Source organism: Cottoperca gobio, chromosome 3 (assembly GCF_900634415.1).
Source record: "Cottoperca gobio chromosome 3, fCotGob3.1, whole genome shotgun sequence".
Taxonomy (NCBI): domain Eukaryota; kingdom Metazoa; phylum Chordata; class Actinopteri; order Perciformes; family Bovichtidae; genus Cottoperca; species Cottoperca gobio.
The window spans coordinates 4,729,033-4,873,211 of record NC_041357.1 but is presented as its reverse complement, the minus strand read 5'-3'; the positions used below and the strand labels follow the sequence as shown (position 1 = coordinate 4,873,211).

The 144,179-nt window shown below is 40.1% G+C and overlaps 6 protein-coding genes and 2 pseudogenes across 6 annotated transcripts; 4 read left to right on the top strand and 4 right to left on the bottom strand.

The window, feature by feature from the left end:
• The first annotated feature begins 3,327 nt into the window (after positions 1–3,327).
• znf414 (zinc finger protein 414) lies at positions 3,328–6,142 on the top strand. The gene is made up of 5 exons (XM_029462521.1): positions 3,328–3,461; positions 3,663–3,773; positions 4,511–4,616; positions 4,965–5,437; positions 5,724–6,142. Exons 1-5 carry the CDS (start codon positions 3,341–3,343, stop codon positions 5,891–5,893), a joined length of 981 nt encoding a protein of 326 aa, XP_029318381.1. The 5' UTR covers positions 3,328–3,340; the 3' UTR covers positions 5,894–6,142.
• A 1,104-nt stretch (positions 6,143–7,246) lies between these two features.
• On the bottom strand, positions 7,247–15,417 carry mtch2 (mitochondrial carrier homolog 2). Its single transcript, XM_029428640.1, has 13 exons — positions 15,331–15,417; positions 14,057–14,141; positions 12,784–12,890; positions 12,343–12,369; positions 12,202–12,258; positions 10,964–11,021; positions 10,735–10,786; positions 10,576–10,635; positions 9,627–9,720; positions 8,890–8,937; positions 8,745–8,812; positions 8,588–8,663; positions 7,247–8,033 (listed from the first exon to the last, which is right to left on the bottom strand). The coding sequence occupies exons 1-13, from the start codon at positions 15,415–15,417 to the stop codon at positions 7,947–7,949; spliced, it is 906 nt and encodes a 301-aa protein (XP_029284500.1). The 3' UTR covers positions 7,247–7,946.
• A 4,779-nt stretch (positions 15,418–20,196) lies between these two features.
• Positions 20,197–27,014, top strand: LOC115025677 (low choriolytic enzyme-like). Its single transcript, XM_029458110.1, has 10 exons — positions 20,197–20,274; positions 21,052–21,082; positions 21,178–21,243; positions 21,424–21,576; positions 23,139–23,256; positions 23,441–23,619; positions 24,109–24,190; positions 25,338–25,462; positions 25,686–25,745; positions 26,811–27,014. Coding segments are annotated over exons 1-10 (879 nt in total). The 5' UTR covers positions 20,197–20,211; the 3' UTR covers positions 26,813–27,014.
• A 2,939-nt stretch (positions 27,015–29,953) lies between these two features.
• Positions 29,954–32,894, top strand: LOC115028961 (low choriolytic enzyme-like). Its single transcript, XM_029462922.1, has 10 exons — positions 29,954–30,001; positions 30,121–30,208; positions 30,810–30,813; positions 30,908–30,967; positions 31,078–31,233; positions 31,373–31,493; positions 31,580–31,758; positions 31,846–31,927; positions 32,124–32,248; positions 32,872–32,894. Exons 2-10 carry the CDS (start codon positions 30,131–30,133, stop codon positions 32,892–32,894), a joined length of 828 nt encoding a protein of 275 aa, XP_029318782.1. The 5' UTR covers positions 29,954–30,001; positions 30,121–30,130.
• Positions 32,895–37,729: 4,835 nt separating this feature from the next.
• LOC115025693 (low choriolytic enzyme-like) lies at positions 37,730–49,708 on the top strand (annotated as a pseudogene).
• On the bottom strand, positions 45,759–48,930 carry fadd (Fas (tnfrsf6)-associated via death domain). The gene is made up of 2 exons (XM_029458121.1): positions 48,428–48,930; positions 45,759–46,114 (listed from the first exon to the last, which is right to left on the bottom strand). Exons 1-2 carry the CDS (start codon positions 48,870–48,872, stop codon positions 45,849–45,851), a joined length of 711 nt encoding a protein of 236 aa, XP_029313981.1. The 5' UTR covers positions 48,873–48,930; the 3' UTR covers positions 45,759–45,848.
• A 1,518-nt stretch (positions 49,709–51,226) lies between the features above and the next one.
• On the bottom strand, positions 51,227–116,955 carry LOC115005403 (anoctamin-1-like). The gene is made up of 25 exons (XM_029427208.1): positions 116,617–116,955; positions 109,989–110,143; positions 99,960–100,307; positions 95,345–95,443; positions 94,500–94,651; positions 90,260–90,314; positions 88,963–89,014; positions 88,006–88,061; positions 87,713–87,754; positions 83,340–83,404; positions 82,767–82,901; positions 77,177–77,337; positions 74,904–74,989; positions 72,000–72,071; positions 70,613–70,687; positions 69,372–69,573; positions 66,549–66,660; positions 66,289–66,346; positions 64,920–65,020; positions 63,723–63,865; positions 58,746–58,898; positions 57,521–57,573; positions 57,160–57,344; positions 56,713–56,818; positions 51,227–55,669 (listed from the first exon to the last, which is right to left on the bottom strand). The coding sequence occupies exons 1-25, from the start codon at positions 116,657–116,659 to the stop codon at positions 55,376–55,378; spliced, it is 3,003 nt and encodes a 1,000-aa protein (XP_029283068.1). The 5' UTR covers positions 116,660–116,955; the 3' UTR covers positions 51,227–55,375.
• Positions 116,956–127,422: 10,467 nt separating this feature from the next.
• Positions 127,423–134,813, bottom strand: LOC115028953 (methylmalonate-semialdehyde dehydrogenase [acylating], mitochondrial pseudogene; annotated as a pseudogene).
• Positions 134,814–144,179: the final 9,366 nt, after the last annotated feature.

The window sequence follows — 144,179 nt, the reverse complement described above, 5'->3', positions numbered from 1 at the left end:
CACCGTGTGTATTGTTCGGGGCACAATGACATTTTTATATTTCTCAAACGTTTTGTGTAAAATACTTATACATGAAAACCGTACTATACAATATATAGAGAACATTTGTGAATTATGAGCATATTCAAATAATAAGGATGAAATATTATTGTCACTGCTTGTATCACTTAGTCAGTGTATGGTTTATATTATATTTTATTTGCCTAGGATGCTAACTTGCATGCTAACTTGTCAACAGATGAAACGGACGGTCAGTATTTAGTCACAACAGTCAAACTTCAGTCATATTTGATTCATTTACGCGGAAAATTGAAATATTGCAATTATATCGGTGATTTTTGAGGAGGTTTGGAAAGTCTCAATGCAATGTAAAATACATAGAAAACAACAAGGGTTTAAAAAGTGTACAAATCTCACGTCTTCCACGAAGAAAGTCAGGTTGACAGTGTCCGTAGAGGTCCAGATGCTAAAAGTCGCAGGTTGATGTTTTCTTTTCAGATAAATCGTCGAGTGAAAGTAGAAATATTCCGTTTTTCTGGCTGTCAGAAAGTTTGTTTTTGTTTAATTTAAACTTGTGCACCTGGAGACCAAACATAGCAACCGTGGAATCCTCCGTTAGAACATGTTCCCTCAGAGTGCTCGTGAGTCCAACCGTCCTCCATGTATTAGTCTCGCGATCTAACTCAATACAACTTTATTAGGAATATCCAGCATGTGAGCGCGACATAACAATACTTATAATAAAGCTCTTAAAACTAGATTTTGAATGACGGTCTCGTGGCATGTTTATAAATGAGATAATAATTGTATAGATGTGCGACCATTGCACAAATAAATTCTCCACTTATTGCAAAACATCAGGGGCGTAGCTAGGTTTTCACGTTTGGGTGGGCTTAGCCCCGAGGTGAGGTGGAGCTGTGTGCACCTGCATGGTAGTACAACTCAGATGTCATGATGATGGAGAAGTAATTCTGGGAGTTTTGCACTGAGCAAAGCCAGTACACACCCATAGTGTTCTGTGCTGGTTGCTTCGTCAATATATTAGTCATGTTAACCAGGTCCACATTACCTGGCCTTAGTCATGTAGACATGTTTTAGGAGTAGGGTGGACTTCACATCCTCTAGGGGGGGTCCGGAGGCATACTCCCCCGGGCAGATTATTTTTAACATTTTAAAGTGAATTGTATGCATCTGGTCCACTTTGAGAGCACAATTAAGATGCTAGATCTAATAGAACTTTGTGGTCTTGGTAAGGGGAGGGGGCACAACTCTCAACACTAATATGAAAAATATATCAATCAATCAAAGTATAAAAAATACCATAACCAATGACAATTAAGTGAAATATTTTAATTTTGAAAAAAACTTTATTCTTCAACAAGGAGCATGAGCCAGGAATCCCAGTTTTTTTCATTTGGATGTGAATTTCTAATTGTTTCTTACTAATCTTATACTTGCTAATCTCTATGAGCCCATGGGGTTGAGGTGAAAATATAAGAATGTTTGCCCTTACTGTTGATGGTACTTGCAACTGTGAAAATAATAATAAAAATCCCTCAGCCTCAAATTGTATTGTACCTGGATTTTCTTTCTCTCCCTGACTTGAGCAGTTTGCCTGATCACTATGTTCTGCCTCTCCTTCTGCATGACCCTTTAAAATAAGTTTAAACAATGATTTATTAACTGATCGAGATTCTAAAGTAAATTTCATGACTTCCAAACGTCATGTTCAAAATGCAAACTGGTGACATGTATGGTGTAAGTGTGTCAGTGTCAATGCATTATTCTCTGGAACCTCGGGCCATGTGTTTTCATTAATGATTTATTTAGCTAGTACTGTGGCCTATTACAGGAAATTAATCCAAAAATGTCTCATTTACTCCAAGACCTGAACTAACCTCCATCACACTGTTGGCTCCAAAATCACGTGAACAAACGTTAGCTGATCTGTAGCTAGCCAGTTACTATTGACTACTGACAGTACACCAACAAACATAGAAGACCTAATGTTAGTACACTTTTCTCTTTCCTAGAGTTATTAAAAGGAGCTAACACATATTAATAACTTCTTACAATTTCACACAGTGCATCTTCCAAAATGTCAACCTCTCGTCTCCAGCATGACTCGTCAGAAGTTACAGATATCTATCATGATATCTGTACAGTACAGCTCTACAGATGTACAGTCTATGGCGGCACCCTTTTCCCCAGGGTCCTAGCGCCCTTGAATTACTCTGAGCCATCTTTCCCCTCCCCCAGGGTCTTAGTGCCCAGTAGATTACATTGTAAAGTATGAAAGGGAGTTTTGGGGCGATTTGGAAACAATATTTTAAAATATCTGTATAGCGTTAACCCCTTTCCACACAAGAAGGAGCATGAGACGTGAATGCCCTTTTTTTTTTTTTTACATTTTCTACATCCGGAAGTCAGAGACATGCTTCCCCAGCTTCACGTGCTGTCTCCTGTCAGATGATCTGCCTTAGCCCTCGACCCGTCGCCCTGACCTCTGTGGTAATGAAATCCTTTGAGCGTCTTGTCCTGTCCCACCTCAAAACCATCACAGACCCACTGCTGGACCCCCTGCAGTTCGCCTACAGAGGCAACAGGTCTGTAGACGATACTGTCAACATGGCCCTCCACTTCATTCTCCATCACCTGGATTCCGCAGGAACCTACACCAGGATCCTGTTTGTGGACTTCAGCTCTGCCTTCAACACCAAAAATCCCAGCTCTCCATCATCAAAAAAGCACAGCAGAGGATGTACTTCCTGCGGCAGGTAATCAGCTGCAATCTGCCATCCCTCCAGGACCTGTATGCCTCCAGGACCCGGAAGCGTACCAGGTAAGGTTGCAGCAGACCCCTCTCACCCTGGACAAATACTTTTTCAGTCACTCCCATCTGGCAGGAGACTGCAGTCCATCAGGACCAAAACCTCACGCAATAAGAACAGTTTCTTCCCCTCTGCAGTTGGCCTCATCAACAAGGGCAGAGTGCCAGATTAATGTGTTTTTAACAAAAACACTTCCAACAAACTTTTTCAGTTGTAAAATGATCACCCGGAAGGCTGATTGAGGTGAATATTAAATTGATTCTGTGTTCTTGAATATTATTTTGCTCAATATTTTAAAGAGAGAGAATGCTTGCAAATCTGTATTGACCAAATATAGATTTACATTTTACATAAGATTATAAATTAAAGGTAACATCAAAGCTTATTTGTCGAAATAAAAAAGTAAAAAGGCCAAGAACAGATCGTTTCAAATGTTGAAAAAACTGTTTTATTGTCTAAAAAGAATAAACGGAAATAAATGATTATGTGTGATTTATTTGTCGCGTTGCATGTTGGTTCTTGTAGTCCGTTTCCGATCTTCCTCTGTCGTCGCTGCAGAGCTCCACTGCTCCGCCACTATGATGTCTTCAGGCAGCACAGTCTTACATAATGCGGAATCTGGAAACGGAGGTTTGTAATTTAGGTGAACAATACTGACAGATGCAAACTCTCTACGTTTAGTCCTATTAGGCACTAGCTAACTAAGTTAGCTTAGCTAGCTAACTGGCTAAGATAGCTTACATGCTAATGTGCGTGAGTTCTGAGCTAAGTTCCTGACCTTATTTAATGTCACAAGACTAAACAATTAATTGACGGAATTGTCCATTTCAGGAAACAAGAGGATGCCGTGTTCGTTACACGGCTGTAAGCGGGTGTACTCAGACTCTGCCGCTCTGGAAAGCCACATCAAGGACCATGACATCTCAGCCCAGTCTCTTCCAGGTGAGCTCCCAGTGCTGGAGGTTCATGTTTCGGAAGTAAAGGAAGGGTTCATGTGTGGGCATCAAAGGAGATATGTCACCAGTCATTGGGTTGTTTTGTAACGTTAATAACACCAAAGGTTTAGTGAGCAATTTAGGGCAATTCTGTCCTCAGGTTTTAATGCATGTGAACTGCTCCAAATGTTTGTCCAAGGAGTAGAAGGAGAAGGAGTAGGAAGGGTTCGTCTTTAAAGGTAGTTCATGTAATTTGTGCTAATCTGTGTTTTTTTCCATAATACTGATTCTCTATGTTGATTCATCAGCTCACCTAAAGTACTTTGTTCCACTGGTAGATCATCCTGAGAGGGAGACACTTGTCATCATGTTCCCCAAACAGCTAAAAGGGATTGGTCTGATTTTAGATTAGTTTGGTACCACCTCCTGTGTACAGCTACTATAGACCAAATCAATCAGTCTTATTCAAGATTTAGAAAAATTGCTGCATGTTTTTGTCGGAAATACAATTTATAAGTACAATTGATGATGTCAACGTGGATCTAGAAAAAAAACAACACTGCCTCAAACATTTAAAGGAGTAGTTTGATTAGTAAAATGTAAATGTCCAATCTGGCTGTCATTTTTAGTTTTGGTGTGATTAGGGTTGGAGATGAGGGGAAAGGTGTACGAGAGATGCTGTGCCATCCCTGCATGGTAAGAGAGCCTCCATCACATCAGGTAAACACCGTGTCCTCTCCTCAGGAAAGGTCCTGCTGTGCTCCACTGTCGGATGCAGTGGTTCCTTCCCCAACATGCAGAAACTGATGGAACATATGAGGCATCACCACAAACCCAACATATTCTTCCTGTGAGTTGGTCTTTGTTTTACTGTCATGGCACTCTCAGCTGAGATACAGTGATTAGTAAATATATTTTATACTGTGTATTCAGTGGTCAAAATTAGGGATGGGACGATGTAGGATTTTATCGCAGATCGTTCTTAACAAAAGTGAGGTAAAGTGATGTTTTAGTGCCATTTTAAGAGTCGTATCATACATGTGATGCTTAAAGGTATAATGCTTGAATAATAATGTTGTGAATCGCAATTATTTTGGTGAGTATAATCGTGACATGAAACTTTTATATCGTCCTGTGCCTCGTCAAAATGTTTTATACTGAGTATTCAGTTGATGTAATGTTGCTTCTTTCTGTGAAGGTGTGAGAGTTGTCGCACAAAGTTGCGATCTTACCGTGGCCTCCTGACTCACCTGCACACCTGTTCCAAAGTGACACGGGGCAAAACGAAGTCGACTGAAGCGATGGCCTCTCCGCCTGCACCCAATCCAATGGACGTGGACCAGAAACCCCCGTGGCTGGTCTCAGCGTCTGCACTCTCAGAAATCCCAAACCCAGACGGTCCCTTCCCTGCTGCTGTTCTTAAGCCAGACCCTGCTGGCACCCCACTCCCCCCCTTTGTGTCTAACCCGGAGATCTTCCCTCCCCATCTCGCTCCTCCGCTGCTCACAGAGGCAGCTCCCCAGCCTCAGATCAAGAGCGAAGCCTCCGATGTGCTGCTATCTTTAAACCCTGATGCCCAGAGTCAGCACCTGACACAGACCAGGCCTCCTGAGCCAGGCTCAGCTCCTCGCTCTCCTCCAGGGTCCTCAGCTGTCTGGAGGAAGAATACAGGCGAGTGTCCTCACACTATAGCACACAGCTGTAACCTGCCAGAGGTGGCTACACTTTTACCGTCACTGTGCTCCTTTAGCATTCAAGATAAAATCATTAAAGGCGCTAAAATGGTCACTTGAGTGACATGAAGCTGCAGGCACTCACTGAAGCTCACATTGACTTCCTCTGTGTAGCCAGCTGTGTGACCCTTTGCAAATAATGTCAATGAAGTAAAAACTACATTTTTAATTAGAATATACAGTTCCTCTTAGTTCAGACATTAATTTGTCCTTTTATCCGTCAGGTATGGCCTGCAGCAGACGCATCCTTTGGGAGCACACTAAAGGGCACTACTTATGTGTGCAGTGTGGCCACACGGTAACCAGCCGTAAGGAGATGACTCAACACATCAACACCAAACACAGCGGAAACAAACCTGTGGAAGACTCCGGGAGCTCTGCCACCAACACGTAGTGTGGAAGCAAATGTTGTCTTCTTGTTGTCCTCAAGAACTGCTCTTCTGTTGGAGTTTCTGTCAAGGGTTTAAGTATAATACAGCTGTTATTTAATAAGTCTGCAGCAGTGAGTTATGAACTCATTATTTGGTACTGATCTTAATTCAATAATTAATTTCCACAAAGAATACATTTTTTAAATGATTTTTTTGTCTCATTGATTATTAAATACCAGCGATGGTTCATTATTAAAGTTATTTTGATGCCATGCTGAGTAATTGTCCTTCATTCGTTTGTTACTTCACTGAGCCTTTTGAAGTAGTTTGAACTGCTGAACCCACTGAAGCTGTGATTCCAGGTGAGAACTCAATTTGAGTTTTGGCGTCCCACAGGAAACACACACAAAGCACTTAAAGCTGTTTGTTCTCAGATTACAGATGTGACACATGGTGAATGCTCTGATCTAAAATAGTAGATGAATATCTTCCCTGGATAAACAGTGTAAACTAATATTTGGGGATTGACGGGCCAAACCCGATTTCATTTTGTCACTGCATTAATCAAAATTGATTCAGAAACATGAAGCAGGTTGTTTGCTGCAGGTGAGGTTGAACTGTGGCTTCTCTCTGCAGATGCTTCACTTGTGTAACTGTTTTGGCCTCACAGATCAAATAGGATCAGTGTGGTGTTATTCTAGATCGAGAACAAATTCAATAAAAGGCAAAACATTGTGGTAGTCTGAATACACAGAGCCCTTCTGGTTATAACAGCTTCAGTAATATACTATAACAGCTGCTCACTATAGTTTTTAATCAAATGTTGCTTCAACAGGAGGAAACTGCATCTTTCAGCAGCAGATTAATCCACAGGATGCTTTAGTGAGTTTGGCAGCAGGATGGTGTGTGGGATTGAATCAAATCAACTACAGTGTGTTCATGGTAAATACTATATTTGTTTGGATATATTAATGTTGGATTGGTCCAGTGCCAGCCCTGTAACTCAAACTGTCCAGGCAGCTCAGATCAGCGTTCCCAGTTTGAGACATGATCAAGATCATTTACTGACAACACGGATCATCTTTGAGAACTACCAGGCTTCTTGCCGTAGTCAGACACAGCGGCATGAAGCCATTTGCAAACGATAAGTAAAATAAAATATGAACTTACATTTCTATTCTTGCTCAAAATGTATAAATTCAAGAACTTCCAATGACCCCTGTCTAATTGTAAATAAATAAATGTAAGCCTTGATCCCACCTTCTCCCTCCACTCAAATTTACAAACCATGATAGATGCGTGTGTACGCGCTGAACCCTTTGACTTATCTAAACAAATTCTACAAGCACCTTTTACAAAAAAAAAAAAGACACAGGTCAAAAAAGCATTTTTATTTGGGTCAGTCAGAATGAATTGATACAAGCACTCGGCTGCTTAGAGTGCCGAGAGATATTAGTCAGCTTAGCTGCCCTCCATGCCTCTGTACATCCAAAACATGCTCCTGAACAACCATCACCTCTGGGTCCTTTCCCTCCTTTTCACTAGCATCACACGCCCGCCAAGCAGCTTTATGATAATTAACACATCAAGACAACAGCACATGAGACAAGCGGTCCCACTCGATCACTAACATGTGAATTATTAGACATACCACATGCAGACTGAAGTGCTGTTTTCAACAAACCAATCCCATCACGTGGATGAGGGAGAGTCATTGTCGATAATCTATATAAAAAAAAACATGGGGGGGGCGCTTACACACTTGGTCTGTCATAACACTATTCAGACACATGAGCCTCATGTGGGTTTTAAAAACAAGATTAATGCTCCATTATTTTACAGCCCTGCAGTTTCAATCTGTAAATGTATGTTAATAAAACAAAGCCTGCTGGAAATTAACTGGAAATTAAAGTGTTTTTATTTCACAGGTCAAGTAAAAGAACCCTCATAGTAAACAAGTGCATACAAAAAGAAACAAAAAGATTTAGTGCCGACTGTCCAGCCCCCAGATCAGGCAATGATGATTTTTTTATTTGTTTTATTATCACAACTATGTTCAGCTCAGTTCTCGAGGCTTTAAAAAAATCTCTTCTGGTCAATTGCATACACCTTTCCTGCCGGAAGCTTCCGGAAAAATAAACTGTTGCCTCTGCTCATGTTGCCCTGGAATGAAGAGAAGACAAGTGTTTAGTAGTGGCTGGTTTAAGGTACATACTTTCTACTTTGTGCGTCCGTGGACCGCTGCGGCTCTATTCATTCTACAGTTCAGGGGCCGCGCCGCTTGCGTTTCACGCACCCACATTTCCTCATCCAAGCTCTGTACCAGTTGGTGACGGTGTCGTTGTTGTGAGCCACCCACAACCCCTCCTCAAAACAATCCTTCATTTATATCTTTAAGTAAAAATAATTACGTCATCCTGCAGCATCAGCTACATGGACTCATGATTGGCCCATTATCTTTTCACAAAAAGCTCAAGAAGAAATTACTAATCATGAAAATTATTCGTCAAGATTTCAGCTGGACATCATTGTATCAATAATGACAACCAGGTAGAAGCTGGACTAAAGTGGCGTCTTGTACTGTAATGTTTCAGGGGAAGATAATTACTGTGACGCAATAAAACTCTGTAAACTTGTTTTCACTTTCTGACTGATCACAGCACTCGTGATGTGCATACACATTACCATAGTTACATAGAGTGGATGTGTGTTTTTACCTCTCTGCTTAGATGCATCCAGCAGTCCACCCAGGTGGGATATACTGATGCATAGGGGGGCAGGCCTCCAGCAAGCCTGTGAGGACAGTGGACATATAAAGTCTGCTTGATCCAACACTTAAGAGGCTTTACAACAGCGAGCAACCTGCATACTCACCCGCAGTTATTGACGGCCATGAGGTTTGACACCAAAACAAAAGGGTATGTAAGCATACTGGCGAAGAACTGGAAGAAAAGAGCAGAGGAACGTGATCCAACTACAAGCTACAGCTGATGTAGACGGCCATGTTTGTTATACTTACCCCCGTCACAGCCTGAGAGCAGTTCTTGATTTCTCCTGTGTGACTCATCTGTACAGAAGAACAGATTAGCAGTGTTAATTCTGTAAGTGAGCCGTTATCTTAACTAAAATGACAGATTCGTAAGAACACAACTCTCTCTCTCACACACACACACACAAAATCATGTCATAGGTCTCGTCATTTTTAGACGTTATAATGCGGAAATCTTGCATATTGTTCCTTTAAGTGCTGATCTACCCAACACGTTGAATCTCATCCAATTTATGTCCCGTGCATGTTTATGTTGTGCAGCATCAGTTGCTAAATTTAACATTTTGAACTCGTCTCGTCGTTTTTTAAAGCAACAAAACAGAGTTGAAGCATGGCCCTTTTAAGTACAGGCATTACTTTGCTATCATATTGCAAATTGTACCTTTTATTTATTGCTCAAATACCTCATTTACTTGGAGTTTGCAGTGATTATGAGCCATGCCAGTAGTTTAAAAATGCTGGAATTATGGAAAAATGTGCCTCGATTTGACCAACTGTTATTAACACGCACAATAATGGGTTAAGGAAATTCCTTGAAATGTGCCTCCCTCCTCTGAACTGCTTCATCTCTTGCACAGCAGAGCGGGTACACTGAGCCTGCACTGCAGCCCTGTGAGTCAATGCTGCCTGACAGCTACCAAACCCCTGTACAGAATACAGGAGCCTTAACTGGACTAACGAGTGCGAGTGTGCAACAAGCTGCGTACCGAGTCATCAATGGCGTACGTATTGATGAGATGAGCCAGCAGGTTACAGATCCACAGAGACAGGACGTCACCGAGCAGGCGAGGAATCAAACCACTGCAAAAACAACATTTCTGATTAAAACATAATGAATATGAAGAACCATGATATAAGATCACATACATGAACAATACAAGTCAAGCCCCAACACTTTGAAACATAGTGAAAACATTAAAAGCACAGTTTGAGTATAATGTTCTCCAATATGTCTACTGAGTACTTTCAGTCACGCAATTTGGCCAATTTTGGGCCGATAAGCCATCTCATAGACCAGGGGGACACTTAGTGTGTACTGTGCATCAAGGACAACAACCTCCTGGGGCATTTTGCCTTTAAGGGATGAAACTTCCTCGTGCAACTCTTTGCACGAGGAATATTCGAAGTGACGAAATTCGAAGAAGAGTCTTAGGATTATGACATTTTATGTTAGGAGTAGGGAGGAAAACTTTTCAGGAGACTTAAAGTTTCTTAAGCAGGAGAAAATGGCTGGTTAGCCAGCGTCGCTACGTAAGGCAGTCACAGAAATCGATAACAGCTAAGCCCTTTTTCATCCGTTAATATCAAATTACAGTCAGCTGATGCGTACAATAAGTGCAAACAACCATGAGGATACAACTCCGAACAGCAAGAACCTCACAAGTACATTAGCTTCAAACAGGCCAAACCATTTTAAGTGCTACATACAGAATATGTTAATGTATTGGCCAAGGTGCCGTGGAAACAGATGGGTTTCAGTCTGCGACGGAAGAAATAGATTAAGTAATAAAATTCAGAGTTTCTGTCCCTTCCTTGCTCAGAGAACGTTCTTGGCTAGAAATGTTTGGGCTTAGTTAGGAGCTTATGGTTTCTCAGGATGTTTGTGACCTCTGCTGTATTAAAGAGAAAAAGAAAGACAAGGAGAATGAAACCTACGCAAAGAAGCCCAGGATGCCTTCTTCTCTGTAGACTGTGACGATGGAGTCAAACACCCCACTGAGAACAGAAGATATATATTAAAAAAAGAGAAAAGGTTTTAAACACTTTTCATGGCTGGTCTCATTGAGGTTTGTGTCTAAAACATGAAAGCTTTACCTGTATTTTGTTTCCCTCCCAATAAACTGGACCATACATCGCAAAGTAATCACTGAAAAACAAGTCGAGGGAAACATACTTCACATGCAAACTACGTCTTCCCACACACATATGCCACATCCAACCAAAAACATTTAAATGTGAAAGCACTTTAAAGCTGGAATAAAACCTCTGGAAGTATGACATGCATAATGCTGTAGCTAAAGCCATTAGAAAGACAGTCACGTACCATGAAAGGGATGTGTGACGATGGTGGCGCAGGAACGAGCCACCATCTCTTTGGTTGTCTGAGGAAAAGACGGAACAAATTAAAAAGTGAGACAGCAGATCATCATATCATACATTTAGGTGAACGTGATCATCACATGCAGCTTTTCAAACTGCATTCTACACAAGCGCATAGTTTGGTCCTCAAAAAAGAAGGAAATAAATTACATATTTAGTCAACAGAAGGATAAAGTGATGACTGACCGTCAGAATACTGTATAAATGCAATAGAACACACTTTTTATTTACAAGTAACAAAATGAACAGTGTTGGGCGGATGATACTGAAGCTCAGGAGCTTGTTTCAGTCCTGAGAAGCGCACAGTCCGACTGTTTAAAAGGTTTGGCAGCTAAACTTTGTGATCGGCACATTAGAGGGAGGAGGAGAATAAATCAAGAAATATAGCGACGTACACAAGGAAGACATCGTCATAAGTATGGGAACATTTCCACCTGATAACAAGTAATAATTTCATAAGCTCATTTAATGAATATCACATCATATTTCGACTCTGAAACATATTGAAATGCTTTTTATTATTTAACTGCAACATATTGCAAAACAACATCTACGTTCAACCCTCTGAACACAAGCAGTTTCAGGGCACGTTTTTTGTAGAATAAAGTTATTTTGATGAAAAATATTTTAACCTTAGATTTGGTTGTTTCTCTTGGCAGAAGCATTAGTCACACATGATGCATTCATGGACCGTCGGAAATTAAAAAAATCCGATAACTTTTGTTTCTACAGTTTAATGTTAAATTGTGTAATTTGGGCAATTTCTTTAAGAAAACATGCAAATCAAACCTGCCGGCGGGTTGTGGGGTTCAGGGGGTTAATGCAGCACTTCTGAACAAAAGTATTACAGATTTGATAATAACACGCAGGCTTGTTAGACTTTTATTGTAGCATTAAAAAAATAAAAATAAATCAGATTCAGCTCCAGCCTTAAAGTTTTACAAACCACCAGATGTCACTGTGTTTGCAGAGTTTAAAACCCTGAAGCTTCGGATCTTTGCCCGACCACAAGGAGAGAAGTGAAAGTTGTGGGAGGACTTATGATTACAGTCACGCTTCAGTATACTCTGATAGGCAGCTCAGCAGGTAGAATACAACATATTCAAAGTGATGTAATTAATGTAACAGACACTTCTGTGGCCTGCATTGCAGTCCCACATTACAATTGTACAAGAGTCTTACCTCATTAACAACGTGCTGTAGGGAGCCCTCCACAGCTTTCTGCTGACCTCCTAGTACCTGCACAACAGAAACACACCTCAGCATCATCTTTAAAGAAAATGTTCTAATAGTGCAAACAACAAATCAGAAAAACACTCTTACCTGAAGTGTGCCTTGTTCCTGACATTTCTGTAAGAAACGAGAGGTTAAAATGATACCCTTGTGAATAAAGACTTAAGTTACATTTACCTCCTGGCAAAGAAATGAATTTTTCCTACTTTAGTTCCATTAAATTAACTCCATTTACACTAATATGCATCCTGGATGTTCGGGCATCTGTTTGCGTTAACTGCATTTAAATCTGGATATAAAAAGGAACTCAAGACAATCCTGATGAAGTGTGTCATCAAGCTACACACATCAAGTCTGATCGCTTCACAAATAATGCAGCTCAAATATCAAATGTTAATTTTTCCAATGCTTTTAGGGTGATACTGACCGCACTATATCTCCGTACAAGTTTATCTTTACTTCCCTACTTTCATCTGAAGAACAAGCTACAGGTGTGATAACGTCCTTTCACGGTGCACCATCCGGACCTACCTGCACAACCTTGCTGTGCACTATGGTGCCGATGGAGCCAGCACAGAGCCTTGGACCGAGACCTTTGAAGAGACCTGCTTTTCCATCAATCTTGATTATGTGTTTTGCTGAAAAAGTCAGAACATACACAGCTATAAAGAGTCCTTAAAAACACAAAAACAATGTGTCGTTTTACATTCAAATTTCTGTTATTAAAAAAAGTATTTCAGATGTCACATTGTTACAGTTTAAAATAATTAACATATTACTTAGACAAACATAACTGTGAACCATTATCTCAACATGAGAATGTGTCACAGTAAGGTTGTAACTAGAGATGTACACCACAAATACAAATATATAATATGATTTTTCAGAGTTTGTAGACTGTGGTTTATTTGTGCTTTACTTTAGTTTCAACACAATTTAAAGTGACCAAAAATCAAATACAAAAATCAAAATGCATTTATCAAAAAGCACCTGCAGATGTTTATTAAATCAACATTTATTCAACAGGATAGACATATTGGATAATATTCATATTGTGGCGGACCGGATATAATTGTACCGCGGGCCTTGAGTTTGACATGTCTGTTCTATGAGGACAAAAACGCACTCAATAGGTTTGTTAGACCTCAGCGGTACACACAGTGCAACTGATTTTGTGATTTTGATTAGATTCAGGTGTCAATATGACGCGATATCATATACACATTTAACACAATCAGTTACATTATATCAACTCACAAAAAGCCCAACTAACCCCAACCAAAGCTGCTTTCATACATGCAATTTATTTCATAAATGTACTGGCAATTTCACAAGTTTTTCCTCATGTTGGAATAACATGAGATAATCACATTTTGTAAAAGTCAAAATGGAATCTGACAAAGTCGTATACGACCTAAAATTGATATCACAGTATTTTTTGTTTTTTTCTGGTGACGGTATTACATTACATTACAGTAAATGAAAATTAAAAAGGGATATTAATCTCTAAACATGATTCTACCTTGTTTCACTCTGTTGGCAATGTAAGGGAACATATCTTAAGAAAGAAAAACAATAAAACAAAATAGATGTGTATATTGGCTCCAAATAGGAAGGTATGCGTTTTGGGTGGAGTAGCATGCACCATAATGTAGGTTATTTAGTGAATGTAATGGGATTCATCCTGAGATTTAACAGCAATGATGTTGTTCTGCATTGCACACATCTCTTCCTGCCTGCTTAATAGCAGTGTAATAAATGTTACAGGTTTGTGAACGAGCTTAATCTGGAAAGTCTCACTCACCATAAGCAAACAGTCCAGGCAGCTGGTACACTTGTCTGCCAAACAGGTTCCTGCCCAGGGATGGAGCAAGTGGCTCATGTCCTACCTAACAAAAACACACACACACACACACACACACATAATAAAAAGTGATAAGCAATATGCACTGTAACTGTAGGCACTTTAATTATGTCTTAGCAACTGTAGCTAACTGGGGTTCTTGCACACTTCCTGGTTTCTTTGACACATTATAGTGAACTTTGATGCCATTTTTGCCGCAATATTTAGTTAACTTTGTAGTTGAATTAATTTAGTGTACATGCGATACAAACGTGTCTCTGTGAGTTACATATTTAGTGTTTTAAACAACATTTGACATTAAAGCTACAATAAGTTGGCTTACTGATTAACGTTGACTTTAGCTAGTTAGCCACCGCTAGTGTTAGCTTACAAGCTCTTGTAGTGGGCTAAAGGACACCGGTCAGTTAATGACACGGTGTGCTCGCGAGGCAGCCAGTTACTAACGTGTTATTCTGATCACACTACGACAGAGAGCCAACAGTACCGTGTGATGTACAGACTGTATGAACCAAACACTGAGGAGTGTTAGCTCGTCCCTGACCTTTCACTGTTAACCAGGTCGACACAGCTACTGTGTGTGAATCTTTCAGGAATGCAAAGTAGAAGTCACTTCGGGAAATTGTTCTGCAGCAACAGAGAGGAGCAAAGCAAGACAGCAGGGCTGCTCGGCTGACAGCTAACTAGCTGTTATCTCTAGCAATGTATCGCAACCTTGTTAGAAAACACAACTTGTGTATGCAGGAATATGTCACAGGACGACGAAGTGTTCTTGTACATTATTCATACAACACATTAACAAAGCAGCACTGCATGTCAATACAGTAAGTACAATACTTTAAGAACTGGTTCCCACAACTCACTTCCGCCTACAACAGAGTATTTGAAACAGAAGGTCATAGGGACAACAGACGGACCAATAATGCTTCTGATGTTGTCATCGGAACATTTGCTGCTGTATGCATTAGATAAACACTGAATTAAAGAGTCCGTGATAGTGATTCATGAACGGGATGGTCATACACATTCATTTACTGACAGGAGAGGCGACATTAAATTTGCGCTATTTCCCGTACAGTTTGACAGTTCCCTCTCCAGGCTACGAGCTAACGTCAGCTGAGTTCTGCAGTATTTACAAATGATAGTCAACAGTGAACACAACTGCTCCTGAATCAGTAACATCGTCCCAGCGTCTGTACGAACACCTCTCCTCTTACCTGGATCAGGACTTTAATGTACATCAAAGGGTGGGAGAGGACGGTGAGCCCTGATCCCAGCAATACTTGGCCACACGTGTCCGCCATTTTTGGAGAGACAGTGGAGATAGGAAGTCCTTCTCTTTCGTCTTCTTGCGTCAGAGGAGGCGACGGCGCCTTATTTATAAGGGTACCGCCATCTAGTGCTCTTCTTCTTCTACTGCTCAGAGATTAAATCCAACACATTAATCCTGTTTCTAATTAAATTAGAAACTAATGCTTGCTCCACTGGACAGGTTCATTAAAGTTTTCATATTATGAGACTTCGTCTTCCTTCATATGTATTACACGCCATGGTTGTATGCACAGCAGACTCCTCAACCTGACAGAGCCACATGCACCAAAATAAACTGGACTGCATTTATATGGCACTTTTCCAATCTTTGTGACCACTCAAAGCGCTTCACAACATATGTGAGCATTCACCCATTCACACACACTCATACAGATGCAGAGGCTGCCATACAGAGGCCACCTTCTCATCGGGAGACACACTCACACAGAGCAATTTGGGGTTCAGTATCTTGCCCAAGGACACTTCCACATGTTGGCCGCAGGGGCCTGTGACATAACATAACATAACAGTACAGGGAAACATCTGAATAACAATGCTAACTGTCATTTAAAATTCAAAATAAGATGAAAACAAGATGTAATTTCATAGTCCATATAATGTTGTTGTTTTTTTGGATGCTTTTCAAAAGAAGTCAGTATAATAAGTCTGAAAGTTTACAAGTCAGTTATCTAATTCACAACCAAATTTCCTAAAGGTTGAAATGCAACTATTCTGCATTAGCAGTTCTGTTTCAGAAAAATGGAATGTAATCAAATAAATGTTTATAATTATAATTGCAAATTGTATTTAATGGCACAGTTCAACAGAGCTGTATGCTATTGTTACATTCCCTGAATGCTACTGCAACTAAAATCTGGACTCTATATGGAATATATATTGATAATAGAAGCCAATGTACCAAAGGCCTGTAATCATGGGCGGATTATAATTATAATTGTGTCCCGAGGGTTGTTCACCTTCTCAACTCCCAACCATCACTGTCCCTGTACTCACCCTGCTGGCTTCACCTAACCACCATATTATAGAACTACTGATACATATACTGTGGATACTGAATTATTATGCTTATATTGCATTAGGGTTATCATTTCACATCAGTATTATAACATATACAGTTATCCTGCATTGTTACGTTTTTGTTTAGTTTGTTATGTCATATTGTGTTACTGTACTACTCTATGTGCCTCTACTAAATGCCCCAGAGGGACAAACTGAGGGTTTTAACATTTTGAATTTGAATTTGGGACAATGGGCCCCTGGGCACAGATATGGAAAGGGCCCCACCACCTCTCCTACGTTAGAGCAAGACACAGACTTTATAGTTATTTAGCCTCTTTTTGTTGTTTTGTGTCTCTTTGTGGTTGTTTTGTCACTTTTCATGTTCTCTTTGTGCCTCCTTGTAGTCTTTGTGTGTCTCTTTGTGGTTGTTTTGAATCTCTTCCTGGTTGGTACTCGTCTCTTTGATTGATATTTGGAGGTGAACCCAGGGGACTCTGTAGGCTCTTCAGTCATTCACCCATGCCTGTAATTTGTTCTCAGAAACTTTTATCAACTGGAGGAAAGACACGAATTAGGCAGCAGTGTTCTCTAGACGAGCCTGTCTGTAACTGTCAGATCTGATGAAACATGAGGTTGCATGAGTTAGTGTCTGCAGGGTATAAGTACAAAATACAAATATGTGCTGCACAAAAGTCTTCTTTCAACACAAGGTGTCGCTGCAGACATTGCTGTCAAAATGTTTGATTCAATATGCACAAGAACATTAAACAACAACAAAGATTCAATGTGTCACACAATCTCACACTCCTGTGCCTGTGATGAAGTTACAACTTAATAACAGCTTCAAGATGTGACGAGAGGCGACACATGCTCGCAGCCGTGTCGGGCACACTTTCAACTAGATGCTGACACCAGCATGCTGACAATGATGGTGGCAACATGCTAGACACACGTTAGCATCTTAGTTTAGCGTGTTAGAATGCTAACATTTGCTAACTAGCAGTAAGCACAAGATCTTTCTGAGGCTGATGGTCATGCACACTGAAAACCACACATGTCAACCCTGCTGGTGGCTCTACAGGGAACATTCAGGAGATCACCAGTCAGTAGGATTCATCGTCTGGAGACTATGAATGTCTGAACCAAATTCCCCAACAATCCATCCGATGATAATTGAGATATTTCAGACTGGACCGACAGACGGACTCACGTCCCTGGAGCCACGCTGCTCGCATGGCTGAAAACAATTCTCCACTAAATCAATCATTAAGTTCAGGGATGGAGAAAATTGGGTTTTATAATGAATGAGTTTCACAAGTAAATTGTAATTAGTGTTTCTAGCCTCTTACACACTTAAATACAAATCTATCAATCCATCTATTACGTGTCCTGTTTATAAATGCGATGCCGTCGAGCCTCCGACTATTTATATGGATTTCTGCATAACTATTCATTTAAAACACTTCGCTCACTGATCAATCTGAGACAAATCACAATGTGAGCGAGATCTGCAATACTGAGACATTTTCTTCACCAGTTCTTACATCAATAGACATGTCACAAGACAAAGCCACAGGAGCGGTGTTTGCAAATGTCTTGGTGTCATTGTGATAAGAAGTTGTTGCAGCAAACTGGATTACATAAATCATAAATACATAAAACAATCTACAATCCAGAGCTGAAACAACTAACTGTTTAAATATTAAAGTGGTTATTTTAAGTGTTTATTATTACTTTTTAATACATAATGCAACCTGTTATAATCATATATATGATATGTCTTTTGCAGATGTTTTTGCAAAATGTTGTTCAATTAATGAACATGTTTGTGTGTATGGTAATGTTAATAAATAATGCATATATTGCTGTACATTACATTGTGTGATTTATTAGATAACAGCAAAGAGGGATCAGTCAGATTAATACAGACTGATGTCATGATATCTCTCGATACTTTTAGACAGTGGGAGAATAAGTATTAAGATCTTTTACTTAAGTAGTAATACCACAGTGTAGAAATACTCTTACAAGCATCAAAATCTGAAGTTCCTAAAGCACCAAATGGAAAAGTACTCCTTACGCAGAATGGCCAATTTCCGAAAAATATATAACATATCATTTATCTAGATCATAATTATTAATGCAATAAAGTGTTCATCACTTTAACGTCGCAGCTGGTTAAGGTGGGGCTCATTTGAATTACTTCATATACTCATGGGTAGCTTACATTAGAATTAAATAGTTATCACAATAGTTGATTCATATTTGGAATCTGGTCAAATAAATGTAGTGGAGTAAAAATTACAATGTTGGCTTCCAAAATGTTGCGGAGTAGAAGTATAACATTTCACGAAATGGAAATACTCAAGTACCCGTAAATGTACTTAGTTACATTCCACCGCTGGTTTTTAATGAGCGTTTAATGACGTTGCCATTAAGGCAGTTTCAGGTTTCAATGTTTGTACTTTGTTAAATTTTTTCTCCGATGGTCATTGTTCCTGTTTTTGTAAGACTTTGTAAGACACATAATGCAACTGTGCCCACAATTTGGAGAACTCTTTTAAACACAAAAGGCTTTTGCAACTGAGTTCTGCAATCAGAACTGCAGAACTGCAATCAGCAGCTGTGTAAACACCAGTTAAAGGCATTTTCCTCAACCTGGCAACCCAAAGATAGTTTTCATCACCGCTCATAACTGATCAATCACTAAAGTATCAGTGGATGATTTGTTAACTATAAATAAAGCCGTTAGTTATAACTCATAACCTTTTATAAAGATGGCCTTATGCTAGAATGGCAGGTCACTGAAGATAAAGAGAAGGGTGTTTTGGGTAAATGGCCCTGCGCGTCAAGCAAGTTGAGCCGGGAGAAACATGATTTCAGCTTTATTACAAAGTGGTTCTTCTTACCTATTTAAAACTCTTTATAGGCTTTGAAAACGTATCTTATTCCATGTTATCACATGTATGTTATCTTTATCTACTTGTTTCCATCCTTCATTAAAGTACTTCGTATAGTAAATGTTTTTCAAACATGCTTGTTTATGTTTAAATACATGAATTGCAGGTAAGTTCTTACAGTTTTCTTTTCATTGTCAGACAAAAAAAAAAGGTTTCCCACTTACCCTATTGTTGTACATCAAGACATCCATGTTTTAATCACTTTTAGAGCTCCACAGTTATGGACTCACTGATAGCATTGGAATTATCATCACCTAATAGAAAGCCTCTAGATATGGTAAGAGGAATAAAAGGAATATGTTTATAATATTTTAGAAGTTTTCGTTATTTTGCATGTTGAGAATAAAGTTGAAGGGACAACAGTTGAAAATGAGCTATCTGGCACATTTACAGTGATGTTGATCAAGGAGCTTTGCCCCTGAATAACACAATCCAGGATATAACCCTAAAAACAGAACAAAACATGCCTTTCTGCCCTTTACACCTTGAGATAACCAGGTTAACATGTGCTTTCCAGAGTCTTAAACAAGGAAATGTTCTGGTCAGTTAATTAATCAATTTGACCTTTTTTTCTTACATCTCATTAACTGCTAAAAATGCAGAAATAGCTGTTGTCTGGGAACATCTTAGGCAAACCACAAACCGTTTGATGTAATAACTGCCACTTCCAGTTGAGCTGAATTTGTCAACACATGTTTATTGAGCAGTTTTCCATATTAGGATGAAAGTTAGTTGTTTCCCCAGCTATATAAGGTGGAACCCTTCACATCCACAGGTATCTTCTCGGTTTTCTGCTGCTGTCCAACCATGATCCTCCAGGTGGCTGCGCTCAGCGTCCTCTTCTGCTCCATCCACAGCTCCCCTATACAGGTAAGCATGAGCAGACACTTCACATTAATATGGACACACACACACACACACACACACACACTTTCTCAATAATAACTTAACTACATACAATTTTCTATGATGTTTTACATTCTGAAATGTTACAGTCCCAGATTCTATTTGTCTTCAATAATTCACAATGATTAGCATTATATAAAACTTTCTTTTAATTTAATTGTGGGGAAGTTTTAAACAGATACGTTTTGGTAAATTGCAAAAATCTAAATTTTTGTATTGGATTTTGTATTGCTTTTCATTTCATTGCAGAAATGCATGAATGTTGCTTTTTCTGCCTTGAAAGAAGTACATGAACATTTTGAAAAAGAAATACTAGTTTCCACCATGCCATGCCCCCTGTTTCCCCTCCATACCATCTCTAAAGGACTTCTCATAGGAGTCTCAAATTGAAGCGAAATATCTGCTGGATCTCAACTATCTGAGCTATGTGAATTATCACGTCTTTATTTTAGTGGCTCCATATCAATTCAACTGCGGCGAGACACCACAGACAATCCTTTACTCATAAACTGATCAATTTTGGCCATTTTGCTTCCATAACATGTCTTCTTTTAGAGTAGTGGAAAGAAAACATCCCAAAACACGTTTAGGTCTTTATTTTACTAACTTTGTCTTTGTCTGTAGATTTCTCCTAAATTGACCTTTAGATACCACTAGATAATGCCTCATTTACATATTTAACCACTCTATTCACCAGTAGTGTCTCCCATTAACCAACTTGTACTCTGTGTCTTGTTACAGGCTTCTTTTGAAAAGATTGAGGAGTCCTCTGGTAAGACATGGCTACTTTTCAGACAGTAACATTCTGTAAATATATAGACGTACATCATGTAACTGACACATGAACAAATTGTTTCTATTCCATAGGCAACACCATTGACGATGATTCTTTAACTGTCTCCGCGCTGATCGAGAAGGCCAATGCTAATCTGGGTACGTTCATCTCCACTGAAACGACTTTATTCTTTCCCTTTGGTGAAAGTTTCATTCTAGCAGCAAGTGTACAGTAATAATAATCTTAAACATAGAGCAACATGATATCAAGCAGATGAAATGCAGCACAATAAAGGAAGATGAAAGCATTTTCTTGATCATCCTTGTGTCATGTTGCAGGAAAGAACTTTGACGAGCCTCTGGTGATGTTTGGAGACATCATCGTGCCAACAGGTTTAGGGAACGCTGATCCCTGCACAGCACGCGGCTGCCTGTGGCCTAAAGCCACCGATGGGAACGTTTACGTACCCTTCTGCATCTCCAACCAGTTCTGTAAGTACTGAAGACAGGGTTTTATTTCAGTTCTGTATTAATGTTCAGAATTCACCAATAGCACATGGACACTATATGCATTTTTAGTAGTAGCAGTCCTAGTTCGCTCAAAACCACTTTCACGTGTCCGATATCGATACAGCACCCTTGTGTGTCAATACCGATACCAATCGGATACGCGTTTCCCCACTCTTAAACAACTAAGCTGTTAATAATCAGCCCATCCACCAGGAGATGTAGTAGAAGTAAAGGTACTATAGTAGCAAAAGCAATAGCACTTTTAGATATCATGGTAGTAGTAGTAGTAGTAGTAGTAGTAGTAGTAGTAGTAGTAGTAGTAGTAGTAGTAGTAGTGGTAGTAGTAGTAGTGGTAGTAGTAGTGGTAGTATTAGTTGTAGTAGTAGAAGTAGTAGTAGTAGTAGTAGTAGTAGTTGTAGTAGTAGAAGTAGTAGTAGTAGTAGTAGTAGTAGTAGTAGTAGAAGTAGTAGTAGTAGTAGTAGTAGTAGTAGTAGTAGTAGTAGTAGTAGTTGTAGTTGTAGTTGTAGTAGTAGTAGTAGTAGTAGTAGTAGTTGTAGTAGTAGTTGTAGTAGTCGTAGTAGTAGTAGTAGTAGTAGTAGTAGTAGTAGTAGTAGTAGTGGAAGTAGTAGTAGTAGTTGTAGTAGTAGTAGTTGTAGTAGTAGTAGTTGTAGTAGTAGTAGTAGTAGTAGTAGTAGTAGTAGTAGTAGTAGTAGTAGCACAGTTGTAATAGCAGTAATAATATAAATAATAGTTAGTATTAATAGCGCTTGTAGTAGCAGTCTAGTTGTAGACCTAGAAGTAGTTTAATATTAGCTATAGCCTAGGAGTCCTAGTGGTTGTTTTAGTACCACACGTAGTAGTAGTTAAAGTATAGTATAGTACTCAGGGTTGGGCGGATTACTTTAGAAATGTATTCCGAATGTAGACAGCACCCCAATTCAAGTATAAAAATTGATGACCACAATACCAAATATGCAAATAAAGACAAGAGAAAAGGAATATCAACACTTTCATTTTTACACACTTGTGTATTGTGTAAGACAACAGAACAATATAACCTTAGAAAAGAAGCATAAAAAATGAATCTTCCGCTCAATGTACTTCTAAAGAAAAACATACTTACCTGTAAATGTTTCTTTAAATTCGATAGCGGAGTCCTGGAAGGCATAACTTGCACTGCACTGTGGTGTTGTTCCCCTTTTCCTAGCGTTAGAGGCCATTGTGTCAGACTTGTGTTGTGATTATTACATTACAGGTCATTTCGCAGACACTTTTATCCAGAGTGACTTACACAAACTAAGTACAGGGACAACTCAGGGTTAAGTGCCTTGCTCAGGCAGGGGCACAATGGTGTTGAACTCACAACCATCTGGTGTTGTATTTGGAAGCCATACCACTGCTAATGTATGTGTATGTTAGTATATTTTAAATTGTAATCCTGCTAATAATCCCCATTTCCCCCTTTAACATGATGGCATGATGATGATGATGACAGAAATAAAACCCAATAATGATAATTATTATTTTTTTTTTTTCCTGTCAAGCACAAAACCAGAGAAATACCATTATCCGGGGCCTGGACTCATTTGCTCAGTCCACCTGCATCCGCTTCTTCCCCCGTGACAACCAGAGGGATTTTGTCGACGTCCAGTCTCTCTCAGGGTATTAGCAATGCACATGCCACATATGCATGCATGAATACACTAATAGACCCTATTCACACCTCAGGTCTTACACCACAGCTTGCAGTCTTGCCATCAAACACGATGTGTCTCAGGTCAAGGGAAGCAATATGGGATATGGGCTGTTTTAATGTTTGTTGGTTATATTTACTTCTCGCTTTCAGGTGTTTCTCATATGTTGGGCGTATTGGAAAAGGCCAGGTAGTGTCTTTGAATAACCGGGGTTGTGTTGTCCAGAGGGTCATCCAACACGAGATGCTCCACGCCCTGGGCTTCGACCATGAGCAGACCCGGTCTGACAGGGACCAGAATGTTCGCATCGTGATGGAAAACATCATACCTGGTGGGTTAGGTTACGCAGTTCATTATGATTAGGAATCATCATTATGTAGAACATAGATGGACCTTACAATTAATACAACTGACCTTTATTAGTTTTAAAGGGACAGTTCAGCCTCAAATCAAAATATGTATTTTTTCTCTTACTAAGTGCTTTTTTTCACCTAGATTGTGTGAGTTGCAGAGTGTTGGAGATATTGGGCGTATAGATGTCGGCTTTCTCTCCAGTATAATGGCAGTCGGCTTAAAAATTACACTTGAAAACAGCAATGTCTCTTTCTAGAAATCATGAACCGGTTAATGGAGATAATACATAGACCTTATTGTGAGCAGATTTAAGCAGGAACTATTTTCTCTCTAGCGTAGTACCACGCAGAATGAAGCATACTGTACATCTGCTCATGGATGAGTGACCTGTGGTTTCCTGCAGATGTAACTGTTAGATTGTAAAAAACAGAGACAACATTTGATGGATCTGTGTGATCCTCTGCAGGAAGGGAGTCCAATTTCAGGAAGATCAACACAAGGAACCTTGGCACTCCCTATGACTACAACTCTGTCATGCACTATGATAGGTAACGTATTACCAATATGCTATTATGAAATCATGTACTAATATATAGTATAACACAACACAAATATTTAAGGAGGGAATTATATGTTTTCAAGTCTGTCTTAAAACAATACTCACATGCCCATATGTACATTAAACCTCTCCTAATGCAATTCCAATGAAAGAGTCAAAATCCAAATCCTCATTTTGTGCAAAAGTATTTCTTACGCTCAGCTGAAGCTAATAAGGGGTTTGAACAGTTGGAGTTAGACTTTTTTTACTAAAAAAATCCCTCACTTTGCTACTATATTAAAACATTGACAACATAAAGAGAGAACTTTTTGATAAAAGGACTATAACTTTTCTGAGACACTCCCTTAAATGTGTCTAGTTTAGACTGCTGAAGGCTCATATTAGTTTTGGATTAACTTTACAATGCATTCTTACAAAGAAAAAGCACTGTGGATTTATTCCCCCCATTCTTTACAATATCTTTATGGCAAGTTTGAACAGGAGGAATGATTGCAGAGTTCAATAACTTCCCAATTTCATTGTTTTGAAACAGATGTGACCTTGTCCTTTAGAATACTCTTGTTTTTGGCCACATGGAGGCAGCGCAACAAGTTGTAAACACATTATGCAATATTCACCAGGTGTTTGTTTGTTTTGGCCCGGAATTGGCCTCAAGTACGTTGAAAGATGTGAACTCTTGCGGCAGACTTCGGACACAGCGTATGCACAGTATGCCACAGGAAGTTAGTATTTAAGCATTAGCACGTTTGCTAACATGCTATTTCATTCAATTCAGTTGCTTGAATATGTTGATAGCCAAATTGTGGAGTTGTATAATTAAAAATAAACTAGTTCAGCTAGTTTATATATGGTTAGCGTAGGCAACACCACCTAAAACGGAGTTAAATAAAATTGGAAGATCTATATACATTTCGTCACGCATTATTGGTCCTGTTTTTGTCTCGGTAATGCTCCATGCGCATATTCCATAACAATGGAAAGCGAAAAACAACACTAGGGGGCGTACTCCGACTTACAGACACAAAACAAAGCTGTGTGAAAACGATGCGTTAAGCTTGCAGACTATCGATACTTCAACTTTCTGTGCTCATTCAACAGTTTAAACCTCTCATCACTACTGTGTATTTGCACCATAGGCTTGCCTTCTCCAGGAACGGGTTGCCAACCATCATTCCCATCCCCGACGAAAATGCATCCATCGGCGAAGCCTCCCAGATGAGTACTATTGACATCCTCCGGGTGAACCGCCTTTATGACTGCAGTACGTACCTTCACTATGTAACCTACTATGTCCCCAACGAAATAACTCCCGACATGTTTCTATATCTGTCTGCAGTGTATTTCTGAGCTACATTCTACTGTCAGTACTCCCTCATACTGTCTTCCTACTGACAGAATGGGTCAGCCTAAACACAATGTGTGTTCCTGTGTAAAGATATCTGGCAGTTTTTACAGATGTTGCTGTCTTTTCTAATTCCCATCAGATTCGACTGCTTCCAGAGCTAACCTGAAACCAGTGCAAAGAAAATATTTCCCCCAGAAATGTAAGTAAATTGTGGGTTTGGATGTTTTTTACATACTTGCTATGTACCAGTGGACAACATACTCAGATCTTTACGTAAGTAAATGTACTAATACCACAGTGTAGTGATAAATAAAAGCCCTGCATTCAAAATGTTACTGAAGTAAAAGCACAAAAGTATTAGAATCAAGATATAATTAAAGCACACAAAGTAAAAGTAGTCATTATGCACAACGGCCCATTTCAGGATACTATGTTATATTATTAATTATAGATTGGATGCATTAATGTGTGCACTTTAGTGTTGCAGCTGGTAAAGGTGAAGCTTTAAGCTGGAACTATATGTACTGACGGGTAGCTTGTAAATGTCACCAAGAGATTAATAAAGTCAATCTTAAACTATAATAATAGATGATACATTATTTGTCAATTATATTTTGTTGTTATTAATCTAAATCGTCAAAGTAGCTAATGTTGTCAAATACATATAGTTGAGTAAGAAAGTAAAATATTTGCCTCTGAGATGAAGAGCAGTAAATGTATGAAGTAGCAGGAAATGGAAATACTCAAGTAGAGTACATGTACCTCAAAATTGTACTTGAATAAATGTACTTAGCTACATTCCACCACTTCTATGTACATGCTTCCATCAAAGTGATCTCACATAAGTATAATGTTAGTTAAACCTACCTTTATGTCTTCAGTTTTTTATTTTTTATTGATTTGTTATTATACATATTCTTGTTATTTTGGTATTTTGCCGTTATAAGATAGTGACAGATACAGATAGAAAACATGAATTTACAATTATGTGCATCCATTCTTCCTGATAGTCAGATGTAAACCTATGATATACAGTATTTTCATTTGTAAATTATGGCATTGTGAAATCGCCTCCTTTACATATCCCTGTGGTGGAAGGCATGGAAATTAATTTTAAAAATCATACGAAACAAATGTGTTATAATCTTTTACTGCATCACACTGTCAGCTAACTTGTGACCTCCGGACTTTAAGAGTGTTGTGGTATGTGCATGCCGATGTGCGCATATTCATTCAATGTTTTAACATTATATTTTTCCAACAGGAACTCAAGAGGAAATGAAGCAAATCTATGCAACGTTTTATCTGCAAGCAAAACCAGAAAAGCGTCTTATGTTTAATGAATGTGTTTTAATTCAGAGTTTGATTAAATTAGCTTGTGTACTTTCCTAATGACCAATGAAAAGTGAAAACAATTGCTTGTGATCTTGATTGAATACAAATAATTAATAAAAATCTTTCTTCAAAAGTCTGTTTACATATTTTGACCAGAGCAGATATGTGTTGTACAAGCATTCACCATAACAAGGGATTCTATTAGCAAAGAAACAAGGAGAACGTTCATCTTGATGCAGAACTCAGTGCAACGCTATGCAGCTGATCAGCAATGTTTACGTTTTCTGTCACACTCGTGTGTACGACCTTCTTGAACACGAGCCGTTGAAGCTGCTCCACAAACACACACAGGTGATAAAAACATGTTTTCTGGCTATGCTCGCTCAGATTGCCCAACACAGCATATACAGTTTGTCCACTCTCTCACACACACACACACACACACACACACATACACACACACACACACACACACACACACACACACACACACACACACACACACACACACACACACAATTTTAGTTTACCAGAAATATTCCCAATTGAGATAAAGAATCTCTTTTAAAAGGGAGTCCTGGCCAAGACAGCAGCATACAACGTTTCACATATACAGGACTGTCTCAGAAAATTAGAATATTGTGATAAAGTTCTTTATTTTCTGTAATGCAATTAAAAAAACAAAAATGTCATGCATTCTGGATTCATTACAAATCAACTGAAATATTGCAAGCCTTTTATTATTTTAATATTGCTGATTATGGCTTACAGCTTAAGAAAACTCAAAAATCCTATATCAAAAAATTAGAATAGTTCCTCAGACCAAGTAAAAAAAAAGATTTATAACAGCAAAACAAAATCAAACATTTGAAAATGTCCATTAATGCACTCAGTACTTGGTTGGGAATCCTTTTGCACGGATTACTGCATCAATGCGGCGTGGCATGGAGGCAATCAGCCTGTGGCATTGCTGAGGTGTTATGGATGCCCAGGATGCTTCAATAGCGGCCTTTAGCTCATTAGCATTGTTGGGTCTGGTGTCTTTCAGCTTCTTCTTCACAATACCCCACATATTCTCTATGGGGTTCAGGTCAGGGGAATTGGCAGGCCAATCGAGGACAGTAATGCCATGGTCAGTACACCAGTTACTGGTGGTTTTGGCACTGTGGGCAGGTGCCAGATCATGCTGGAAAATGAATTCCTCATCTCCATAGAGCTTTTCAGCAGACGGAAGCATGTAGTGCTCTAAAATCTCTTGGTACACAGCTGCATTTACTCTGGGCTTGATGAAACACAGTGGACCAACACCAGCAGCTGACATGGCTCCCCAAACCATCGCTGACTGTGGGAACTTCACACTGGATTTCAAGCAACTTGGATTTTGCTCCTCTCCAGCCTTTCTCCAGACTCTGGCGCCTTGACTTCCAAATGAAATACAAAACTTGCTTTCGTCTGAAAAGAGGACTTTGGACCACTCTGCAACTGTCCAGTGCTTCTTTTCCATAGCCCAAGTCAGACGCTTCTTCCGTTGTCTTGAGTTCAGAAGTGGCTTGACCATGGGAATACGGCTATTGTAGCCCATTTCCCGGACACGTCTGTGAACAGTGGCTTTTGATACCTGGACTCCAGCTTCAGTCCACTGTCTTTGAAGCTCCCCCAAATTCTGGAAGCGACTCTTCTTCACAATGCTGTTAAGGCTGCGGTCATCTCTCTTGGTTGTGCAGCGTTTCCTGCCACATTTCCCCCTTCCAACAGACGTTTTGTGGATGTGCTTTGAAACTGCACTCTGTGAACAGCTTGCTCTTTGAGAAATTCCTTTTTGTGTCTTACCCTCCTGATGGAGGGTGTCAATGATGGTCCTCTGGACAGCAGTCAGATCAGCAGTCTTCCCCATACTTGTGATTTAGTTTACTGAACCAAGCTGAGTGTTTTTCAAGGCTCAGGAAACCCTTGCAGGTGTTTCGAGTTAATTAGACGATTCAAGTGATTCGTTGAACACCCTACTAGTATACTTTTTCATGATATTTTAATATTTAGCTGTATGCCATAATCAGCAATATTAAAATAATAAAAGGCTTGCAATATTTCAGTTGATTTGTAATGAATCCAGAATGTATGACATTTTTGTTTTTTTAATTGCATTACAGAAAATAAAGAACTTTATCACAATATTCAAATTTTCTGAGACAGTCCTGTATGAACAAATAACAGCATTATAACAAAACAGCAAAAACAGTTAAAAATAAAAAAAGCTTAAAACAATAAATCACATAAAACAAACGGCAAATAAATGCAATTGAAAATTGGTAAACATACTTACAGTACTTCACAAGAATAACTGCAATATGAAAATATATATGAAACTAGTGATAGTTATGAGCCAGATCTCACTTTAGAACGGGGAACATATTCTGAGTTACAAAGACTTTGTTACATAAGAATAGAGAATATTTATTAAGTGTTATTAAGGGAGAAAGACTATTCTTATGGTACTAATATCTTATAAGGCCCAAACTGAGCAAAACATATTAAGATCATAACTCATGTAGAACAACTTCCTTACTTACTATCACTATGCAGTAAATATGTTGTTAAAACTCTTAGTTAACGGCCTAGTAGTTGTAGAATATGGTCATGCAGAATAAGGCATTAATAAGTAATAACTATTATGCATGCTAATGAGCAACTAGTTAATATATGTAACTTAATATCAAGTGGTACCATAATACATAAATATGGCTTCATTTATACCTTTTTACAAAAACAGCTGATGGAACGTGATGAAATATTGTAACTGAACACTCATCACACTTTTTAATGTTTAATAAATACAATAGAGCAAATGATAAGAACAAATCAGACATAACAGAGACTTTTTCTGTGTGTTTTGTACAGTATGATGGTGAATGCAACATGTGTCTTTTTCCCATCCATATCTTTGAGATGTTTCTGTCTGCGTACGTGTCCGAACCACATGTGACTGATAAGCCTGAGTTGAGCTGATTCTTTAGCTTTCTGAGTACCCAGATAATCCATATTTGGGCTCAGCGACACGGTGGAACGTATATAAAAAGCTGGAGTGAAAGCTCAGCTGGCACAAATCCACACAGAGGATCCAAGGTGAGTTCAGTCTGTAGCGGAATGACCTGGAGGAGTGTGCACTTTCTTTCAGTGTGTGAAGGTTCATGTGTCTGAATCTTTGCTCTGAGTGGAAACTGACTCCTGTCTGTGTCCTGCAGGTCTACTGAGATGGCTCGCAAGTCTGCTTTCAGGTTCTCCGCTCTGGCTGTGCTGCTGCTGTCTGCCTGCTGTTGGGCCGACAGTGAGGTAGGATCGTAGTGTGAGAGGAACGATGCACAACATGTGCTCATTCTTCATGTTGTTTCGTAACAACTCTACATGTTATTAAATGCATATCAACCTCCACTGGTTGACATGAGACTCCTGTCTGTCCCATGAAGCCGCTCGTCTTCACATTCACATCTGTTGGAGATTCATTTGAGCATTTATTTACACCTCAGCTGATATCACCTTGAAACTTCCCCAGCCGATTACTCACATTCAGACAATATCTTTTTGTGTTACAAGTTTTCTGAACTTGTATGTTTTAATATGCAAATGAGGCATTCAGGAGAGATCTACAGACGCACATAGACAAAGTAAAATGTAAAAAGAAACAAAAAGTGTATTTTGCATTTTTTTTGTTCACTAGTCAGAAAGAAGCAAAATAGCCCAAAACTCTCACAATGGACCAGAACATGAAGAAAACTAAATGTTCTGTTTGTAGTGTTTCACCTTCAGACTCAGTATTTGGCTAATGTGCTGAAAGATTATTCTGTTAACTTGTAGCTGTAATTTCATGTCATGTGGTTCGATCTATGTCTAATGTGTTTGTCTTGTCTCCTCTAATCCCACGCTGCACCTGCAGGCAGGTATGTAATCTATGATCATGATCAGACCTGCTGACATGCAAAGTATTGTGGCTGCTGTGTTTTTATACAAAGTGTTGTTGATGTCTCTGTGCAGAGGACGACTCAGGGGAGCTTTCTGTCTCTGAACTTCTGGAGAGAGCCAACAGTAATCTGAGTGAGTGTGAGCTGCTGCAGCCACCATGTTGCTCATCACAGCTCTTCATATTCCTTCTTCTGTTAGCAGCACTTCAGCAGGTGTGTGAGCTGCTGTGTGATGTGTTTCAGTCCGCTCCGCCAATGATCCCATCCTGACTGGAGGAGACATCGCCATCGACAGCGAGGCGGAGAAGAACGCCGACCCCTGCACCAGCCGAGGCTGCATGTGGATGAAGTTCTCTGATGGGAAGGTCTACATTCCTTATTACATCACCAACCACTTCTGTAAGTGTCACTCACAGACCCAAACACGACTGTCCATGGACACGACATCTGTGAAATATTGGAGCCAAAACATTGGACTCTGCAGTCCTTGCTCTGTGGGATGGTAAAAAGCTAAAGTTGTGTGCTGTGATCCTGCCAGCCTCCCGTGAGAAGGCCATCATCACCCGTGGACTGGACTCCTTCTCTTCCTTCTCCTGCATCCGCTTCAGGCCCAGCAGAAGCAGCGACCGCGACTGGCTGAGCATCGAGTCCCAGAACGGGTAAGAAAGTGATGCTGTGGAGGAGTTTGAGTCTAAAGCTTTTCTCACACTTCAGTGTCGTTCAACTAACCTCTGATCCCGTCCAGCTGCTACTCCTTCGTTGGCCGTCGTGGTGGTAAGCAGGTGGTGTCTCTGGCCCGCAGCGGATGCCTTTACCACGGCACCGTCCAGCACGAGCTGCTCCACGCTCTGGGCTTCAACCACGAACAGACCCGCTCTGACAGGGACAACCACATCAGAGTCATGCTGCAGAACGTTCAGTCTGGTAATGGAGCGGCTTATTATTCAGAATGAATGAAGATATCAGAGAGGGGAGCCAGTAAACTGCAGACAGGTTGCTTTTTATTTTTAGGAATGGAGCACAACTTCAGGAAGATCGCCACCCTCAACCAGGGCACTGCCTACGATTACAACTCTGTCATGCAGTACCACAAGTGAGAACAACATGGCTTCACTTCCACCCTGCTGCTGTGTGTCTTCACGTGTGTGTGTGTGTGTGTGTGTGTGTGTGTGTGTGTGTGTGTGTGTGTGTGTGTGTGTGTGTGTGTGTGTGTGTGTGTGTGTGTGTGTGTGTGTGTGTGTGTGTGTTGTATGTGTAGCTCAGTCTAACTGCTCCGTCTCCTCTTGTAGGTACGCCTTCTCCAAGAACAACCAGCCCACCATGGTCCCCATCCCTAACTCCAACGTGTCCTTTGGCAGCGCTAAGCAGATGAGTCGCAATGACATCGCCAGGCTCAACACGCTCTACAAGTGCTGTGAGTGTCCACATGAGCTCCTTATGAACACAGTCTGTACTCAACTCTCACTTTTGACCTAACCCACCTCTGTGCTGTTCACTGTTACAGAGGAAGCTGTTCACACGTGCTGACAGACGCATCAGAGGGAAGATGGCCTCCTTGGGGGGCAACAACAACAGAAGCTGCAGCATCAGCACAACAGTCAATGATCATTCAATAAAGTTACTCTGAAACACTGATTCTGAGTCATTAACTTTAAGAGTTAACTTTAGAACTTTAACTTTAAGAACTCTGCACATGACTGAGCTTCACTTCTTGGTTAGAAAACCTTCATCTTGAAACACAATCTAAAACCTCATATAACTATTTATGTTCTACAGTAAATCACGAGTAGGGGAGAGCGGGGTTGACACTTTTGCATTAACACAAAATAACCTTCCATTACTCACAGACTACTTGAACAGTAATTACAATTTGATCCCTGAACAACAGGTGTCTGCTAACAAATTACAAAGTTTTTTAGAGCCCAACCCAAACGTGAAAAACACAATTTGTATTTAGGAGTAGTCGGGACATGGGGAAGGGTTGGTTGCGACACCTTGTCCTTTGTTGTAACAGCTTTGATTATGTCTATGGTCCAGATTTGGGTCTTGATGAGCCTTAGATGTAAGAAAATTATCTCAACCCACAATAACAATGTAATATTTCAACTTATCTGGAAATATGAACAAACATCAGTTTATGGCAAACACACAGAAGTGCTGACATGTAAAATCATCTGTTCTCTATTAATCAGTGAGCTTCAGATGTGTTCGGTGTGCTTCTAAACTTTGTACAGAGCCAGCTGTTTACACAAGTTTCCAGTCCAGGTTTTGTGGTCAGCGAGGTGACGTCGGGGTTTTCAGTTCTACAACGGTGGTTTACTTCTTACCGGGGTAGATCGCCATGGTAACTTATGCAGCACACCTAACCTGGTCCGGAGCAGGTTTTGTTAATAAGAGATCAAGTCTTCAAAGCACAGCTCAGTGCGCAGATCTTAAAATAATATTACATAAATATGAAGAAGTTGTAGACTATAAAGTCATAATCCAGGCTCAAAGCAACACAGTTTAAACGCTAGATGCAGGAAGCAACATCACTGCCCCGTCCAGGGAGTAGATCTGACTGTAAGCACAGTTGTGTATTTCATTAAATGAATGTGTTGCTTAAAGGGGACATGATGCTGTGTATGACCATTTTAGTCAGAACAGATGCAATTTGGGACTAAATATAAAATAAACATTAAAACTTAACTGAAAGTGGTAAGCAGGCTTACTTTACTATCTTATAATCACTCACAGCCTAAGTACCTGTAGCAAAGTAAAGCAGGGCAATGCTTTCAGTGCGGCTCTGTAAGGGCACGACTCGGACGTGTCGCATTTATCTTATGATGTTATGTATTCACCCATCTGTATCGGCTTCTTGCCGTATGCTGCTGGCGACATGTTGGATGAAAGATTGTCTTAGAACTGGATGAAAAGCCAATTCAAGACTTCTGGCAGAGAATCACAGGACGGGACATTACAGGTGACCAAATGAAACTGACTGTGAACTTGATTAAAATCACAGATTTCTCTTGCTTTGAAAATTGTTGGAAATATTTTGGATAATGTAAGTACACAACTCATTGAAATATATAACATAGGTCCAGTCGTGTTTAGACATTTTAATGCGAAAAAACAAAAACAAAGGTTACATATTATACTTTTAAAACACAGACATTAGATTGATATCCATCTTCTTATCTTACTCTTGGAAAGAAAACAAATGCATGTATTTCCAAAAGTGTTGAATAATTCGTTTAACAGGCATGATACATTAAATAACACAAGCGAACAGCTGACATGATATTGTGTCTTTTGGTGAAGCATTCAAACAAGGTCCAAAAATGTCTTGAACCTCAAAGCTTCGGGGTTTCCTTGCTCATCCACTACATGTATGTTGTTGATTCAAATTGCTTCACAAGTTATAATGACTTAGTCTACATTTTGAAAGTGGTAAATTCCAATAGTCATAAAGTATAGCAAGCACAATATACTTAATACAGATAAATACAGCTTTTGATGATTTGCTCCAGCACAACAAGTCACATGTCCAGATGCTGAATCATTTAGGGCCGTTAGGAAAGAGCTGCAAGTGTTTCTGTCAGAGCAAAAGAGTGCAAAAGCAAAACGGTTCATGGTATTCATGCAAAATGGAGAAAAGACGGAGGCTGATATAAGATGCTACAGGACACGAAAAACACAGTGTGTGTGAGCGGATGTCAACAGTGTGTGCTTTCCAGAGGAAACTGGAGGTTTTCAAAAGTGACCTACAGGTAATCCTTATTAATATTTCATACCAAACACATTCCCTGGATTCCAATGAAAACCTTGTTGATACTTCATCTTACCTGTATAGGCAGTGCTCCTTATTCCTTTTTATTGTGTACCTACAGGAGGGACTGCTCCACCACCACCATCACAATCATGTTGAATGCCTGGAGAAGATTTCAAGATTCACTTTGTTGACATCACATAAGTGATGAATCACTTAAGGAAAACAATTCCTACTGTACATTGGAAAAACATTTCTGGTCAGAAAAGTCAAAGAATTCTCTGCAGAAGCACAATAAATCTTCCAGCGGGCCAGTGCATGATTGACTGACTGCGACGCTTGGACAAAGATGGCTCCTGCAGCTAATTTACCTCTCCTGTATAAGATGGCACTTCACAATCTCACAATGTTTGTCTCAACCTACAGCTTTTTTATATATATATATATAAACGACAGATATATTTATATATATATATATATATATATATATATATATATATATATAAATATATGTCTGTCTGTCTGTCTATCTCTCTCTCTCTCTCTCTCTCTCTCTCTCTCTCTCTCTCTCTCTCTCTCTCTCTCTCTCTCTCTCAGTTTGATTGACCTGTGGTTGGTGCGTGTGTGTGAAACGGTTTGGGAAAATGTGTAAACGGACCTTTGTCTTATTGAACATTTTCTTGGTGAACCTTCAAAATGATATATGAGATATGGTGGATTAGATATGTTGATATGTAACAGGCATATTAGCTGTGCATGGAATGAATACATTTGCTACACACAGTTTTTGAAAGCCCGTCCTTGTCACAGTTTCCTGCTGTGGGCGGGTTTTTAACAATGTGCTGAATGTCCCACACTGATAAGAGCAGAGGAGTGTGCTATTTTTTCTTTCTCTCAGACAGAGTGACAGATGTTTCTCTCAGACTCTCCACAACAGCGAAGTCGGGGAGGATACAGTGAAACATACTGACGAGAACTTTGGATAGTTGACTAAAAAGTCTATAAAATATATTGATTATTCTATCATTTTTACTTTTTGTCACCTATAAATATAACTCGAATTATATATGCTTTCAATTTTATCGCACAAGCTTCAAAGCCTTCTCCACACTGCCATACTATATCTAGAGTGGAGCAAAGAAGTTCTCTTGTACAGAATGTTTGTAATTGTATTACTAACAGCTCCTCAGCTGGGGCACAGCCTCCACTGAGAACACTGTGGTCAAGTACTTGGTATTCTTCCTGGATTCTAGGTATTTGCCAACATACAGAGGTTACATTGCAAGAAAAAGATGGAAGCGCTGAAAATACCTTTATGCTACAACTGCCACCATTAATACAACTATTAATTATACCAATACCGGTAGTAATAATAAAAAGGAATATTCTCACAATCTCACCAAAAAAGCTTTTCTGTGTCTTTCTATCATATCACATGATATTGAACATCTAACTTTCTCAGTTAATAAAATAAGAATGTACACATACACTGACACATACACTGATCATTGTGCTCCACACAATGATCAGTGTATGTGGACGTCCCTGTTCTCATGTGTTTGTGCACTTTCTGTCTGTTGGGCTGTTTTTCATAGGGTTTGGCCATTTAGTGTCAGTTATCAGTAATCTTAATGTTACAGCAAAACAATGGTTTTATAGATAATAGTTTGGGGAAGATCCTTTCGTGCTTCCCCATGACAATGTCTCCGTGCACAAAGCCGGCTCCATCTTATTCTAAACTAATAAAAGGCTGAATCGTTGTTCCGAGATTAAATTCCGGCCAATGTGTTCCGCCTCTTCTCCACACACACTGTTTACCTGCATGAAGCCAAAGCTCAATCAAACCCGATACTACTCGGACTACAAACAGAACGCTTCTGATACCAAAATCTTGTCCTATTGTCTACAGATGCTGCATTCATAAGCAGATATCTGTTTTTAGATATTAAGAAGTCACTAATGCTCTTGTGTCTGAATGGGAATAGGAATGCTGCCTCCATCATCCTGTGGAGGCTGTTATAACAGTTATAACAGTTATAGCAGTTATAGCAGTTATAACAGTTATAACAGTTATACCAGTTATAATAGTTAACTGTCATCCTGTGGAGGCTGTTATAACAGTTATAACAGTTATAGCAGTTATAGCAGTTATAACAGTTATAACAGTTATACCAGTTATAATAGTTAACTGTCATCCTGTGGAGGCTGTTATAACAGTTATAACAGTTATAGCAGTTATAGCAGTTATAACAGTTATAACAGTTATACCAGTTATAATAGTTAACTGTCATCCTGTGGAGGCTGTTATAACAGTTATAACAGTTATAGCAGTTATAGCAGTTATAACAGTTATAACAGTTATACCAGTTATAACAGTTAACTGTCATCCTGTGAAGGCTGTTATAACAGTTATAACAGTTATAACTGTTATAACTGTTAACTGTCATCCTGTGAAGGCTGTTATAACAGTTATAACAGTTATAACTGTTATAACTGTTAACTGTCATCCTGTGAAGGCTGTTATAACAGTTATAACAGTTATAACTGTTATAACTGTTAACTGTCATCCTGTGGAGGCTGTTAGAACTGTTAGAACAGTTATAACAGAATGAGCTTGTCAACAATAACATATGTGTAATGTGTGAGTGTCCATGTTTGTTTGTTGGCTTGTACATGGCCTGTATTAAATTATAAGAGACTTAGAAGTTTTTCAATAGCTGCACAGAAGAAGGCAGTGCTGCACTGGATGCAGACACACCTGGGGCCAACGCAATGTTTCCCACAGCTTTGACTCAGGCGTTTCCATTTAAAGTGATAAAGGATTGCTGCTGTGTTCATGTTGTTTATTTGTTCTTGGAGTACCTGGACAGTATAAAAACGGTCACTGAGTAACAGCGGGACATTCTCTCTTTGGGCTTTCAGGTAAGAACCCAATCCTTCTTTACCACAAGACACTTCATCATTCACACACACAGTGTCAGGGGCTCTGACGCCTGAGGGTGGCGTGTTATATTGATATCTTGCATGCAGTAATATAACCTAGATGGATAATTTATTTGTGATGACAAGCTTTTTAAAACATTTTTGCTTATGTTTTCACTTCCTCTCCCGCTTCTCTCTGGTTATTACAGGTCTGTTGCAGTCATGTTGGTTTTCTCTTGGTCTCTCTTGTCCCTGCTGCTGCTGTGTTCCTGGGCTGAGGTACGTGCAGGCCTGTGTGTAGTGTCCAGACCAAACAGGCCATTCAGTCAATTCATATCATAAATGTTAATATGGGGAAAAAAAGCGTCCCAAGATATTCCAAAAACAAGTTACAAAGCTTTTTCCTTTTTTTTAACAATGTTTTTATTGAGATTTTAACCATAAAACCAACAGAAACACATCCGTATACAACCATACAAAACATGTGCCCTTCCATTCACAATCACACACAAACATTTCAAATAAAACAAATAGGGAAATAAAACAAACCTTTTTGCTTGATTTGAACAATATAATTAAACCTCTGCAGCCCAAGGCATGTCAACAACTCCCCTTAATTAGATTAAAATAATATTTAAATTAATAGAGAACATGTTAAATGATTAATGTTCAATCAACTACTCGAGACAACCAAGCCCTAATTAAATGTTAAAAAGCTAATATTTTAATGTCAAATGGATAATAAGAATAGAAGCTATACTTTGTCTTTCATAGATTTAAGTCTGAGATTGAATTTGTTTAAAGTTTAAGTATAAAGCTACGGAGAAAAATTAGCAAATATATGGGGACATTTGGAAATCCAAACACCTACTTTTGGGCTGAAGGATATGGAGCCTCAACATGTTCATTATTAGATAAATAAGAAGTAATTATTACATATTTCCTTACATAAAGTGTTGTTTCATAATTCTTATAACACATTTTTATTTCAGCACGTATACCTACCTAGCTGGCTAACTAAGCGGGTTATGAGACTAATTGTATACTCATCGTTAATGTGTTAATGGCAGCAGTTCATGTTAGCTGGTTCATTCAGAGTCACCTCAGCAGTGCTTTGACTTTACAGATGTTCCCCAGAGAAAGACACACAACACACGTCTGCTCCTTTGGTTGCTCTCGGTAACAGCAGCTAGCTACATAGCTGGTAGTTAGTAAGCATGCTGCGCGGCTGGAGACAGTGACTGGGGACAAGTTCACTGTCATGAAAAGTGCCATTATAACTTTAAAAAGTGCCGTTATAACTTTAAAAAGTGCCATTATAACTTTAAAAAGTGCCGTTATAACTTTAAAAACTAAGTACAATTTTGACAAGAAAGGTTTCGTTATGATGTAAAGTTTCATTGTGACATAATAAATGACAATAAGTGTCATTGGGGAAAATGTCATTACAAAATAATTGATTTTATTTTATATTTTATAACAATGAGCCGAGCTTAAATGAAATGATTATTTTTACAATAATTCTTTATTTCTCATTTATATTCTGTCTTTGTGAAAGAGCTTCCATAACATTTTTCTCTTTTTTCCCATGTCACTGTGGGCGAGCACAGGAAGGTAAGAATGCACTAATAACCCTTCTTAATCCAGTTTAAATAAAAACTGACCAGCAACTATAAATAATGTTGTATATGTTCTATACTTGTGTCAACGACTGTATATATAATGATGGTATCAGCAATCAAAATGATGGTGATGACTTTACAGTTCATACTTCTCCATATACAATGTGCTGTGCAGATGTTGCTACCATTGAGGAAGACACATCCAAAGAGCTTTCTGTTGGTGAACTGCTGGAGAGAGCCAACAGAGACCGCAGTAAGTTCAGCCGCTACATCTAAACCACAATTTAACAAAACAGTAACAGCAGTGCGGTGGTTCTGAGTCTGCATTTTTGAATATCCATTTCAAAGAAGTCACCATATAGAATAAGTAATTGTTCATATTTGGTGACCAGTAGCACCGATGCAGTGGTAGGGATGGTACTATCCTCCACTATGATGAAAATAAAAAGCTTTAAGCAGCTTCACATCAAGTGGCAACCTGCGGGTCTGAAAAATGAAGACAATTCTATCTCATATCCAGCAGGGGGCGACTCCACTGATTGCACAAAGAAGTTGATGAGAAAATGACCCTACTTCTCACTTGATTAATTACCTCAGTACCTATTTTCCTGACAAGTTAATGGTCTCTTTTCCAACACAGCATTCTGTGCATTTAGTAAATTATAGTCCTCTTTAAAGTACAACAGACAATAAAGCAGGGAATGCTCAAGAGCGGTGCTACCTTGTGAGTGACGGGTCACTATCTAGGTGTTGTCCGGATTGGGTGTTGTCTGTGTTTTCGTCTTAGAACTTTCATCTTTTTCACAACGTGTTTTCAGTTCATAAAAGTTAATTGTAACCTTTTGGTCGATAAAAAATATCTTGTTCAGCGTTCGTTTGAACTTAGCTCCACCTTCTACGTGTCGTTCCAACAAACCAAGATGGCAACTGCCAACATTTGCACCAACCATAATACGAGAACATTAAACAAATGATTAATTTCTAACATGCTGTGTATTTTCAATTCTCACCTACACCTGTGTTCGTCTTGCAGCCCCTGACTTTGACGAGCCCGCCCTGATCGGAGGAGACATCGCTGTCAAGTCTGAGGCCGACAGAAACGCTGACCCCTGCACCTCCAGAGGCTGCCTGTGGCAAAAGTGGAGCAATGGGAAGGTCTACGTCCCCTACTACATCGCCAACCACTACTGTAAGCATTGATGCTTTTATTTAGATGTATTCTTACAGGGAGCGACTTTAAAGTCACAGCTGATTTAGATGGACTTCTGTTAGACAGTAGGGCAATGGTGCAGAGTGCAAAGGGTGCTGGGATAAATATGGATAAAAAAGTGCTTCACAGAGCAAAACAAAAGAAGAAATACATATAAATAAATAAAAACTATAAATAGAATTGTGCAAGATAATCATTTTTAGAACAATAATTGTTGAAAAAATAAATACATAAAAATCACTAGAATAAAAGTAGCGAGTGTAAGAGTGTTGCTACTTTTATTTTAATTTAAGGATCTGAATACTTATTCCACCTCAAGGCCAACATGGAAGACAGTAACATACACGCAACTTCTCTCTCAAGTACCCTGAGGCCAGAAGACCTAAATACAGTGATTCAATGTTACATACAATATAAATATTAGGACTGTAAATGATAACGGAAAACAAATATTGGGGTAATAATACTAAATACTTTCTGTAACAGTAACTACATGATATAGTGGAATTGTTCCTACTACACATACTATATTACACATAATAAATAAGGTATTAGAAAAAGCCCCACTGCTACAGATATTTTTCAACCTGCCATATTTGTGTCCTGCCAGCCTCCCGAGAGCAGGCCATCATCGTTCGTGGACTGCAGTCTTTCTCTGCAGTTTCCTGCATCAATTTCAGACCCTACCAGAACGGTGACAATGAGTGGCTGAGCATCGAGTCCAGGAACGGGTAAGGGTCCGATTGCAGGTTCACAACTCAAAAGCAGTGTTTAAGACACACATCAACAAAGTTTTATGTTCTTACTCCAACAATTTACACCTTCAACCAGACTTGTGCCTCAGTGGTAATAAAACCTCTGTCTTAAAGCCTGTCAAGAAAATGTAAGTTGCATATTGCAGATTTAAAGCATCTCATTCTGCCCTTTCATTCCCTTATAAACACAGATTACTTTACATTTTATTAACTACAGTTAATACTTTGATGACTATTCTATCCAGGATCTGATCCAACCTGTCAACGGTGCAACGCTTATTCATCAGCCGCTTGTATTAAATGGCTGTTATCATCTATTCACATGGTTGATCGCCGATACAAATAAAAGAAGGCGGGGTCCTCTAGTAATTATGAAAGGAGCAAAGAAGGAAGTCCGTGACGTAGTATACAAACGACTAAAGTCTGCTCAGGATTTATTATTTACACTTATTATTTACTACATTCTGCACCATAGACTCTACATATTGTGTAGAGCAGCACTTACCTGTACAATCCTACATGTGATATATCTTGTTTGATTTCTAAAAACGATGTTTATGTGACTACAGCTGCTACTCCTATGTGGGTCGTACGGGTGGAGCTCAGACTGTGTCTCTGAGCCGTCAGGGCTGCCTGTACCACAGCACCGTCCAGCACGAGCTGCTCCACGCCCTCGGCTTCAACCATGAACAGACTCGCTCTGACAGGGACAACCACATTAGGGTGCACCTGGAAAATGTCATTGATGGTTTGTTAGTTTCACCGTCTATTGTTTTTAGTCTTCAAAGTAGCTTTAGAGGCAGAGCTGCGAGGCACCTGTCAATCTGACAAACATAACTCTTTTTCAGTCTTAACATTATTAATATATTTGTTACCTGAACAATTATTTAGTTGGAGGATTTTCCAAGATCACTCCTACTTTTATATAGTCAGATGCACCATTGACAGTAAAAATAAAAAACAAAAAGAGAGTTCAAAACCAAAGCAGCAGAAGCAGACATAACATCTTTTTAATCCATGCATTCTTTTTCCAAGCAAGCCCAATTTTACCTTGTCCTGCTGATTTCATGGAATAAAAAATGCGTCTTCTGTTAGCCATTTGCCGGGAGAACCCCTCCACGCTAAATCTGATTATTTTTACCAGCAGTTTGTTTTAGAAGAATATCCCGCGGCTGGTTGGTACTATTTATAAGGCAGACTTTCAAATGTGTACTTCTGCCAACTATGAGCAAATTTCGACAACAGTACTTGGCAAATAGCCAATCAAATTGCGGAGCTGAGAAATGAAGCCAAAAAGTGCATTAAATGGAATGGTTACTTGAGGCTGGCTCCCAAAGTGAGTCAATAACCTCTTCTACAATGAACACTGCAGACTGGACCCAGGACTAATAGACATAAAGTGTCTCTACATACAATTTACTGACTTGGATTTGGTGTAGTCTCTGATTTTAACATCCACCATCTAGTGGCCATTAGATTTCAGATGCAGATTTCAGTATTGCTTCATTATCCAGCTGTGGCAGTTGTCTGTAAAGAGTTAGACCTGATAATCACAATTTAAATTCTGAAAAAATTGTTTTTTTATTCCAAACGATGTTTGTGGAACTGAAATGCCTTTCTTCTCACTCAACTTTAAATCTGTAAATGTCTGTGATGTTACATAATATATGTTCTCTCATCTCTGTAGGCATGCAGTACAACTTTGACAAGATTGCCACTCTGAACCAGGGAACTCCTTATGACTACAACTCTGTCATGCAATATGAGAAGTATGGATGACGTCATGTTTGTGTCATTTACTTTATTTTATACATTTCTATCTATCTTTCACCTGCATATAAGTACTTCCTAATGTTTATTGCAATTATTTCTGGGACAACATATCATCTAACAAAAGTAGTTATTATGACATGTCTACTTCCAGGTTATCAAACCTAAGCTCAACGCACTTTGCATTGTGGTATCTGTGATTCTCCAGGTACGCCTTCTCCAAGAACAACCGTCCCACTATGGTGCCCGTTCCTAACAGCAATGTGTCCTTCGGCCAGGCCACCCAGATGAGCAGGAATGACATTGATAGGCTGAACAGGCTGTACAAGTGCTGTAAGTATACTGTGGCTTAGCTGAATGGAAGACTAACGTACAAAACACAGTCGCAGTCAAGCCCGACTGGCAAAGTCAGTGCTCTGCAGTCCCTCACAGCTGAATGTGGTCCTTCACACAATAACACATTCTTTAAGTCTGTCTCATAACAATAGTCAGGTGCCCATATGAACACTGAAACAGTTGAGGCCTCATATTAACTTCAGATAAACATGTATATATGGGCATAAAAATATTGTTTTGAGACAGACTTAAACTACCTTTTAATTTAATACATTTGGAACATTCACACAGCGCGTAACTATCTATCCGACTTTAGCAAAGTCCTTCCAAAAATGAAGGATATGCATTTCTTCTGCAGAAACTGCACGTGACCTTTGACATGCCGTCGTGATGACATCACAACATGCCGATGAAGCAGATGAGGATTTCGGGCGGATGGCAGTTTGGGTTGTCCTGTAACAATAAACCTGCAAACTTTATAATCATTACACGCTGATTGCTGCCTGACTGTTTATTGAAATGGCAAAGAACATTATATTATATATATATATATATATATATATATATATATATATATATATGTATATGATTTTAGCGATGAGATCATTCATTTCATGTAGCATCTCATTTTATTCTAATATCACATACAAAAAACAATCAACGTAAACAGTTTGAAGGCTTCTGATCTGTAAATAAAGCAATTTCTCGTTCACATTCATTTCATTTTTTTAGTCAGAAAACATAATCTGAAAGAAATATCCATTTTCTGTCTGAGAAGCAGCGGAGAAGTTCAATACCACTGTCTCTGTAAAATATGAAGCGACGTCCAGCAGCTAGTTAGCTTAGCACACAGACTGGAAGCAGCTAGCCTGGCTCTGTCGAAGGTGCTCTGCAGCACCAACGCTCACTAATAAACATTAACAGGTTAATAAGTAATGTAACCATTCTAATTACTTTATCAAAGTAATGTAATTTATTACAATAGATTACCTTTGAACAAATGTCTTAAACTGGGCAATGAAGCTCGCGGTTTCCTCTGGTTGACATCGAGCATCTCGATGTTGACAGTATTTCCCCCGCGGCTAAACAAGCTTAACACTGCAGTAATGTCAGAGTGCTTTTCTGATTTCAGGATTCAGTGTTTTTGTCTGACGAGATGATCACCCACTTTAGAGCTCAGCGCATTCATTTGATTGGCAGATGAGAGGCTGTGCAAATTCAAACAAGAGAACCAATCAAAAACAACACAGAACATGTGAGCGCGTGGACGTAGAGACAGCTTCTTCCTACACGTGATGGTGTTGCACTCAAATGTGTCCCGGCGGCTTTGTTGACCCACGTTGTCCGAAAAATGCCAAAAAAGAAGCCAATTAATGCACGGCGAAAAGATGCAAAGCAAAATAATTAATGTTATATTCTACATACAAGCTTTTGTAAAAATGTAGTGGTCCAAATGTTGGTTGTTACATTTTCTCAGTAACTATCAGATTACAAGTTACAACATTTATTTTGTAATTTAATTACGTAGTTATTCCCCAACACTGGTAAAAACAACAATTTAACAAAAGTAACTCTCCACCAGAAAGCAAACAAGTGGACTGTTCCTTTGAATAATGGATCATCTATATTTATATGTCCAGTGACTGGATGCTAAAACAAATCAGGACTTTTAAATGGTGGCATCTCACACAGAAGCCTTTTTGTACCGGAGTCAGTATCAAACACGTCCCTGTAGCACTGTTAACCTTGTGTTTAGTAGATAGGTAGATATGACATGTCCGGTGTCTACAGTGTGTATTTTTTGAAAAGCCTGAGATCAAATAGACTGTTTTACCACAGGAAAAAGAGGAAGTTTCTCTGATAAATGTGTATTGGAGAAAAACTGGCTTTAACCGAAGGGATTAAACCAGTTGAAGGGCCACAGGGGCGCATTGTTGATCTCATGCTTTCAAAATATGGCTCTGACAGTTCATTTACAAGAATGTTTTATGAGTGTGATGAATGTGATTTCCCGGCAGTAGGGTCGTTAAGTACGGCACAGCTAGGGAAACTAAGCATGATTTCCAATGTTATTTTATACTATTTTAATTCTGCTATTTTATAATGGTACTTCAGACTCATTTACAGCTACACTGTGATTATTGTACTGTAAATGCTCTTATTCTGTCTAATCTTGTACTAATTGTTATGTTTTTGCTGTGAAGCACTTTGGGCTGCAATTCTTGTATGAAATAAAGATTATTATTATTATTCTTATTATTATTACAGTGTGCAATCAAACAAGCTGCTGAAACAGGGTCATCATCACAGATTATTCTTCACTGATGGCATTTGCGGTTTTTGTTTTAATGTTTTTATCTTGTTTCAACTTCTTTTATCATTTGTTTTAACTTTAAAGCACTCTGTAACTTTGTTTCGATCGGTGCTTTATAGTGATTATAATTATTATGTCTATAAAAGTATACGATCATGTAATCTTCAGATTTTCAGTTGATTCATCATTATTTGATCAATCAGAACGTCATTTCTTGAACCATAACCAATAATAGCATGTTTCATGACATTCAGGGAGTCGGTTTATTTGATCAATAATTTCATATATCTGCGTATAACTTTCCTCGTAGTAAAACGTAGTTAGTGTTCTCTCCTCAGAGAAGTCTGTCCTGAACTTTATCAGCCGTCAGGTTGAACTGGCAGGCTCTCAGGGCATCTATCAGGTACTCTGTTCGTGCCTCGGCTCCACGACACTTCATCCACTCCTTCAGCATCTCCCTCGTCGTTTCCTCCAGTTCTGTGGGATGCCTCCTGGAGATGGAGTCCAGCTTAACTTCAGTCAAACCCAGTCTGCGGCCCAGTTTACGCCAAGTCCTTCCCATATTCTCCACGATCACCTCTGTGGCAATGTCCAGTTTGTCTGACGAAGGAGGAGGAGACATTGAGGGTTTAGAGAAGAAAATAAATCCTAATTTGGGGAAACAATTAACTATAAAACAAAAGCATATTTATGCAAAACATAAAACAAATCTATTCAAACACCCTCCACAGGCCAATGTTGAGATTTGAGCTTATAAGGACAACTGGGAACGGTCTAGGGTCGGGCGATTGGACGAGTATATCGGCTAACGGATTGTTTTTTGATGCCAATTTTGTCAATTTATTTTGCTAATTTAATGGCCAGCTGTTCCAAAGAAATCTACCATTTCTTTATCTGTTATTTTTCCATTTGTTGACGTAAATCCCAAAACATTTCACACAATCGCTTCTTAAATGGTAATTCATTTTGTTTTCACATGCGTGTAGACCGAGACAAGGAGCGGCTGCTACAACACTACGCTGCCACCATAATCAATGAAACTCACTACATTACATCATCTCTTTAAACACAACACATTTATATATAACAAATACACATAAATAGAGTCATTTCAACATTCTATTAGTGTCCTTTTGTTCACTATAGGAATTATATTACTATTAACTCATGGTATTCGTTGTTACAGCTGCACAGATAATGGTGTTTGCAGTTACAGCGAGGGTCAAATATAGATCTGAAATCTGTTGATAAATTGACCGACAATAAAATGTATACAAACAATTTTGACATAATTGTGTGACACAGGTACCAGCCTCCACAGTGGCTTCTTCATCTTCTATTATTGTAAACTGATTCTTTTTAGATTGTTGGTCTGACAAAACAAACAGTTTGAAGATGTCAAATTGGGCTTTATGAAACGGAGAAGGACATTTTTTACTTCTGGTATTTTTTAGACCAAATGACGAATAAATGATTGAAAATAATCTTCAGATTAATCAATAATGAAGATAATTGTTGCATCACTAGTCCAACCCTCTTTAGTTCATGTATTGAGGACCTACGACAGGCGACAGTACATCCTGAGTCCAGCTTTAACTGGGCTGGCAGCTGCTGAACACAGTTTACTCATGTTGCCGTTTGTTCTACAGAATGTGTGATGCTGAAAGCTCCACTTCAGCATCTCTTACACACTTTACAGTTTCCTTCTTATCTATATTTCGTAGGTTTTAGCACACAATAAGATAAGGCCTCATTTGCATATTTAAACATAACATGTCAGAAAACTTAAATACAAAAAATAATTGTCTTAATGAAAATAACTGGCGAAGTCTCACGGTGATATCTGTCAAGAATGTTTAACCCATCCACCTGTAGTGTCTCACGGGGTAAAATGTTTTCCTCCATGTCAATATTCACTTTCACAGATTATATTAGCATCGCCTACTAACATGGTACATACTAACAATTACAAATGGTTGTAGCTTAATGTGTTCCCAGTTGCAACTGTTCCAGTTACACAAGAAACACCTGTCAATGTACTGCACCTCGTCAGGGCATGGAAACATACCAGCTATATTAAGTATGGAGGCACACTGCCAGGTGCTCTGTAATCGGACAATCCCAATGTGTAGACATTGCAAGTTCAGAGACACTGGTTTCCCTTAATGCATTGCAGCTTGTGCCTATAAGAGCAATGTGAGGCGTGGGCAGGAGCCCTTGGGAACAGAAGAGGAGTCATTTTATTAAGAAGGGTGGGGGGGATTCCTCCATGTTTTGTTTTGTTTGAGGGGTGAAAGGGACAAAAATAAAAGATAAATGTGAACTGTTGCTGTGTTGCATCTACATCTTTTCCAATACAAATACTATTACAAAATTAATAAATACTCTGTTACAAGTAAAACTGTACTTGTGTACAAAAGTATTAACATTATAATGTACTCTTGTGTTCATCACTTTAAAGTTGCAGCTGGTAAAGGAGCAGCTTCTCTTTTTACCATATAGCTTGTGAATTTTACCAATTTTATTATCGTAACCTATAATAATACATGAAACATTACTTGTTGATTATATTGTGAATTATTAATCAGAATCTTCAAATGAACTATTAGTTAGCAAATAAATGTAGTGGAGTAAAACGTACAACATTTACCTCTGAATTGTAGTGCAGTAGAAGTTTAAAGCAGCCGGACATGGAAATAATGAAGTAAAGTAGGCTACCTCAAAATGGTACTTAAGTGCAGTAGCCTACTTGAGTAACTGTGTACTTAGTTACTGTTCACCACTGGTCATGTGTATGGGACAGCTAGGCCTAGCAATAGGAACATAGTAGCCCAGCTTGACACACAGACCTTGTCGCCCCCGTGTGCGTGTGTGTGTGTGTGTGCTTCATAGAACAGTATTACTGCAGCCTACCTCTCTCCTCCTTGTCCGGTTGGTTGTCGTTGAATCCAGCCGGACTTTCAAAAGTCTCTATTCTTCCCGAGAGGTCTTGTCGGTGGATGTCTTTGAGAAGCTGGCACAGACAGTCCGTGTTGTTGGCTCCCAGCTTGCCTCTCTCCGTCAGAACCTGAAACAGTCGGATCCCGCTGGAGATCTTTTCCAGCTCTTTCTTCCCGACCATGTCCCGACACAGAAACTTCATGTCCTCCAGCTGCTTATCGGTCAGCTGGTTAGAAATGTCCAGTAAAACGCTGTTAAACTGTAAATTGCTCATGTCTTTCACACACACATACACACACTGCACCTCAACTGAGAAACGCCGAAGGGATATGTCTGAACGAGGAAACACGAGCTGCTTTACTTTCACTTCCGCTTGTTTGTCTGTGTCGGTTAGTTTGCAGTTGTATCTTTTTCGCATGTTCCGGTGACATTCTTCAAGAGTTTGTCAGATGTGCTGTGTTTGCTGATACTTTTTACTGCTTTGTGTCTCTCTGTCTTCTTTATTGTTTTATTGTTCCGGTCACTGTGGATGCGGCTCCATTAACCTGACGTTAATGATGTCAGGTGCAGGAAGAAGAGCACACACCATACATTTACTGAATATAAAATTAATCTCTTTTTTTTGCAGTTCTGTTTGATAAATGTGCTTATTATTATGACTTCATTTTATATTCACAAATCCACACTTTATAGAGTCGACTGTCCATATTAACCAGTAGGCCTACATCTCATCAGTGGTGGGCCGTCAGGGCCAGCAAGGCCTTCTCTGCTGGCCTAAACATCATCAGAATATAAATTTAATTTTGATATATTTTTTCCACAAATATGTATTAAATTATTCCCCATAGTCTATTCTCTTCATTTCATAGCTTTCCTCTTGGTTGCGCTGCTTCCAGCCTCAGATCGAGATTTGGAGGTCTGGCCTTTATGTTAGAGCTTTTATCCAATCATATTTCAGCCATGATGTGTTGCCAGGGTCCAAGAAATCTGCCCTGAGGCCTTCAGAATCAACAGTGCGGGCGCCTGTCGCTTAAAGTGAACGGAGACAAAACTGTGGCGTTAACCAATCAGATTTCGAGTTGGCGACGCCGGGGCCAGCTAGCAGGCGTACGATAACGTCAGCACGTGCACATCTTTTGTTTGGATACGCACTATGAGAGGCCGAGCTAGCAAACTTTGAACGAGCTAATTTGTGTAGATTTCTACAAGCTGTTTTTTCAACCAACAATGGCCGAAGGAGGAGAAGAGATCGATTTGGTCGCAGATATAATTACAACACCATTTTCAAGACAAACTTTTCAAGAAAAGATAGACATCGTGAGAAGAGAACGGCCAACCCCGACGCTAGCGAGCCTATCACAACCGGGAAAAGGGTTTGTCCGCCACTTTCAAATCACTAACTACGAGCGGTACCCCCGGCTCACAGCACATTGTACTGCTGGGAATGCCTGCTATTTACAACTAAATGTTTCGGAAATATTAATATAACTCTGTTGTACTTGACTATGTTAAGGTGATGCAACGCCCGGTTATACTGCGTTTCTGTCTAAATGTATTGTTTCTAGAGCCATGGCGTCATAATGATGGTATTAAGAGGTGGAATAATTCAGGTAGGACTGTGTAGGACATCGCTGAAGGCCTAGGTGTGAAATGCACAGCCCGCCACTGATCTCATCTATAGCCTATCTGAATTTACAAACACAAAAAGTTGTTTACCATTCAACCCCTGTAAGCTTTACAAGATATGTATTCCACTTTTTATTTATTTTTCAAATCTCTTTTTTCTCTTAATTAACCTATATAAATATATTATACATTATTTGTTGATTACAGTTCATCTGAATCTTCAAAGTAACTAAAGTTATCAAATAAATATAGTGGAGTAAAAAGTACAATATTTGCCTGAATTGTAGTGCAGTAGAAGTATAATGTAGGAACATGGAAATACTCAAGTAAAGTACAAGTACCTCAAAATTGTAATTACGTACAGTACTTAAGTTAATGTACTAAGTTACTGTCCACCTTTAAAAAAAATCGTTTCACCCTTTTTCTTTTTAAGTATGACTATTGACCTTTTAACTAACCCTAACCCTTTTTATATACAGCACCTCCATATGTGCGAATTAGGGCTGTCATAATATCATATTTTTACTACATGATTATCGTGGCGTAAATAATTCAGATATGTATATAAACTTTGAAGAAAATAAATAATGCTATCAGTCAAAGTCTTATTGTGCTTTTTGACCCTTTTTTGGCAAATGAATTACCCTCAAAATTAAAGTGTAGGTATGTGGAAAGAATTTGTAAACATAACTGTACAAAAGTGTACAAAAAGAACAATTACACTAATGGATAGTGAAAAGGCAACCAGCTGACCTGATAAACCAAAAACCCCCAAGACCTAACATCTGCCAACAAGATATTATCATCTGTCTATTATTAAGATGATATCAATAATTAATATATATATATATATATATATATATATATATATATAAAAATCATCAATACCGGTATATTGTGAACTAGTGCAAATAAACTAAACTTAACTAAAACACAAGTCTATTGCACCATGGAATATGCACCATGTGGGCACAATATCAACTATTTTGGCAATGTCCCTATACAAGTCATTGCCAGAAAATAAGATAGTAACACAAGAACCACCTTAGGTGATATTCTGCTTTTGAGGTTCAAAATTGCATTTCATCAAAGTACCCAAAATAAAGTGAAATACAGGAACTTCCAATAAATATATGTACACATGCAGGCAGTTCATCTCTCATTTATTTGCACTTCGTTTAAACAAAAAGACTCAAAATATCAGACAGACAAATCGGTTATACATGCATATACACTCACACATGTTGTGAAATGTGCTTTGACATACGTTATAATAGAGTTTAGCCTGTTACAACTTGCAGTGTTTTATTGATGCTGTAAACACAACATGGCAACAGAAGGAGGATATTTTCACGAGGGACGTCGAGGGAGGGGCAAAAACATATTTTAGCTAACACAAGCTCCTGAATATCAACACCCCCCTACTTACATACAGAGTATTTGGTCAAAAATCTAATGTGCAGTCTTTGCTCAAAGGAGCAAGTCATATCCCAGAAAGAAGCAACGTCTTTTGTGATAAAATGTCTTTGTAGTCTGTATTAGGAGAGATTTTTCCAGGCATCCTCCCAGACACAGCGACATAGGTCCATATTGATGGTTTCTAGGACATTAAATAATGAATCACAATTAAGACAATTAGATAAAATATATCACGTCATTGTGAAAGTCTTCAATTGATCGATCAGTGGTCCCCAGGGGGGCTGATAAAACCCTTTCGACACATTAAATGCATTGTCATGAAATTAGAAAAACAGATGTACAACAATTTGACCTAAAAGTGATTATACATCACTGAACAAAGAAAGAGAATAATACATTCTATCAGTCTGGGTTGAGGGCTTAACTCAGGGGTAGTTTAATATATTTACAGCAGGGGGCAGGATGTGATACCTCGATGAGTGTAGACTGTAAAGTCGTTCTTCAAAGTGGCATCCAGTCACTCCCATATGTGTTTTTTGCAGTTTGATAAATACAAAATAAAATATTATTCAGTCTTTGTGCTTCAATAGTTAAAGAGTTGCAGCTTTAAGAAAATTAATTAAAAGGTTATTAAAAGGATAGATAATAATATAGAAAGTGTTGACTTTTCGTGTTTGACTGATACACTTTGTATCCCTTTGCACAAAATTGGCCCGGAGCAGCGGGGAGAATGTAAGGCAGGGTAAAGAGTCGCTATAGCTTCCGCCTCGCTCAACAACTGTCACTTTGGTGTGGATTGAGCAAGATACTGGTACTGCTTTCCAGAGTCATCACGAAGCTGAACATTCATACGCTAGCCAAAGTCAAATGCAGAGCCCTCTTAAATAAGGAGCTCTTATTGCGATCAGGGTCAGATTCAACAATCCTAATTGTTCCAAGATGCAGTTTCCTGATGTTATATGAGAATGATGGCACACACTATGCACATAGCCTACTTGTACCACTACACGTGACTTTAAACACTAACATCCATTTTCAGTGCACAACCTTAAAGGTATAATATGTAACAGTTCTACATTAAAATGTCTAAAAACGACTACTCTTACATTACATACTTTTTCAAAGCTAGATGAAGGCATCCTAACTGGGAGCATAGACTGTGTGGAAGAAGTGGACACCGTGACGTGACCCATTGGTTTGTGAACTACTGTTTTGAAACCTCGAGTTTGGCATTTCAGCTGTCGCATTCTTGTTTTTTGGCCGTCGCCATCTTGGAGAGAGATGGTGCAATACAGCCAAACGATGAACAAGACATATTTAGGCAACTAAAATGTTACAATTAATTTTCATATACTGAAAACGCTGAATGTGTGTAAATTGTGAGACGAAGACAAGGAGAGCTCCCAAACCGGACAAAACCTTAGCAGCAATCACAAGGTAGCCACGACCTAAAGTATTTGAGTCTATTGAACTCTAAATGGGGCCATCATTTACACAATCATTAGCATTCATTTGGCGACCTATTGATGATAGCAGCTAATCCTTAATCTGGACCACAATACTATGTGTAGTGTAAAAAGGGTTGCTTGTGGGGACAAAGGTGCAGAGAACAACTCTGCGGCTCCCCTCATCCCTACAGAGCTTTTTAACGTCTTGCAGCTCATTGTTTTGTTTTTTATGGGCCGCAAACTTCTTTGCATTAATCTTGTTTTTTATCTTGCCACATGTAAACCCCCTGTACACTATCTGCTCAGCACCAAAGAGTACAAAGGCAAAGTTATCTATTTGCTAACAAATTAATCAGGGAGCCAGAGAAAAGTATTTTTAGCTGCTTGAGCTAAAAGGACAGTAAATACTAGAATGTGTGGCCAGAAACACTCAAAATGAATCCTAATATGTCAGTGTTGTGTTTTCATGGCCGCTTTCAGCAACAGGACGATACCACAGCGTTGTTCAGCTTTCCATTTTACTAAAAGACACTCGAAAGGGCGTTTTCACAAGTCAATATTTGTTCCGTTTAATCTAACTCTGGTGCAGACCAAAACAACAGCACAAACGCTCGGCCTTGAAACGTTTCCAAGCGAATCCCTAGTTCCCTATTGCAGTGAGAACATAATCCGACCCAATTGGAGGAAGTGAGCCAAAAAGCAGATTTGTTGAGATGGACACAGGTTAACATGAGTGGGAAATGACTGATTGCAGCACGTCTTCTTTGGAAATAGTGGATCAACATATTGTTGACAACCATTATTCAAATGTGTTTGGTCGGAACACCAAAGCAGGATAACTGCGTGTGTCACCAAACGCATCTGCAGTGCGTACTGCTCCATGTTGCTCGGCTAGTGTTTTGTGTTTACATTTTTCACCGCCAAATGTATGACCAATGGGAAAAACTTCTGAGTGTACATTTCCATCCTTGCTACTTTGTACTCGCCGCTCAGTAAATCCGCCGTAGGTGATAGCACCATAAGAAGTCGGCTTTTCTATTCAAGTACATTACAAACAAGCCTGTTTCTCGCTATCTTAAATTAGCATCCCAATTAATAATGAAGTTAAAGTGAATTATTGATGCACCTTGCTAACCAAGCTAGCACTAGAGTTTGTTGGTAATTTAGCGCTAACGGCACTACCTGGACCTGCCGGGCCTCGCTCCTCTCCAGCTCCACCCTCTTGTCAAAATATGATCAGTTCTGGATCCAAACAAACAAGTCGGCGACAACCAAAATGGCAAACTTTAGGCTTCAAAACGCTAGGCCACAAACCAATGGGTGACGTCACAGTGACTACATCCTCTTTGATCGATTAAGACAGTTTAGGAATCATTTTCATTTTACGACTACATGTGTTGAAAATATTTCTCTCTGTACCCAATAGCAGTTTGGTAAGGGTAAATAGGACATACCGGAACTATCTACAGTACAGCATCTCAGCAAGGGGAGATAGTGCATGACGTCACTTTGTGTTTATCCTGTACATCTTGCCAATTACAGCTTTAGGAATTCCAGTTCATTGGAATGAATAATGAATAATCATGTGACTTGTGCTTCCAGGAATAATGCCACTGAGCCCTGTTTGGCAGTTTGTTCATACTCAAAATGTGACAAATGTAACAATGAGCAAAATGGTGCTCGTACAAGAGAATAGTACAAATCAATGACACAGCAGGTCTTCCAAAACCTTCTGCTGTTCATCCCAACAAAGAAAGCACATTTGCTTGACCATGTTGCACATTAAAAAAGTACATCAATAAATTCTTGCATTTGTATATAATTGTGCAACAAAAAAAAAATCTGAGCTTTATTGATGGGAGGAGACAGGACGTCGTTTTGTGTTGTACCTTACCAGTAAGATATCAGGGGGAACTCTTCTCAGCAGGGCTATTTGGACGGAGGCTGTCTTCAATATAAAAGCGGTATTTGAGTCCCATCGGAGAAGTGGAGATATGAACCTACTGCTTGAAAATATTATTCATATTAAGTTGCAGTTGGGGTTTGGCACTGTTTTCTCAAGACGTCCTGAATGAAGATCTGTGACAAGGAATTTTCCCAGAGTCAAGTGAAGCTAATGGCTTGTTCCCTTTGAACACAGTACGTCCAATAAATAATGTTTTGTGACCATGAATCCTACGATTCTTGACTAACTACTTGCTGGATGTTGGCCTGATGTCTGGCTTGCTCTTAACATGGGAAAAGGAATAAAAAGAGGCAAACAATCAGTTATAATGTGAATATGTCAAAGTTTCATTTTAACTCCCAGGTCCTGCAAACATTCCCAAACAACATGAATGCAGCAAAAGCTTAGCTGATTATTAAAAACTGATCATGTGTTAATGGTCTTAACCTTTAACAGCTAGCTTAAAGCAGCTGATTTGCTTATTTACAGTTTGTATATAGGTGCTGTGTTTGCTTGTGGCGGTTTATGTTTGTTTTCCCAGACGACTGCATGTGAGGCCCCCCGTGAGTGGGGCTGTGACGGGCTCTGATTGGCTGATGAGGGAGTGATGCAGTTGTCCTGGTTGTGGTTGTCCCGCGCTGCAAGTCGTTTGCCCTGCTCCTCCTTCATAAAGAGCTCCACCATGAGGATCTTTTCCTTGTGCATCTGGAGACTGATGTCCTTGGGGATGTCCGGGATCAGCCAGTCCACAAAGTCACTCATAAGCATCACCACGTTCTGCGGAGGACGGAGGGAACAGAGAGCAGATTGTAACACGCTAATAACATTAAAGAGAAACACTTACCTGCACTGTTAAAATCTTGATTTACTTTTGTGATTAAATGTTAAAAATGTTTATCTGAGAGCACAAGTAGAGCACAGTCAACAAACAGACTCAGTAATGTCTTTAGACACCAAGTAAGGCTGTAGCTTTAAAACTCTGACGTGTACTAAATGGAGCAACAGCGTGATGCATCGCTTATCGACACATTTCATTTGCAGGATGAGGATGTGTTGTTTTTCTTCTCTCAAAAGTTAAATAGATTCACTTTAATCTTAATGTATTCCAACAAATAAAACGTTCTAATTTATTATTAATTAGGTTAGCAGCGAAAGCAGTGTACTTGATAACATAAGGTAGCCTAGCTTTCTTCTCTTTTGAACAAGCTATCCAGGTTAGCTGAGCTTTTCAAATATGTACTGTACGTCCTAAATCAATTAAAGAAAAATATTTTATTTTTCACCATTTCTACGCATAATACAGACCCACATAATAAATCAAAGTTATGACTATGACGATGAAAATCATAATTTGGAATTATTATTATTTTATTTGTTATACATTTTACAAGGTAGGGATCAATTTACCAGTCCTCCGTGGTGGAATAAAGGTGGCACTGCTTCTAAAGGATCTCAAACTTAGTCTGGCTTTCCTGTACTGACATATTGAATGATTTATTAGTCTAGCTCTAATTGTAACGATGATGAAGATGATATCAGATGATATCAGATTTATTTTACGAGATGAGAAAAATAAATTCTAAACATTTGTTTTTATTATGGGAATGGGCTTCCATACAAAAGCTTTACACTATCAGTCGCTACCTTATTTTACTTTAATTACTAATTATTAATCTTACTCACAGGCCACAAATGTGTCAAATATAAAAGAGTTATTATTACGTTTGTTTAAATATGAATGTTAAAAGTGAGTGCCTGTGTAAAAAGCATGTCGAGGCATACAGTATGTGTGATATTAATAGCTGTGTGTTGTTCCAAACCTGAAAGACAACAACGAAGGCGAGGCGGGCGGCCAGAACGGCCCAGAACTCCTTAGAGAGTTCATACTGTGTGGTGGCCGAGGGAGGCTCTCTGTAGTCCTTATACCTGGAGGAAGAAAGACATGTCATTTATTAATATATTTTTTAAATATTTATTTAGATTATTTACAATTTTTCCCCATAAAAATGAAGATCATCAATGTTACAAGGTAAAAATACAGATGATGACACTGTATGAAGGTACATGGTTCTATGACAGATGAGAAGTAATTATTTGGGAGGTTACAGGAATATTAAGGCAGACAGTCTAAGCATGTTCTACTAGAAATCCAAAACACAAGTATGAACGTGAAAATGAGTACAACACGTGTCCTTTAAATATATCAATATGTCCGACACAGCATCAGCAGACTGATAAGTGAAGCCGGCTGTAAAGTGAAACCGTACCTGCATATTTCTACGCTGTAGCCCAGGTGCATTGGCTGGAGAGGGTCTGTGCCTGGCTGGAAGTCACTGACGTTGAAGTAAGACAGAGTGTGATTGACGAAGCCGTGCATGGTGCCGTCCAGGCTGTACATGTACTGGTAGACCAGCCGTGGGATGAAGTCTGAGGTGAAGGAGATGACAAAGGCCTGGGAGACAGAGAACCGTATTATCTGCTGACTTTCTTCATGAAATCAAAGGACCAGGTTAAACTATGAGTCATTCCTGGTTTCTCCATTTACAGAAGAAAAGAGCTCACTAAGGTAACAGACATTTTCATTGTTCAGACATGTTTTGGAAGTACCTGTACATATATAAGACTTACATTAACGATGACTGCTACCTTGCTGAGGCCTCTCAAGAGGTTGTACCAGATACCTGCAGAAAGACAGAGTGTCATTGAGGCGGGGAAAACTGCAGCTTCAACTGGCACATGCACAGATAGACTTCCAACGGGGCTTGAGCACCTGCCGTTTGGCATCTTTTAGCCATTCAGTTTTTTTCTGAAATTCGTTATGTATTCAATGTCATTTACAACGCTGCTTCTCCACCATTAAACTAAGGAAACAAATGGATATTGAGCAACCAGTCTTGTCGACATTAATTTGACAATGATTATGTTTTTTAAAATTGTAATGAATTATTATTTTTGTGTTCGTTGATTGTTCTGTGTGTGATAAATGCGTAATGCACAGCAGACTATAGGGCAGGTACATTTGTTCTTAAAATATTATAGACTTTCTCATTAAATTCCAACTTTATTATCATAATATTACTTTATTTGTGTCTTCTTAGAGAACACACATATGTGGGAAATGTTTTGAATATGCAGAAACTTGAATTAAAGTCCAGAGGGTTTATAAATGATAAATGATAAATTCATTAATTGTAAATTAATTAATGCACATTTAAAGAGGATACTTCAACACATAAAATCAAGAGTAAATCATGCTTACCTGGGTGTTGATTCAGCAATAACATAAATATTTCAAAGCAATACAGAATGCTTGAGAACCTTACTGCCTTTTACTCCACTTTAGGTGCATGTTTGGATATTAACTATAAAGTGCTCTTTGATATTACTGCTGACCAGTACCTTAGGTTCTGAGACTGATCTCCTACTCAAGGGTCGGACTCAAGGATACATTTGTAAGCTTTTAACTTCTACTTTGTATTGTACCAATCTCTTTTGTTTTATTAATTGTTAGTTTTTTTGGGAAGCACATTGCAACTTTGTTTTGAACGGAGATAAACAATTAAAGGTGATTGATATTATTATGATTTAAAATATACTGAATGTCTGGTGCATTTAAGGATCCAAGGATCACTGCATTCAGAGTAACTATGTTAGCACCACCAGTTAAAGCTTTTCAAATCTGTCTTAAGAGAATATTCACAGGTCTTATGTACGTTACAACTTGTCTGACGTAGGTTCATCTCTCATACTGAGAGCCCAAACACAGTCAGGTGAGGTTTGCTTTTCTTCTCCTTGCTCAGGCTGTTCCCCTGAACGAAGGTGATGTAGGCGAACACATCTAAGGGTAACCTACCAATGTCTTTGGCTTTTGCTGCAATTGGCCTGCGCAGCTCCATGACAAACTTCTTGGCATCCAGGCGAATCTCTATGATGTTATTCAGAAGAGCGAAGAGCGGAGCCAGAGGGAAGGAGGCCACGAAAAGAGTTACCATCCCAAACTGGATGACTAAAGACACAGACGAGAGGAGAAATGAGCAGAAGTTACTGGATGAACACATTGTATTTCGCTACCGACTGTGGGCCCTACTGGACAGTTTAGTAGTGGAATGTTATACTGTGATCCAACAAGTTTCCATTTCCACTACAAACATGTAAAATAACCTGCAACACTGCTGGTTTCATGTGGTAGAGCTCGACTGAGGAGTTTTGCAAGTTTGAGCTCTGAGAACTGCAGCAGGGGTGGAAATCTCAGTTAAATAGAGAAAATGTTTAAGTCAGCAGAGCACTAAAAAGTACAACATCTGAAATGTTATTTTCTGCCATTAGGGGTCTCTCAATCAAAACAGTAGCAAAAGACAGTCTGGTGGCATTGTGAGGTTGCTTCACACACGTGTTTCTGCGACGCTGTTCTCTAACGTTTCTCTGATAACTTAATATCCAAACGTCCAATGACTAAAAGCCTTCATAGTTAAAATAAAAAGTTAGAAATGACAGAGATCCAAAAAGTGGATGGTAAAAAAAATACATTTATGATATCCACCTTGCATTGTCAAAGACTCTCTTCAAATCTCTGACAAGGCAGAAATGCTTGGTTGTTTTAATGAACATTTTATTGCCTCTGGTTCCTTGTTTGAATCTCAGAACATACCTCAAGGAGCCCCTGCTCGCTCTGAAGGTCGTGTCTGGCCGGGTCAAACCTTTACTTTTAATCCCGTAACAGTCTCAGAGGTACATAAAGCCCTTAAAGGTTTAGACACAAGAAAATCAGCAGGTCCGGATAACCTTGAACCATACTTTTTAAAGTTAGCAGCTGATTTCCTCGCCTCGCCCCTGGCCTATCTTTTCAATCTATCCCTGGAGACAAACGAAATTCCCCTTATTTGGAAATCTGCTTTTGTTCTCCCACTGTTGAAAGGGGGTGACCCCACTTTCCTAAACAATTACAGACCCATCTCCAAATTGTCTGTCTTAAATAAAGTGCTGGAATCATTGGTAAGTCAACAACTAAAGTACTTTTTAACGACTAATTATATTTTATCTGACCTTCAATCTGGTTTTACAAAAAAACACAGCACGGCCGCCTTAAAAGTAGTAAATGATTTTATAAATTTCTTAGACAATAGAGAACATTGTGCAGCACTTTTTATCGACTTGTCCAAGGCTTTTGATACAGTGGATCATGCCTTATTGTCACAAAGACTCTACAGTATAGGTCTCTCAGATCAAGCTGTCTGTTGGTTTGAAAACTATTTATCAGGCAGATCAGTGTGTGTGAGGGCAGAAGGTATAACTTCTAGTTCTCTTAATGTATCCAAAGGTGTGCCACAGGGATCGGTTGTAGGACCATTGTTATTTATCGTGTATATAAATAATCTTAATCACAATGTTGTAAATGCAAATTTCCATTTTTATGCTGATGACACAGTAATTTACTGCTCTGCGTCCTCCCCAAATCAGGCTCTTTGTCAGCTCCAGACTGCTTTTAACATTGTACAATGTAACTTGTGTGATTTGGAACTTGTTTTAAATGCTGGAAAGACGAAGCTCATGATGATCTCGAAAGCAAAAACCTAACACTTCACCTCCCTTCTATCACCACTTCACAGGGTTCTGAGATTGAATCTGTGTCTCAGTTCAAATATCTTGTTATTATCATTGACGATTCTCTTTCTTTTTAACCTCACATTTTAGAACTTTTGAAAAAATTAAGAATAAAATTAGGTTTTTATTTTAGAAACAAGTCCTGTTTTTCTTTCGAGGCCAGAAAGAGATTAGTCTCTGCAACGTTTCTGTCTGTGCTGGACTATGGAGATGTTGTTTATATGAATGCATCGTCTCAGTGCCTCAGCTCTCTGGATACCGTCTACCATGGGGCACTGAGATTCATAACAAACCTCAAAACCCTGACACACCACTGCACCTTATATGCTCGTGTTGGATGGTCTTCCCTGACCACCCGTAGACTGAAACACTGGCACATCCTTATTTATAAAGCTATTCTTGGTGCTCTTCCACAATACCTAAGGATCTACATTAGTAGGAAATGTAGTGGACCGTATCGACTTCGCTCCGAGGACTTGTTTCTTTTAACTGTCCCAAAAGTCCGTACAGAACTTGGGAAAAGGGCTTTTAGTTACGCTGCTCCGGCTGCCTGGAACCAGCTGCAGAATGAGCTGAAACTCAGAGAGCTGGTCTCACTGAACAGACTTAAAGCAACTCTTAAAGACATTGTTTAATTAATTAAAATGTTTTAATTAATATTGTGATTGTGATTTCTTTTTGTGTCTGTAACTGTGCTGCTGCCTATCTTGGCCAGGACACTCTTGAAAAAGAGATTGTTAATCTCAATGAGGCCATATCCTGGTTAAATAAAGGTTATAAATAAATAAATAAAAAGTAATCGTATAAGGATGATGTTGCAAGGATCACATCATTTTGTAGGCCAGCCCTGGAAGTTAGCGTCGCACTGATTCCCTCCACAAAAAGCCAATGGGATGTTTCCATAGGATTTTGGATTATAGCAGAAAATAATCAACGACAAATCAACGTTTATGATACTTAGACATTTTGTTCAGAAAGATAATCTTCAAAAGTGAAGGCCACTTTATGAAGTTTGATGTGTAAATTCAATCGGCAGATGTAAAAAGCAAACTACACCACAGTCGCTTAACTCACATCACTAAGCTGAAGGTGGACTAATGTTCGGCTGGATGCCGTTTAGTAGTCTCATTTAGACACATGTTATCAACCACTTGTTTTAAGACACGGAAAAGCTTCAAATTTCACGAGTGGGGTTTTAAATATTGTCAAGACAAATGATAGTTACACAGAAGTGAGTGAACATTTTTACGCCTATTTGTGTCGTGTATGTAGATTCCTTCTTAATTCACCAAAGGTTAGAATTAGATAACACCTCATTTAAATATATAATTTCAGACAACTTGTAATGTAAAAATTGTCATAATTTAACAAAAAAACTGGGGAAGTTTTATGGTGAAAATGTTCTACCCTATTTACCGGTATTGTAATTTTACAATACAAGTGAGTTTTTTCTCATGACTATGAGCCAGAAATCTCCACTTCAGCAGCACCAAACTTTACATTTTCCTTCCTCTCTATATCCTGAAGGTTTTTACTGAGGGCTTTGTTCATCATTTATAGCCTGATTTATGAGCCATTAGAAAAGCGATAAAGTATAATGTATTATTATTAAAAACATGCCGATTTTTTATATCCAAAATTCCCTCTATAAAAAAACTTTTAACTCTTATACGTCTATCTATCTAATATCTTATATAACTGTTGCTTTATCCAGTGTTCAGATTTAAGTCACAGAAATGTATGCAAATAAGCACATATTTAATAAAAGATAATGCCTCATTTGCAAATTTCAGAATATTCACATTTTTACCCCATTCTCCTTTTGCAGCTCAAAGGTCAATTATCCATGACATATTCAAATACTCTTTTATTTTTACTGACTGAAATAATGCAATAGTGACACAATCAGCACTCATTTGTGCGATGCAGCGGTTGGATTTACACTGACTGACTATCAGAGAAACATTTACAGGTCACAACTATACATGGAATGCAGCAACCTTTTTAAAAATGATAAATACTAATCCTCTCTCAGCAGTATTAGGATAAGCTGCTTCTGTCAGCCTTCATTATATGATATAGATCGCTTTCCCTCATGGGATGTATGGATCAACTGTTTAATTAGATCCAAAAAGAGCAATTACACGACCGCAATAGCTGTGAGCTCTCACCAGCTAAATTAAAAGCAGGAAGCTTTAAACTACTTTTCTTCATTAAACACATCCAAGGTTTCCACATCACTGATTGACACTCAGTCTGCTGAGAAATTAAATTTTTTCAATCAAAAGTCAACACAGTGTACCTCAACAAGGACATTAGCTTGTATTTCAGCTCAAAGGAATATCTTTGCTCGTTTGCTCCGTGAGGCTAAAATATTGTGCTGACATTTGTAATGTCAAGCGAAGGTTCAGCATGGACCAGGATCAAAGACACATTGATGAACAATGTTTTTTTTGGCACATACATGTTGAAGCTGAGCATTAAAGTAATTGTTTCAAAGTGCTCGCAGCCATTATGCTTGCTAGTTTTGACCTCAACATGGTATGCTCTGCAAAGATTAGGGTGTTAAAAGGCTGATATTCACAAAGAGCAAAGATCTACTTTGAATCAGGGTGGAAGGCATCACTCTAACATGACGCAATGAGAACCTTTGCTGTTAGCAAGCTGGATATGGCATTACTGAGGAGGAAGAGCAAGATCAACAAGCATCAAACTACAAACTGCTCCTGAGGGCAGTTGTAGTTTTTTATAAATGTTCAGGAACGATAAAATAACTACATTCAAAAGTCTAAATAACGTTTAACAACCTTTACAGACCAAACTAGAATGACCCCCTCGCGGTTGTATGCCTCCTCTAAACAGACAAGTTGCTGTTTACATCAATGTCCAAAATATTATCTCTAATAATTGTGTTACATTTCCATAATTAGCATATAAATTAGTTGCGGCCAAAAACGGTTTTGTGAGATCACAGTGACCTTCACATTTTACCATCAAAATCTCATCATTTCCAAGTGGACGTTTGTTTCAAATTTGAAGAAATTCCCCCAAGACATTCTTGAGATGTCACGTTCATGGATGGACAGATTGACGGACAACCCGAACAAACAATGCTTCTGGCCACAGCTGTTGCCAGCGGGGAGGCATAACAAAACACAACAGAGCAACATTGTGCATGCTATATGTATGTTTGTGCATTTGTTTCCAACTGCCCTGTGTTTGGACTCACTCATCTCCATGTACTCTGGGCTGAGGCCAACAAAAGGACCCATGTTGTGGTCTTTCTCGTGTCGCTGCAGGGTTTTGTTCAGCTCCTCCTCTTGCTTTGAGTCCAAGTCCGATTTCCTCCTCCGGAGCAGTTTCTTCAGTTTCCTGTACATGCCAACAGCCAATTATGGAAATAACACATTGTTACTGGAGTCGGACCTTTGCTGGATTTTTAACATAAATGCAGATTTTCGGATCCCTCTTTAAGATTGCTCCACCTAGCTAAAACTAATGCAGTCTAATAAAACGATAAACCCTCCCTTCATGAAGGATCATTTAGGAGTTGTGTTGATGCTGAACTGTATTGTATAGTACAGAGGGACGTTTCTGATTATCAGCCTACCCTAATTAATATAAATCTATAGCTCAATACAGCGCAATTCATTTTTACAACATTGGTTTTAAAATACATTTTTAAAGTGGTATTTTAGGGTGCTATGTTTGATGTTTTTTAAATGCTTCCATCTAGCGTCATCTTAGTGAAACATGCTATCTGAGTTATTGGTGGTTAATTGTTTGTGCACATAGTTTGGCATTTTCACCATTTCAGTTTTTGGCAGTCACCATCTTGGTTCTCATTAGTACATTTGTTAACTGAGGTAATAAATCAAGTCAGAAGTAGACTTATTTTCTGGTAGACTTTTATACAACCAGCTTCTACAACAACTTATTTTTGCTGTAGCGTTGCCCCCTGCGGGCCGTAAGAGAGAATGCAAGTTTAAGGCACTTTTGCATTGGTTGCCACTTGGTAATACAATAGTTTGGATATCTTTCATTGCTTATATTATGTCTATAAACTATATCTGTGACACAGTTTAGAACTGTGCTTTTGGTGGACTACATCATAAACTAAAAGAACCAAATATACAGTACAATAAACTTCCATTACAACGTACTGTAAATTTGTAGAAATACAAAAAATTAAAATTGAAGGCTGACAGAGTTCAGCACAGTGTCGTCTAGTTCTCAGGTAAGTGTGTCTGAACACCATACAGTCATTTAAATGATTCCTCTCAGGTGAAAGTACAACTCAGTGGGTGTGCATAATTAGTTCTGTGTGCTGAACCCACGTATTGTGATTTACTGTATGCTGAACTGCTGGTCAGTGTGCTAGTGTCAAGGGAACGTGTATGTTGCACAGTGTATGTTCTGCACTCACGGCATGCCAATCTCAAAAAGGTTGTTCTGGATGAGCTGCTTGCCCAGCATAGTGATACACAACTGGATGCAGAGCTCCATGAGGCAGCCTGCATGAGCACACTGGAGAGAGAAAGAGAGACCGTGTCAGGAAGTGAAATTAAATGGATGTAGATGAGCATGGAGGGACGGTGCAAATTTTAATAGTTGGCAGTGGGGGATGGAAAGTTCAAGCAAAAGAAACCGACCACTGACATTTTATCATGAGCACACACACACTCTAGAAATGAGAGTAGAAAGTACATTCTCATTCAAATCAACATAGCAGGATGGTCAGAGCAGTGGCCATTTTAATGTGCAGCTAACTTCCATATAAACCGACTTGTACCAAGAGGTGAGGTTTGCAGTAACAACTAACTAAGCATCGAGAGACAAATGAGTAGGCTATTAGAGTAAATGAGTGAAATTTAACATCTTGATGCTTCATCCACTCTTAAAAGCACATTGCTATCGCCAGATGAATGACAACTTTGTTTGGCTCATCCTCCGTAACCAGCATAGCATTAAAGCATGGCGGACTTAGCCAGCTAGCTAACTCGCCAGCTGTCTGCTAGTTAGCAAGCTAGCTGATTCTAACCTGCTTTAATGGGCCCGCTCTCTTCCAAGCGAGCTGTGACCACACTTTGCGGCCACACTGACGTGTGTTGTCACCATAACAGCTAATAACAAGCGCAATTTTCTGTTGTACCAGTTCAAGTTTCATTCTATTTTTAAGAGTTTTTTTTTTTACGCAGTCGTCCTGCTTCCACAAATACTTAGGCTACTAGGCTGACTGAAAATAGTCTGTGACAAATGCATCACCTCCTACTATTTTATTAATGTCAACAAACAGTAATATAAGGTAGCATATAGCCTACTGTGTAGGCTATTGTTAAAGTTTATGTAACACAGCTCTTTTTGATCCTTTCATGGGATTTGTTGGCATAACCTCAATCAGCCTTAACGTCAACTAAATTAGGAATTCCAATATGTTATTTCCATGGCCTAGGAAAGATCAATCAATATCAATCAATATTTGTGAGCATGAGCTACTCTTTCCCAAAGCAAGAAACATAACAGAGAAATAAGTTTCAAACTTGTGATGTCATCAAGTGTAAGCAGTGTTGTCGTTTCTGAAACAGAATATGTACCCATATACTCAGAACATTCCCCTAGGTGCTCTTAGTTTCGTCTATAACATCTTTCACAATTAATTTTCTATGGGGCAGTTCCAGACTTTATACTTGATGACATCAACAATGTCATCAAGTATAAATATATATATCGAGTTTTAGCTGGATGGGAGAGAGTTGTTGATTTTTTACTATATTTTTTTGAATTAATGTTTTTACCTCTTCCATTCTGTACGATCCAATAACATACAAGTACTTTCCAGGCCGCCCAACAAGCCTGTGAACCAAACACAACCATCACATGTTGTATGTGAGATGAGGAAAGCAGGTAGTTTACATTATGATCATGCACAAAGTACAAACAAACTCAGGGCACAGTGTATTAGATCAAAGTGTCGATGAAAGTATTTGCCAAAGAATTTGATTCAAATGATTCAACATAAAAATGAACAAACAAGCAGTGAGAGTCATTGTTTTACCTGCCCCTGAAAAAGGCCAAATAGACAATGGGCGTGAATGCATTGACAAACTTCAAGATAAATGTTTTGAAGATGAGGCGCTCTTCAAAGCTCTTGTCTGTTTTTGGAACCTCTGAAAAAAAGACAACATGTGTTTTAATTATCTCACATACACATGAATTCATCAGTAGCATTACTTACTATTATTAAAGACTGTTGCAACTCTCAATAAATAAACGTTACTTTTCTCAATGTCTCGTTGATATTCCCTTCATGACAATATATACATATACATATTCATATACAGTATGTGTTTCCAATTTTAATATCTGTTACAATTTCAATGCAGCGTATTTATAAAAGGCAAGCCGGCACTATTTTGAGAAAACGACAAAATTAAAGATATATAGTGTAAAACACGTTTTCTGTTATGTTTAAATATGCAAATGAGGCATTATCTAATGCTAACTTTAGGTACATTTATGAGAGGTTTACAGACACAAATAGACTAAGTAAAAAATAAAACACCCAAATGTATATTTTGGATGTCATTATTCCACTAATATGAAAGAAGACAAATTAAGGAGGCGAATTCGCCCAAACTCTCAGGATCTACCAGTGCATGAAAAATGTTTTTGCCTGTAGTGTCTCGCTTTAAGGTAAACTCAGAGAGACTTTCCCCCTTCAGCAGATGAATGTGAAAACAAACTCTGACATCACATCTGCACAGTGAAGCTCAAACATCACAGTGAAGCAAAACTAAGTAAAACACATTGTGGACTGTAGAGGGACTTAAACATTTATGCATCAAACATCAAACAAATGTATAAGCTTCATGTTTTAATTTTTTTTTTTTTCACACTTTTGCTTGTTATAAGAATGTCGTACGTTTCTGTAGTCACAAACATTAACACAAAATGTTTGTGTGGCAGTGGGGTTTGGTTACGGCGCTGGCTGCTGGTGAGTGTTTCAGCTGGAGATCAGACAGCCGGACAGAATCAGGTTATCAGTCAAATAATATAAGCCTGGTGGTAACCTGGTTCTGGTCTCTTGCAGTAGGCTGGGTCCTGGAGGAAGGATGTGTGCTCCACAGAGCAGCCTCAGGGCATTGAGGGCTGTGTCATTCTCACTCTGCTGAGTCTGCTGGGTCAAGCGCTCCAGCATGCCATGCCACGCAGGAGGGCACCACCGACCGCCTTACAGCGGCAGCAGTGCATCCGTCATATTGGCGAATTCGGTCCAGTGCCAATTCCCAGACTAACCCTCCACCCTTTTTTGTTTCTCCCCAGGGCCCAGTCTGCATGTTGTTCAGCACCATGGGAGGCTCCTCAGACGCCAGGGCAGGATTGCTGACGGTGTGGACAGCGTGACCACTTTCGATGAGAGTGTCCCTCTCATGGAGGTCGGACAGTCCGTTGGGGTTGTGGGGCCACCAGACCCCTCCCCAAGTCCAGAAAGGACGTTCCGTATGTATACAGGCGGGTACCCACCAGGCTCTGTTGGACCATGATCAGACCATGATCCACCAGCACTTGATTCGGCCCAGGGTTTTGCTAGAAGCATCGTGGGTGAGGGTAAGGTGTGTGCATGGTAATATCTGGAGGTGATTCTTGCCATTACTTTTCAGGGAAAAGAACATAGTTAGGGCTGGAGTTAATACTCACATTATGATCCCCCTGATTTTAGGAATGAATTAGCGGGGGTTCTCTAGGCTAGCGGGGGAGGATATAAGGGTATGTTCACGAGTAGGAGGGAAATGTGAGTTGTGTGCTGTGTTTAGTGGGGTGAAGGAGGCGGTGGATGCCGTTGAGGGGAGTGCGGTGTTGGAGGAGGCTGGTGCTGAGGCCCCTCCAACCCCGCCGCTGCTAGTAATGGAGGAGTCCAACAGTGACTAGTGCTGCCCCGTCATGGTGGTATGCAAGTCCGACAGGTCAGTACAGTTCTGTGTGGACTATAGTAGGGTAATGTGTCCAAATCCGATACTTGGCCAATGTCCCGGGTCGACGAACTCCTGGATTGGCCAGGCACGGCTCGTTTTTATACGACACTGGATTTAACCAAGGGCTCCTGGCAGATTCCCCTGTCTCCAGTGTCCAAGGAAAACATCCTTCTCCATTCCATACAGGTGTGCCAATTTGCGACTCTTTCATTTGGCTTGTTTGGAGCCCCAGCCGCCCTACAGTGGCTTATGGACTGGGTTCTGCGTCCCCACGCATTTGCTGCTGCCTGTTTGGATGACATCATCATCCACAGTGAGATGTGGGCGCAACATATGCAGCAGGTGGGGGCAGGGCTCACAGTCAACCCAAAGAAGTGTGCAGTTGGGCAGAGGGAGGTACAGTATGGTGTCTGGGGTACCACTTTCACTGCAGCCACAGGTAAAGAAGACCACAGCCATTTCCAACAGTGCCCAAGACTAAAAGGGAGGTCAGGAGGTTTATGGGACTGGCTGGCTACTACAGACGGGGTGTAGTTACGGCGCCGGCTACAGGTGGAGAGAGGGGAGTGTCTCAGCTGGAAATCAGACAGCTGGACAGAATCAGGTAATCAAAATCGAAATAATATAAGCATGGTGGAATCCTGGTTCTGGTCACTTGCAGTAGGCTGGGTCCAAGAGGAAGAACTTGTGCTCCACAGAGAGACTCAGGGCGTTGAGGGCTGTTGGTTTGGAAGTTATTTGTTTTTGTTGTTGGCCTGAAAAGGCAGAGTGTGATAATAAACTGTGTCTCCACCAATCCTCCCCTCCTTTCTTCATTTTCTATCTGAGTAAGAGCAGCACACTCTCACAGTTTGGTTTGGGGATCAATAATGCCTTTAAGGGGTTAACAGTTAAATGTGTCTCACCCAGTGTGGTGAGCCAGCGGGCGATGGCGGCATAGATTTCATCTAAGACGATGATGACAATGAGGTTGATGATGGCGGCGGTGGTTTTGACAGTGGCTCTGATGTTGGACCGTGCTGCAGGGTAGGTGCTCATGTGCAGCGCTGCCTTAATGCTAATCCGGTACAGGATTACCCCGAAGACTATGGCAAACGTCACAAGGATCTAAAAGTAAGGAGGAGGAGAACATCCAATCTGACAATCTGCTGATAATTTCACAAAACAATCAAGGTGAAGAAGAAGATATGTGAAGAGTCTGGTGACACATTGAATAGCCTGTTGGATGATATCACTATTTTGATTTTGCCAGTAAAATTTTAAAAACATTTACGCTATGTTTTATGAATTTATTTGAATCTGAACATCCAGCAGGAATAAGCACAAAAAGTCTAAAATAATTGTATTGTAATTACAGATATGACTAATGATTTGTTGAAACATGCACACGTGGTTACAGGAGTTGTACACAATGGAAATAAAAGGGGCAGCTGCTCTGACATGTATAATTTCCGACCTGAGCTGGCAATTGCTACATTAATGTTTATGTGTGCATAGCAACAACTTCTGCTACACAATATCTTCCTGCTAATCAACCCAAACCCTGACAAGTTCTGACAAATCTGGGTTTGGGTCTGTTTCGGATAATTTTGTCATTTGTTTGTAATAGTAAACCAGCAACTTCTGTGTTCTGCAAGGTACAATTACTGTTTTTTAACAATGGAGTCTGGTGGCGTTGGCATACAGTATATTACAGCTTTAGTTCCCTGTCTGGAAAAGGCTCTCTTCATGGCAAGGAAAAGTGTTGAAGATATTCTAAACAAAGCAAACACTTAGGTGGCTAAAATATGTTTTGATGCTGCCCCCGTCCACAGCAGTACATCGCTTTGCTTCTGTGCCATCTACAGCAGGTAATACACTGAGTACCTCAAACAACCCCACTTCAAAACATCAAAACTATTCGTTTAAACGCATTATTTTCCCCTCATTTGAAAGCCAAAATCCTAAAATCTATGTGATACTTTTGCCGTCTTAAGTTTCCATTGATAGTTCAATGAAAATATTCAAACGAGAACCCTTCTCTCCTTTACTGTTGCGTTAAGTTCAGGGTGATCAAAAATTACATATCATTGCTTGAAATGTCATATATATTTAAAAAATACAAAGGATGGTGATGTAACACTGCAGGGAGGCGGTTGAGACGCACCATGAAGCACATCATCACCACAGCAGACAGGTAAGCTGGCATTCTGTCTGTACAGGTCAGCTTCACTTTCTCACCCTGAAAATAAACACACACACACACACACACACACACACACACACACACACACACACACACACACACACACACATACACAGTTATGTAATGCACAGTCTACACATCTGTTTGGACCTGTGTGTCATGTTTTTCTGTCAGTAGCTGCTCTTAATGTTGTGGAATGCTCGCCATAAACATACACACACACTATGTGGCTGCAATGGAGCATGGCTAATTCCGCCCCAAGCTATCATGTCACATTCAAGTCTACTGAGAATTGGGTCAGGGTGTGTGTGTGTGTGTGTCTGTGTGTCAGCTTGTGTATTTGATGAAAGGAAAGATGTGACCTTGGGAAAAGACAAAAGGCTCAAGAACATGACGCTACGTAAATGTGGCAGTGCTTTTATTTTTACGATATACACACATGTTGTTTCAGTGTTTCATGAGCACTTCCTCTTTAAATGCTGAGGAAGCTACCATTAGATTTGTTTCCTACTCTAGTCAGTGCTGATTGCATGTTTCCTTGTCAGCTGCTGATGGACAGGGTATCTTTAACCTCAACCTTATATTTGCAAGAGATGACCAAGTCAAATGATCCATTTCATAGAATCCATGTTTGCTTACTGTTCCTGTTTGCTCCTGAGTTAGTTTATCACACAATGATGCAACAAAGTAACGTAACAATAACACAAATAAAGGTGACTTAGTGTGTACTGTGTTGGGGGAGCTCATTTTAAGCAAGTTTGTTGTCTTTGTTAATTGATTTCCAAAGTTTACTAAAATGTATTGACACGATCGGCTGCCAAAAATAAGAGTAACATTATGAAACTAAAGGCATGGTTTAGAAAATGATGCAGTACCGTCAATTATACTGTAGATGTCAAATGCAGTTATAGTACAAAGGAGAATTTCTCCATGAGAACCTCATTGATTTAACTGATTTGTTCCGGTAGTCCTTTAACACAACCTCGTCTGAACTGATCCTGACAGAAAAGGTCTAACTTTTATATTTAAGTAATAAGTAACAAATGTGGCTCAGAAATCACTAAGAAGCAGGAGAAATTTATTAAAAGAAGATACATATGTCAGCAACATCCAATGTAAGATCATAATGGGTGAATAGAATAAAATATTCTTTAAACTACATATTTTCATAAAATCTTGGATACATAAAAAAATGAAAGCCTGTCATGAAAGAGCGTTATAAAGACTCCTAATTCTCTCAGGCTGGGTCATGACACCCTGCTGAATGCTTTTTAAAAAGAATTAACAATTTCCGACTGTGCAGGTATGCTTTACAGACACAAATAACATATCGGTAAATTGATTTTACCTTCGGGGTTGAATGTTCCTGTTTCATTGTCTTTTTCATGACCCTGAACTCGTACTCTGCTCGGTTGTGGTCCTGGAAGAGAAATCAGTTTGGATGTTAAAGCTACTGATATGTGATGTCTGATCTGTTAGTAAGCAGTAAGTGTACAAGGCAATAACCAGTAGAAAATATCGTTATGGAAATTTGGAGACAGCGATGAAATGAACAGCCTGTGTGCATGAAGTTTTGCAAAATGGTGTGTTTTAAATTCGAGTACAGCGTTCTGTGCAAGGAAAGAGAGAAATGCATCCATCCACCATGAAAGGATTAAGCAGAGTACATGAAACTGAAAGCAAACTGTAGTTTGATGTTAGGTTAGCGCGACAATACCAAGAGTCAACCTTTGACTTTTGTTAGTTTTGTTGCTGGTATGTTTGCCCAACCAACGGCTGACAGCTGACAGCTACCTTATGCCTTCGATTTGTATGCTATGCCAGTCTACTGAAACCTATCTCTGTAATGGATATACACACAGACTGACTCTGGGTAAGATAGCAACCATGCACGTTATGCCATATTAGAAAATTAATGTTTTCTTTCCTAAATCCAGCCGTTCCACCATTAGATGCACAAAACTCCATGATATGATATGATAGTGAACTGTATCACTAGAGGACAAAGCTGAGGGTTAGACAACAATCTTAATTTGGAGATCTTCAAGACCTGGATTATTCAAAGTAACAATTGCTCTTGTTCTTATTTGATATTCAAAAGAAATCATAATATTCTTTTCAGAAATAACCCATAATTACTGCTACTTTACTTCAACCTGCATTAACTGTATTTTTTGGCCACGTTTTTTAACTGTAACAAGTTGTGAACACAACATGGACACATTATCACCATACACAGTTGACAGTGTTAGCAAACAGCTATTTACACATCAGCACACACAGAGGAGGAATCTAAGTCGACGAATCAGTCCAATATTCACTTGAAGCTGAAGGTGATTCTCTGGGGTTACAAGCCACACCTTTGTTTAGCAATTCAAAAAGAGTGTATTTGTGATACTGTTTCAACCTGATATAAAGGGACATAAGAAACAGCTACCCTGCATCTTTGATCTCTTTTGGCCCTTTTGAAGGTTACGTGGATTTTGGAGAAAACATATTTTCAGGCATTTGAGAGATTTATGGGATCGACATACCAATGTCTTCCCAGCCAACATGTCCATGTGGGCCCATTTAATTGACCCACCAGAGCAGCCAGTGATCCTTTTTACATGTTAAAAAATATGCTTAGCCCATTTTTCATCACAACCTTTTTATTTAAATTGCATATTACTTCACTTTGGGACTATATGTGCTGCTTGTGTTATGGGTCTTATGGGCTGTTGTCACTGTTTAACGGGGAAATATCTAAGAAAAACAAAGAGGAGGACAGAGACAAGAGCTACGAGTCAAAACATTGTCCTGTCACATTGTCCTGTCACATTGTCCTGACACAAACAACAGCAACATTCATGTGTTGAGAGAGGACACTCTAACAAGGGGCTGCATGGCCAGCATCATTATCAACCTCAGAGAGAAAGAGAAAAGCTAGAGAAAAAAAACATTACACAGGAGCAAAGAGTAAGATGCCAAGTGAATAAACCTGAGCTAGATTGTTAGACACCTTGAGGGAGAAAAGGTTAGCGTTAGCAGCTGCAGAATGGATCTAAAACAGCAAGTTAAATAGAAAGAAGGTAAACAAGTTGGATCCAAACCTTATGTTCCTCCTATGAAATACAGCACACACATAAACAAATAAGGAACAGATGTCAGTCAGCAGTCATTGTCTCTGCAGATTAAAATACTTTCATGTCATTAATAGAGCTATGATAAAAGATCTTTCATAAAAGAAGGTGCACTGCTCCATTTCATTGTGATTTTGAAAGATTCTGATGTCTGAGGCTGTGATGTTTGTGTGGGAACATTCTTGCTGAGGGCTGACTCACGACGCAGCGCACACTGAAGACAGACGAGGTACATTCACATGCATATGCCCACCTTTATGTCATCCTTATTCCTTTGTCACTTTAAAGTTAAGTGCAGTGGCCATCTGTGTTCCTCTCATGTGACTAAAAGTGTTGTCATGAGTTGTTACTAGGAGTTGAAGATATTCGATCATAATAGATGCTTCAAGTAGTGCACTTCAGCCACAAGAGGCTGAAGCACTACTACATGTTCTAAATAGGACTAAAAGCATTCATGTTTTTCTTCCAGGCACATTTGAATTACTCCATGCACTCTAAACACAAGGTGTTGTGTTAGCAAGCTAGCTAAAAGAAAGACATGACAGTAATGCTATTTACTGTCTCGCTAACACACAATATATGCACATAGTGTTTAGATAGCATGCAGTAAAAACACCTGCCAAAACCTTTTTCACCTGCTTTCACTGATGGAAAAACTAATTAAAGGAATTTAGGTGAAAAAAGGTTTTGCTAAGATACTCTTTCTGTTCCTAAATGATGAACACAGGAGAGAAAACAATATAGATCAAATTTATAAAATGGATCGCCAGAAATTTCTTTCTCACTTGCCTCTCAGGGCTTCCATAAAAACCACAACTTATCATCTTTGCTGTTCAGTTTTTGTACGTACCGAACATACAAGACATACAATTTAATTAACGAGCTGAAAGTGATAAGCTAGTTGCAGTTTCCCCTTGCTTCCAGTCTTTATGCTAAACTAACTAGCTGCTGGCTATGGCTTCATATTTAACTTCAGGCACGAGAGTGGTATCAATCTTCTCGTCTAACTCTCGACAAAGAAACAAATAATCAGATTTCCCAAAATGTAAAACTATTGTTTTCAACCATACACTCATGGATGTATATCTTTTGCCATGTGTATCCAAAAGTAATTTGTAGCATTATCTCACCTCCTCCTCCTCTCCGAAGCCTGTCAGGTCCCAGATGTAGTTGAGTCGCATTTGTCGTCTCTTCCAGTGCTCCATGAAAAGAACCGCTACATAACCAAGCACACACAGCAAACTAAACACAGGCTCAAACACAAGCTCATTACATATCTATGCTACCATCCTCTATATATTTATATACTATATTATTCATTTTAAATGATTATTTGTGTATACCTTCTGTACAGATCTGCTGTATCGCTACTTAATTCTTTAGACTCTAATCTAAAGGGTTATTTTGTTGATGTTAAATATGATTGACAGCAGTTACGACTAATCATCAGTTTGTACCCATTTAACCTCACTATATGCCTAGCTAGATTATTGTAGTGTTTGTTATTACATTAGCAATGTTATACAATCAACAAATCCCACATGCAGTATTCAATCCCTCACTGCTTCCCTACTCTGTCTGTGGCTCTCAGCTCCAAGCATGTTGGTTCCTAATAAAGATGTCAATGTTCAAAAGCTGGTCACATGTATTTGTTTCATTAAAAAGAAAAGGCTCAGTAATTTTGGATTAATCCACATGTGTTGCTTTAGTGAGTATTTGGGTCAGCAGCACAGTGTATGTGTATTGTGTGTGTTCATAATGATGAAGGAATATGCCATCCAGTGTAACAGTGAGGCTCATTTATGTGTTTTTAATAGTTTGTGGGCATCAGTGGATCTCTATGGCACAGAGAAAGAAGATATATCAGGCTTTGATACACACACAAAGCAGTGGGTGGGTGTCTCTGGGAGCACCCTGGACGGATTCTCCTCCAATCTCTCGGATCAGAGTTTTTTCTGTGTCACTTGGTCCCTTCATTTATCTGCTGCTCTTTCCTGGGGTGTCCCTCAGGGATCTGTCTTGGGTCCTATATTCTCTCTATATGCTTCCCTTAAGTTTTATTATTAGCAAAGTAGTATAGTTTGTCTGACTGCCACTAAAGACTGGATGGCTTACAACTTTGTATGGCTAAACGCAGATAAGAGTGAGATCCTTGTCCTTGCTTCAGACAGCATAGCTTTCAATATTGCTCATTGTACTGGATCCCTTTTATCAGCTGTACAGTCCATCTTAGAAATATTGGTGTTTTTTTTTAATCTGTCTATGTACTTTGATCCACATCTTAAACCATTTAAGAAACATTGCTATATTTAGGTCTTATCTTTGATCTAGAGATGATCATTTACGTTTTGTATCATCCTGGCTGGACTATTACTCCCTTTTAACCTGCCTCAGCAAGTCATCCGGATGGCTGTCAACGCTGCTGCAAGGCTGCTGACCCGGTCCAGCACTGCGACTCACATCACAGCCATTTTTATCTGTTTTACATTTGCTTCCCATCAAGCTCAGGATTAATTTTAAGGTTCCTGTTTTTACATTTATAGGGCTTTGGGGTTGTCCCTCGAGCTCAGCCAAAGAGAAAAGGTGACCATGCCAAGGTGACACTATGGAATGCTCTGTCTATAGACATTGATCTGCGGTCTCTGTTAAAGCCTTTAAAAAGCAGCTGAAGCAACTTATTAAAAATGACTGTTTCTATGGTGTTATTTTTATTCTTGTTAAGCACTTGTTTTATGAAAGGTGCTGTACTAAATAAACTTTACTTACTTACTAACAACACTTTTCATTGTTGCATTGGTTTTGTCATGGGATTAGTTGACAATAAGGCAACACATTGCAGCATGATGTACTTTCCTTCTGTATACATATACATGCACGTTGCTATTCTTGCTACTGCAATGATTTCCAACAAGGAGCAGTACAAACAGTTTCATGATATTCTCCCTCGTCAGGTCTACTGTACGTGAACCCAGATGGCAGGCGTGCTGTGTCTCTGTCAGACATGAGCTTCATACCTCCCTGGTCTGAAGCCCTGCTGCTGCTAACAGATGGCAGCGTTTGGCAGGACATTAGAGGAGGATCTGTGTTTACGCAAGAATTACCTTTGCAGATTCCTATTGTAATTTCCATGTGTGCCTAATGTGCAGTATCCTCAGCCTGCGTAACTGTAACTTTCTACTTGTCTACTGTGGCCTGATGTACAAAACACAAGTGTCCTGCTTAAGTGTGACACTTAAGTCTTCTTTTCTTCTTAGTGGATGGACTTACTTAAAGGTGTTGCACAGGTTTCCTTAGTTAAGGAAAAACATTGAGGCATTTACTGCATTAAAGGAACAATGTTCAGACTCGTTTGTGCAACTGGCCACTGGTGTTTATTGCCGTTTGTATGTGAACGTATCCTTACCCCAGAGGGCCATGAAGATGGAGAAGAAGACGGTGGCTGGGTTGTCAAACAGGTGGCTGGCTCGGGCTGTACCACACGCTGTCACCAGCTTCCAGTAGCTGCACGCGCGGTCGCACAGCGGACACATGGTGATGTTATTCCTGGGATCACAAATCTCCATACTGACATATGGATGGAAGAGATGAGTTATTCAAAGGCAATAGGGACACATCAACCAACAATTGTCCTCACCGCTAATTTGATGTTTATTGCATATTTGTATGACTCAAATAGGCTCTACAAAGGGTTAACTCCCGCATGCTGTCACTGGATGAGAAACAGTTTCTATTGGTGTTTGTTTGCTTTGTTCCCGCTTCCTTTTCATGCAGCGATATGATTGCTGGAGTGCATTTTGGATGAATCAGAAGCAGCGCAGTACGCACAGTCAGAGGAGAGAGCTCGAGGCTAAGTGTTTTCATCCTCCAATGAAGAGCAGCACACAGCCACTTATAAACTTTCTGTCAGCCATAGAGATCCAAACGGTTCCGTGTGTGTGACACTCTGAAGGTAATACTGCCTTAGCAGCAGAGCACATTTTAATCTCAATAAATTCCGACTTTATTCTCGCAATGTTACTTTTTTTTCAAAATATTATGACGTCTCAAAGAAAACAGATATGTGTTTTGTGTTTTTCTCATGAGCCGACATCTTGCTGAAACACATATGAGCTATTAGGTCTGGGGGTTTATAAGCTTAATGAGCTTACTGCCCTAAACTAAAGACACAAAAGAGGAGGGACCATTAAATCATGCCTACTGTACATGTGTGATGACTCAGCAGGGAGAACATTCAAGGAAAAATGTTTCTCTATAGGAAAATAAATATTAGAGAGCCGTCTGCATTATACTTTATTGTATTCAAAAAGGTTGAAGTGTCACCTTTCGCCGGAATTCTGTGTTTTCATTTGCACAGACAAAGACATTTCCACCATAATTGCATACAAATTCACCAGAATGCAGGAAATTAGCCTAAACCCCCCACTCCCCCCACTTAATATGTATCCCCTCCATTGTTGAAACCAAAAACCTACACCCTAGTTCAAAAGGGTGGATGATGGCAAAATGATGGTGGATAGAGATCAGACAGATGCAGGTTACATGGCAAAGAACAAAAGATCTTGTCACAACTTAAGTGCTTCTACATACACGCCTGTGTAAAGCAACGCTTCCTAAAACACCCAAGAGCCGCCCAACGGCCAACACCCATATATATACACAGATAAAGATCTATAGTTATCTGTTTTAACGGCTGACATTGGGCGTGAGGCGGGTTACCCCCAGGACAGGTCGCCAGTCAATCACAGGCCTGACACATGTAGAGACAGGCAGCAAATCGCACTCACATTCACACCTACTGGCCAATTAATGTGATCTGCATGTCTGAGCCGAACAAGCAGACTCCACACAGAAACGCCTCAGCTGCCATTCATGAATTAAATTAGATATGTTGAAACGCATCAATGCAAATGTCACCAATACTTTGGTAATGCGGTGAACTTTATTCAAAAGGCACAATAAATAAATCCATAAGACCAGTGGAGGGCCTTGCATTTCACACCTAGGCCTTCAGTGATGTCCTACCTGAATTATTCCACCTCTTAATACCATCATTATGACGCCATGGCTCTAGAAACTATACATTTAGACAGAAACGCAGTATAACCGGGCGTTGCATCACCTTAACATAGTCAAGTACAACAGAGTTATATTAATATTTCCGAAACATTTAGTTGTAAATAGCAGGCATTCCCAGCCTACAGTTTGCAGTGCCTCTCGGAGGCTGTGAGCCGGGGGTACCACTCGTAGTTAGTGATTTGAAAGTGGCGGACAAACCCTTTTCCCGGATGTGATAGGCTCGCTAGCGTCGGGGTTGGCCGTTCTCTTCTCACGATGTCTATCTTTTCTTGAAATGTTCGTCTTGAAAATGGCGTTGTAATTATATCTGCGACCAAATCGATCTCTTCTCCTCCTTCGGCCATTGTGGGTTGAAAAACAGCTTGTAGAAATTGTGTAAATCATGAATTTATTATCAAACTTAGTATCACTTGCTCAATCTTAGATGTACACTGCACCTTTATACTTTGATTTATGTACTATACACATTACTATATTGGTGTACTTTTATATCTTGATCCATGTGACATACACTTTACTATGTATGTATATTTTTATACTTTTATACCTTGATTAAAGTTCCTTACTCATTACTATGTATGATGTTATATTCTTATACTTTTGATCAGAATTATATGCATGTCCATGATTAAAAAGAGTACTCACATAAAGTGATTTGAACTGTGGCACACAAGGTGCAGGGAGCTAGCTTTGTTTAGACTATATCCAGATAAGGGTTGCCTAAGAAAAGATGCCCATTCCACTATCATAGCAGGTGTTGTGTTGAACAGCAGTAACCCAAGGCATGAGGAGACCTTGAAGATGTTATGGTAAATCTTTAGCACTTTGTGTCAGGCTGAGACACAGACCAGAGATTTACTGTTCAGCATGTATACATAATGTAATGTAAGTTCAAATATGTATACTTAATGTAGTGTAAGTTCCCAATAAATGTAAACAGGTACCAAATCAGGACACCAAAGATGAAACTGTGCCAAGAGGCATGATCACGCCTACCGCACCAACAAAGGCCACCATTGGATGGTGGCCTACAACGGCCAATAATGATAAGAAAACATTCCTCTTATCTAGAGATATAGGCTAAATGTTAGAGCTCATTCTGGGCCTTTTTGTGAAACTGCGACACAGTTAACTACTTTGATGTTCTGTGGAGCAGCGACGCTGATCAGCCCTCATGAGTATAATTTGATGTTTTGTTGCACTTTTAATTTTAATAAATAACTTGATATTATAACCCAAAGATTCCTGGGCCATCTCTTTTACAGATAAGAACACGTAACAAAATCTACACAAATTAGCTCATTCAAGTTCAGTTTGCTAGCTCTGCATAGCTCTGCCTCTCATAGTGCGTATCCAATCAAAAGACGTGGAGGTGCTGACGTTATCTTACGCCTGCTAGCTGGCCCCGGTGTCCCCAACTCGAAATCTGATTGATTAACGCCACAGTTTTGTCTCTGTTCACTTTAAGCTACAGGCGCCCGCACTGTTGATTCTGAAGGCCTCAGGGCAGATTTCTTGGACCCTGGCAACACATCATGGCTGAAATATGATTGGATAAAAGCTCTAACATAAAGGCCAGCCCTCCAAATCTCGATCTGAGGCTGGAAGCAGCGCAACCAAGAGGAAAGCTATGAAATGAAGAGAATAGACTATGGGGAATAATTTAATACATATTTGTGGAAAAAATATATCAAAATTAAATTTATATTCTGATGATGTTTAGGCCAGCAGAGAAGGCCTTGCTGGCCCTGACGGCCCACCACTGCATAAGACTCATTATGGTAAATTTTCTGAAATAAATCAATTGAGAAACTGATTTGGGGTAATATTATGCAGGTTTTGGCTAATGCATCAAATTAAATACTTGAATTTAGATATGATTTTTTGCATTGATTGACATTATATCTAAATCTAGTCCTGCATCTCTGCTCATTATGGCCCAATACCCCCAGAGATAGTAAAGGGAGAGCTTCCGTAATATTGCTTTGTGAAATCTCATCATATTGCCAAACACTAATTGACATGCTCTGCACATGTAAAGTCTGTAATGAGCCGATGTTGCAATAAACCTAAAGCTTCAGTGTGTGTTAATGTGAATAGGTGGAGACAGGGTGTGGTCTAAGCCAGCTGTTTACCATCAAGCTGCAAGAGATCTCCTTCTTAAAGGTTTGGTAATCTTGAGAAGAGTACTCGTTTAATGCTGCCACAAATCAAGTGCATTGAGCAAGTGAAGAGGGGAATATTTGTAGGTTAGTTAATGTATTTAGACTCAAATAAATAAAACATTTAGGAGTAAAGACAACCTCAGCTGAAGACAGTTGAGAGGAACCCCTTTTGGAAATAAATCTTATTGTTGTATCACTTTTGTTTATATCAACAACAGTGACACAACAGAAAAGCACCACGTATCGAAATCGGTCTGAAAGCTGTCATTAAATGTCTGGTCAGATTCCTAGTCTTGTAACCAGCAACGACAGCGTGTGGCTGGTATTATTTTCCATTTGTGAGTCTGTGTGTGTCATTCATGGCCAAATGTGCTCATGGAGACTCCTGCTGCAGCGGGAACTACCACAGAAGCAGTTTTGAGTACTTTGCCAGGTGTTTATATTTCTGTCTGTCGTGATGGCGTCACAAACGTGCGAGATGCGATGCCAAGATGAAGGCCGAACACAGGGGCTAGGGGCCATTAGTCCCCCCACTTTACGCCCCTGGCATTGCTGCTGGTGTGATCCCATCGCAAGATGATCTCTAGTTTACTTATTCTTTGATCAGACAGTTCCTGATTTTTAATTATCATTCTTCTAATTTTTAGCTGCCAGTCAGTCGGTTGGTTAGTCAGTCAACATTCATTTCCCTAACCTTCGGCGGCACAGTTCTTGTCCTAGGAGGCTGAAGTTTAGCATACAGGTCCATTGTGTTGGTGTGAAGGTGTGTTGTGCTTCTGTTCATGCCAATTGGCAAAAAAGGGGGTGTGGCAGTGAGAGCGGTTTGTAACAAAAAAGGCGCATAACTGCTAAACGGACACAAGGCCAAACTCATGAGCCGCTTGTCGTAAACTCTTGTGGGACGCATCATTGCACCCAGCAGAGTTTCTTTTTCATTAGTGAAGGTTTGCCCTGCCCCCTACACTTTAGCCTTTTTCATATCTAATGAACCGTTTGTTGAAAGGAGGCATCATTACACTCAGCAGAGAGTGTTTATCAGGTTGTGTGTGTGTGTGCGTGTGCGTGTGTGTGTGTGTGTGTGTGTGTGTGTGTGTGTGTGTGTGTGTGTGTGTGTGTGAATGAATGCACGTGTGGATGCATGAGCGTATGTGGTCGCAGCTATTGAATTTACACTTGTATATACTATGTTATGTTTTTGGTTTGAATTTGTTTCTCTGTCTGTTTGTCAGCAGGATTCCTGAAAGAGCGATGGTGGTGCGGTGTAGCGTGGGCCAAATCATTTCGTTAGCATTGTGAGATCGGGCACGGCCTTGTCGGAGGCCTGCGCTCTCTGAGTGCCCTTCTTCAGTCTATCTATGACTTTAGCCTTATTAAATTGTATTAATCCAAGGTTCTTGTATCACTGCTTGTGTTTAAATACCATTTTGACTTTTGAGAACTCTGGCTTCTTCCGTTAAATAACATTTGTTTGGAAGAAAAACATGCTTATACAGTACATGTACTTACTCAAAATAAGTTGTTGAAAAAATTGAAGCTGAAATTCATATATATTATGGAAAGAAATGTAATCATAATACCCAGGCTGCCTTTAGATACTCCGTAATACCCAGGCTGCGTTAAGGGTTAGTGAATGGATCCAAGCACACATCAAAACAACTCTGTCCTTTAACTAGATTAGCGTTAGCACACATAAAGAAATTATGTATTCACAAAGATGTGTGTGTGTGTGTGTGTGTGTGTGTGTGTGTGTACCTCGGTATGTTATCATCGACAGTGGCACAGCCGTAGAGGAACACAATGACTCCAACGATGGCTGCAGGGATCAGCATCTGTGTGTAGACTCCTAACCAGGCAAAATATAGTCCAACCTTCTCCCCAAAATACTTCCTGTGGAAGGAAGGTGAAAGGTGTTTTACAACATCAATACATGTCTATCAAATTAATCATGATTGATATGATTACTCAATGTTCAATGTTTTTAGATGTTGTCAATCATTTTCTCATCAGCCTCTAACTTCCTCCACCAACTGAATAATCTTGCAACACCAGATTATTTTATGACAGTAATAAAACTTTAGAGTAGAATCCCTAATCAGATTCAGCTCACATTCCCAGTCTCTTTCCGGAGCACTTTCAGCTCAGCACATGACTAGTTTCTGTTGAAGAGCTTCTGCTTGTGAGAGTCTTCGTCTGTCTTTCTTGCCTGCAGGCTGGTGGAGGCAGTTAATACTGCTCTGAGTGCATTAGCCATGGCAGAAATATGAGGTCTGCAAATGTGTCTGTAATTCACCTGATGTGTGACAAGTGCATTGCTATTGATCTGACCTTATGAGTCCAATAGGCTGGTACTTGTAGAAGACACTGTAACTGGCCCACTCCTCGTACAGCAGCTGTGAAGAGAAGCAGGAGTCAATCATTGCTGTCAATGCTCATATTATAAAGGATATTATTATTGTATTATCATATATTATAGGCCAATATCTGCAAGTCATCTACTTTCAATTTTTTTTATATCAGTGTTAAGTATGGGTGGACCTAGCAATAATTTATTAACTATAAAATGACAGCAATTAGTGAAAAATGGCCATGAGCTCCTGGCCAGGGTTACGGTTTCAAACGTCTTGAGTTCTCCAACCGACTGTCCAACACAGAAAGATATTCTGTTTACTATCGTAGAAGTTGAACAAAACCAGAAGTCCTACACATTAGAGAGGCTAGAACCAGTGAGGTTTTGCTATTTTTGCTTTAATAGATTACCTAAACAGTTAGTTGATTACGAAAATTGTTGCTGATAATTCTTTGTTTAGATCGACTAAACGAACAATTGACTAATTGTTTCAACTCCATTGTTAAGCTACTGTACTGCCAATGGAACGTCCAGAAATTAAAAGCAAAATAGGCTTTTAATGTGAAATATGCAGGAAGTATAATGGTCGGTTCTCACCTAAACGCGAAACAAAAATGTTGTATGCCGCAGTTACACAAAATCAATACAAAGAAATATGCAAATAACTCAAATTTTGCTGATGCTATGTCGAGAAAACCTATCATCGTTTGAGATTCTCCTGACGACACTGACATCCTGACGTTAAATCATAAGTGGCGGAAAAGGTTATTGTAGCAAACTGTGTTTCACCAATAATAATCATCTTAAATGCTGGTGACTTTATACAATTTTAGAGTTACACAGTATGTGGATATCTATGTGTTTATACAATAAGACTGCTGCCGTATTTATGCCTGATTTAATTGGAGTTAATGTGAGTGTTGATAGAGCAGCTACAATGTTAGCATAGCCCTGACGGAACCAAACTCCATTCAGAAAACAAGCATTTCAAAAGTTGTTGGCTAGTCGTCTTGCGGACAGACCTGACAAGGCATGAATTAAGACTTTTTACAAATCGGCATCATGATGTAGTTATTTCGGCATCCTTTGGTTCTGTTTATTGCCATGAAATTACGTCAAATATACCCGCAATCATATTTTCATATTTATTATAAATCCACTGATGCAGCATATTCATAGTAACATATGCTTTCTCAGGTAGCAGTGCCAAGCTTGTAAAGTGAGACCACCACAGTTATCTGGTCATACATCCAAAAGTGCTGGGTGACAAAAAATCAATGCAATCAAAAACAAACCTGCAGGCTGAACAACATTACAGCATTTCTTTCCAACAGAGACCATATTGCAATCCAGCAGGGATGTATGTCACGCCTTTAATGTGAAACAAACCGTAGACCTTTCTCGCAGCAGACATTTTGACTTGACATTGTAGGAATTATCTCCTCCAAAATTACTGTCCCAACAACTAACTGCATTTTCAATCAATTGAGGAATTTCCCCCAAGATTATAGTTGCAGTTTCTTAACACGTGGTTAACGTTGTAAATAGAAACAGAACGAAATGAAAACTACTTGTTTAGGATTGGCTTAAAATAAGTACATTTGTTACATAATTAAAAGGTCCAGTTTGTAAAATTAAGGGGGATCTATTGGCAGAAATGGAATTATATTCATAACTAGATTTTCATTAGTGTATAATGACCTGAAACTAAGAATTGTTGTGTTTTCTTTAGCTTAGAATGAGACCTTCATATCTACATAGATAGCAGGTCCTCTTGTCTGCTATGTTGCACCGGCATGTATTTACAGTAGCCCAGAAGGGACAAACCTAACACTGACTCTAGGAAGGGGCCTGAAGTCCACCATCAGTTCTCCGACATGCTTGGAAAGAGAAGGTTGAGCAGAGGGAACTATCCTGCTCGATGCCACTACAGCCTACACACTGGACCTTTTTTTTAATGGACGTAATTAAAGAAATGTCAACATTGACTTTTCATTTTACACGGGATACAAACACCAGTCTGGGTGAAAGTCCTGTGTGTGTCACAGTGACCTTGACCTTTGACCACTAACATTTGATCAGTTCATACTTAGGGTCCAAGTGGATGTTTGTGCCACATGCGGAGAAATTCCTTCAACGTGTTCTTGAGTTATGCAAGCTGAACAAGCTGAAACATATTGCCTCACTGTTGCCGGCGCGGAGGCATGAAAATGTCCAGAGTACTTGCGGCTGCACTTTTAGAGCTTATTGCACTTGTAACTCAAGGTGACTCAGGTGAGCTTTTTAACATTTATCAACGAGACATGTCTGCTCCATCTCCCAGTGGAAATGTCATGCTTGCGACAACAGTACAGTTAACACTGGTCTAGTTTGATCCAGATCTTAAGCTTCACCAACTTCCTTTAGTTGCTTAAAATCAAACACAGACGTGTGGAAAACCCAGACGAACCTTTAGTCGTTAAGGGTGGAAGGACTTGCTTTTTAAAGCGTACATCATTGGAATTATTGTGTAAATTATAGAACAATACCAATGTGGGCTGTTTCAGTAATCCTATAGTACTGATGTACATCATAACCACCTGTAGAAAATTCTTCAGTCAACGATTCATTTCAAGCTGCATTCTCCCGCTTTTCTGTTTTAGTATAGTTTAGTTTGGCGTGTTTATTACAGTAACATCAGACTATGCATTGAACAAATTATAATTTCATATGGTCTTAATTCTAGTCATGTATAATTCACGATGTTATGTGGTACATTTGTGAATTAGTGTGTTCTTAGACTGACCAAATGCTCATGATAAATGAAACAACACTGATAGGTGTGTGTGGGTGTGTGTGTGTGTGTGTGTGTGTGTGTGTGTGTGTGTGTGTGTGTGTGTGTGTGTGTGTGTTACCCAGTGCGATTTATATGCAAATCTCTACTGTACAGTATGATACGGTCTTTACAATGATCATTAAACAGCTGACTGTGTATGTGCTCTGTTCCTACTACTAGCAATAAATCACTGTGAAGCTCTTTTTCACACACGATCACACTCCATTCCCAGCAACAAATGAAGGCTTTTAATCATCGCAGGCCCAGAGGAGCCTTCAGATGGCAGATCACACCACATTGAGCTCCGAGACCCAGACTCAACATTCTATTTCCTACAGCCGAGAAAAAGCTATTTCTTAAACGCACATGTATATGAGGGCTTGTGATATATAAAAGTATGTTGCTGTGGAGGCACTTGAAAGCACCGAGCTAAAGCTTTTCTGATGCTTGAGAACAACAGAGGGGGAATTATTACGCGGTTGCCTTAGTGACACACAGCCTACAGTATAATTATGGAGAGTGTTAGCAGGGGAGGAGATGACTTCAGACTCAGCATGAGCTCTTATTTTCTTTCCAATTGCCTGGTAGATTTTATTCTTGTACAGTGGGAGGTAAAGGCTCAGAATTGCACAAATGCTGTCATGTTAGCATGGTAGTCTGTCATGCTTTATTACTCACTGTTTAAAAAATCTAATTAAACTAACCTAATTGATATAGATATTGTATTTCTGTGTTGCATTCAAGATGAAGAAGAGGACAAGCCGTCGAAAAAACTCTTTTAAACTAGCTGGAAATTATTATCTTTATGAGGAAAATTGATGGTTTAACAATTAGAGAGCATTTCACTTCCTTAATTTGATCTGTTCCTGATATAACAACAGTTTTGTTTTGAAACATTTGGTCATTTCACTGTGATAGCAACGACATGCAGTATTCCATTATTATATATTTTATGTGAAACTTCTGCATTTGTTCCCATAAATCATGTGCACACAAATGGAAAATTACATTTTAGAAAATGTATTTTCCATTTGGTTATGTTATTTCACTTTAATAGGAGCAGCCCTGGACCTCCCCTGCAGTGCTCGTTTTGGCAGCTAATTTAGATTTAGCCTTAGTTTATTTTTTTACAGGAAATTTTTTATTAGTTTTTGTTACATTATAGTCATTTTTATCCTTTTAGTTTAGTTTTAGTCAATCCAGTCAAGGCAAAACCAATCATTTTAGTTGAACTTGTTTCACAAAGGGTTTTATGTTATCAATATTTGATGAAAATAAAGGTTGAATGATTAAGATTGCAGTTTTTCTCCGAGTCCTCCTGACTGCGCTCGTTAGAATTAAACCTGCAAACTTTATGCATTATAGGAGCACAAATGTCAGGACTGAGGACTGAGGCAAAGACGGAGAAGGCGAGTGAATAAAGGTGATGTTTTATCCGCCATGTTTTGTCTGGGTTGATTGATGAACGAGTATCTGTAAGTGTTGGTGTGGTGACATCTGATTCAATGTATTGACTGCTGGACTCGCTCTACTTACCTTCCTGTCGTTAGGTTCTGCATCCACCCCCTCGATGTCTCCCTGTAACCAGGAATACACTTTGTTCATCATGCATGTCTTGAATAACGGCTTTAATCTACCACAAAATTAAAAGTTGCAAATTGTCAGAAACCTGAGAGTTATTCTAGTCATAAATAGGATTATTTTTTACATGAATTATAAAGTACAAGCAGCAGATGCTTTGCAGATGTTATATATTAGAAACTCACTGAATTGGAACAATTCTCTCAGAATAAAAACAGCAACTTATCAACTGTGATGGTAATACTCACATCATGCAGAGGATAAGCAGACGTATAGACACCATTTGCTAGCAGACTGGTGATCCCTGTAAAAAGGCATATTCAACAGGATTATAATACAGGAGGACACAAACAAACACACGCGCACACATGCACACACAGCAGTGTAAAGCTCTAGAGGAAAATACACCCAGAGAGTTAAACCCAAACATGTCTGATGTAACGTTTCCTCAGTTCAAACAAAAGACTTTAAGGTGAACAAGTTCATGTAGAAGGATGTTTTCCAAGACAAAAAGCTCCATCATTGACTTGTTATTGTGTGTTACAGTAACAGCAAAACAGGAAACATATCTTTAAGGATTATTTCAGTTTATTAGAATTTAGGTCTTATTATCAGCTTGTCCACGCCCAAAAAACCCACCTCATAGGGCGTTTGTACATTCAGCATATAACCACCCATATTTACGTTTGTATTATATACGATCTCTACTGGCTGTAGTAATTATGATGGGAGCGAAGGAGGAAGTCAGGTGAAACCAGAAGACCCTGTTCAGTAATGTTAACGTTACAGTTTACATCACCTTACGTGCGTCTGTAGATTGAGTAAAGTCACAGAAGTACTTATTTTAACAGAAACCATGATCCTTTTCTTCAACTGCCTTTGACTACATAACAAACGGGAACGTGTTGAACTCAGGCGAGGCTGAATGATCTTCATTTTCAGTAAACACTGTACTGTGTAGATGACAGACAATGCATACAGGTAGCACGGTTTGACACAATGGCAGCTCTAGAGGAAAGGTCATGGATTCACAGCGATTCATTCTGATAGTTTCTTTCTCTCAGGAACATAAATCTGTCATTAGATTTGGAGATACGTTGGCACTCTTCTGTGGTTGCAATTACACTACCTCTGATGGAAACAGCATCCACATTAATTGCATATTGATTTATTTCCCGTATTAAAGACAGAGGCGGAGGTCTTACCCATGGAGTATTTTGCTCTGGTGCATCTCGTCCTCTTCAGAACCTCATAGACCTGACAATACAAAAACACATTAAAAACTCATATTTAACTAAACAGGTTCAGTTTTAATTGCACAACATGTCATTTTCTGCCACTAGTTATATCAAAACAATAAGAAAAGACAGAGTTTGGTGTCATTGCATGGTTTGACATTGCAGTCAGCTTTTCCTGGTTAGGATTCCTTTAGTGTTTTAACCGGGAAGTCTCCTCCTCCCCAGAACCAACGGACCAGGTGAATAAACCGATATTAATACTAAATAAAGAAGTTTCACATTAAAAATCAATGTTTCTTCGACGCAGCTAACTAACTGCTAACGTTTGCTCAGCTTGTTTCTCTCATAACGTTCAGGAGGCTCCAAAACAAACGGACCCACTAAAGATACTAAATGAAGCAGTTTCTGCTGAAATGTTACATATTATAGATTTAAAATCAGAAGAATAAACTGAATATTTTCTTGTATGATGGCAGAGGAAAAATTCTTGGAGGAAGAATGAAGCCGGCAAACTGCAGAGTTCTGCCTGTTTGTCCTCAGAGAGACTGCTGATGAGCTCAGTGTACAACACAGAGTCCTACACAGATTGTTATTGATGAGAGCCGAGGCTCTGCTGGGAGCCAACGACTGCAGTGATGGAGGAGCTCCATCCAGTAATGAGAAGCCAACCACATTACCCAGTCATTATTCAGGCACTGCGAGGTGCTGTGTAGGTGTATGTCAATGCAGCAACACGTGTACGACGCACATTCACAGATTGTATTAGTTTTTCATGGGAGACACAGAAGCAAGAGGTCTTATTGGATGAAAGAGCACATCGGGGAGCATAGGGTGAAGAAAAGCACATTTGTCTTTAACTACTAAAGGAGAGGACTTTAAAACCATAAATGTAACATATTCCTGTCCTCAACTAAATCAATTCTTAGTCGACTAACACTCATACGATTTTGTTGATTAATCGATTAGTCAATTTAATCGTCAGATCTGTAAAACTGAGTTTCTCCACAAAGAATCACGCAAAAGCACCACTTTAAATCTTGTGTTTACCAGAGATGTGCTTTCTTGGAAATAGTTCAGCATGATAAAAGCATTAAAAAGGGATTCATCGACTAAAGAAATCTTCCAAAACGACCAATTAGTGGACTAATCGACTAAGAAGGGACGGCACTAAACATACACATGCTGTCACTGCACTGCATTAAACACTGTTTCTGGAGATCTCTCTACACCTTCCTACCAGTCCTCTACTGAAACCAATACTTACTATTGAGCTCCGGGTCTTGCTGTCAAAGAACTTGTCCCTGTCAGACAGATCGAACCTGGCAACAAACAAACACAACAGTTATAGAGAAAGGCTGCAGACTGAGAGTAACATATTTTTTAAATAAGCTTTTCTTTACTTTAAAGTACAGTACATATTGTAAAGAATAAATGTATAATATAATGCTAAAGTAGCTTTTGCTATCCAACTAGCGCACAATGTGTTTTTCATATATATTTTAACCTCTAAAGAAACTTGAAATAAGGTATTCTCAGTTACAATAGTATCGAGATGTTAAACAATGCTTGCAAACAAAATAACTATCAATAAAAACAAAAACGTATATCTAAATAATAATATAATAATATAGCTAAAGTTAAAATACTGGATAATAGACATGCTATGGAGTAGATAATAACATAGAAGAGATAAATACAGCTAAAAGTATTTACAATCAATTACAAGGTGCACTGTAAGAGAATGACATGTTCCACAGTTCAGATCTGATTCATGGAATGTGGAGCAACAAGCTTTTCTATGAGCGAGAACCAAGATTATGTGAGTTCAGAGTTAAAAGACTGAGTTTAAAGACTCAAGTAAAAAGAAACCTCCGCAGATAGGACCAAAAGTACATTAACAATGAAGTCACATCATGTCTGTTCATGTACGATGGAACGGAGGCTGTGTCACAATGTTGCAGTCGTGCCGGCTATAATTTCACAATTAAAAGATAGTGAAGGGAGGAGCTCTATACATTCTTGTTGGCTCCACAAGCCAACCCTCTCTCCTACTAATGATGTTCATAAGCAGTTATTATGAAACAGTGATTTGCATCAGTGGTAGCATTTACTGCCATTCAGGGCGTACGGTCTGTAGCGTGATGTTCACAACGTGCAGGCTAGATTAAACTGTGGAGGTGGATAAAGGTACGAACAGACCCAAGTTTGTGTCCCTCAATCAATTGGAATAACTTGGGTCCTAGTTTAGCTTCTATCCTAGCTTAGTTTGCTTCTAGTCATCCACAGTTGGTGCTGCGTCTCTCGCACAATGGTTTAATCTAAGGTGGGTGAGGAAATACACAGTATCAAATCAAATCAAATTTATTTATATAACCCAATATCACAAATTATACATTGTCTCAGTGTGATTTACAGACTGTACAGCATACGACACCCTAGTATGTGTGTATGGTTGTATTTGTAAATGAAAAACTATAAATAAAGTCCTTTTTTTAACCCTAAACATTTTTTGATATGTTGACATAAAATCAAATTTATTATCTCATTTGTGCACGAATTAACAGAACATAAGCACCTCAGTACCAAAACACAGATGCTAGCCGGCCTTAATGACAACAATCAGTCCATGCTGTTACAGTAATCTGATCAATATGTGTGAGGGCACAAGTTACTTATGTATGTGCATGAGTTAAAAACACTAGGCAGACTCAGTAGAAATGAACCTAATTCATATAGGGCTTTCACACCACCATTGCACTGTGACTCGCCGCCTCCTTTATTTTAATGACGAAAGCAGCTTTAATCACGACGGTAGGTGAATGGAGCTGCCGTCCACATGAACACGCAGAGATTTTGTGTTCACCGTGCTAAACATCTTGCAGTAAGCACCGGGCTTTGGCTACTTTTAAAAATGCTTTGCTTTTTTGGGGAACGCTCTTGCAGGTAGGCGGTTGTCAGGGCAGATGCTGCACGTCGGTGTGAAGGCATCTGTAGAAAAAAAGCACTTGGAAGTGTGTGCACCGTAAGCATTTCATCAAACTGACTGAGTGGGAAGCTCCTGTCAGTCACTCAGTACTTGTGTTGGTGCTTGTTGGCCTGCACTGAAACAGTCCAAATGGTCTTTGTGCCTTCACAGACAGACAGCATTGTAGCAGGGGCAGGCAACATATCGTTGGCGTCATTGGACACAAATTCCATAATAACCTCTCAACATATCATAATTCAAGTGGTCTGAGAGACAACTAGACCCCTGCACCTCCTCTTGGCTCTGCTTTCAGACTTTAGAGAATCTAGCCCGTCATCGGAGATTTTGGCAAATCACAGATCATTTCAGAGAGAGAGCGTTCCTATTGGCCGCTGGACAATATCTGCAAATCATTTCAGAGAAAATGTAGCTAACAGTTTTGCCTTTTTTGCCTTTTCCTAGAAAACTGCCTACTCTGGGTACCACTCAAATAAAAATAAACTGAAAGGTTATTATGGAATCTTTAGCCTAATATTGACAAAAATAAAGGGCCTCCCCCAGCTTTAATTTGAAGTTAAATGTAATTATTTATTTAGTCCTGGAGTAACAGCATCTAACTAAAATGGAAGGAGTCTCTTTGAGTAGGAGTCTCTCGCTCTCTCTGTCTGTTTTGAGATTTTCTCGTCCACCGTTCATCCGATCGATTTCTGTGTTCCTGAGGACCGAAGGACATGCAGTGTCCAGTGTGAAGTCGTTTGGATGAGCGGTTCTTGAGAAAGTTGCACACAGCAATACTGGAGGCCAAGCAATCGGCCGAGCAGGCGCTGCACTGTCTGATAAAGCCAGATTGAGTTAATGTGGTTTGAAAGCCACTTTACACTGTAATCTATAACTAAGCTTAATCTATGCGAAGTGTTTTCAGAGCTGATGAAGATTAAGTGATGGAGAAGATGTGGAGGGAGATCTCCTGCCAGCTGTTAGTCAGAGCTGTAAATATAGCTGCCCACTGCCCACTCTCTCCTCCATACATCCCAGCAGGCTGACGTTTATGCTAAGACTTTCTTCTTCTCTGATCACTGCCTTTGAAAGTGGTTTTACTTGTCGGGACTCAACAGGAGGCATCAGTGATGTAATGACTTCTGTGCCTAGTTCATCCAGTTATTAAATCAAAATTCTCAATGTTGAGAAAATGTAAATGACTTTTGTGATTCAGGCTAGCTGTGTATATTTCCGCGGGGGAGAGAAAGCTGAGGAATAGGAGCTTCAGCAGAATGCAGCAGGAGAGCATCACGCTTCAGCCTTCCTGTCATGCTGTGATTTTTTTAGTCCAATTTACACCTCTGTGGTTGTTACTTCTCTGTGCTGTCTGTGTGGGTAAAGCTGCTGCTTTTGCTCAGAGGTGAAACAAAATGAAACATGGAAATATATTTTGGAAATACAGAATGCTAATATGTAAGACTGTCTTCTTTTAGATTTCAAATTCACTGGTTATCTAACTTGCTCTTCTCAAAAGAGTCTTACAATCACACAGAAAACACTTGCATCCATCAGCTGGAGAGAATGTTTCACCGTGAGCTCTTGCTTCAGGATATCATACCAACTTGAAATATCTTATTGCACTGTGAGATTATTACAGTAGTTTTGGGGGATTTTCTTACCCAAAGCAGAATTCTGAGTCAGTGGAGACATGGCACCTGTCACCTTTGCAGAGTTTGCTCTCATTACTGATTTCTTAAAGGGACAGTTCAACCCAAAATCAAAAATACGTACTTTTCCTCTTACTTGAAGTGCTGTTTATCAATCTAGATTATTTTGGTGTGAGTAGCAGAATGTTGGAGATATTGACTGTCGAGATGTCTACCTTCTCGCCAATATAATGGAACTAAATGGCACTCGGCTTGTGGTGCTCAAAGCGCCAAAAAAACACATTTGAAAACAGCATCCATCATGAAACAGAGCACTAGCATAGCTTCACATAAGCTATAATAAATCTTCAATGTTAACCTCAGTTATCTGAGGACTGAAATATAAATATAATAATCTGTTTGCTGCTGGTCAGAAAGATTTTTGTTTTTCAGGTAACAATCCACAGTGAATAGTCCTGAACCGATCTGCAGAACTGATCAAAGCATTTTTTAATGCATTTTTGGCCTGTTGATTTTTACTAAATCTATATCACTAACACTAGGTGTCAAAAACTATGGCAAAGCTATGGCTTTGTGTCCTGTGAGCCAATGTTTCAATAAACTGATGAATAGACTGAAAGCAATGTTATGTTTACTCTGATGACCATCATCCAATTTAGATATAGTCAGTCATCTGACAACTCCCATAGTAAAATAAATGCCTTAATTGGGTTAGGGTCAAATTATTAATGTCTCCGTTACCATTTTACTGAGAGTGTGAACAGCTCAGACGTGGCATGTACTGTGTATGGCAAAGCAAAGGTGCACAAAGCTGAAGGATGAGAAAGATTACAGACAGTTTGACTCACTGTCTTCACAAGTGAAAGCAGAAAGTCAGCAGTGATGTTACTCACAGATGCTGCTTCTCTCTGGAGAAAGGGTGAGAGAGGGATTTGATGCTTTGTGGCCGGTTGGCGTCCACTTTTGGGTGGAGAGGAGCTGTGACTTTGTGAATGAACAGTCGGATCTTCTCCACCAGATTACTTCCTTGTTTCACCTCGTAAACCTGCAGAGGAGGCAAAATAACTACATTTAGCTGGAAATCAGGGAACTGCATGTCTTTCCTCTTCATCTTATGTTCAAACAGGCGGTCTCATTGACATCAGAATTTCTTTTTCAAGAGCTAATGTTAAAATGTCCTGTGATCTGAGGACTGTATTTCAATGTGATCAGAGAGCAGAGGTGATTTGTCAGTTTTCGCAGTACAGCCTATATCTATAAGGCCCTACACTTTGAGAGCCCTGAAGGGTTTGGATGTAGGCAGTGTTCTCTTCTGAGTTCTTGAAAATAGAATAGTCTGTTTTGTCAGCTTTTAAAACAAGTGTTTGAAATGCCTCAAAGGCAGACTGTATGTTTGTGATGGCCAGATTGTTTATGTATACAGTGAACAGAAGAGGACCAAAACTAGACCCTTGCGGGACACCTTCACTAACCTAAGGGCACTTAACTTGGAACCACTAGAAGTGTTTAAAATCTACCTGAAAGATAGCCTTCAAACCTTTTCCGTGGCATGGTCTAAATCCTGACTGCTGAGGTTGTAATCAGTATTTGTCACAGAGGAACAGGAAACATTCATCTTCACCACTTGTCACCACTAAGCAATGCAGCTCTGAGAGCCAGTTCATTTAGCCTGAGGACAAGAAAAAGCTAAAGTAAATATGCATTTGACAAATGGACGATTGAGTGATGGGTGGAGTACCTTTTTTGTTGGCATCTTGAGCTTCATGAACTCAGCCTCTCGACACAGAACATTCCAGGGAGCATGGATCTTCAAGAAGCCGATTCCAGGGATCTTAGTCTGAAATACATACAAAGTTTTGATATTGAAACACTATTCTCTTTGAACCCACTTTGATCTCCTCTGTGTTTTACGTTGACTGTGAATGATGTGCCTTAAATTGTGAATATTGTTTTAAACTTGTTTCTTGATTTTCGGCTGCCAACTTCACACCTGGCCAGGGACTATGGTTGAATACTAACTCCTGGCTAATTCTGGCTTATTTACAGTGATGTTCATTAATATGCACTGAACCTGAGAAATTTTTTTAAATAAAGAACAAATTAAAATTACTTAAAATTGGACAATTCATGACTTTCCAAAACCACATATAGAAACAAACATTGCAAATAGCAGAGCAGAAAGTTCCAGGAAAATCCTCGGCAACATTTCAGCACAGCTTTGTTGCTGCATATGGGATTGTCCCTGCAGCCTCTGCCTACTGTTATATAAAACCACTCATACACTGCCAGACTCACTTCACACACTTCAGCTCGGCACACTGACCTGTCTGGATACAGAAATACATAACAACCAAATTGAAACTAGCTGACTAACTGTATACATCACAGAGATGTGCCATGTATTTCAATATAAAATTGAAATGGTGTGTTCTGAGTGCTGATAGTAAGCAATGTGGATATAGTAAAACTGTTGGGAAAGAAAGTTGCTGTTGCCGGACTGATCCAAAAAAGATGAATACACTGTTAATAGGAATATGCCAAATGGGGATTGTATGGAAGTGCATTTAAAAAACTGCCATTACAGATGCATGTCAATTAATCATTTCTTTAATGGTTAAATCAGGGATGCCAACACATGTGTGGTGAAAAAAGAGAGAGATACGAGAAAGTCGTAAATTCTAATGCCATCATATACACTGATCTTGAGTATTACCCCCACGTTATGGTTTCTGGCTTTCATGAAACTTGATGGAATGGTGTAACAGGGGCCACGAACACAAGCAACATGTTAAATGTTGTATTGACGTTATCAACCTTGAAAGTGAAAAATGTAAACATGGCTTCCTGATTGTAGTTTCCTTTGGTAGTGGCCATGGTATTTGTGATAACACACCTCAAGTCAAGATATAGGAAAATAATGGACTTGACGAGAGAAACTTAATTATATCCATAATCAGGCTGCCACATCGTGGATCCTTCTTTACATAACTGTGAGAAAGTCTATATTTATGATAATAATCACTCATGCATCCAGAGCAGTGGTCTTCACTATTTTTTTATATGAGAGCCACATTGATAAGTCAAAGTCAATAGGAGAGCCACTTTTACCACAAAGTATGAAAAGCTACATCCAGTAATAAAAAGCATGTCTGCTTATTAATCAGTCATCCCACCCAGAACATACAATATGCAATGCAGCCAACCAATGCATTCATTAAAAGCAGGATTATCTTAATACTGGGATGATGTTGTCAAACTCTGCAAGCAATATTTCTGCTGAAGCCAAAAACAGTGTTTCACAATTTTTGAGTCTGAGAAGATTTTTTTGCCCGAGCTAAAGTCCATGCGATCTCAAAAGATGCCTCAGTTAATCGTTCAGCTGTATTAGTTGTCCTGTGAAACAGAGGAAAGCTGCCTCTATTTTGTTTTACTAATTTCTCTTCCAGGTGCGTAAATTTCGTTGAATTTTGGATGCATCGTTTAGAAATGCCGCTTCCAAATGATTCTCTTGAAACCAGAGCGGGTCTGTTTGCACATTAAGCACAAAGGGTTCGACTCGTGGAGGACAAATATAAATTCCTCTGTCCACTTGTCTTGTATTTTCCTTTGCTCGTCTTGTATGGCTCGTACCTTTCTTTCTTTAACGGGAACAGCTGTTGTCTGTCCACAAACCACATCTCCAGCATCTTCCTCTCGATTCCGCTGTGGTTTGATGCTCCAAAGCCAAATCTTAATGTTCCCTCGTTTGTCACGCTTTGTTTCTGTCCACATGGTGTGCAACTCTTTAATAAGAAATCGATCCATTTTACGTCTGAAGAAAGACGTGCTAACTAGCATGTAATGGTGAAACGAGTCGACCGGAGCCAAGCTAACGCGAGTATGAAGTGTCAGGTTGGTCGTAGTATCCTCCAATTTAAATGTTCCAATTTAGCGATATAAATTATTTTTGGCAAATGTGCATATTCATAAGCATGCTTATGTTAACATATTTTTAATGACCTTACGTTTATTTATTTCTATACTAGCTAGCCCACCACGTATCTACCCGTCCAAGAGCACATTCACCATTGTAGTGCTGATAGACCGCCATAACTGGCAACTCCGCAGTGAGTCAGTGTTCCGCTGAGCAAGTTTAAATATCTTGTTTTGAGTCTATATTTACATCTTTTATCAATTATCTTTATTATCATTTGTAGGCTAATAGAGCAGACACTGTGTTTTAATGGGTTATATGTAATAGCCCTGCTTGTTTTTAGTGTTTTTATGAAATATCTGTATTGACTGCATAATCATATCTATCACACCTTTATTTAGCCCACTGCCACGCGAGCCACCAATTAATGCTTGGCTCGTGAGCTCGCAAGCCGCGCAATGAGGAACACTGCTCCATAGCCCTCCGTAGTATACTGTCTCCAAAGTTTGTCCACACATTTCAAGTCATTTAGAGTGACATCTTATGAAACTGGGAGTTGCTCAAAGCTTTTTTATTTAGAGCATATTAAGAATCGAGCTACGTTATGTCACAGAATGGTTTGTGCACTATTTAATGGATGATTCACTGTGTGATAAGTACACTTGTCTCTATTTTCTACAGAAAACTGACGAATAAATGACAAAAAGCTCTAGTTCTCTATAAATGAGAACAAATGTCCTTTTGTTCATGGTTCCACTCACGTAGCAAATACGGAAGTGACACAGAGCTAATATGGAATATAACCTAACAAACATCTACGACGTAGGTAATTTGTGTAGATTTCTACAAGCTGTTTTTTTCAACCCACAATGGCTGAAGGAGGAGAAGAGATCGATTTGGTCGCAGATATAACGCCATTTTCAAGACGAACATTTCAAGAAAAGATAGACAACGTGAGAAGAGAACGGCCAACCCCAACGCTAGCGAGCCTATCACAGCCGGGAAAAGGGTTTGTCCGCCACTTTCAAATCACTAACTACGAGCGGTACCCCCGGCTCACAGCCTTCGAGAGGCACTGCAAACTGTAGGCTGGGAATGCCTGCTATTTACAACTAAATGTTTCATAAATATTAATATAACTCTGTTGTTAGGGTCATGCGATGCCTGGTTAAACTGCATTTCTGTCTAAATGTATAGTTTCTAGAGCCATGGCATCATAATGATGGTATTAAGAGGTGGAATAATTCAGGTAGGACATCACTGAAGGCCTAGGTGTGAAATGCTCGCCCGCCACTGATCTACGTTTACATGAGATAAGATATAACAAATAACCAACGTAATGCTATGGAGTCAGTTGAAAGATGTAGATTACACTAACAAAACAATTATATGAGTGTCAACAGATCCAATTTAGATTAGTCAGTTCTCTCTTGAATAAAATCTAAAAATATTTGATGTTTTTGTTTTAATATTATTTAAATGTAAGCATCCACTCAGACAGTTATTAAAAAGATCAACTAAATTGGCTGAATTGTGTCTTTCATTGGCAGCTTTAAAGGCAACAACACAACACAATTGGCCTCATTGAGTTCCATTTTAATGCCAAGACAACGGACATATTCCATATGCAGTGGACTCGAGTGCCAAATGTTATTCTCTCTTTTCTTTTTTTCACAGTTAAACACAATATGTTTATCTTAGAAGGTATTCAGTTCTCTGACTTTTCCTCTCGTGCCACAAGCAGTTGAAAGTTTTCACTTATCCTGTCAGATATAAGCTTCAGCTCTACTTTGTGTTTAGTGCTAATCAGCAAATATGTGCATGCATCACACAAATCACTTACTATGAGCATGTATGTCACAAAAAAACGACTCTGGTAAATACGGCAAAAATGTAACTCAGAGATACCACCATGAAACTTCCCCAGTTGACTACTTACATTAAGACAATATTTGTTGTATTATAAATGCATAATGCCAGGTTTGAAATTTTTATTTTATTTTGTTGACATATTAGAGTCAAAGCTTTTTACAGAGGGGATATCTCTTTGTATCAGAAAAATATGGTTAACAGCCATAAAAAAAAGAAAAGTCTGCCATGTTTTTAAGAATATAATCAATAGGGCTATGAATGATATATGAACAAACCCCTCTGTGAAAACCTTCAGAATATAGATAGGAATGAAACTAGAAGTTTGGTGTATGTAAGTGCTACTACATTTCTGACTCAGAAGGTGAGAAAAAACTGTCTGAAAGAAAATATGTTATGAAAGCAAAACAGCCAAACATGAACCGGCAGCCTTAGCATCAGTCTTTTCACAAAGAGTCATTGTTTTAAAAAGAATTTCCAGTTTTCCAGTTTTGTTCGCTGCACAGGTGCAGTGCTACATTGGAAGCTTGACAGGTAAAAGGTCAATTGTCAAATCACATGCAGATCTCACCCCTTCGTCCTTTTCTAGCTCCAGTCCCGTCTCAAGGAGGTTTTCCTCAAATTCCTCCCGCCTGAAGCGCTTGTCATCCTCATGATAGTCAGTCCGTTGGTCCTGGGCAGCGATCTCCGGGTCTTCCTTTGGCTGCAGCGGGGCACGGCTGCTCCTCATGCTCAGGCTGCGTCGAAGCCGTCGGATAAAGTTGTTGTCACCAAACCTGGAGGACTGGCGTCGGATGCTGATGGGCTTCTGGATCTGGTATGCCAGCACGTAGTCCACCCGCCTCCGCCCATCAGAGAAGTATGGGCCCAGCCGTGAATACAGAGGCGAGCCGTCATCCGCATAAAGATTTTTCATCGGCTAGACAGGCAAAAAGACAAAATATCATAGATTACTGTAACATCTCTTGACAAAAAACCACATGGTCAACCATCTCTCCAGTATGTTTACTGTATGTGGTGAGATGGGTCAGTTTTATACCGATTTTTGCCAGATGGGATCTTTTCTGTCACATGCAATCATTCATAGTGATCATTACGATGCCAGCAGTCACTCAATTAACTTGCAAGAATAACTTCCTTAAACGACACACACACACACCCACACACACACACACACACACACACACACACACACACACACACACACACACACACACGCAGGAAGGCAATGAGATCCAGTATTGTTTCTGAATAATGTTTCCTCTCTGGTCTCATTATCCAAGAAGGAAGAAGGAAGAAGGAAACACCATTTCTATTATTCTTTATTAGGCAGTTGTGGGTGGAAATTTAATCAGAACTGGAAAACCTGTTGGTGATGCCGCCCACAGGTATATGACAATCATTTCTAAGGAAAGCAAGAACCTTCAATGCTTTCATTGGAAAGCCCAGAAACACACACCTAAATATATTTAGAACTTGGTAAAGTCATCTGAAGAACTAATACTTTTGTTTTTGTCAAATTGTGTGGACAGTTGTTTTCATGACGCTGCCCTTCCACACAGGCTACAGCAGATGCAAAAGTCCCAAAACCATTTCATATACTGAAGGAAACACTGGGTTGTTTAAAACCAAGTACTAGTACTAATATCTACAACTAATATCTACTAGTAATACTACTTATAGTACTAGTATTAGATTTTTTTTTTAAATGTTCTTAAACTCATTTACTCGGTTACATGATAAATGTCAGATGTGATTTTGGGTGACAAGCTAACTCCACCCATCATCATACAATCTAATGATACATTAACAATAATTAACTAGTGCTTTTCTACCTCATAACATTATGCGGTTAACAATTTGCCTCACACATTCACACGCCGATAGCGATGGAGCAGACACACAATGCTAGTTTTCAAGGTGGCATATTATAATTTTTCATGCCTTTTCAACATGATTATGTGTCACAGGTGTGTCTAGAATCCCCCAAAGTGTCATTAAAGACCATCCTCTCTCTTTTCCCCGCACTATCAGAAAACTAGTTTAACAATGAGCACGTCCTGTGGGGTTGCTGTGCCACAGAACCACTTCCAGCCAGGGGACCATCCCGGCTCATGGATGGGGGGAGGAGATAACATGGTTGATGCACAGCATTCTTTCTCTGCAGTATATTTACTTCATGGTTCACTGGACTAATGCACTCCTGGGCACCATCCACTTTTACACTTGCAATGGAACACCATTTACTGTCCCCAGAGACAGCAGCGACAACACAGTGCCCATCGTACACAGGATCTTGTTCAACAGGGAGCAACATGCAACAAACATGTGCTTCTGCAGCTGAATCATGTTGTTCATGAAATATTCAAATGACATATAGTGGTTATTTATGTTTTGCAATTCGCAACTACATTAAAGGAAATATGTTGTACTTACAGCGGCTTATAAAGCCCTACATATCTTTTGAATGTTGCTTCATAATGCATGTTGCACCTTAGAGCAGTGACTCTCAACCACTGTGTTGGAAATTATCCAACTTTTTCAAATCTGGTTTAAACTTTTCATTTTTATCAATTTTCTCCGACAGCACCCCCCTCGCACCGGAGCTCCAACAGCACCCCCACTTGCACCCCCACTTGCACCGGAGCCCCAACAGCAGTCGCACCGGAGCTCCGACAACACCCCCCCTTGCAACAGAGCCCCGACAGCATACATATATATTCCCCCAACGGAACCCCGCGCCCCTCCTCCCGCACACACCTACAGAGTGGAGGAAAGGAGAGAACTACGCACCAGCACCCCCCCCCCCATAAACCCGATTATTTAGGTTCATGTTATTTAGGTTCATGTTTGGTTACAGACTAATTCACATACTGTATTAGGGCCAATATTAAATAATAATCTCATTTTCTTTGCCTTTTCTCATAAATAAACAACCACAGTTAACCACAGGTTAAGCCACAGTTAAAGTCTATCTTTTTGGCAAACAGCCTCTAGAATAAAAAGGTTCCACTGTGTTTCAGTGACAGGAATATCAAATCTACTCGCTTGGAATCTGCATACAGCGGTTATACTGCACATTTAGAAGAGGACATGGCTGTGAAAGTGTAATCACATTACCAAAGTCCGGTGATTAGGGGCCCATACTGTAAATCTTCAGGAACAGCTTATTTAAAACCTTGAGTTTAGAATATTTTATTAGAGATATGTTCAACAATCAACCTCCACACTTGAGACGTTAATGATGGTGCGGGGAGATTATTACTGTCCTGCTCAATACATGTGGACATTTAATAAACCAAAGAAGAGTCTGGTTTATTAAATCTTTATCAAGAACAGGAACAGTCTTTTGGAATGATTTCATAGATCTGGACACTTTTCTTCTGTTTGATTGTTTATGTGGCTGGTATACTGCATGTGGGGGTTATATACAGTATGTTAGGTGATGAGCGACCAGCGCTATACACTGAAAACAGCTGGAGCAGGATTTAGACCAGAATTATTTTAGGACGAGGTCACTACAGACAAAACACCACTGTGGAAAATAGCCTGACATATGTAAATTTGAATACATTAATTATTCTACTATTGTTACAGCACTACAACACACTGGAGCACCAACAACAACGCTGAAGGGTTTTTTGAGTGAGATTCTAAATCTCATTCTGACCTTCTCCAGTCTGATTACAGCTGAGTGTATCCTGCCACTTGATGAACTAAACTCCAGGCTACTTGAACTTGACCGTGTGTGTGCGTGTGTGTGCGTGTATGTGTGTGCTGGCTGAGGTTATAGTAGCACACTTCTGCAGGCGATCGGACAAAGGCACACAACGGTCAACACACACCCTCGGCAAGCTGACACTCAGTACAGAAGGCTTGCTGTTTATCACACTGTATGAACTCTAATGGATACATGTTTTGATTACATTACATGAGAATTTATGATGCTTGGGGGGAAATTATGTCACTGTGGCACCAAAACGAGGTCACACCTGGGAAGAAATAGAACATAGACATAAAAAATAGAGCTAAACAACAATAAAAACAACTGTGGGTTATATAAACATGTGCATCTAAAATAAAATATGTGCTTTAAATAGTCTACCATATAATTAAGGCTACGAGTGTACAGCGATGAAGTTTGTTTGTTTGTTTTAGCTGTTTCAAGGAAGTTGTTGTAGAAAATCGAGATAAAGTGATTTGGAGGTCATGTTAACCATGTTCCCTATCTTTGCTCTGCATGTTACCGTGCTAACGTTTGCTGACGTGCTAATTAGCACACAAACAAGTACAGCTGTGGCTGATGGAATTTAGTTTAACACGCTTTTGGTCATAAATCAAACTATTGGAAAAAGTTGAACTGATGACGGATTTCGCACGTATTGTCATAAAATTTGACTTGATGCGCAAATAAACACTACAGGTCGCAGTTACAGCCGTTAGGCACAGCGGAGACGCAAGCCTGCACAGATAGGTGCAGAAAGTCACATGGATTGAAATGACAGTGTATCTGTTGGGTAAGACGTGCAAGTGAAAAACGCTTCTGATACACACGCGGTCTAGACGAGCGGTTTGTATTCATTCAATCAAACATTACAGCCGTGGTCGTTGCAGACACATCTGGTGAAGATCTGCACTGTCCTGAGTGCACTTTTCTAATGTTGGTTTACTTCACTGCTTTGCTTCTACTTTATTGCTCTCAGGTGGCTGTGCACACACTGCCTGCTCAGCAGCAAGCAGCAGACAGGCAACGTTAGCAGCTAGCTGGTGAACATATTCCCGTATTTAGAAGTAGAAGGAGTTGGAGTCAGGAGTTGTTAGAGACCAAAAACAGAGCTAAAAGAATATTGAACTTGCATTGGACACAACATTTCAAATGAATGATGTTGCTCTGAGTCTGCTGGATGTATATGGTATATCTTTGTACAGTGATATCAATGCTCTGTTTACACGTTGTAGTTCTGCTGCGCCCAAATCTATAAATAATCTATTACAGGTTTTTTTCAATTGCCAAGAAAACACAATTGTAGCACAATTATTGGAACCACTAACTCATGTAGCATATCTATTGACCAGGTATGCTAAACCATAAGCACATATTTTGTATATATTGTTAATTGTAATTTTTTTATATTTATGCACCAACTAAACCAGGGCAAAGTCCTTGTAGGTGAAAAGTCAGAGAGGAGTGAACTAACTACGCACCCCCCCCCCCCCCCCCCCCCGCCCCAAACAAACAGACAAATTCACATACTGTATTATTATTATTAAATAATAATCACATTTGCTTTGCCTTTTTTCATAAATAAACAACCCACCCTTTTTCTTTATTAGTGAGCTGTTTTTAAATATGTACTATGTAAATATGAAACAATAGACTTGGAGCTGAGTGCACATTATTATCTACATGAGACATGTCATTCCACACTAAAAGCCTTTGTGTGTTGTTTGCTAACCACTGCCATTGGAATACCATTTAATTATCTGTCACCTGCACCCAGAATGCATATTTGAACACATCTGTAACCATCTAGAAATCAGAGCTTGAACACAATCAATAGTTTTGCTTTTTGGTAGTGCATAACAATGGAGGCCAATTTCGGAGAGAAGGTTAGAGGAAGTATTCTGTATTTTATTTAGTGTATCTTCTGACAGGAAAGTAATTGTATCTTATACTGTTATGAGTAGATACGTTTTGAGAAAAGACTAATGTGCTTGTTGCCCATTGCATATGTGTTCAACATTGAGAGTATACACAGTATGTAACAATGAGAGATGGGAGTCTGAAGACAGCACATACTGTATGGGAATTTGTGACGACATTAAAGCAGCTGATATCCAACACAGATGTTTACATAGTGAAAGACAGTTTAATGGCAATATGTGGTGAAGATCCAACAATAAAAGAGTCATTAGCCGAAGGTGAATTGCCCTCATGCTTGTAGAGCAGGAATAAAAGAGAAAACTAATATTGACACAGTCGGCCCTGCACTGAAATAAACCTTTTCCTCTTTACAGACACCAACCCAGTGTACAGAACAGTGTGTGCTCCTGTGTGTGTGTGTGTCTGTGATAAGAAGAAGAATCATGAGGGGTTGCTGCGTGTCAATGTGTGTGTATACTGTATGTAGCAGCCCCCTGCCTCACTCCCTCCACACACACACACACACACACACACACACACACACACACACATATATTTATCTTTAGCCCTCTCTCAACAGGAAGTAGTCATAGCTGCAAAGGTCAGAGGTCGCTTCTCAGAGGGCGCATGAGGATGTGGTGGTGTATGCATCATTCACCAATAGGAACTGTTTTCTCACTAAGCCACCGGGAAATGAGGTTCTCCTGTCCTCTGGGCTTCCACATGTACACAGCCACCCACCCACACACACACACGCACACGCACACACACACACACGCACACGCACACGCACACGCACACGCACACGCACACACAAACACATTTCTGTAACCTCAAGGCTAAGACAACCCAGCAGTTTTCAAGTCAATAATGTTTTTCACAGCAGCAGTAGGCTGCATGTAGTAGCTGGAACAGTCATTTTTTGCATGTTGAAGGCTTCCAATCACGATTTTGACTTCAGTAACTTGTGAGGCCAATGTGCCAATAATACATCTGGCATATTTACACTCCCAAACCCAGATAGACAAAATACAATGCTAACTTAAAGTGGCTAACCTAAGGCTGCTCACAAGCAGTGCTCTTGTTTCTCTGGATAATCCACAAACCTTATAGTGACTAATTCTTCTGTATTTCCAAAGCTAAATAGCACAAGAGGTAAGTGAGAAACCGACCCTTTGAAATGCTTGATTCCACTCGAGGAAAAGAGAAAGAAGCTTTGATTTTGAGTACATTTGGGACCAAAACTTCCTCTGAGCCTAATTCCTACAACATAATTAATGTCTTGCACCACCAGAGTGACCACACATAAATTATGCAAATCAACTGAAGCCCTATTTCACAGGCACTGAAATTGGCCTTGGCTGCTTTTTTTAGAACGTAAGTAAAATTAAGTCCTAATTATAAAATATTGTTTCAGCCCGCCATCCCAAAACCATGATTTAATTATCTTGTTATTGTTATCTCCTACAGGCAAAAGCCTTTGTGTGTGTGTGTGTGTGTGTGTGTGTGTGTGTGTGTGTGTGTGTGTGTGTGCGTGTGTGTGCGTGTGTGTGTGTGTGTATATATGTCTGTCTGTGCACAGCTAATTGCTACTTGACCCATCAGCCTAATGTTTTTGGGCACATTTATGACTGTATGCTCAAAGACCTCTCATGGTTGCGGTGATTCACAATTTTGTAAAAACAGTTTTTTTGACTGTTTACAGCGTCAGTGACTGCTGACTCTCCACACCTGTGAAGTGGACGGTAGGGCCCGCAAGGGATAAAACACAAGGTTGATGCCTAATAAAATAACTACTATTTTACGACATATGTTAGGGTTTTATTATTATTTTATCATCAACTATTTGACTTTTATCATATTATCTGTATTTTCTTATTATCTGACACTATTATATTTTCTTGTCATCTGAACTCTGATTTTATTGTTTCTGATGGCATGTGTTCTCCTATATTGCTGTTTATTGATTGATTCTGTATTGTGTAATCATTATCTTAATCTGTAAAGCGTTTTGAAAAGTAGTGTACAACTAAAGTTTTCTTTGAAATGATTTTCGCCTTCAGGTTCAGAGTACAATTATGAATGAATTAGCGTCAGTCACAAGCATCAGTGTTAGAAAAATCTATTGTCTCAAGATTATTGTGCTGATATACTGTATATGTTTTTTAAAGGTATGAAACTTCAAAAGATCCACAATTAAGACTTCAATGTATAACTGTGATAATCCAACAGACTTGAATATGAAGTACAGGACGTAATGTGTGTATCGTGAGACATTTTAGTTGTGAGTAAGGGAATGCAACATTTGATAGATATTTAAACCTGCAATGCTTTTTTTGGATTCTAAAGTTGAGTTGCGTTGTGTTGGGAACATGTTAGCAAAGTGTTCACACACATAGTCATTAATGTGAAATTGTGTCTCCGGCCACCTGATGAACATGATATTCCCTTTCTATTAGCTCTATTTCTGGTTTAACTCCTGAGGGAAATATCAGTCTCTTTAGCTGCTAAATGCTCCACTGTGTTCACGAGCTCGTCACTAACTGTGTCTGTCTGCTGCTGAGCAGGTAGTGTGCTGTTTTCAGAGAAAAACCTGTAAAAACACCCCACAATACTTTGAGGGGTTATGATCATGTCTCCTTTACACCTCTGTTCTCCAGTTTAAAGGATTTCTCTAGTGTTGGTTGAAAAAGCTGTTTGATTAAAGAGAGGCGTCGAGCTGGAAGAATATCCTTCAGCTCAAGTGGCACTAATAGCTGCTCTTTTTACTGCTTAAGCTCAATATTCAAGAGCACTGTTGCATTTAAAGTCATTTAACATGTAAAACAAATACCTCCCTGTTCCCTGGGCCATTATAAAAGCAAGTGTAAAAGCTACAGAGTTGGCTATAGCCCAGACCATGACTATGTTATTGTACAGAGCAGAAATCCTTGCAAACATATAGACATTGAGTCAACTAATTCATTGTATGAATGCAATAAATATATAAATCTGACATAGTATAAGTCCAAAGACTAGAGTTAATGTGAAATTATTGATGGTTGTTTGTAGGCTCTTTGGAATGATTTATGCACCGCATTACTCTGAGTAGTCCCCACTGGTCTCGGCATTTCCATTTAACAGAAATCTCACATACAGAAGCTGCACAATAGATGTGAGCCATAGAGCATCACTTATTTCTAGCACCATGGTAACTGTGTGGAGACCCTAATCATAATTACATATCAGACGTGAGCCTGTATGTTGTGTGTTGTATGTAGCACTTTGAGTTTTGTTTACGCAAATGAAAAGTGCGCCTATAAATACAATTTATTATTATTATTATTATTATTATTATTATTATTATTATTATTATGTTACCTGTATGTTCTGCTGACCTTTTATCAGCCCTCATAACTCAACAAAGCTCTTGTCAAGAGTATACAACACTGATGCAAAGAAATTGAAGATATTATTGCTGTCTGCAGGAGTTTACTTCTACATTTTACTACTACATTACTACATTTTTATTGTTTGCCGCATTGCTGTGTAAACACGTATGCAGATTGTTGTGTGTAAATGTTGTGTCAGCACATCGACTGTGTGTACAGTATGTGTCGGAAGGATTTTAATGAATACTTTTCCCTCACAGACACTAGATGAAAATTAAAATGTGTTTCAACAGGCTCCCTCGGATCCTAACTACGTCTTACAAGACTACCAGTCCAAGCAGGGAAATGTATTTATTTCTCATGACAGGAGCTTCATCACCTACTGTTCTACACACGGACCCCCAAGTATGATGTAGAACCTTTATGGACTACTAAAGCTTTATTAAAAGCTACATACATACTGTATGTAATATACTGCATGTATTGTCTGAAGACTCTTTTCTTAGTTTCAGACTTGCAGCTCTGAACCATGGTTGGCTAATTTAGCCTCGTAATGGTAATGTAGCTGCTAACAGCGTTAACAAGCCTTCTGGAGAGAAACGCTCTGAAAGACATCAATGTGCTTGTACCGACTGTCAAATTGACTGACACTGGGCCCCTATCTATGCATACTTGAGCGTTTACTAGGGCTGGTTAAGCTATTGACCGAGTAAATAACCCAGTACCAAGAAGTATTGAAACTTCTTAAGTCCAGCGATACCTGCATTTGACCTTTTTTGTACCCAGATCTGGAAAACGATGGCAATCTATATGGTTTCTTTGATTTAATGTGATTTAAAGGACCTTCAATGCACACAGTGTGTGGTGTGGCGTGTATTTCACGTTGTTGGCAGTTCAGCGTTCAAGATGCCACCAAAATGTTCCAACGTATGGTTATGAGGAGTGGTGGTGACATTTTCCGCATCTGAATGCTTCCATTCACACAATGAGCATCAAATGACGCACTCTATTGGTATCGGTATCACTTTAAGGGTACTGGTATTGGTACTGATATCATCATTTTTTAAACGATGCCCAGCCCTAGCAGTTAGAGTCAGTCAGTATCCTTCCGGTTCCCTGGATCGTCACACACATTGCCACACACAGACATTTACCGGCACAAGGTTTTCCTATTTACCTTCATTCTACATCAAGCACTCTATTAATCAGCATTGGTTAACAGCAAATTTCATGTAATTTGGAGTATACTGGAACTCTGCCTGCCCATGCCCACTGGTGCATGTGTTAATGAAGCCCGGGCTCTTCCCAGGTCCTCATATACCAACGCTTTGTCACGACCTTCGGCAGCGGATACCAACGTACAAGGCACCCTTTAGTGTCAGTTTGAGACGCACCTGGCTTCCAACCAACTCCAATGTTAACCCCAGCGGCAATATTAGACCTCTTTTAATTAGTTTCTTAGAGGTTTATTGTTTTGTTTTAGCCTTTTTATCTGCATTCATTAGAGACAGGCTGGTCTTGGCTAAACACATCCGAAAACATTACCCCGTAGCACTAGAATGATAACATGGATGTAGGGTCTTACTATGGACACGTTGCTCCTGGCGTTGGTGTTGACCAGGTCCACATCTGGGCGCTTCTCCTCGCCAGGGACTGGCAGGTAGTTGTCGTTCCTCCTCATCGTGGTAGGCACCTCCTGCTGTGGGCTGCCTGAGTGCTCACAAGCTAGGGCAGGAGAACCTGAGAGAGGAACAGAGAGATGGATTTGACATGTGACTTATTATTGTAAAGATAGCTGAATTTAAAGCCCATTTTCCAGACTGCCTTATAAAAATCCTGTTTCTACTAGATTCTTTCTATATTGTACTTTTAAATGGCTGTTCCTGCAAAGTCTGCCTGTGTCAAGGGGCACAGTCATGAGGCAATGGGTACCTGAGCACCAACAGTTAAAATCTCCACCCCCTCCTACATAGCAAGAGCCCTAGACTGAGAAGAGGACCCCGTTTTTTTTAAATGTATTGATGCAGAGAGGTTTTATATTGCAAACACCTTTGGACATGATTTGGATTTGTTTGTTATAATCTGCTAAATTAGATAGGCAAAGGCAGTGTTAGCAGCTCATGAAGGGAACTTGTCACTACCAACCATATATGTTATACGTAAAGCAGAGAATAATACTTTGAGATAAGGTTTTAAGTTTTGTTTCTATGGAAACAATTTGGTTCTTAAATCTAATCTTGTAGCACATTGTATCCCCCTCAGCCGAAAGCCCTCACAGACTTGACGTGATGTCAGTACACACATCATGGTACACTGTGGAAGGCTAGAAATACACAGATATAAACTGCGGGGTGCACCCGGCACTCTCCACCATTTACAGGAAACAGATGTCACCATGGATACTGATAGACGCCTTGCTTTTTCAACCGTTATATTACGAGCAGTTCCTCTGTAATCTCCCCAAAATGAGCATGATCCATCTGATTTGTGTGATGTCATTACTGTACAATTGTTATTAGTGTTATCTCATGAGGTACTAGTTAGTATTCTCTATAGGGAGCTCAAATGGCACAGAACACCTTTCTCCGTGTAATGAAGCGCTGACCAAAGAGGAAACTTTTCAGTCATGGACACAATGATACAGAGTCTATACTTGTAACTGCTCTACAGTGGGCCACAGTCTAATAATAACAACACTCCCAAACACCTCTGATGGATATTGTTAATGAATAAAAGCTCAGGGGGAACCATCATAAAGAAAACAATTGAATAGGCCTCTTCTGGGTGTTTGTCGCTGGATAACTGCTTGTTACACACTGCAAGACACAACTCGTATTGCATTACCTGATGTTTTTAATGTTTAAAATGTTTTTAGATCTAATCAGTTATCAGATATTCAAAAAAATGGCGGTGGACACAGCGGCCTCTCCGGGTCCTGTAAAGACAGTGTTAAATCTTACTTTAAATGTTAGTCCTTTTCTGTTTTTGGAAAAGAAAACCAGGGCACATGACTGTCTGACAGTGCTGGAAATTGGGAACCAGCTTCCATACAATATTGAATCATCACTTAGGAGAAGCTGCGCAGCCTGTACTCATGCCAGGCTAAAGACTAAACCTGACAGACCAGGTCTCGCTAATTTCCGTTCCCTGGACAATAACCTGGACTCCTGCAGACTACAGCTGACCACCCAGTGTGACTGTTGTGTCTTTATTTTCACTGAAGCATGGCTCCATGAGAAAATCTCCCATTCAGACAAACGGACTAGCCTCTTTCCGTGCGCATAGGGACGCCCTATCATCCAGTAGGACCGGGTTTGTACATCAACAGTGAATGGTATGGAAACGCTCGGTGGTCTCCAACGACAGTTCACCGATGATGGAACATATGACTAGAATGCCGTCCCTTCTATCAACCGAAGAAATTCAGCCTTTCAACTTTTCAACCAGAAGTGCGAACACTCTGGGCCTGGCTTATGCAAACAACCACGACTCATACAAATGGCACATGCGTCGTATGTGGCAGGGCTTGAAGGCCATCACTGACTATAAGACCGGGCTACACCCTTGTTACTGCGGCGCCTCGCTCCTGGAGGCTCTTCCCCAGAAGCTGGTATGGAAGGGCCTGAACACTTCCCTTTGTAACCGGATACTGGACTTTCTCAAATGAGACAGCGGATAGAGGAGAGGTGGAGCGGCTGGTCAGGAAAACAACTTGTCTCTCCATGTCAATGACACAAAAGTCAGAAACACCAGAAACAAATCAGAGCACCAAGATTCTTGGTGCGCACATCACTGACGATCACGCACCTCCCTGACCAAGAAGGCAAAACAGCGTCTCCACTGGCAGTGGAAATATCTAGAGCGTCACGACCAGGGTATTGGAAATTGGAACAACCTAGACTGCAAGTCCTTACAGAGGATGGTGAAGTCAGCCAAGTCCATCATAGGGACCCCCCCCCCCCCCCTCTATCCATGACATGTATACTAAACACTGCTCAACAGGGCCTCCAGAATCATAAATCTGGAAAAAGGTACCGGAGCAGACTCTACAACAGCTTCTTTCCCCACGCTGTCAGACTCCTCAACACAACATAACGAGCAAAAGCCCATGGACATGATGCCTTTACGTTAAATACAAACTTAAACATCATCTCAATGAAACTACTATGTCTAATAGTGTAAACTTTCTGAAAACCACTGCATCCGTCAAACCCTCACTTTGTTTGCTTGTTCCCACAAGCACATGTGCCTATCTCTCTTGCTCTCTCTCGCTCGCTCTCTCTCTCTCTCTCTCTCTCTCTCCCTCCCTCTCCATAGTTTCTTCCCTTGTCCTTTCTTTTCACTATCCCAGGAGGTCATCTCTCTCTCTCTCTCTCTCTCTCTCTCTCTCTCTCTCTCTCTCTCTCTCTCTATTTATCTGTCCGTCCAGAGAGAGGGATCCCTCTTCTGTTATTCTTCCTGAGGTTTCTTACATTTTGTCCCTGTAAATGTTTTTTTGGGGGGGTTTTCCATATTCTTGAAGGACAGAGGGAGTCATATATACGCACACTTGTGATTTCTAATATTGAGCAATATAGATAAAATTGATTGGACTGGTCTTTTGGGTTTTCTGCTGTTGAAGGGAGAGCTCCAGTGAAATGAATTTAGCTATTTTGACTTTGTTGCAATACTCCCTGCTTCAGTCATTAAATGCTGTATCCAGTGTGCCACCTTTCTAGATAACATTAATAACAGAACATTTCTTACCCTGCAGTAGTCACTTGGCTGTGATGAATCCATTTCTGCAGTTATTTGAGTACAGTTTGACTCCATTTTCTCCATATTTTGCAACCCTATGTAGGAACAACCAAACCGTGTGCTGGAAAAAGGGTCACAAACTCGGAATCAACCCATATGTCTGAACAGGCAAAGGCAGCCGCCATACAGTCAGAAGCCTTAACATTACAACGGTCTCACACACTATTTAATGTCATCAGATTAAGCCCATTAACAATAACAAACTACAAATCAAATATATTTTGAATAAGGGACATCAGCATTTATCTAGAGTGGTGTTTGTGTCCATCTGATGAATATGCGTCAAATATTCAGTCTTCTTTGAGGTATGTTTTGGTTTCCACCAAATCATGACGGAAATATCTTGATCTTTAGCCGCCTAATGCTCCGCTATGTTCACTAGCTAGATGTTACCTTTGAATAACTGAAGTTATGTGCTGGGCAGATAGTGTACTGCACAGTGGGTTTATCACAGAGTATTTCCTGAACAGCTACTGCTGCTGGAAACAACACTGATGAGAGCCGTAAGACTGAACCAAAACAGTAAAGCTGTGGGGCGTGAAAGCAAAACAATTAAATAAAGTACCAACCTGGTACGTTGAGTCCTGTCTCTTTAATAAAGCTGGCTAATGTACAAAAGACCAAATATAAAGTATTTGTGGCATCTAATGGCTTCAGTGGGTACCGGTGGCTGGGTTGTCCTATATAACTCCAGAGTGGTAGATGAAGTAACAGCTTTCAAATAAACCAAGAAAAAGAACAGCACCAGTGTTTGCTTCAAACACCTACCGTAAGTGAGTGTTTGTGTCTTCCTGACAACATGCTTTTGTGGTGGAACCTCTTAGGGAGATGGTTGAGGTGGATGGTTGGGCGTACAAAGTAAATGTGCACTTCAAGTCCATATGAAGACTTTTTGCACCAAAGTTGCCAAAGAGAGGGAAGTTAGAAAGCGATGGGGTTTGTAGGAAATGGGACCTTTTTTAAGAAGCACTAACACAATCTTAGCCTTATTTTGTTATGGCAACTAATTGCCTTAACTTGTTGTAAACGTGAGAGAACAGAACAGGCTTGTTTTGTTTCTGCAGATTTAAATACCTGAAGTGAACTTGATGCTACATGTCTGGAATAGTAAGTTTGACTTTGTACAGCATTAGCCTACTTACACGGCATTACTCATTTAAAACCCAAGCATGAATACTTCACACAAATGTATGTTTTATATCTGGTTAGGTACTGTAGTATTATACATCATATTTCATGTATATGTCATTGCATTAATAAAGCACTTGGTACTATACATATATATATATATATATATATATATATATATATGTACGTATATCTGTGATCACAATAAATATGTGTTAATGTACAATAACATAAAACAGATATATATTGGGGTTTATTAGTCACAGGTATTTCATGATACCACAACCCTGCCCAAGACTTGATATCATCTGCCAAATGTCCTGGCAGAAAGCCTAGACAGGCGGCACCTAGCGTGGGTCTTAGATTTGCTTTCACAATATGAGATGTTTTCACTGTAAATCAACATTTTCGACTATGATTAGTGATGATTGGGCTGTTCACACGCGAGGTTGTCATTTTATCATTCACCACTTAAATAACCAAAAGCAGTGTGTTAGCATGGTTAGGAAAAACCTGTTCCCACAGATCATGGGATAATGAACCGTTTCTACTGTGCAAGTTAACTAGAGCAGAGCTTGAACAGAGACATCCAGCGAAGAGAGATCTCAATGCAAAACACTGGAATAGTAATTTGCCTGTTGCCTTGAGAACTGGCGCTGGGAACACCCAAAAGTGTTTTGAAAGCCGTAAATCTCAATACCTGCTGAGATACTCAATTGACCAGCGGAAGTCACCCAGTGTTACACCTGCCATGCGCATTGTTACAGAGGAGATGTGTACACTGATTACACTGAAGGAAATGGCAATCTAACAGGATGTAGTGGCATATTGACAGTGTTGACTGTTTCTCATAATTGATATTACCATATTTTGACTATGCTGATGTTGTTTATCATAATGCATCCAAAACTAACCTTGTCCTTAATACAACAGACAATCATCTCTGTAGATTTACTCTTGGATGTTCCTTTAGTACTCATTATTGTACACATAAATAGCCTCAACTCAATACAAGAAGACACTTTCATTGGCTGCAACTCATCTTCAAATGTATGCATCTCACCTATAATCATTGCCAACAACAGTGTCCATATTTCACAATATATCATTTTAATAGGAAAGAAAGCATTTATGTGGACGGCTCCTTCAGACGGGAATAACATGCAATCCTGATAGCATCATCACTTCTGATTTTAAGAATGGGCTGACTTCTTATTTTAAGTAAAGTTGTATGTTTCAGATGATGCTATTCTATGCATTATACTGCATCATTTTCTTATTATATTTTGGCTGGGCAAACATTTGTTTACGGCCTCTGTGTGGCCATGGGGGGTTCATCACTGTACTCTTCTTTCTGATGTTTTGTGTTTATTGTCTACGTGGTAGTGTTGAATTGATTGTTGTAATGAGACTCCCATTACATTTGCTGTGTCATACAAATACTTGGGAATGTGGCTTAATGACAGACTGTCATTCCAAGATTTATATTCAACAATTGACCTAAAATGTTGACATCAAACTATAGGCTTCTTGTGTAGAATAAAAAGGCGTAACACTATTGTGCAGCCAACCTTCACGTCTGTACTAGATGGAGATATTCCTGTCATGCATATGTCATGCTGCCCCATCGACACTTCAGCTGTTAAACCCTCTCTACACTTGTGCATTACACTTGATCAAAAACGACACATTTCATTGTTCTGTATATAAAACTGTTGGATGGACTTCCTGACAGTCAAGAAGAAAAGCCATCTCATGCTATTCATTTATAAAGCTTCCAAACTACCTCACACCTCTTCTCATCTAAATCTACAGTACAGTAACTACTTAACCATAGATGTCCCTCGGGTACTCACTAATGTTGGCGGGTTCCAGGTACTATGCACTTTTTAAATTGAACAAACTGCCAACTGCCCTCAAACTTGAGTCTTGCATTTCACTAGGAGATTTTAAAACCTAATTATCTGATGTTTTTTATGATTCTTATGATAGATCTTGATCTCAATGAGACTGATTAAATAAAGATACATAAAAAAATAGCACTTATCAGCTATATCAGCATGTATTTACTTAATGTAAAAGCTGATTTGATAGATTCCAGGTATCATGGTGTTAAGGCTGCCTCCTAACAAATATCTGTATCAGATTCAGTGCGTGAATTTAAGGACACCTCTGACAATTGGAGAATTGAGTACAAACACATGCACAGATATATTTTTGAAACATCAAAGCCAGCACGCACACATTTCATATTCCTGCGTTTCTTGCCAAATGTGTACAGCTCTTACCGGGCTCCTCTGCACTATCATCTCCATCATCTTGTCGCTCCATTGGGTCTTTAAAAGGCGCTCTGAGTCCAGATCTACCGTACGGTACGCTCGCTGCTACAGCATCTATCCCTCCGCCCGTGTGCCCCGTGGCTTCACAGCCGCCTGCGATGAGCTACTTATTCATTCTTTAGGAAAGCTGATAGACTGTCACACTGTTCCCTGTCGAATTATTCCAAATTAAATTATTTGTCCAAATGAAGCGACTGTATTTATCTATTTATTTTAGTAGTTATCTCAATGAGAAGATTACAGAAGATATTTAGGGTCTAAATAAAATCCTGACTTAATAACAGTATATGTCTCAGTGAGACAATTCTATGCTAAAACCTTACACGAGGACGCTCTCTGTCTAAATGAGATTATCCACTCACACACAGCAGAGTGATAACGCGCAGGAAAACTGAGCGAAAATCGTGCCAAAACGGTCTAGAATGGTGTTGCATTCGAGTGCCATAGGAAAACAGGGAAATATGGTTTCACTGACTTACCTGCATCTTATCTCAGTGTTCAGGTGATGAATTGAAACTCTGAACTGAAGGTTGTTCGACAACACTTACACTCCTAAACATCGTGATGAAAGAATTATCAATTTTGCTGCACACAAAATAACTCATTCATAGTTTGCTTGTGTTTCACGCAAATGTTTGTTTGTTACTGCTCATTCGGTTGTGTTTGTTGTTGTATAATATATATATATATATATATATATATATATATATATATATATATATATATATATATATATATATATATATATGTAATGTTGTCAAATTACCTTCTATAGATTTATGAAAGATTACTGGTTGTTATTTTTTTCTGAAAATCCCATACGTCCACTGTGTGGATTGAATATGATGGTAAAACATGAGAGGAACAAACTGTATCTTTATCTTACTGAATCTACACCATCCCTCTTTTTTTCATCCATCCAGTTTTGCAACATCACTTTACGTACAAATAAATTCAGCAGTGACTGCATGTTATGAAACTTATAGGGAACCTACTCTGACAGCTGCTTTAACGATGAGGCGTGTAAGCATTGTTATTTCCGATTGGTCTGAATGCAGCATTGTTCTGGAGCATCACTGCGCCAGCTGGTGCCGCCCACTCGCGCTGGGGTACTCCAGTAGGCGCGAGGTGATCAGAGCGCACGAGTGAACGGTGTAGTGGTCTCGCGTAAAACAGAGAATAAAGCACACAGATCCCTCCCGAAATGTCATTTAACGACTTCACACATTAACAACACTAAATGATCGATATGAAGACATTCTCTGAAGGAAGCTGCTCTAGTGAACAGTTGGTATGTAGAATATAGTCACAACATGGTCTGCATTGTACTACAACAACGACAAAATAGAAATGTTAATTATTCCTTTCTCTTTATCCGCACAACTATCTGTTACACTGTCTGCCTGCTGTCAGCCGCGAGGACGCGCTCCTTGCTATGTGAGACCTGGAGCTACAGGGAAGATAAAGAGAGCGCTCTGCATTCATGTTCCAAATCAGCATCGCAAATAATAATGCGCATTTAAATCATCCTGTATATGGCAGATATCGTATCACATCATATCTACAGTATTCCCCACGCGTTATTCATAGATTGAGCGAGGAGTAAGCCGGTTTGGGCACAATGAGACACACGGGGAAACCTTCCCGTCCATACTGCGCCTCAGGACGAAGCGCGTCAATCAGGCTTTAAGCAAGTGTGTAGAGGGAAATCCCAAATAATTTCATCTTCATTATTATACTGCAGGCAAAACGGCAGTCCGATTAATACTGTGTCCGTATTAATTGGTGCAGCAAAAATAATGAAAGGAGCAGATCATAGTTTAAGGAGAAACAAATATACCCAGCTGCCATCTACAGGCGGAGCAAATGAATGAAAGAAGAGAAACACAAGCGCAGGTGTCGGACTTAATTAAAGGAGCGCAATGAGTCGTATATGAAATTAATATTTACCTTTTCTCCAGAGTTAAAGAGAAGCCGTTTGGGTAGAAAGTAGGAAGGAATAAGTGTAGGTACAGGCCAGGTAACACTTCCCACTCACCTGTGTGTAGATGGGGTGGAGGAGGAAGTGATTATGGACTCCTCAGGTGAAGTCTCTCCTCCCACGCAGCAGCTCTGGGAAAACGTGAAGTCATTGGTGTGTTATGTAAAGTGTCACTGTATGTAAAGACATGGGAGTGCTGATTGGTCAGGAGGCCAAAGACTATTGTACAATAAACCTAGAAGATACATCCTGTAAGATCCGCACACTCCCACCAGTCTTTTATTTTGGGAGGTGATCTGTCAGCTGTAGCCATTTCTTATATTTTTTGTTATGGTAATGGACCAATGCCACATGAATTCAGCTAAGAAGAAAGGGAGTCTCAGGTGAGACAAACATTCCGATGGAGGCATGTGTGGACTAGCAGTGGACTGCCAAGACGTTTTCACACAGCCCCCACTTCTGAACTCAATCTGAGGAAAGGAATGGTGGTCCAAAGTGACTCAGAAGTCACAGCAAAGAAAGAGTTTTTAAGAACAGACAGAGATAAAATGTGAGGAATGATTCTGTTGCCTGTTAGCGTGTGGCGTACACATGGCAGAGCAGAATCTGCCTTGGCAAAGCAATCAAATAACAATCAGACTTCCTCCTGCTGTGTTTTCATACCAAATGTTTCAACAACATTCTTATTTACATATTCAAATTGTGGTTCTGTCTGCATGCTGTCATCTGAGGACCAAATGTGGGACTTTCCAACATTTACCTTTCCTTGTACTAAACGGAGACGTGGGAATGAAGTGCCCATGCTTGTCTGGAAACGGTGACCCCTCAGGCGTCTCAGATAGATTACAACAGTTACACTGGATCAGCTTTCTTATTGAGGATGTTTTCGACTAAAATGTGATTATGATGATTAATATTATAAGTATTGGTTTGGATAGCACTGTTAGTATTACTGGTATGTGTCGCAGCTTCAAAAGTAGTATTATTGTATTGAAATGTCTGCGACAGGATATAAATCCTCCACACCAGACACTCCAACTACAACAAATAGTACAACAAATAATACCCCAGTATACTTGTTTACTTTCACAAATAATCTGCTTTATAATTTTACACCATATCCTTTGTTGACCAGAATTCATCCAATCTATTTTTAAAAGAGGTAATTGAAGGAGCATGCATTACATCCTCTGGAAGCTCCTTCCATACTTTTGTTGCAACGTTTTTATTTTTCAGAGAAACATTTTCGTGGAAATCATTTTAAGGAGTTCCCTTAAATGAAAGCCCTTATTCCAAAAGTGGACGGCAGACTCGGCTGTGATATCGAATAATCCGTGAACAAGGTCATTGACCTCCATCATGTCGCCTGTATGACTCCTGTGTACGAGTGGAGGTCATTCTCTATCAGACCTGGAATTAGTTTGGTAGCTTTTCTCTGAACTCTCTACATATTTCATCATATCTTTACTTTATAAGAACACCACACTGAACTTGAGGAACTCACCGAGGATTTATATAAAGGTAGAACGTTGTCCCTGCTTCATTCTTGAAAAGCTCTTCTGATTATTGCCAGCATAAAGTTTGCCTTTTGATTTATTTTTTAGATGTGCATGTGGAATTAATATAAGCATTTAGCAATATAGCAAAGTAGCAGTACTACTGCTTCTGATGCTAATATACTATCATTTCTTACTGCTACTGCTTTATTAGATTAGAAAGCTTTGTTAACCTCCAATACATAATACCATAAAGAGACATGATTAACAGCTAAATGCTTCATCTATTTCATGTTGGTTTGGTGTGTCTGGGCCTTTAAGGCCACATCTAAAAGTGGTCATTAAAAGATGGGACCGCTGCGGTGCAGAACACTGAGGCATCCATAGTCCCTTACTGGATGAGCGTCTGAGTCTCTTAAAAACACTAATAGTTGGCCTTCAAATTGCAGAACCGTTTTAAATTGTTCGCTTTTTTGCTTCTCTTTGTCATCCGCAGTGAAGCTACCTCCCCAGCGGAGCACAGCATAAAAGAGAACCCAAGCTTAAAAAGAATGAATTAAAAAGAAGATGAAGAATCTTCCTGCTGATATCAAAGGATCTAAACTTCCTCTAGAAGAAAAGACTGAGCCTTTACGAACACAACATCAGTGTTCTCCACTGCTACTGCTAGTTCTAGTTGTGGTGATAGAAGAGGATAGAAGTTGAACTGTCCTCATGCACTACATACAGTTCAGGTGTCGAAGCCACAAGAATGTTTTGTTGACAGGGCATGAAAGACATCTTCAGTGGGAGTCGCAGTCAGGAACTGGTGTGGAATTTAACATGAACTTCTAGTCAAATAGTAATAACAAAAGATAATAATGTTCCTGAAAGGAGCTGAGAGATTACGTAAGGGAAGGTGTCCCTTTGGGCATTTATATGTGTCTGACTGTATTCAGGGAAAGCTCGTGCAGACATGCAGAGTCATCAATAAAGTCTTGGGCAATCTGTAATTAAACACAAAAAGAGTTATTAGCGTGGTTTAAGTCAACAGAGGAAAAGTCTGCTCTCAGACAACAGCTCCAGTGTGTTTTGTAACTTGTCGCTCTGCTTGCTCCTTCACACACACAGTGGTAAATCAAAACCAGGGAGTGCTGTTTGCTAAATATTTCCCAAGTGGGTGTCAGTGTGAACACTGAAATTCAAGCCTCCACCGTGCTGCAGGAATTGAGCATTTGCATGAGATTAGTCCACCTATTGTGTTTTTACTAATACCAGTACCTTCATAGCCCTGGGTGTTGTTTTACACACCACACCCAAACCTTGCAGAAGTCTCACCACACAGAGCTGGGGGGCTGCCATCACTGAAATACAAGACAGGTTTCTTTTGGTAAATTGACAACAGCAAGTCAAGTTTATTTTCTCTGTGTAGCTCTATACATCAACATTTAAATATATATATATATACAGTTTAATTTATTCCAGAATGCAGCTCAACTGTTCAGAAAAAAGATGCAAGAAAAGTAGACGTAAACTCTGAAAGGATCATAAATCTATGTATAGTGTTGATAACAGCACACTTAGAAGAGGTCGCAGCTCTGTACAGCTCTTCACCCCACATAAGCCCTCTCAGGTGTACCTGTGAGTGCATACATCGTCCCACACATGCATATTTTCAAGGAAAGTCTTTAGTCCTGTTGTCACCACAGGTATGTAGAGTATATTCCACCCTATGAGTCAGAGATATTAACATGTTTACTAATGCAGGTACATCTAAGAGTCACTGCTGAGAGCCAAGAGTTGTAGCATTCAAACCCGTTCTGGTGGAAGAGAGTGGGACCTTTCCCGTGGATTGCAGCACAGATTACACAGAACTGCTCACTGTTGGCAGCATTATCACAAAGTAGATTCGATGGGAAGATTTGTTTGCAGCCAGTTTGTGATGTAACTAGTAGATGTGTTAGTCCGACTGAAAAACAGGAAAGAAACCACGCAAATATAAAAATGAAATTTAAATTGCTTGGTTTTCAACAAGAAGCCTTTTCTTTGGGTTGTGGTTTGGTTGTTCGTATCCACACCAGCCAATCAGAGTCAATAGTTCTCAGTGGCCATGGACAGATATACATAAGCAGTACGAGAAGGCTATTAAACAGTTCCTGAACTGGACTCTATATCGATGGTACAGATCACTGCAGATCAGGGCTGCAACTAACCACTATTTTTTATCAATTAATCGGGCGATTATTTCCTAGATTAATAGATTAATCCTTTGGTCTATAAATTGGTAGAATAAATATAGTTTATTGAATATATAGAAATATAGTAATAAAAAAAATTCCATTCCAGCGTTTCAAAGTCCAAGGTGTTGTCTTTAAATATCTTGTTTTGTCAATCCAAAACCAAAAGATAACCACTTTGATATGATATAAACAATAAAAAGCAGTATTGTATTTGAGGGGCTGAAACTGTGTTTTCTGTCATTTCTGCATGAAAAATGACAGTAATGATTAGTCGATTATCAAAATAGTTGCCGATTCTTTTTCTGTCTACAGTCCACTAATCGTTGCAGCTCTTCTGCTGAACATGCAACATCACTTCTCTGGATCCAGAAATCCCTCAAACTGTAATCCAAGGAATCAGTCATGCCCCAAACTGAAGCAGAATATGTCCAGATGATTTCCAAGGCTTAAAGTGTAGTGGGATATTTCCTACAAAAGTCAACCTACTTCATTCTGAGAAACCAGAAAAACAACAGTGTTGGTCATTTGTTGTCTCTTGCAGTCATGTGAATAATGATTGTTTGAAGCAAAGGCAGACGTGGTAGTCTTACAGGCCTGGCCCTGTTCAGACATGGCATAAACATGTGTCTTTGTCCATCCGATCACACGTTCACAGCTCTCAGTAAGTCAGTTCACACCTGGCATCAGAACGCGCCTCCACATGCATCTCGACTGAACACTTCTGATCAAATCTCACTTCCCTGCTCTATATGATAATAAACATGTACATCAGGAGGTGAGTTTTCATGAAACACAAATTGTGTGTGTCTGTGTGAGTGTGTGTGTGTGTGTGTGTGTGTGTGTGTGTGTGTGTGTGTGTGTGTGTGTGTGTGTGTGTGTGCACCTCGCACTCGGTGAAACATGAGAGGGCAGAGGATACACACACACACACACATGTCAGTTGAGTAGGCTGTCCTGGGCCACATTTGTGTACACACTGTTAAAAGAATGTGGTCATTCCAGATCACTTCCAAAGGTGGTCTGGGCAATCGGATCTCGATATGCTTGGTGCAGTCACACTTGTACTTAAAGCTGTCCTCTTGTGATTGGATCACCCAAGATGCCAGGTCTGAACTCGGCTACAAAACCTCTTAGGAATGGTTGGGTGAGGTAAGGTTGGGTGGTTGTGCATGCACTTGAAGAGTTGGCTGACTCTCATACTGAGGAAGGTGTGAGTGTCTCTCACCTCTGTGTGCTCACATCTTCCCATCACAGAACAAATTGTGCTCTGGACCTTTGGTGGAACTTCCAAGAGGAGTACTGGGACCAGTAAGACAGCAATAGTGTGCTTCTAAACTCAACCCAATGTGTGTGCTGTGATCCTGCCGGAAAATCCTTCAAATCCCAAATGTACCTTTTATAGTGATTTTATTCAATTTGCCTTTCTGGTTGTCAGAACATACATGAAACAATGACATATTTAACAAGAGCCACAAAAGAGAAACGTTTGAACAAACACTTACAAGAAAGAAAAAGCTGTTTTTTTGGAATGGGAAGAAATGACAGCAAACTATATGGTAATGGTACACTGGATGCCAGCAGATAACCCAAATGTGATGAAAGGGTTCATACGCAGAGCGCATTCATTTGTACTTTTAATGACCTCAGTGGTTCAGTGATTACCAGCTGTAAGATTATGTTTGTAAACAAGTTTCACTTACTACAATATCTGCGTATGGAAAAAGGAATGGTATGGAAGGGATTTGTGTTAATGCTATAAACTATGGTTAAGATATAGTTAGGATTAGAAAACTAAAACACGTTATTTGCAGATTTGTTAGGGGACTCGGACTGCAGTGCTACTGAGTGTCCTGGGCATTATTCCTGAATAGTCCAATATGCATTGACGCAAAATATTTGGGATACTGAGCTGTGCTAATGAATGTTAATGTGACAGAGGGAAGTTGTCAAAAGCATTAGTTCATAATATAACATCAACAAAACCACCACAATCAACAAATGCAAGTTGAAAGAACCATATGTTTCCTTTAAGCCTGAATATCTCCTTCATAGAACAATGATTTTTATAATCCCCTCACAAGAAACTATTTCAAGGCAGAAGTGGAAATCTTTTGAAAATAATACAGTTGAGCTGAGAGCTAGCATGTAGCCGACATTAGCATCTGCTTCACCACCACAGTCAAGGTGATTGCATTTACCCAGAGTTCTCCTGTGGAAATTGTCTTAGTCTTAGACCCAATGTTTTTAATTAAGAGTGACAGTGAGAGAATGTGTGCACTGGAAAAGGGATTTACTACATGAGGCAGAGCTTGTTTGTCTAGCTTTACTGAGCATCTGAAGAGTGCAACCCGCTTCATGTCGTCTACACATATCAAGTATTTGGAGCTAAAGTCTAAATATGCTTTTAAAAAAATCATTTGTAATGTGTTTTTTGTGTCTCTTCCACACCTACAGGAGGAGACAGAGTATGATCTACAGTCCGAACAATATAATGCTATTAAATATTATGTATATAATATTATAATACCGTTCTACTGTTATGTTCACATAGCCTGGGATATGGCTGTACAATTGATTGGAAGTTAAACAACAATTATTTGATCAACACAAAATGTATCTACAAACATTTTGATAATTGATTACTCATTTAAATAATTTAAAAGCAAAATCCAAAACATTGTATGGTTCCAGTTGTGAGGATTTACAGATGTTCTTATGTGATAGTAAACTAAATATCTTAGGGCTTTAGGACATGAAGATGTAACATTTCTTTATGATATTTTATAGATAGATAATGATAGATTTTGATAGAAAATAATTGACTATAAAATAATTATCAATCAGTAGTGAAAATGGCATTATTTTCTCAGGTGTAATCAGGTTTTTGTCTGTATTTATGTATGGGCGGACATAATTGCATGAATTTAAATACCATCAATAAACTTTCGAACATTGAATTGATTGTGTAAATCAGTGTGAAGCAGATGTGCATGCATATGATCTGTATAAACAGATGATTAATTATTCTCATGATCCCTCCGAAAGGTTCTTGTAAGGTTGAAGGAAGACATTTGCACGAGGATTATATCAATATGCACAACTGGAAGCCTGTATTAATGTCTCAGCTAAACTGTCACTTCCTGACATCTTCAGGTCACCATATGCGTTTCATATGAGTCTTCGACAATGAGTGAATCCCAGATATCTGTGGCCTAAATGGAAGACGTATATAAATGAATGCTAAAATAATTGTATGACAGGGCTCATTAGGTTATGATAACATTATATGAGGTTATAAAATGAAAATTAAATCATCCCTTCCACTTTAATTGGGCTGCTACTGGCTGCATATTCAAACGGATTGCTCCTACAATTTAAACCAATTCACTGTATGAGGTCTTTAAAAAAAGCTTCCAAGCAGCAACCACCTGATGACACACACTGAGAAGCAGAGTGAGGGGGCTTGGAGAAAGAAGGGACCCCTAACCCTGCTTCTGCCGATCTATAACTACCACTTCCTGTTGTGATTCAAAAGAGCAAACTGTCTTAAAGCTGCAATACTGCAACTTCTCTGACATGAAACAGTCACTAACTAAGTAACATGTCAGTAGTCCTCTATGTTCATGCCTAAATCCCCTGTTAGCATCAAGCTGGCTTTTCCAGTGATGTTGCAATGTTGTATGGTATATACCATTTCTATGGGAGTGGTGTAAGAGTGAGGCTGTGTGCGGTAAGAACAGATCATTCTAAGGCCCATTGATCACTGTCATTGTTGTTTCTTTATTGTAGATTACAACATTTGTTCACCGAGGGTGCTGCTCTAAGGCTAGATATTTGCTGAAGATAATTGGCAGGGACACTGATACGATGATGACATTTTACCAGCCAACAACTAAAGCCTCTTTCACACAACCACTGCAACCCTGAACTTACCTAGACATTACCAGGAGCAGCTGTATGTGAAATGGCCTAATAATTCGGACCGGACATCAAAAGTACTTTACACTGCCAGTTCCGAGCACCCAGTTTGTGTAATGTCCAAATGAGCCCATATCCGCTCATGGTCCAGGGAATTAACGACGAGAGAGTGCACGTGTTGATGAGGTTTCTATAGTGGCTGGCGTGAAACTGAAAGAAAACAAACATCTGAGGGTAAAGCTGAAGGTTTATTTACACGAAGACGGCAACGAAAATGGCTAAATGGAGAGACGACGAGATAAGGACTAATGCCAAAATTGCCAAACATATTGAAGGATTGTCAGGGGCTTGGTTGTTTGTTTGTTTTGGGTTTTTTTCAAATTGCAGTGTCTTTATTCACAGAGTGAACTGCAGACTCTCGTCTTTTAATCTTCAGCCACAAAGACCTAAGAAGAAGTCAAGGAGACAAAGTTTCAAGGAGCTAAAATACTAATCATGTAAAACACTGCAGTTTAACTTTTATACCTTTCACCATCACTCCGACAATACAGTACAAACAAGCCTCTATGTGACACCGAAAACACATTAGTCCCAACACTGGACAGTAGGATATACATTTAGAGGGACAAGAACTACAACCATTATTTCAGTTTTAACTAGGCTCTTGTTCTAATGATGCATTCACTCCATTTATATGTACTTTTCAAGTAGCTATACAATGCTCTGATAAACAGAACAAGCCAAAATAACCACAGAGTGTAATGGTGGAAGACATTTGCAGACACTGCTTTAAAAGAGGCAGAATCTGATTCTTTTGATTCTACTTATAAGAAATGTGACACCAGAGTACACAAGGATCCAGAACAGGACACAAACAGGAGAAAACTGGTAGAAATGACAACAAACCCATGAAGAGATTCACAGCACCATTCATTGCATTAGTCCAGCTAAGCTCCCCGTCTACCAATAAAGTGTAATTTGCATTTTTGTGTGTTTGTGCAACAACATCGTCCTCAATGTTCGAAGTTAAAAAAATTGCCAACTAATAATCCCCAGTGTGGATATCTCTCAAAAGAGGACATGATCTTCTTCTTAAGGCATATGAGAAATCACTGAAGGTTACGTTAGATGTGTCGTCATTTTAACGCCCCATGGTTGGCATGGTAACAGCTGGGCTCGTCAGAGTGGTGTTCTCCGTGATGTCACAGTCTTGATCTGAGTGTAGAACTGGATGCCCTGCTTGCCATAGAAGTTGGTGTCTCCTCTGAATGAGCCTCTGGAGCCAGTGAAGGAGAACATGGGGAGGGGGACAGGGATGGGCACGTTCACGCCAATCTGGCCAACGTCCACCTCATGTGTGTATTTGCGTGCTGTGGCTCCATTGGTGGTGAAGATGGCGGTGCTGTTGCCGTAAGGCAGGGGTCGGGAACCTATGGCTCGCGAGCCATATATGGCTCTTTTGATGACGCGATATGGCTCGCAGACAATTTTGAGCTGACATTTTTTAACATGATTAACAAGTAATAAACAATTATACTGTGTCATTTTAAAGTAAAACATTTAGCAGCGGATTTGTTTTTAGTTCTCCACTCTCCTTTCCTCCGCTCTGTCTCTGACTGCACAGCGCACACACTTACACACGTGTGTGTGTGTGTGTGTGTGTGTGTGTGTGTGTGTGTGTGTATGTAGCCCTGCCCTTCGCGAAACAGCTGAGGAGAAACTGCGCAAAGCAAGCAGTAGACCGGGGGGGTCAAACTCATTCACAGAGAGGGCCAACATTAAAAACTGGGACTACGTCGAGGGCCAAACACGGTCCACATGTATTGAACAGGGTACACATAAAGTGCAAAAAGATATGGAACATATTTAAGTCAACTGCAGACGGGTTGCTGAGCAGTTCAATTAAAATATCTGAGCAGCAAAGTCGGCAAATGCTCTCAGTTGGTCAGCAGAATGCGGTCGGGAACACAGCGGTGGAGATGTTTGTCAGTGTTTGGAAACACGTAGTGACCAAAGTTTCCTTCTGCATCTGAGTCTCCCACAGGCAGCTTGGCATCATACATGTTCGTGATCACACGGCCCTGAAGCTGCAGGTTTAACAGTGAGATGCTTCGTTATGTCGCACAAACAGTCCAGCTCACATCGTCCCAGAGATCTGTCGTGTGTTTCCCTTTGCTTTCCAAAAACTTTCATTTCATTTACACATTTAGATACTTCCTCAAATGTCTTTTCCCGTGGTTGTGCCATGCATTGATTTAATTACCAAAACCGGCGGGCCAGTTATGACAGACATGATATTTTCTCGCGGGCCGGATATAATAATAATAATAATAATAATAATAAATTGTATTTGTAAAGCGCCTTTCAAAGCTAAAAGCAATCTCAAGGCACTAAAATGCAGGGCAACAACAAAAACAACACCAACAACAACAGACATAAGAAGTTAAATAGGTCATAATTGCCTTGAGTTTGACACCTGTGCAGTAAACACTGAAATATGAGATAAATAACGTAAGCGTTTAGTTTATTTAATAAAAGAGCACCTGTTCAATGCAACACTGATACCGCTATTAGTACTCGGAGACGTGTTATTCTTAAAAAAAATGCATGCATAAAGTTGCGTTCAAATTGATTAAATATATGGCTCTCAAGGAAATACATAAACAAATATTTGGCTTTTATGGCTCTCCCAGCCAAAAAGGTTCCCGACCCCTGCCGTAAGGGTTACTGTTGATTAAAGAAACTGCTTCGTCAAGACTGTCAGCCTCCAGGACGACAAGCACAGGTCCAAAGATCTCCTCTGTGTAACACTTCATGCCCAGCGTAACACTGCTCAGGATGGTGGGTCCTATAAAGTTTCCATTTTCATATCTTTTGACGTTGGCATTCCTCCCGTCCAGCAGCAGCTTGGCACCCTCATCCACCCCACTCTGGATCAAAGACTCTACCGGGTTGATCACCTGCATTGACGCGCAGTGACTTAGAGCGCTCCACCAGCTCTGGGAGCCATATGCGAGACTCTCCTACAAAAATAGCAGTGGAGATAGCCATACAGCGCTGACCAGCTGCTCCGAAAGCAGCCCCCACCAGCTGGTTGATGGTGTTCTCTTTGTTGGCATCAGGCATCACCACACCATGGTTCTTGACACCCATGTTGGACTGCACTCTCTTGCCGTTCTTAGATCCCCACTCGTAGATGTGCTCTTCAGCCATGTTGGAGCCCACAAAGCTGATGGCTTTGATGGCCGGGTGGTCACAGATGAAGTTCACCGCTGCATGCTGGCCGTGGATGATGTTGAGTGTACCATCTGGTGTGCATCATGGAGCAATTTGGCCAGGAGCATGGTGCACCCTGGGACCCGTTCAGAGGGCTTCATCAGGTAGGTGTTGCCACAAGCCATGCCGATGGGGAAAATCCACAGAGTCACCTTGGCGGGGAAGTTAAACGGAGTGATACCGCCACACACTCCGATGGGCAGGCGGTAGGTGTAGATATCCATGTCCCTGGTGATGGAAGGCAACGTCTCCCCCAATATGAGAGAACATTAATATTCCTGGGAAACGTCCATCCGTTCCTCCTCAGCCTCCGGGGGTGTCTCCTCCTCGTCAGATGCCTCGGACGAAGAAGGGGGGCTAGCCAGTCAAGATGGGACCCCTAATGGTGGGGTGGTCTTAGCTGGCTGGTCAGGCTGCAGATGGTGAAACTCCCTGATCAACCGGGCATCCAGGATGTGTCGCGCAGGAACCCAACACCTTTCCTCAGGACCATAACCTTCCCAGTCCATCAGGTATTGCAGACCCCTTCCCCGGCGGCGGGAACGAAGGAGGCGGCGAAAGGTGTATACAGGACCACCATCGATGAAGCGAGGCGGCGGGGGAGGCGGAGCAGCCGGGACCAGTGTGCTCTCCTGCACAAGTTTAACCCTGGAAACGTGGAAGGTCGGATGTATCCACATGGAACGGGGCAACTTTAGTTTGACTGTCGCGGGGTTGATAACTTCTTGGATCTCAAACGGGCCGATGAACCGAGGCGCCAATTTTTTAGATTCTACCCGTAACGGGAAGTCCCGTCGAGCGGAGGAGAGTAGCTCTAGCCTGGGTCCAGGTTTGGTGGCAACGGTTAATGAAAGCCTGGACGGAAGGACAGGAGACCTCTTTCTCCAATGCGGGGAACAGTGGCAGTTGGAACCTGTAGGAACACTGAAATGGGGACAGTCCAGTGGCTGAGCTGACATGGGTATTTTGGGCATATTCCACCCACAGGTGCTGCTGAGACCAGGCCGAGGGATGTTTGGAAATCATGCACTGAAGTGCTGTCTCCATCTCCTGATTTTTCCGTTCTGTCTGCCCATTTGATTGTGGGTGGAATCCGTAAGATAGGCTGATGGTGGCCCCCAGGAGTGAACAAAACTCCCTCCAGAATATGGACGTGAACTGGGGTCGGTAGGGAGTCCATGGAGTCGAAAGACATGCAGCAGAACCAGTTCCGCAGTCTCCTTGGCCGACGGGAGCTTGGGCAGCGACACGAAGTGGGCCATCTTGCTAAACCGGTCAACTACAGTCAGGATGGTGGTATGACCGTGGGACATAGGCAGGCCGGTTACAAAGTCTAGAGAGATGTGAGACCAGGGACGATGGGGCACTGGTAGAGGTAGCAGAAGGCTGGCAGAAGCTTGGTGAGACGGCTTGTGCTGACTACAAATGGGACACGCATTGACGAACCCACGAGTGTCCTCCTCCAGGGTGGCCCACCAGAATCTCCGTAGAAGGACCTCCTTAGTCCGTTGGATCCCAGGGTGGCAGGTGAGCCAGGAACTGTGGGCCCATTGAATGATGTCAGAGCTAAGATCCAGGGGAACAAACAGGCGGTACGGCGGGCAGGAACTAGGACCGGGCTGATCTTTCAAGGCGGCTTTAACCCTCTCCTCCACCTCCCAAGTGAGAGAGGCAATCAAGCGGGGTACTGGAAGGATGGGATCCGGCTCGGTGATGGAGTCCTCCCCTCCCACAAACAGACGGGACAGGGCGTCTGGTTTAATGTTGTGGGAACCAGGCCGGTAGGACAGTGAAAAGTTGAACCTGGTGAAGAATAGGGACCACCTGGCCTGCCGGGAGTTCAGTCTCTTGGCTGATTGGATGTACGCCAAATTCTTGTGGTCAGTCCAAACCAGAAAAGGCAGCTTGGTCCCCTCGAGCCAGTGACGCCATTCCTCCAGTGCCAGCTTAACAGCTAATAATCCCGGTTCCCGATGTCGTAATTTCTCTCTGCCGGCGAAATCTTTTTAGAGAAGAAGGCACAGGGGTGAAGCTTCTGGTCGTCGGCCGCCCTCTGCGACACCTCCACCACGAACTGTCTCTCCGGTTCCGGAACTCGCAGGATGGGAGCAGAGGTGAAACGGGACCAGAGGTTCTGGAAAGCCCCCTCAGCCACTGATACAGCACCTTTGAAGAGGTGAGGGCCGTGAGTGTGGCAGCCACCGTGCTGTAGCCGCGGATGAACCTTCAGTAAAAGTTTGCGAACCCCAGGAACCGCTGTAACTGCTTACGTGAGTCAGGAACCGGCCAGGAGGTGACCGCAGAGACTTTGGTAGGGTCCATCTGCATACTCCCCCGTCCCACGATGTATCCCAGAAATGAGACAGAGGTGGTATGGAACTCACATTTCTCGGTCTTTACAAACAACAAGTTCTCAAGCAGGCGTTGAAGGATGGCCTGGACATGATGCACATGCTCCCCCTTGGTACAGGAGTAGATCAAGATGTTGTCTAGGTATACGAACACCTGCTTGTTCAACATGTCTCTAAAAACATCATTTACCAATACCTGGAATACCGCTGGGGCGTTTGTGAGGCCGAACGGCATCACCAGACATTCATAATGTCCAGATGCGGTGTTAAAAGCCGTCTTCCACTCGTCTCCCTCCCGGATCCGAGCTAAGTGGTAGGCATTGCAAAGGTCCAACTTCGTAAAGATGGTAGCCCCCTGCAATAACTCAAAAGCGGAGGAGATGAGGGAAAGAGGATATCGGTTCTTTACCGTGATGTCATTGAGGCCCCTGTAATCAATACACGGCCTCAGAGTCTTGTACTTCTTTTCCACAAAGAAGAATCCCGCCCCTGCCGATGAGGACGAGAGACGGATAATCCCGGCAGCCAGAGAGTCATTAATGTAACTTTCCATGGCCTCCCTCTCGGGTGCCGACAGGGAATACAGGCGACCACGAGGAGGTGACATGCCGGGGTGTAGCTCAATCGCACCGTCGTATGGACGGTGCGGGGGCAGAGACGTGGCCCGGGCCTTGCTGAATACCTCCTGGAAGTCATGGTATTCAACCGGCACCCCCGAACTAATAATAAATAAATCCGGAGCAGGACAGAAGCAGACGGACTGCTGCAGAGCGGCGGCTTGCTTCAGGCACACCTTGTGGCAGGCAGGGCTGTCACCCAGTCAATGTTGGGGTTGTGGCGGCGGAGTCAGGGGTAGCCCAGAATCAACGGAAGATGAGGAGACCGTAGAAGGTGACACTGGATGGTCTCGTGGTGGTTGCCAGACAGTAGCATCCGAACAGGCATGGTCTGGTGAGTGACGGTCCCCAGGAGGTGGCCATCCAGGGCACTGGCCGGAACGGGGACCGGCAGAGGAACCCGGTCAATCCCCAGCTGCAAGACAAGGTCCTCGTCCATGAGGCTAACATCAGCCCCGGAGTCAATGAACGTAGCGAGGGCGTGGAACCCGTCAGTCAACAGCAGTCGAACGTGACACAGGGGTCTTTGGTTGGGGAAGAGTCTTTTGGTTCGGCTCACCAGTATGTTCCCCATTACTGGTGAGCCCGGTCTTTTGCTGGGCATCTGGAAACGAAATGGCCACCCTGGCAGCAGTATAGACAGAGGTTCCTTCGTTACGGTGCCCACGTTCCTCTGAGGTGAGGCTGGTGCGCCCCACCTGCATGGGCTCAGATCCGCCTAGCAATGGCTCAGCATCAAAACTGGTGGGCGCCACAGGTCCTCGCTGCCGGCCGGATGTGAAGTGACCTAGTGGCCGCTGTCGTTTCTCTCGCCTCCTCACCTGGATCCGCCGATCCAGTCTGGACGTGAGTTCGATTAATCCATCTAGCGAGGATGGTAACTCAAAAGACACCAGCTCATCTTTAAGATAATCCGCTAGCCCTAGCAGGTAAGTGTCATTTTAAGCCGCAGAATCAGCTACCGTCCGGTCTCCCTGCTTTAGACTCATCAGACCTCCGGTAGCGTCTGGACCCATGGAAACTCCGCCGAAGACCTTGCGTAGCTCGGCCGAAAAAGCAACAAAAGAGGAGCAAGCTGTCGTCTGTCACTCCCACTCTGCTGTTCCCCACAGCCGAGCTCTCTCCGTCAGGTGGGTGATGACGAAAGCCACCTTACACCCCTCCGAATTGAAGGTGTTTGGCTTCAAGGCGAACAGGAGAGAACAGTTTGTAATGAACGGGTTGCAGCCCTCAGTATCATCGGCATAGCGCTCTGGGGCCCCCACCTGAGGCTTCGGTGCTGGTCCTGGAGCTGAAACTGGCGGCAGCGGAGCTGGAGGAGGCCCAGGACTAGTTGCAGATCTCATAGCTAGCGTCAGCTGCTGAACCTGGGCAACTAACGTAGTCATCACTTGCTCCTAGTTAACGGCCGACTGCCGTAGCTTGTTCGTTATTGAGGCGAACCTCGCCTCATGATGCTGGATGGCGTTCTCCACCTGCTCCATCCGGTTCAGAGGTGGTTCTGTGTGTGCTGGGTCCATGAGTGGCCAGATTTTTCTGTCACAACAAGTCGATGGTGGACCCAAGTGCAACACACAGGAAACTAAGGATAATTGGTAATGACCTTTATTAGTAGTCAGGAGCAGGTTATAGCCGAGTACACTGATCCACAGCGGGATGATAATAATCCACAAGGACCAACCAATCGGTAGCAGGCAAGGGGTAAGTCGGGGCCGGGCGGAGGGTCGGGAAACAGGCAAGGCAAGTTGAAGGAATTCTGTCTGGGTCGGGAAACAGGCAAGGCAGACAGGTCCAAAACAGGCTTGGTTGGGAAACAGGCAAAGCAGGCAGGTCAGGGGCAGGCAGGGTCGGCAACGAGAGATCTGTTTGGGGAAGAGCGCTGGAAAGACTTGCATGATACAGAGTACAATCTGGCACTGAGTGAGTGACTGGGAGAGGCTTAAATAAGGGCTTGATTAATTGGCAGCAGCCTGAGCCCAAGGTGAGGTGATGAGGTGGGAGTGGCTGGCTGGTGAGGTGAGAAGGAGGCGGGGTGTGGAAAAGTACCGGGCTGAGGTAAGAAGTACTGGAGCAGACTGTGACAGATAGGCTCTGGAGCAGGAGTCAACAGCTGCCAGCATCTCCTCCTTGGTAGCTTTGGGAACACGTCCCACCACCTCATTATTGGCAGGGTTGGGAATGTCAAGCCATTCAGAGCTGTTGGACTCAACAAACTTGCCATCGATGAACAGCTTGGTGGTGGGCACTGAGGAGGAGGAGTAACAAAGGCCACACAGGATTGCTGCCATTGTTTCGGGTTTCTTTTTTCCTGCTCCGAAGCCCTTGAAACGACCCAAAAGTAACCGGAGTGCAAAGAGAACTAGCAGGAATGTTGCAGGGAACAAAGCGGTCGATTGGTTGTTTATGAATTACGAGCCAGCTACGTTAGCGCTGTGTAATTTGTGTCAGGGCGTGTGTCCTGCACGCTCACCACTCCTAAACCTAAACTAATTCCAGTAGAGAGAATGTGCTTGCCATGGACAATCTTTTCTAGAATCTCTCGAATCTCTAGAATCCAGAGCCTTCAGCTATCAAGCTCCTCTCCAGCGGAACCAACTTCCAGTTTGTGTTCGGGAGGCAGACACCCTCTCCACATTTAAGAGCAGGCTAAAGACTTTCCTTTTTGATAAAGCTTATAGTTAGGGCTGGCTCAGGCTTGCCTTGGATCAGCCCCTAGTTATGCATTTATAGGCTTAGAGTGCCGGGGGACACCTCCCTGCTCTCCTCCTTCTCTTCCTCTCTCATCCCTTCCCTCTCCCCTCCTCTCCCTCTCTATCTGTATGCATTTATGTAAATGTGTCTGTGTCTCTCATGTGACAGGTTGCCACTGATAAAGTTTACGTCAGGATCAGGAATCGTGGCTGCGCCTGCTGCCCTGGTCCTGCTGCCCTGGTCCTGCTGGACACCGGGAAGCCTTTTTGACATTATCTTGGATTCATCCATACTTTTTTTATCACAACATAATTTCTGTCAAATGGATGTTATATTTTTACTATGTTGTTTATCCTGTACACACGACATCTATTGCACGTCTGTCCGTCCTGGTAGAGGGATCCCTCCTCAGTCTCTCCCTGAGGTTTCTTCCATTTTTCCTCCTTTAATTGTGGGGTTTCTTTTAGGAAGTTTTTCCTTGTGCGATGCGAGGGTCTAAGGACAGAGGGTGTCGTATGTACAGTCTGTAAAGCACACTGAGACAAATGTGTAATTTGTAATATTGGGCTATATAAATAAATTTGATTTGATTTGATTTGATTTGACAATCTCCTGATGTGTGATACATGTGCTGACCGGATTTTCTGCATACTGTCCAGAGTTCATAGGATAAAACGGCTTAACTTTACACTTCTTATTACTTTTGCTCCCTAAAACTTTGCAAAACTTTCCACCGTAGCCCACCTTTCAGATACATTACTGGTGGTATTTGTGTGACATTTAACCTCTGAGCAAATGAGCTGAGCTTGTATCATTCCTAAACAAGGCTCAAGCATTTGCCTTTTCTTTTAAAGCCATTAAAGAATGGAATATCCTCTGCACAGATTACTAGTAGATTGAAGGTAAATAAGGAATTTTAAACAACTTTTCTTTTGAGCATTGATTTGACATTTAACAACCTGTTTTATGACTTTGGATATACATGTATGTTTGTAATATTTTGATACTGAAGAGTGTGAAGAACGCTGTTACATGCTCATAGCTGACAGTTTAAAGGGAAAGAAGCAGGTTTAACATCCAGCAGGTCACATGGCAGATTCAGGTCACTGAGGGTGACAGGACTGAATCTCCTGGGAATTTGAATGATTGAGAGAGACAGATCTGAATCCATTTCCATTTATTTTTTCTCCTCAGTCTCAAGAGGGACTATTTGCTATAAAATAGCTTTTATTTATGAGCTCATTCTTCAGGTACCTTTAGGATCCAAGTCAGACAAGAGCTTCAATAAGTGCGTGCCTGTGTGTTTCTTCTCAACTGGCCAAGGACTACAGATGGAAATGATCTAGTAGCTAAATCTGGTACAAAGCATCGCTTCTCTTTTTGAGATTAATGTATTTGTGTACATGATCTCTTATACAAATCGTTTTTTAAATAAACTATTGTAAGTAACTGTAATAAAAACAGTTACGTTTTAGGCATTTAAAACCAAAACAATGAGCTGAAAGACACGTTGTCTCTGTGGAGCTGAGGGGAACTGCAGTTACCATGTCTACTTTCACATTAGACATGGTAACAGATACTAATCTTAATTAGTGCAGCTTTAATGTGTCAATGCAGACAAAATGGTTTCTATAAGTGTTATATGGTTATGTATTATATCATAACATTATTATTACGTTAACACAGAAGTAGCATTTAAGAGAAGTAGTCTATATACTGTTGGGTGGTTTAGTCTATAACAATGCAATCATGTTTTGTAAACTCGTCATATGTTTTGGATGTAAATTCATAATTTGTAGATACTTAGTATTAAAAGCTTTCAGATGGAATAAAAAATACTTAATTAGAGTGGTGTAAGTATAATGGGGCATGCGATGGAAATACTCAAGTAAGGTAAAAGTACCTCACAATTATACTAAAGTAGTGTGCCTTTAGAAAACATTCTCAGTTCCTCCCCACCACTGGACTCTTGCCTGCTTACACTAAAGTCAGCTGGCAGGGTTTTTATTCACAGATTTGAAAATGATGTGGCTTTCTGAGTGAGAGAAAGAAAAACTCTGCCTGAGCAACATCTTCATTTCACTCTTCTGTTTTCTTTACATACAAGCTAAAACATAAGAAGAAGAGGAAGAAAAGCTCTTTCCATGTCTGCACTGTACTTCTGTGCCAGCCATGCAGAACACACATGAATGCATGGCTCCATGTCTTCCTTATCTTATATTAGAACTGTACAGTTTCCCCTTTGGCTTTCTGTTCATTGTGTAGACTTAAGCACACAGACTGAAAGAGGAAAGAATAAATGGACTTTGAGTAGTTCTTCTGTAATTTTTACAGATTAATCCCAGTTCATGTAACCTGATTTAATAAGCATGCTTCTAATAAGTGACCTCTGTAATTAAAATCATATATGTCACTCCTCTTTTTTATCACTCTTACTGATTTAACTTCTTATTTTACAACATATCTGTGCCTTCATCTTGCATTTATCTTAATCTCTGACTGAATTATGAACAACGACAGACGACTGGTAAAACTAATATTAGTCCTGGTTTCCAAATTTAGCCTCAGTGTGAACAGGACCGAGGTCAAGCAGCCCTCCTCACACCAGAGTCTCCAGCAAAAATAACTCCATTAACTGTTTCCCATGCACCATCCTCTCCGCTTCCTGTTGTCCCCCCACGCCTCCAAACACACACTGTCTGTCTCTCTTACACACACACACAAACACACTTCCTGTCATGACAAGGCTGAAATTAAAACAGGCTGTTAGTTTGTACCCCTCCGCAGCCGACAGTGAGATTAGGGGAATTTTCTCACAGTCTTAATAGACAGACAGTGGTGGTCTGGAGTGATGGGATACAACTCGGCAACTTTGTGAGTGTGTTTTTTCACATGCACGTGTGTGTGTGTGTGTGTGTGTGTGTGTGTGTGTGCGTGCGTGCGTGCGTGCGTGCGTGCGTGCGTGCGTGTGTGCGTGCGTGCGTGTCAGTCAGGGTTCACAGGGGCTCGCAACTACTCAACAGTCTCTGCTAGCCGCCGGCTCAGCTGTCGCCATGTTGAGAGCCGTGTGGAGGCAATCCCTCAATCATGCAGTGAATTCCAGATTATGAACATTTAACGTAACATAATATAATATTTAAAAAAAAAGAAAATTCACAAAATACACTTGGATATGATGCGAGAGCCTTAATAGAGTTCTAATGTAACTGTTTCAGCGGGTCACAAAGTGAGACTGCCGTCACTAAACTTCATTCTTTCAGATGGTTGCAGAGCAGCGGTCCAAGAGGATTGCAAGTTCTGGTAAAACAGATGAAAACATTAAAACAAGAATCTTGCTAACAGATTAAACATTCTGTGCAAATGTTCAGTTAAACTATAGCTCAACATCTGCTTGGTCAGAGTGGGGTCATCTTTCTGGATCCCTTTCAAAGGTTTCAAGTTACAGTTTGTCGTTGCCAGGATTTCTTTTATGCTCTCAAGTTTGGTTTAACAAAATAAAGCCATCGATATCCCAACCTAAAAGCAGACAAAGTTATACACTCACTGTACTGCATTTGACTTGTATTAGTTTACCTTTAATGGTGTTTTATTGAATGTACTGTACTGTGAGTGATGGAGTACCTGATACTCCAGGAGATGTATATTAAAATTAATATGTATGCTGTGGAAGACAGAGGAAGGTTAAAGGCCCAGATACTGCTGTAAAACATTACACATCAAACCTTAGGTTAAACAAAACTACATTAGCTGTTAGCTACATCCAATTGTGATAATATCTTACTCAGTAAAATGAGCCAGTAACTAACTCTTTATTCAGAGCTCGCCAGGGCAGAATCTCCCCACAGTTAATTTTGGGAAAATAAGTTTACATGCTTTCTTTGCGAGAGATGAGGACATTGATATCAATTCAAAGGTATCAAAACAGGGTTTCTGCACCTATCAAAAGTTAAATCCATACTCGCAAAAACATTATAGAGAATATGAAGGAAAATCGGAGTACCAGATTGACTCACAAAGTAGATGAATTAACAATGTCAGAATCAGGGATGGTGAAGGGAAGGTGGCTTTTTACAGCGGCTTTATCTTTTTCTCACTGCAGTGTGCTTCCAATACCAAACAAGTGATATCCTGAAATGTTGAATTATTCTTTTATAATAGTAGACAGAAGTAAGTAGAAGAAGGAGAAGTTTTTGTTTAGCAAAAGGAAGAGAACACCATTTATACAAATGACTTCCGCCCGGTTAGAATCACTGCGAAATGATCTTCAATAAGCAAAGCATTTTGGACAGGGGATTTGTTTGTTGGCAGTATCACACTCAAGTCTCACATTGTACATGGTAATGACAGATGTTACACATATAGGTGCCTGTCTCCCACAGCCATTATTTACATCTATGTGTAAGAGTCACTGTGGCTCTGACAGCTTGTTTTAGTATCAGTGTCAGTGGAAAACTACCCGCCTGTCAGGAGCACGCTCTTCTTTATTCAGTCCCTTCACTGGGACTTGAGTGAACAGAAACCTGACAGGCAGGTTTCTGTTGTGTGGTAAAGGTGGTGGGTGGGCGTGGTGAGGGGAGAGGGGAGAGGGAGCATCAAACACCACATTACACTGCTCCCACTGGCTCTTCATTCCGTCAAAACAAAGTCTTTGCAGTCTGCAGTGTGCAGAGGAAAAAAATAATATATGCGGTTCATCGTCGCCATCATGTGGTGGCTGGTAAAACAGATGTTAAATATAAACCCACTAAATCAGAGTTGTTTTACTCTCATTTTAATATTCTATAGTATCTTATATCCTAGTGAGTCACACAGTAAAACACTTTATTTTAATTGTATGTAACATGTATGTAACTTTCCACATTAAACTGTTTAAAAACGACAAGACCTATGTTATATATTTTGTTGAGTTGTGTTCTTACATTATCCCAAATGTTTACAACAATTTTCAAACCAAGACAAATCATTGTGTCTTCTGTAATGTCGTTGTATCCACGTTGTGCATGCGTCAGTGTTGTGGTCCGCCAGCAGCTGTCAATAATTGACTTTTTATGCAGTTTTAAGGCACATCTTTATGATACACCTTTTAGATCTTTGTCCTTTTTTAACAATATATTTTAACTGGATGGAGTATTTTAGTCATTGGATGTCTAAGTTATCAGAGAAACATTGATTTTTAACATGAAACTGCTTTATTCAGTGTTTATGCAGCAGAAGAAGAGGAGGAGGAGGAGGAGGAGGAGGAAAAGGAAGAGGAAGAGGAAGAGGAGGAGGAGAAGAGAATGCTTTGAGGATAATTAGGCTGCCAGTAAAAACCTCTTGAACGATGAACAATGAAGATGGAGGAATCATAACCGGGAGAAGCTGAGTGCAATGACGGTAATGGTGGTGAGGACAACTCCGATGATCCCACGCTACTTCACCACACTCCATCTTTTGTTATGTTTGGATTGAAAGAACCATAATGGCAGGATGACATATTGTGTGTTTAAGTGAACCCAAACATGTGTTTAAAAGCCAGATCCAACAAAGACAATGATTGCCTTCATTTCTACTTTTAGAACTCATTAGAAAACTTAGATGAATTATTTGTTGAAAGTATTATTATGTTAGTCATATTTCCAACCTGACCTCCATTCAGGACTTATACATCAAGAGTCAGGAAACATTCTGGTAGGCGCCACAGAGCACTGTACGCCAAAACAACCCTCTCTCCGAGGAAGAGTTCAATCAGTCGTCAATAAACCTGTAACACTGAACATCCACTTTACTTAGAAATGATAAATGATATAGTTACAGTTTGAAATGCACATTGTGCTATAACCTATAATTTCATTCAGTATTCCTTCCTTTGCACTATTTGTATGTGTTTACTGTTTACAGAAATACTTGACTTGTACACAATAACTGGATCAGAACAGTCTCCCGGGGTTATATATAAAGATCTATAAAGAGGAATATAATTAAAGCTGCAATAATCAATAGCTTTGAATTAACAACGGATCAAATTACTATATGTAAAGGTGAAATCTGTAGCGTGTAGTGATAAAGCTGCAGATAATTATCACTGACTCTGCAGTTCCCCTCAGCTCTACAAAGCCTTTGGATTTTCCAGCCCACAACTTTTCTGTGTTGGTTCCTCATCAGAGCAGACAGTTTGCTATGGATTACAAATGCTGGAAAGATTGAGCAATTAACCTAATTAACCATAGTCACAATACAACTGTATTCATTATGTAAAGGGGTGATAGACAATAGGTAGTTTGCAAACACGTGACAAAAACTGTGTGACGTATGCGTGCGACGCCATTTTGGATGAAAAACAAATCAACAATGGCGTCTAAAGCGAACAACAATACAACTCCGACTTCTTCAAAGTATTGTGACTCTCTGGAGTCCTCTGCAAAGGCAAGATTCAGAGAAAAAGTCCAAATTTGCGACCTTGACCCGTACACGCTAAAGCCGTCGGATTATATTGAGGATTTAGATTCATTACCGCCGATTGAATATCCGGATATTGTGAACTACCTTGTGCTACAAACGTCGTGGGCAATCAATGCACAAATGAAGGCATACAAGAGCTTAGATGCTTATAATGTCTTTGTTTCTGGCTGGGTTGGTAGTCTTCTTACCAAACCAGTGAAAGATGACAGGGTGCTCAGGGTGCTCGTCCATGCCCTGTGTAAATCACTCGCAAAGAGCTCGAGATACACCGCTCAAGCCGTGGTTTGTGAGTGAGAAGAGCGACGATGTTATCCTCGCACACTGTGATTGTATGGTGGGATTAAGTGAAGCATGTTCTCACATTGGTGCTTTGCTTTTCGCAAGTGAAGTAGTCTCAAGAATAAGCAAAACAAAAACATGCACAGAAGAAAAGAGCAAATGGCTGCCATCACATGTAAAGAAAGTGCTTTATTTACCAGTCAGCGATATGGAGAAGTAAGGTCTTACAGTGTTCGGGTATATCATAAGCACAAATGTTTAGCGTAAACATTGAAAACATAGCTTTAGCATGAGCTCTTACCAGATATAAAGTGGACGCCACACACACGGGTAAATTGTGCTTTTTCTTCTGTTAAATCCTCACGAGTTATGTTGCTAAACCACAGTTTACGGCGTTCGGTAGACAGAAATTCATCCCTCTTTTGTGGATCGTTGTTTTTGATGATTTTAGGAAATCTAAAGAAGCGTTTCTCTGGGTCACGAGTAGCGTTATGACCACAATTATACACTGCGCACACGATTGGCATTTTCTTTCAATCTTAGACGTTTAAATACAAAGAAAATTACGAAGCGTTGCAGCAACTCACACGTGAACGGGCGCCGTCTTGGTTGTGTATATCATCCAACATGGCTGATTTACGGGTTGGGAAATAAGCGTGACGTCGCATGCACACGATCTATACAGATATTTCATAAAATCACTAAAAACAAGCAGGGTTATTACATATAACCCATTAAAACACTGAAAGTGTCTGCTCCATTAGCCTACAAATAATAAACAAATAATTGATAATAATGATTGATAAAAGATGCAAATATAGACTAGAAACAAGATATTTAAACTTGCTCAGCGGAACACTGACTCACTGCGGAGTTGCCAGTTTTAGCGGTCTATCAGCACTACAATGGTGAATGTGCTCTTGGACGGGTAGATACATGGTGGGCTAGTATATAAATAAATAAACTTAAGCTCATTAATAAATATGTTAACATAAGCATGCTTATGAATATGGACATTTGCTAAGAAATTATTTATATCGCAAAATTGGAGCATTTAAATTGGAGGATACTACGACCAACCTGTTTGCGTGTGTTTCTTCAGACGTAAAATGCATCGATTTCCTATAAAATAGGTTCACACCATGTGGACAGAAACAAAGTGTGACAAACGAGGGAAATTAAGATTTGGCTTTGGAGCATCAAACCACAGCGGAATCGAGAGGAAGATGCTGGAGATGTGGTTTGTGGACAGACAACAGCTGCTCCCGTTAAGAAAGAAAGGTACGAGCCATACAAAACGAGCAAAGGAAAATACAAGACAAGTGGACAGAGGAATTTATATTTGTCCTCCACGAGTCGAACCCTTTGTGCTTAATGTGCAAACAGACCCGCTCTGGTTTCTAAACGACCCATTCAAAATTCAACGAAATTTACGCTCCTGGAAGAGAAATTAGTAAATAAAATAGAGCAGCTTTCTTCTGTTTCACAGGACAACTAATACAGCTGAACGATTAACTGAGGCATCTTTTGAGATCGCATGGACTTTAGCTCGGGCAAAAAAAACCTTCTCAGACAAACATTGTGAAACACTGCTTTTTGGCTTCAGCAGAAATATTGCTTGCAGAGTTTGACAACATCATCCCAGTATTAAGATAATCCTGCTTTTAATGAATGCATTGGTTGGCTGCATTGCATATTGTATATGTACATGTTTTATACGTTAAAAGGTCAATAACGAGGTTGACGCTGTAAACGTAAATACAACGACTACCAGGAATGGGTAGCAAAGGGAGTAAACCAGTTGAAGGGCCACAGGGGCCCATTGTTGATCTCATGCTTTCAAAATATGGCCCTGATAGTTTAAAACATTTACAAGGATGGTGTAATGAATGTGGTTTTCCGACAGGAGGGTCATGAAGTACTGCACAGATAGGGAAACTAGCCACAATGCTCCAATGTTATTTTATACTATTTTAATTCTGCTATTTTATAATGGTACTTCAGACTCATTTACATCAAAACTGTGATTATTGTACTGTAAATGCTCTTATTTGGTCTATTCTTGTACTAATTGTTATGTTTTTGCTGTGAAGCACTTTGGGCTGCAATTCTTGTTTGAAAGGTGCTATACAAATAAAGCTTATTATTATTATTATTATTAATAATATTATTATTATTATTATTATTATTATTATTATTATTATTATTATTATTATTATTATGGTATGTTCTGGGTGGGATGA

Bases quoted from the DNA above. Each gene is read 5' to 3' on its own strand.
- mtch2 (XM_029428640.1), bottom strand. From the start codon at position 15,417: ATGGCGGACACGTGTGGCCAAGTATTGCTGGGATCAGGGCTCACCGTC. The intron at 9,721-10,575 runs GTAGGTTTCATT...TTGTTTTTGCAG, and splicing joins GGCATCCTGGGCTTCTTTGC to TGGTTTGATTCCTCGCCTGC. The intron at 8,938-9,626 runs GTACGCAGCTTG...TCTTCTGTACAG, and splicing joins CGTACGCCATTGATGACTCG to ATGAGTCACACAGGAGAAAT.
- LOC115005403 (XM_029427208.1), bottom strand. From the start codon at position 116,659: ATGGAGCGACAAGATGATGGAGATGATAGTGCAGAGGAGCCCG. The intron at 110,144-116,616 runs GTAAGAGCTGTA...TTCCTCTCTCAG, and splicing joins TGATAGTGCAGAGGAGCCCG to GTTCTCCTGCCCTAGCTTGT. The intron at 70,688-71,999 runs GTAAAATCAATT...GTTTATTTTCAG, and splicing joins AGGAACATTCAACCCCGAAG to GGTGAGAAAGTGAAGCTGAC.
- LOC115025677 (XM_029458110.1), top strand. From the start codon at position 20,212: ATGATCCTCCAGGTGGCTGCGCTCAGCGTCCTCTTCTGCTCCATCCAC. The intron at 20,275-21,051 runs GTAAGCATGAGC...GTCTTGTTACAG, and splicing joins TCCACAGCTCCCCTATACAG to GCTTCTTTTGAAAAGATTGA. The intron at 23,257-23,440 runs GTATTAGCAATG...TCTCGCTTTCAG, and splicing joins GACGTCCAGTCTCTCTCAGG to GTGTTTCTCATATGTTGGGC.
- LOC115028961 (XM_029462922.1), top strand. From the start codon at position 30,131: ATGGCTCGCAAGTCTGCTTTCAGGTTCTCCGCTCTGGCTGTGCTGCTG. The intron at 31,234-31,372 runs GTAAGTGTCACT...TGATCCTGCCAG, and splicing joins TTACATCACCAACCACTTCT to CCTCCCGTGAGAAGGCCATC. The intron at 31,759-31,845 runs GTAATGGAGCGG...TTTTATTTTTAG, and splicing joins GCTGCAGAACGTTCAGTCTG to GAATGGAGCACAACTTCAGG.
- fadd (XM_029458121.1), bottom strand. From the start codon at position 48,872: ATGCGAAAAAGATACAACTGCAAACTAACCGACACAGACAAACAAGCG. The intron at 46,115-48,427 runs GTAGGCTGCAGT...CTCCTTCGTCAG, and splicing joins ACCGGACAAGGAGGAGAGAG to ACAAACTGGACATTGCCACA.
- znf414 (XM_029462521.1), top strand. From the start codon at position 3,341: ATGTTGGTTCTTGTAGTCCGTTTCCGATCTTCCTCTGTCGTCGCTGCA. The intron at 3,774-4,510 runs GTGAGCTCCCAG...TCCTCTCCTCAG, and splicing joins CTCAGCCCAGTCTCTTCCAG to GAAAGGTCCTGCTGTGCTCC. The intron at 4,617-4,964 runs GTGAGTTGGTCT...CTTTCTGTGAAG, and splicing joins AAACCCAACATATTCTTCCT to GTGTGAGAGTTGTCGCACAA.